This window comes from Enoplosus armatus, chromosome 2, assembly GCF_043641665.1.
Source record: "Enoplosus armatus isolate fEnoArm2 chromosome 2, fEnoArm2.hap1, whole genome shotgun sequence".
NCBI lineage: Eukaryota > Metazoa > Chordata > Actinopteri > Centrarchiformes > Enoplosidae > Enoplosus > Enoplosus armatus.
In genome coordinates this window covers 21,815,760-21,944,975 of record NC_092181.1, presented here as the reverse complement: position 1 = coordinate 21,944,975, position 129,216 = coordinate 21,815,760, and the positions used below count along the sequence as shown (strand labels likewise).

At 40.3% G+C, this 129,216-nt stretch overlaps 8 protein-coding genes across 8 annotated transcripts; 5 read left to right on the top strand and 3 right to left on the bottom strand.

The window, feature by feature from the left end:
- Window positions 1-1,609: 1,609 nt before the first annotated feature.
- Window positions 1,610-5,687, bottom strand: fgg (fibrinogen gamma chain). Its single transcript, XM_070918255.1, has 9 exons — window positions 5,613-5,687; window positions 5,477-5,524; window positions 5,179-5,365; window positions 4,836-4,920; window positions 4,042-4,172; window positions 3,553-3,686; window positions 2,844-3,028; window positions 2,007-2,284; window positions 1,610-1,797 (listed from the first exon to the last, which is right to left on the bottom strand). The coding sequence occupies exons 1-9, from the start codon at window positions 5,673-5,675 to the stop codon at window positions 1,610-1,612; spliced, it is 1,299 nt and encodes a 432-aa protein (XP_070774356.1). The 5' UTR covers window positions 5,676-5,687.
- A 7,173-nt stretch (window positions 5,688-12,860) lies between these two features.
- lrata (lecithin retinol acyltransferase a) lies at window positions 12,861-14,621 on the top strand. Its single transcript, XM_070921726.1, has 2 exons — window positions 12,861-13,400; window positions 14,469-14,621. Exons 1-2 carry the CDS (start codon window positions 12,861-12,863, stop codon window positions 14,619-14,621), a joined length of 693 nt encoding a protein of 230 aa, XP_070777827.1.
- A 1,091-nt stretch (window positions 14,622-15,712) lies between these two features.
- On the top strand, window positions 15,713-17,636 carry LOC139299410 (lecithin retinol acyltransferase). Its single transcript, XM_070922313.1, has 2 exons — window positions 15,713-16,198; window positions 17,481-17,636. Exons 1-2 carry the CDS (start codon window positions 15,713-15,715, stop codon window positions 17,634-17,636), a joined length of 642 nt encoding a protein of 213 aa, XP_070778414.1.
- A 9,735-nt stretch (window positions 17,637-27,371) lies between these two features.
- npy2r (neuropeptide Y receptor Y2) lies at window positions 27,372-28,475 on the top strand. The gene has a single exon (XM_070923804.1). The coding sequence runs from the start codon at window positions 27,372-27,374 to the stop codon at window positions 28,473-28,475; it is 1,104 nt and encodes a 367-aa protein (XP_070779905.1).
- A 6,625-nt stretch (window positions 28,476-35,100) lies between these two features.
- Window positions 35,101-46,530, bottom strand: LOC139294099 (PDZ and LIM domain protein 3-like). The gene is made up of 7 exons (XM_070915888.1): window positions 46,376-46,530; window positions 40,936-41,087; window positions 40,501-40,585; window positions 40,192-40,379; window positions 37,981-38,108; window positions 36,510-36,621; window positions 35,101-35,542 (listed from the first exon to the last, which is right to left on the bottom strand). Exons 1-7 carry the CDS (start codon window positions 46,466-46,468, stop codon window positions 35,353-35,355), a joined length of 948 nt encoding a protein of 315 aa, XP_070771989.1. The 5' UTR covers window positions 46,469-46,530; the 3' UTR covers window positions 35,101-35,352.
- A 4,581-nt stretch (window positions 46,531-51,111) lies between these two features.
- sorbs2a (sorbin and SH3 domain containing 2a) lies at window positions 51,112-79,094 on the bottom strand. The gene is made up of 27 exons (XM_070916089.1): window positions 79,085-79,094; window positions 77,742-77,831; window positions 75,528-75,554; window positions 75,253-75,377; window positions 74,404-75,057; window positions 73,198-73,623; window positions 71,406-71,532; window positions 70,699-70,874; window positions 68,520-68,586; window positions 67,520-67,570; window positions 67,166-67,379; window positions 66,815-66,929; window positions 64,308-64,379; window positions 62,574-62,630; window positions 61,806-61,855; window positions 60,775-60,950; window positions 58,636-60,471; window positions 57,387-57,466; window positions 57,036-57,133; window positions 56,529-56,643; window positions 56,271-56,399; window positions 55,674-55,868; window positions 53,399-53,905; window positions 52,722-52,805; window positions 52,314-52,351; window positions 51,970-52,076; window positions 51,112-51,173 (listed from the first exon to the last, which is right to left on the bottom strand). Exons 1-27 carry the CDS (start codon window positions 79,092-79,094, stop codon window positions 51,112-51,114), a joined length of 5,688 nt encoding a protein of 1,895 aa, XP_070772190.1.
- Window positions 79,095-113,315: 34,221 nt separating this feature from the next.
- Window positions 113,316-117,756, top strand: tlr3 (toll-like receptor 3). The gene is made up of 5 exons (XM_070913504.1): window positions 113,316-113,396; window positions 113,972-114,440; window positions 115,115-115,309; window positions 115,433-117,288; window positions 117,388-117,756. The coding sequence occupies exons 2-5, from the start codon at window positions 113,985-113,987 to the stop codon at window positions 117,617-117,619; spliced, it is 2,739 nt and encodes a 912-aa protein (XP_070769605.1). The 5' UTR covers window positions 113,316-113,396; window positions 113,972-113,984; the 3' UTR covers window positions 117,620-117,756.
- Window positions 117,757-118,828: 1,072 nt separating this feature from the next.
- On the top strand, window positions 118,829-125,015 carry cyp4v2a (cytochrome P450, family 4, subfamily V, member 2a). Its single transcript, XM_070923414.1, has 11 exons — window positions 118,829-119,021; window positions 119,187-119,299; window positions 119,765-119,850; window positions 120,630-120,820; window positions 120,978-121,047; window positions 121,137-121,263; window positions 121,838-122,011; window positions 122,478-122,580; window positions 123,319-123,453; window positions 124,511-124,690; window positions 124,837-125,015. The coding sequence occupies exons 1-11, from the start codon at window positions 118,829-118,831 to the stop codon at window positions 125,013-125,015; spliced, it is 1,551 nt and encodes a 516-aa protein (XP_070779515.1).
- The last annotated feature ends 4,201 nt before the right edge of the window (window positions 125,016-129,216 follow it).

Genomic DNA, 129,216 nt, shown 5'->3' with positions numbered 1-129,216 from the left:
TCTACTGGGGAAGATGCGTGGGTGGAAAAATGCCCCGTGATCTGTGTTCAGTCTTCAACTGTGTGGGCGAGGAGGGACGGCCAGCATTGACCTGAAGGCGTGGGTGACGGTGTCAAATTGGCTATTGTTTCAAGTTCCTGTTGCAAATTGTCCAAATCCTTGTTCACCACTGGCATATACCTCAGCAGGTTGTCAGTCATTTCACATGTAGAGGGACAGTACTTTCCCTGAACACAGATAGAGCAAGTGAAAAACAATGATGATAGAGTGCTCATAGATCTATACAACTATATACAACCCACACAGCAACAACATATAATTATTTGTAACTGCATACTTACAACGCCGTCATTTTGGGTGTGTGCTGAAAGGTTGACAGCGCTGATTTGCTACACAAAAAAGACAAAAACGATTTTGATTTTTGTGCTCAAGAAAACTGCGTGAGTGGAAAAAAAAAAGTAAATTCAGTGACTTACTGCTGATGAGAAGGAGAAAAGTAACAGAAGTCCTCCTGCCCTTGCAAGAAGTGATGGAGCCATGTTGCTTCGGCCACCAGTTGTGGTCTTGTCTCCTCTGAGAGTGAAGAGGCGCTCGACTGTGTGGGATATTTATCTGAACAAGGTCCTCGGTTCCCTGTTTGATAAGGGGTACGTATGTAAACATCCCACGCACTGTGTTGAGACAAAGCTGTGACTCAAACATCCAACAGCAGTCATTTCCCAGATTTGACGTCGGTCTGTAATTGACAGCTGTAGTTGAGCTATCAGAACACAACAATATGTGACTTTATAAACTGCATATTAGTGTGTAACCCAGTGTTGGTGATGATGACAAAGGAAGTTGAAAAGAATGATTTCTCAGCTTTGTATATATCATTATAATAAGTCCCTGTAAAACATTAACATCAGTGTGTTGTCAATAAAGACGTGCCAAAAAATACTGGATGAACTAATATTTGTGAAAGAGATACAACATGGCCACGGAAAATACTCGTTTTGAAGTGGCTAGCAGTTAAACTATCTTAATAAGATTTCTGCCAGGAAAAAAAAACAATAAAGAGGAAATCTTCAGAAGAAAAAGCAACACTTTTTAATGAAAATTGACTCTGTGTTACAGTGGTGATTATATTAGACAGCATAAGCAAATGAAGTGGACAAAATATTTACATTTAAGATGGTTTCAAGTTGTTGCATTGCATTACATACAGGTGTATATTTCTGATCACTCTGTGTGCTATGGCGAAACATTTCTCATTTTGGGATTTTTGATTATTTCTTTTTACCAGGTGCTTTTGTGCCATCTCCACATTGTCTTACCAAACAGCTGTTTTCCATATGGACTTGTGTCTCCAGAGAGGCAGCCATTCAGTCCAAACTAAGACTGTCCAATGAAGTAATGACAAACCATATTTGGTTAAGAAAATACGTTTATTTAGTGCTCAAAATAACACATCAGTGTCCTGCTGGGTCAGATCAGCAAAACATGGACACGTCATAAAGTCAGACATTTTCCATGGAGGCTTGTTATTTCATTTAAGGCGGTTTCAGTGCTGTTGTGCTGGACACCTTAACTGGAGTCTAAACAGACCACAGGCTTATTAGTCTACTTTTTAAGAATCTCCAAGTCCGCCAAACTGTTTCACCCCCGCCTGCTGTCCACCGCCTGCTGTGATGCGGCTGAGGGGAATGAGCTTCATGGTGGTCTCTTTCAGGGAGTACCAGCGGTTGTGCCACGTGACCCAAATAATGCCGTTGTCGTAGCCGAATTCACCTGCATCCTTTTCGGTGTACCTGCCACCTAGATGAAGAGAACACGGAGAGTTTAGAGTGGACCTCAAATGATTTTTACTGATATATGTGGCTGGATAACAGTTTTGTTTTTGAGCGTGTGGGGGCTAGTTGCTGATTTGTTAATAAAAACATAATTATGAGGCCTTAAACAGCACAGATTATGCAAATGAACACCAATTAAAGGATTTGGCTCTGGTTTTAGCCACGTGGTCTTACCCTGGTAGTATTTGCCATTCAAATGTGCAGCATGACATCTGTTCATCCACCAGCCGGAGCCGTCCTGCAGAGCACAGTTGCCGTCGTACTTATCATTGTCTCTGTCGAAGGTACTGAACTGCATGCCATTGTGAGACGTGTAGAACTTGTCACTGGGATCATCGCCAAAGTCAAAGCCATCGAAAGCATCTCCAGCATCACCGCCAAAGTAGTAGCCGTATGTTAGACGGTACATGTCGATCTCTGGTCCAACTCTGAACATGGTGTAGTCAGCATACCTGGAGAAAGGAGGCCACAGAGAAAAATGGAGGATTCATTTTTGGCAACCTCTGCTGAGTCATTTAGGCAGGGTCGGCCCTATATGGAAAGGTCTGTCCCTGACTTGGTGATAAAGTTACACCGTGGTGCGGGTCTCCCAAGATGGCGCCTAAGCTACGAGCATGCCCAGAGGCGTTAATGCTCAATATGCTAGCCGTTGCAGTATTCTCTGGAAGGCCAGGAGACGTATAAACAAAACACTCAGTGAAGAAAAGGAAAAAGAAGAAAAAAAAATTCATCAAATTCATCCATTTTGAAAAGAAAAGCCACGAGTGTGCTGTGGGTGCCTAGTCTCAAATATTGGGAGGTGCACGCCCATGCGCCGTGCCAACAGAGCCTATGCATAAACAAAGCGTGGAGAGTCCTCAATTACATCCTCAGGAGCACATCGACCATGCGCGGCCCTAGTCATGTTTTTTTCTTCAAAGGGAACCTCATCATCAGGGTCATGTTTGCCTCGTCAGTGAGTCGCTTTGCTCTCGTCTTACATAATCTGTTATCATGTGTGTGCGTACGTACTTTTTGTTGCCATCCCAGTCAACAAGCTCTATTCTCAGCACAGTTGGGATGGTCGAACCGGTAGTCAGCAGATGTATCTTCTCGTTGCCGAGCCAGAACTCTGTGGTGTCACCTGGTGAGAGATAACCAAAGCCCTGCTTGTACTGGGTCCAGTCCTTGTGGAAGTCCACACTGCCATCACGTCTCTGTGGACACGATAAAGTGATCAGTGTCAAAATTTATTATGGCAGTGCAACATTTTGACTCCTGTTTCTGCAGTTAGTCAACAAAAAAGGGAGTGTATGAAATCAAGGGAGGGGGGTTAAATTTCTCTCACTATATTTTATGTTAATCTAATAATGTTCTTTTCTTAAATCAAAATATCAGACTATAAACATTTAAAAGTAGCTACAAGTAAGTACTACTGCTTTGCCTCTTTCAGTCATTAATGGTGAAATGAATCGTCAAAGGGAGGGTCTAAAGAAAATGTTAATGACACAGGGGAAGGCTCGTCTTCAAAGATCATAACATAAGGTTCAGCTCCCCATCCAACCCGTATCATTTTCGTACAGTCCCTAATCATTATTATCTGTTATTAACTTTCAGGATTGGTAAATTACTGCCATATTTCTGAGTTCTTCTCCTTCAACACAATATGGTATAGGAATCATCCAGTGCAAGATGAAGCCAGTAAAGAGCCATTTTCCTTAATTGTTCAAGTTGTTCATACCCTCTGTATCACTGTGAAGCCGCGGCCAACACTGTCAATCTCACAGTAGACCAGGAACTGCTCAGTGGCTTTCAATGGCTTCACATAATAAAGACCACTGGTGGTGGCACCTTTGTTTGCAATATCCTGGCAGTCTGAAGAAAAAAGGGAAGAAGCAGAAAAAGGAAAGTTCAGCATTATTGAATATGTCACAATAAAACTGAACTGAAAACTTAAATTTCATATTTTTTTCTGTTAAAATGTCATTAAGTAATGACGTCCACTTCTATTCTATTAATTATAAAGTTTAGAAATAACTTTGAAATGAGGTCACAACAAATGTCATCTCGAATAAATCTGTTTACTTTGCATTGATGCACCGTATTGATTTTAGTCTCTAACTAAACACTGAACAAGGACAGATGTTGTTGTTACATGATTGAGAAACCTCTTGTGAAATGGAAATGGCCTGAGGGTCATGAATTGAATTTTTCTTTTTCTTTTTTTTACCTGTCCCTGTGGTGGGCTGGATCTCAACAGTGTCTTTGCAGGGCTCGCTGCATTTCTGCTGCAGCTGAAGCGAGAGTTGTTTCAACTCTGCCATTCTCCCCTCGTTGGATGAAATTAAATTCTGAAGTTCTCTGGAAAGAGGTAAACAAATATGAGTATGAGCTGTGTCCTAAGTAATTCATGTCTCAGTTTTTACAAAATAACAAACAAGACAAGAATAAGAAGACAAAGCAAAAGGAACAAATGATGAAAGACGTTTGACACAATTCAATTTGAGAGCTTTTTTAAATGTCAGGAGTGAGTGTGAGTTCCTGTGTCTATTGGGGAAAGACGAGTGGGTGGAAAAACGCTCCGTGATCTGTGTTCAGCCTTTAACTGTGTGGGCGAGGAGGGACAGTGTGCACTGACCAGACGGCGTGGGCGACTGTGAGGAGCAAAAGTAGCAATACTGGTAAAAGCCAGTCTGAAATGTATAAAAGGTAAAAGTATGCAGTGTTGTTTTATATACCATATAAACATTATATCATATTATTATTACTGATCACCATTAAAACTGCATTTACATACTGTGTTTAAACTCAAATGCATCATGATTTATAAGCTGTTTATATGTTGTGGATAACATTTTTAATTATTTGCAAAGTAACTGGTAACTACAGAATTGAATAGTATAACGTAACATTTAATAGAAATACTAAAAACTGTACTTGTGTAAATGTGCTTGATTACTTTCCACCACCTGGTACAAAGGTTTCATGTCAAATGGTATACTTTCAGTGCTAACGGTAACTTACAACATTTGCTGTTCCTGTGTGATGATGGTCTTTTCAAATCGAAGAACATCATCAAGCATACTTGATGACTTTTTGAAGTACGAGTCTGAAACAAAAAAGTCAGAGTCAGTAATGATCTCAACATTCGCCACAGTTTAATGATACCTTGAATATATCAACAACAGCTTTAGCTTGAGTCAGATTAATTTATTAAATTTAAAAACAAGTGTTGCCCAAATTGCATAACAGAGGAATTTAAAGTAAATAAATGAGTAAATAACTGACAAAATTATCTAGTCATATTAATAAGGGGACTCACACGCAGTTGGGTGAAGATTTAATGACACCAAATTGAGTGTGTTACCTGGAGAAGAACTCTTTTGAGCTGAAGTAGCAGAATCTTTCATGTAGACAACAGTGTCCTCGGCCCCCTGGGTCAAATTGGCTATTGTTTCAAGTTCCCCTAGCAAATTGTCCAAATCCTTGTTCACCACTGGCATATACCTCAGCAGGTAATCAGTCACTCCACATGTAGTAGGACAGTACTTTCCCTGAATACAGATAGAGCAAGTGAAAAACAATGTTGATAGAGTGCTCATCTATACATGTTCAACCCACACAGCAAAAACATACAAGCTTATTTTTTGCAGCTGCATACTTACAAAGCCGTCATTTTGGGTGCACGTTCCAAGGTTGTCTCCTCTGATTTGCTACACAAAAAAGACAAAAACAATTTTGATTTTTGTGCTCAAGAAAACTGCGTGAGTGGAAAAAAAAGAAGTAAATTCAGTGACTTACTGCTGATGAGAAGGAGAAAAGTAACAGAAGTCCTCCTGCCCTTGCAAGAAGTGATGGAGCCATGTTGCTTCGGCCACCAGTTGTGGTCTTGTCTCCTCTGAGAGTGAAGAGGCGCTCGACTGTGTGGGATATTTATCTGAACAAGGTCCTCGGTTCCCTGTTTGATAAGGGGTACGTATGTAAACATCCCACGCACTGTGTTGAGACGAAGCTGTGACTCAAACATCCGACAGCGGTCATTTCTCAAATTTGACGTCGGTCTGTAATTGACAGCTGTAGTTGAGCTATCAGAACACAACAATATGTGACTTTATAAACTGCATATTAGTGTGTAACCCAGTGCTGGTGATGATGACAAAGCAGGTTGAAAAGAATGATGACTCAGCTTTGTATATCATTGCCTTTTCTGTGATGTATGACATGGCATTTTTTTCCTGTTGGACTTGGACTGTCAGTCAAACTTACTTATTCCAAGTATTAAGTCTAGAACACAGTTTAATTACCATTCTTATTCATCATATGATAGAAACCAAAGACAAATGACAACATGAGTCATTCCTTGCAGACACAATGTCATTAAAACATGTCCCTGTAAAACATTAACATCAGTGTGTGTTGTCACTAAAGATGTGCCAACAAAAACTGGATGTACAAATTGTCCACAACATTCATTTTGAAATGGCTAGAAGTTCAAATTAAATATATAGAAGCCCATTTCTGCCAGGAAAAGAAACAATATAGAGGAAAAAAAAAATCAATACTCATGGTAAATCAAAATGTACATTTGTAAGTCAATATGATGAGATTGTAAATTGACCTTTTGAATTTTTGAGGCATCATTTTGAGATAGTGAGTCATTTATGAGACAGTCAATATTTAAACTTACTACCGCAAAATGTAGAATTGTATATTTGAAAAACAAAACATTGGACTTTGACATGGGAGACTTCTGTTAGGAAAAAAAACAAAAAAACTTTATAACTTTATAAAATTGAAAATTAAAATATTCAAGGGGAGTCACAATTTTGACATACAAAATTTGACTTACACAGTCAAATGTTTGACCTATTATTTCATAACTTTTGTTAAAAATGTATAAAAAATTCAAACTATTTAAACATCTATATTTATTCTATCATAATGTCATTATTGTGAGTATTGTTTATTTTTTATTTATTTGCAAACATACATACTTTTTTCCCCCTTTTCCTGGTGTGAATGGGCTTCCATACAAATACACAATTCTTAATCAGGGTGCAAGGTACTGTATATTAAATAGCAGATAATCATAGCAGCAGTACTCCCTATAGTTGCTTCTTGTTAACAGTCAAGCTATCACTGGTGAGATGGACCCAGACATGGGATTAACTGACAACAACACTAAATCTCTTTTTGCCTGTGGTAAGTGGTTACTGTTTCATATAACTCAAAGGTGTGTATTAAATGATTAAAAGATTATGAGGTCTAGAACCAGGCTTTATCAGGGCACTGATAGTTTAGCTAGGAATAAAATACTTATTTGTTTTGTACACTTCATTCTTAGTCTTTCACTTTATACGCTGCTGTTTGGTCAATGGTGTTGACCTCTTCTTTGAAACTTGGCTGCACTGGCATGTAAAACCACTAGTGGGAGTGGAACCACAATAAACCAAACATACATACCTTACAATCAGTGAGCACACCTTCAAATTGAAGACTTTATTAGCATTCAGAGCATAGTAATGTAGTTCAGGTTAAGAGAAGACAAATCTTACAACTACACTGAAACGCAATTGTTTTTGTATTTAGGATAATGACTTTAACCCCAGTGAAAAGCTCTGAGTAAATGTGTCTCTGTTCATTTGTGCCACATAAGAAAGACAAATGACTCGATGGTCGAGTTATCTTTAGATATTACGTAATGAATATCATACCTTTATAAAATTGTTCTCCATGGACAGTTTACATTTTGTATTTCAGAAACAAAAGAGTATTCATCAGCTTCAGCGTGTTTTGTCTGAGAAAACAAAGTGTGTTTTTCCACAGGCTTAAATTTTAAGAAGTACACGTGCAGCTGAGCTGTTGTTGACTGAACCGGAGGGGCAATTTCCAAGCAATAAAAAGGCAGGCTTGTTTGCAACTAGTGCTGGTGCATATTTCAAGTGATATTTCAATGTTTTTTCATAGGTCCTTTTGTGTAGATTTAATCCAATTCAATCCATCTGGAACAATCTCATTAGGAACGTTATGTTAATCTGCATGAAGGGAGAGTGCTTTTAAATAAAAAGTTTACAGAAAATACAACCGAAACATTTAACTGAACTCTCATTTATTGGCAAGCATAATTTTACATTTAATGTCAACATCATTGTTGGACAAAATACATTCCGTTACGCGTATTGAGGGCAGAACTGCAGCTGACTGGACTTGAAAAGCTAAAAGTGATGTGTCCTGGTGTAGAATCTCCTCAGGACCAGCTGCATCTTATGTGCAATGATCAACAGTTCTCAATACTCACACTGGATTTGCACCAAATGTCAGTCTCCATTTGAAAATGGAGGGGCGCTGCAAGTCTGAATAGTGGTGGGGTATGCGATGCACCATGGGCAGGCATGACGCCCATGGTGCATCGCATACCCCCCCCCCCCCCCCCCCCCGAATCTGGTTGCAATGAACCAGACAATAACAATGAGCAGAGTATGATGGACAGAAATTCAACTCTGACAACATATGCTGGTGGTCACACCCCCATGCTGTTGATGATTTTACTTATGGAGAGACAGAGAGTTCAAAGTTTGAAGGCATCAAAGTGTATAATGCTATCACACTTACATATCTAATTTCACGTCTCCAGTAAATCATCTACAGTAAAAATCCCCCGTCAGCCCTCGTCTTGGTCACGTTTGGCTTCCCCACAGGCCTCAAGCTGCTTTGCTTGTTTGAGTCACAGTTAATGGAAATACGCCTCTTGTGACGGATGAGTTTGAGGCCTCTTTTTAGCAAGCCGGAAATGTTTGACAGCTGGGGATTTTAAGGTTAAAATGTCAATGGGTTTATGGATCCATCACTTCAACATTATAGATTTTATGCATTCTTTACCACTGCTGGGTGAAAGTGAGTTTTGACAGGAATGTTTGCAGCCAATTCCATACTGTTCAAGGCCACTTTACACTGGTTTTATCACTCTGATATTTTATATGCTGTACAGCTGTTGATAATGGTTAGCCAGTGGATACTCTTCAGGGTGCCGTCGGCAAACACACCTCTTTTTATTACATCAAAACATACAGTGCAGATACATGTGACAAAATAAACTTGAATAAGGCCTCATCTGTGGACCCCATGTTGACATTAGATGATAAATCTTACCTTAACTACCTCTGTGTGACCTGGTTTTATTATGTGGAGAAAAAAAAAGGCCCAGGACAGAAAGCCTCGCTGACCTGAGAGTGAACTGCCAGGCCCATGAGCTTAAACAGTGCTGAACTTTTGCTGAACTGGCCTCTTTGTGAAGAAACACCAGATGGAAAGTGTCTCTTTCTTCCTCTAAGTGCCATGAAGACATGGGCACTCTCTCTGAACGCTGTGTCCAGGATGTTAAGATGTACTTTGGGCTGTTGTTGCTGTTGATGCGATGCTAGGCTGACATTCTTACATTGTTTGTACGTTATCACGATGCAAAGCAACATAAAAACAATGTTATTAGGTTTCTTTATTACAGGTGGCAGCTGAAATTCCCAAATGTTTACCCTGTAAATCATGCCACACTAACATGGTGCTGAATCATTATTTTTCATGGAAACAAAGGAAATTTATCCGTCGGTAATCAACTTAAGTTTCAAGGCCGAAAAACAAAGTCAGCATAGTTCACTGGTCTGACCAGGAATTAAATTTAAAGAGCCTTATTAGGGTCCCCCAATGGCCACAACTATAAGTCTGGAGCTGTTTGACCATGCTGTAAATCTCCCCAGGACAGTGGGCAAAGGTTTGTTATAATGCCACCTCAGGGTTCAACCCGTGGTCACCGACTCACCTGAACGTGGGTCCAAAGAAAACATGCAGCCAAGTTGACACTTTGTTGTCCACACACCATGAAGGACTTTAGTATAATATAAACATCATTTTACAATAAAAATCTTTCATATGATGCTGTGGTCTCAATGTAATTTTCAATGATTGTGTTACAAAGCAACTCAGTTGACCGGGATATGTTGCTCTTAATATTTGCACTGCCATATAGATTTACTGTACTCTGCTCTGCTTCCATATTTGATTGTCTTACACTCAGTTTGGAGTGGGTTCATTTGCAGCTGTGCAATAATAAAATATGTGGGACACATCTTTATTACCCCCCTTATTACCCTTATACCCACTGATTTATATAATATGTGTTTGATTTGTCTCTGAGAAATAACGAGTAGTTCCACATCAACCTATCTAGTTAAAGTATGAAGTATAAAATAAAAAGAAAGATATCGGATAAAATTGCATTTTTACTGTCATTGTTACACTGTGAATTCCTCACATAGATGTTTGATAGTTGGTTGTGGTGATTACTGACAACTCATTGATTACTGTTGGGAACATCCATTATGTATTTATTGCTTGTAAGAACAAGAATACTTCTTCCACCATTGATTAAAAAGCACTGCAATATAAATCCAGTGTGTTTGTAAACAGCCTGGGGAGTTTTTAAGTTAAACTCTGACCGACAGTAAATGTGTGTTTAGTTTCAGTTCGCCATCACATTGACTGGTCCCAAAAATTAGAACAGCATAAACTGCATTAGATCTGTAGGAAGTCAATGAAAGTTACTATTAATTTATTATTGAGTTAATTAATTTACTCGAGATTCAGTCAAGATTTGAGAGCGATAAGAGAGACACGAGAGTCAAGAGAGTTTGTTTGTTTTTTGCTTCTAATTTGTGAATGCAAGTTTATCATCTGCGGGATTTTTGCAGGTTAGAAGTTCAAGATTTGAGCTGTAGTGTGCTGCATACTCATTAATCACACACACTTCCTCAAAAGTAGGATTTCTCAGATTTCAGCAGCTGGCCTGCATTAAATGCCGGCAATCATTTATCCTTTTATTTTGCAAGGATTTTACAGTATCTAGGTCAGCAAATGTACTGCAAGGAATGATTCAACAATCAATCATCAAAAGGGGCTGAAGTGTTTCTCAAAGTATTTTCTGGGTTAAAACATGAGTGTGTAATTGAAGCCTACAGGATTACGGTAATCTGGTCAAAGGAATGTTTTATCTCATCATATGGTTCCTCTGAGACGGTGCAGACCATCCAGCATGGCTTGCTTTTCCCCAGCACTGATCCTGGATTGATGAAGGGACAGAAAAGATTAGCCAATGTGAGTCAACAAAGTCCACTGCCCACCAACTTCTCTGCACGCCATTGTCTCGAGGGTAATCAGCTTTATAGTCCAATTAGAAATGTGTTTCAAATTACCAAAAGTGGTAAACAAAAATTGGAAAATTCACAAAATAACAAATGTTAAAATGACAAACATCAGTTCAGCAAACTGGAAAACAGCACAAATGTTTTTAATTTTCATCCTGATTTATTATTTTGTTTTCTTGTTTTTTTTTTTCCAACTTGTTGTGGATCTCTATGAACCAAATTTTTGAGCCAATGCTTTGAGCTTGTAAAGGTCTGTGGTGGAACGTAACTAAGTACAGTTACTCAACTATATTTGTATTTTAGTATTTCCATTGTATGCTGTACCTCTCTACTACATTTCAGAGAGAAATATTGTACTGACAGAGGACCAGTCTGCACTATAAATACTTCAAGTACATTTTGTTGTGACTTTTTGGAATGCAGAACTTTTACTTGTAATGGAGTATTTTATAGTGCTGCGTCGGTACTTTTACTTGAGAAAAATATCTGAATACGTCTTCCACTACTGTTAAAGTTCGTGCAAAAACCTCTCCAGAAATCAATCGGCTATCAATTCATCTAAACGATTAAATGACATGTTGTCAGTCATCAGTTATCCACTTGTCTCTTGAACAAACTGATATGGTACATGATGTTAAAGCAGTATTTATTGATTTATTTTGGCCCATTGGGGGCAGCAGAACAGTGACACAAGCTTTAATCGGGTCACCTTTCACATTACAAGTAGTCACTGTGTATATAAAATATTGATGAGTGAAGCTTTAAACTAGATTAACACTGATTTTGTGTTTAACCCTGTTACACCAAGTGTATCATATTTGATACATGAGTTTTTGAGACCTCTACATCATCAGTGTGATATTTTTTTTCCTGAAAAACCTGATGTACACAATCAGACACATGAAGTGCACCAGAAGAAATTGAAGCCCAGGCAGAAACCCATGCCCCTGCGAAGGTTTCAAGCTGCTGTAGGCAAATCAAGTGTGGCAGACCATTATCTTCTCCAGAAGCAGGAGGAACACCTCCCCCCCACAAAAGGCCAACCTCTAGTGTGCCCCCTGATGTGAGAAAGGATGGCATTGAAACTCAAAGTTCAATGGGTTAAAAATGTTGTTTTATATGTTTTTGTACAAAAATTATATAAATTAAAACTCATATATGCAAATTGATATCTAATTTCCTTTTTATTTATTTGTCAGAAGGTTCAACAAACACTCCAGGTTCCAAAAATTGAATTTTCTGGCAATTATTTCATGGTTCAGGCTTTACGGGGTTAAATTTTAAATTGGATGAACACAACGGAGCTAAATTTTCACACATTCTTCCAGAACTTCAACCAAAATATGATATGATATACTTGTAGAGGCCTTAGATCTTCAAGAACAGTGGCTGGAGTCAGAACAACACAGTGAAACAGCATTTAGCAACAACTGCACACAGCTGGAACCAACGTTTGGATACTCTTATATAAAACTCTTATTTTGTTAATTTTCACACCCCTCATTTACTTTATTATCTTTTGAATTCAAAAACAATTGTTGTGTTTTTCACGATGTATTTCAAGTGTTGCATTTGCCTTCATTCTTCTGTCATGTTTCTTTGCAGCAGTTCGTGGAAACCAAATAAAGGTGCTTAGTGGAGAGAAATGTACCTCGGGCTAAAGCAGCAGAAACAACAACAACAACAACAAGATGCTGAGGAGATCATTAAAGAGAATGCGCGCGTGCACAAGGTCTCTCGTGGCCAATCGTGCCCTCGTGATTTTCTAAGAGCTTTCTCTCCTCCTCGTGCCGGTGAGGATAAAAAGCTCGTTTCACTCTTGCACGTTCGGATATTTCCTCCTAAAACTCTCACGATGCTGCAGCTGTTGACATTCCTGGTGGAGAAGCTCTCTCTTGTCTCCAAATTCAAACTTTTTGAGTCCAGCTGGCCGGACGGTGAGGACCTGGACCGGGAGCGGCACGCGCAGCGCTGTCCCCCACTGCCCCTCCGAAGGGGAGACCAGCTGGAGGTCCCCAGAAGCCTTTTCACCCACCACGGCATTTATTTAGGTGACAACAAAGTCGCTCACCTGATCCCCGACATCCTCCCTGTGCTCACAAACGACGAGAAGCTCATCGGCTCCGTCATCACTAACAAGAGGCTCATCCTCGGCTGCATCTACAAGTGTGCCACGGTGCGCGTGGACACGTTGGAGGACTTCGCATATGGCTCCAACATACTGGTTAACCTCATGGACAAGATGACGACGAATCAAGCATTCCCCAATGAAACTGTCGCTAAGAGAGCCGAAAAACTCATCGGAGCAATTCCGTATAGTCTGCTGTGGAATAACTGCGAACACTTTGTGACATATTGCAGATACGGATGTGCAGCGAGCCGGCAAACTGAGAAGGTATAGTCCTTCACACTTTTCTTTAATGTCAATCTTAAGAAGTGTCGTGCATTATATAGATAAACATGATACAAGTTGTGCTCCACATTGGCACCCTGGAGCATCATCATGCTCATACCTCAGAAAAAGATACTGTGTTTGTTTGTTTGTTTGTTTGTTTGCATTCTAAATTTGTTTGTGGTCAGTTTAATCCTGGTTAGATTAACAGGAGGCCCCTTGCCAAACGTTTGTTGTTGGACTCCCATTGGCTCCCCTATTGGGTCCCCTCCCAGCCTTGGTACTTTGTGTATGAACCCTGTCTCCTCTGAGTTTCCATTAGCTACAGTGCTCACCCAAAAAACAGCCAGTACTCCTTTGTTGGAGTAATAGCCTGGATTTTTATGTGTCAATTAGTTTTAGGCATTTTGACCGCTCTACATGTCACAGGTCACAAGTCAACGTCAGGGTTTCTCTCAGGATTGTTTTTAGCCAGGTGGTAAACCACCCAGAGCCTGACACATCTTGTCTTGTGATCAGTTTACTTCTGAACTGAATATCAACCTCATATATTTTTTTCTGATGTTAGCAGATGCTGCCTTCACGTCCACCTTTGCTATAAAGCGCTGCAAGAAACCCTGATAAAGCAGGGAACAACTTAGTTCATGTTGTTAAGTGGTGCACATTCCCAAACAAATGTGCAAAGCAGATTACTGAAACCAACCAGGGGACCTGTTTTTTTAGGGTTCCTAGGAGTTTGGGGTCAAGGGGCAGCCCCACTTTGCCCAGTTGTTAATCCAGCTTGGAGTTCAACACGGGGCTGAAGCCGTTTAAGCATCACGGGTAACTGGCGTGGAGTACTGTTGCCATGGTTACCTACAGGTTAAACCTTGCACGCTGATTTAGAATGAGGGTTAAACTGTTCACAGAAACTCTGTTTGTGGTTTAACAGATGTGATTTAACAGACACTTTCCAGGTGACAGTGGATCAGAAATGCTCTGCAGCTGTGGTGTAAAATTATAAATAATTTTATAGCGCAACGTGTGAAATAATGAACTGTTAATTATTATTACTATTTCTTTTCTTTGTAGTTCTGTGAGTGCTTGAAATCAATCATCAGAGACCAGCGCAGCGTGATTGGCACCGTCCTTCTCGGAGTCATCTCCATCGTCTTTTTCGGCATGGCACCGTCAACTACATTACCCACAATCCTTATTCCCTTTACTCTGTGGATGGCTGGTTAAAGGTGTTCAGCACCGCAAAACAAACTGAACTGAAACCTCCTCGGGACGGTGCACTCCTGTCATGTGATGCCTTACGAGTCTGCTTTACAACCATACTTTGATTTTATCGCATGGACGATGTTTAATGATTTGTGTTGATGCATGCATTAGTAGTTTCCTATATGACTTATATTTGTCCTCTCATAAAAGTGTGGAGAAATACAATCATTCTTTGATATAGGAATCCAATTTTTGCTAACATTTGAGTCACCACAATTGTCTTCAACAATACCTTGATGTATATACAGTGAGTATTTTATAGTAGTGTACTTAATATAATGTTGTAAATATGACAAATGTTTAATAAACAATTTATTTTTACTTGTGTGCCTTGTGTGAGTGTGACTCTCCATACATCTTAAACCACACGCCAGTGAAAGCAGAGCGCCACATTAGCCTTAATATGTGTGATATTATATTTCATTTTCATTTTCGAGACTCAGGTTTTTAAAACGGTAACACAGAATGTGTGTAAATGTACACTATGGATACGCTGCAAAAGATAGTATGAATAATGTAATGAGTAATCAATCATATCAATGTAGTGCCATCAGATTGCTGAGCCTGTTAATTTTGGCTGTAATACTGCACCTATACCCTTTGAATTTTACTATATATTGTGATGTTTTTAGCTAATTCGACATAAGTTTTCACATCATTACATTTCTATAACCACGTGATATGTATACACGCTTCTAAATATCCAAGAAAGTGCTGAATAACGATGAGATTGCAGGCCAATCTAGTCCACGAAAAACAAAGGCTGTTTATTTGGGCATGATGGCTCAATATCAGTGACATTTTAAATGAGGATTTAACTCTGTGCCAAGTCAGCCTCCTTAACGAGGACCCTTGACCTTAATACACCAGAAACAAGGCCTGAGTTTCAAAAATCCAACCACACGACAAAGTGATTAGAGAAAGCTCCTTTATTTCTATCAAAATCACACTGAAACTGTTGACCAACATCTAATCCTACTAACCACTCTGGCCCCTCCCAGTTTCAGACATAAATAAAACGGGCTTCAAGCACTTTGCTGCACACTGCCATCATGTTTCTTTATCAACTATTCAACTTTTTCTTTGTGGCCTCCAAAAAGGAGCAGGACTCTAAACATGACCTGTCCCTTTACAAGCGTGGAGATCTACTAGAAGTCCCCAGGACATTATTCACACATTTTGGTATCTACCTGGGTGACAATCGAGTGGCTCACCTCATTCCGGACTTCCTGCCTGTGATTTCCAAGAATAAATCTGCAATTGCCAAGATGGTAACAAATAACCGCCTTCTGCTGGGGGTTATCACTAAGGTTGCCAGCGTCAGAGTTGACTCTGTGGCAGATTTTGCGTACGGCTCAGAGATTCTGGTCAACCACATGGACAAGGTGTGCAGCCAGCCAGCTTTGGACGGGGACGAGGTGGCCAGGAGGGCTGAGAAACTCCAGGGCTCGGTCACCTACAGCTTACTGTGGTACAACTGTGAACACTACGTCATGTACTGCAGATATGGCATGGCCATCAGCTACCAGACGTACCAGGTAGAGTCTCTGGCCTCCTGTTAGTCGAAAGATTAGAGGATGTTTATTTTTGTCCGTACTGGCTGTGAAAAGATGCTTTCCTAACCAATGTACATGATGGGGGACAAAGTCCATAGTCCTCGTCCTGAGTAAAACTGAATTCCAAAGTTTAACCAAAGCTAATATGAGGCTTCAACAGTCTGAATACTGTAAGGAGATATCCTCAAAAGTTTCAAAGTCTTTTTATTGCAAATTTCCCCCGACAAACTTTTCTCACTAAGTTACGGCGGAGGGATAGTAAAGAGGCAATATTGTACTAAAAACCTTGGAAGATGTCTATTTGACTAAGATTCAGATGAACATTGAAATACATTTTTGCATGGGATGACGACTGTGCATTTTGTCCCCCCTCACTTACACTGTAAATGCAGTAGGAAGAAATCATTTCACAGCCAGTATGGAGAGAGAGAGGAGGAACAATGACAGCGACCAATAACTATTTTAACAGACATATTAGACTTGTGAGTATTGTTTTAGGGCAGGCTTGAAAAATGAGATGAGATGAATCAAAGTACCTTCCATCTAGTAGGATTGAATTAGTCTATGAAGTGTAGTTTACAAACTGCCTGCTGAAAATAGATCATAAAATATTTTGAAATATACGGTATATAAACTGTTATTTATGTTATAGTCAGCCAGTCAAAAACACTCACATTCCATGATTATTATTTTGAGCAATGACTTACAGATTTATGTGGAAACCTTGATTTGTTTTTCCACAGTAATCTTTAATTCTTCGCAAGTGTTTCAATCTTTGCATCCTGGAGACTAACGACGCATGAGAACGGTCACATGCAAAAGTCAAAAGGTTTAAGTTTCACTGCACGTGTAGCATTTGCATTGCAGTCAGTCATTTCCAGGGATTTAGTGAAAAATAGATTATTGGACACATTTGCATGTAACACTCAGTGTAAGGTGGTGTTAATCTATAGTAAATGTACTTATGATAGTGTGTGACTGAAGAAAACTCTTACTTCACAATGACCTTCATGCTGAAATTCAGACTTTCTGACAATTTGGTCATACAAGGATGTTTTCACAGCAGACTGCTGTTTGCCTCAGTCCACTGGAGGGAAAATTAACTCCACTTATTTATGAGGCGAGTAGCTCCATCTAGTGTTACTTTATGCCCATTTTGGAGGTAATGAAGACCTCCCCCTTGATAACAGACATCTACTGCGTTGCTAATTTGTGATTTACTTGGCCTCAAATCACTGTCTAATTCTCACTCTCTGTCTTGTAGTTCTGCACAACAGTACGGAAGATCGTCTGCAGCAGGATGAGTTCCTATTTGACGGCACTGTGTGGTGTAGGGATCTTGCTGTATCTGGGCTGTGTGACACCGCTGACAGTTTTACCGACGCTGCTCATCTCATTCACCATCTGGATGGCAGCCTAACCGCCTCGGGAGAGACGGCTCATGAGAAAAGACTCTAATTTAACACACTAGTGGAAGCTGTAATGAAGTCCTGTGGTTTAGCTGCGTGACTAAAGGCATTGGGAAACAAATGTGTTCACGATAATAAAAATGTCATTGTTGTCAACTTTTTTATATATCAACCGATGTTTTATTTTTCTCTGCCTTGATCATTTGCTCTTAAAAGTCGTGCTGTTACAAACCTTTTTTTGTTAGATCACCAGGCTCTTTTTAAAAAAAAATCTAATTAAACAGCAGCAGCTCATAGATTATAAATGGACCTTGATTGAGCACAGCGGCAAACTCCTGAAGATGAAGATCAACAGAGATATTAGGAAAGATGAGACTTATGGCTGAATGATGGTGCATGCAGACGGATGTTGCAGGAATGTTGTAGTGAATGCTTTTTTAAGTTTGTCATCAGTGTGATACTATGCTTATGTCATCCTCTTGCTAAAAGGTTGGCTTGGACAAAGTGCAATAAGTTTCTTATTAATGAATAAAGTACCATTTTGATATATCGTAATTGCAAATGTCACATGTGTTTGTCAGTCCATTAAACATATATCAGAATCAGAATCAGAAATACTTTATTGATCCCCAGGGGGAAATTAGACATAAGATCTACCTGCTTCCTGTTGTGTTTCTTGTATGAAACATCAAATACTTTTATCTTAACATCTTCTCTGCTGATGTTCATTTCAAGTAGGTTTCTGTACAGTCCCTGGATTGTGCCCGATTAAAAAGGGCATTTCAAATACACAAAAGGATTGTCCGTGGGAACATACTGCTGAATATATTCTTGGGAAAGAATAGCCACAAACAATCATGATTATAGTTAAATGTTTTTGCTCATTACTGAAGAAAATGTGGTCAACTTTATGTCATAGTAGTGACAATAAGAATAACATGGAAAAACAGGGCAACATTTTTAACCTTCCCCTAAGAATTAAAAGCGAGCAAGCAAGAAATAAAAACAACCTTGAATTTCTATGTGATTCATTATTTCAAGAATCTGAGGATGAGAGTTATAAATAATCAATCCTGCTTCTGTCCAAAGGGAAAACATTCAAAATGGTTTCGTGACCCAGAGGAGACACTCAGTGGTGAGCAAGGAATGTTATTTATATAAGAAATCAATATATCTTTAATATAGTTTGATAGTGATTAGTGATAGTGATTAAGTTTATTTAAGTACTTAAAAGGGAGAAAATGGACTTCAAACTGAACCAAACACTTGAAAATTAACCTTTAATATCTGTGTTTTTTGATAATCTTTTGATTATTTGGAGAATCTGAAAATCAGTCTGGGCAAACAAGTCCAAAGGGGCAAAGTGGGCAAGCAACAAGTCCAAAAAGGCAAGCACTGGGTCATAACAGAGCAGGGAGGAAGGCTGGAAGGCTTAGACAGCAAGAAGACTGGAACAACAGTTAAACAGAAGGTATATGTAGATACTGTGGAGCTGACAAGGGAATTGGGAGCAGGTGTGCAGGTGGGGGTGGAGGTTGACTCTGGTGACAACTACTGGACAGGGAGGGAATTGCAGGTTCTGTGTTAACACAGCAAAAAATTTGCAAAATGTTATGAAGTATCGCCATGACTTGTTGTATCTGTCTCCATAGTGGATCTCACTGTCTTGTTGTAGACTTATCAATTCTTGGTTCTAACCTTGGCTCTACGAGAACAGATGAAACCCTCTAGTAGACTGTTAAAGGGAAAAGCCTTTGTGAAAAACAGCAGGATTTTCTTGTATTTTTCAAATTAAAGGTACCATGTGGAAATTTTGACCACTAGCAGTGCTATAGAGCAATGCTGCCAATAGTTTCACGATATTCCACTGATCAACAGTTGGTGGCGATTACGTGCCAAGAAACAAAGCAAAGGGCGAGAAGAAGAAGACTGCTAGCTGATGTAAACAATGCAGTTTTCAAAATAATTTGTTGTGATGAAGGAAATGCATTCAATATGTTTATTTGTGTTTGTCGAACAATGAAACAAATGTAAAACGTGATGATGGAGTAAAATAATCATCCCACACTTTTAGCATTTGCTTTCAGACAGAAATGATACAACGTTGTGTTGATAAAGTAATAATTAATGATCATTTTACTTTGATGCAAAGTAAAATGCATACATTCACGCATAATGTTAAGATACTTCCAGTGTTCAACTATCATAACATTATGTGAACATAAGGCCAGAACCGGTTACAGCATCACTTGTGAAGGACTCAAAGTCTGGAGAAAGATAAAGGAGGCCATTAACATCTGACGCCAATGACCACCTTTGAACAGAGACTGGAGCTATAATCTTCCCCAAATATATGACCACCTGTTATCACATGACCAAACTTCGGTTGAAGTTTAATACTTCTACAACTACAACTGAGACACATCTGTGATAACCTACTGTCGTAAGTAGACCTTGAGGTAATATTATTTTGTCTAAAACAATTTCTAAAACAATTTCAGGTCATATATGAACCTCTCACTCTACACATAAAATTGGTATTAAACTGTCAAAAGCTACTTGCCCTTAGCTCAGATAAATCAAAGATGAAGATAAATGGATAAACTGATGTGAGGATGTTTTCCATCATATTATATGTATACCTGCTGGACGTCCAGGATAGTACGATCTGAAACATCAGTGGGGTTAAACTGTATAAATGTATCTCTGCCTTGAACCTGAGTAACACAGGTAAAGACCAAATGAAGGATAATTGCCTTGACATCACACTTAGGCACCAATCCTGCAGAGAAGCACTATGTATTGATTTAAGAGAGGCTGATGTAATGGGCTGAAGCCCCCAAGTTCTATTGAACGGAGTGCAGATGCACCGACCCTGCTGAGATTGAAGGGTAACTGAGTTTTGTTACCTCTGAAATTGACGCCTTTCAGCTTTTAGCCTGGATTCACTGAGGGAAATCTGATTTTCATATCTGTTTTCCCACATGGGTTATTTAGCTATCAATAAATACATCAAAGATGGATCACATGGCTGCTTTAGAAATCAAGTTTTCGGTCTCTGTAAGAATAGAGTGAATCTATACTGAGGGCACAAACAAGTGGTCTTTCTCTCTACGATGAAGTAGGACTTGCTCTAAGCATAAACATGGTTACAATATCCACCATTCATTCAAGGACCATTACAAGGGAATGAAGCTATTACTGTGCTCTTAGTCCTGATTAATTTGTTTATTTAAAATTCATGGATAGATATTCTATCGTTTTTAGAGTTGGGATTTCCTTTGTCTTTGCTGTTTTAGCACAGCAGTAAGTCTCTGTTTCCTTATTTTCAACAGTTTTTTCAGCCGCACCACAGCCTTGAGGGACATTACATTCCAACTGTGAAATGGTTCCCACACTATTGAAAGACTAGTAGTTACTCAATTAAATGATTATCTCTCCGGCAATGGTCCCTTTGAAACATTTCACTTTAGGTTCAGATGCAGTAAACAACACAAATCTTTGCTTTTGATTCTGATTGATGATGCTGTTGATAAACAATACAAATAAACGAAATCAAATAGAAATCATAAGCCTCCGCGGCCTGGGCTTTCATGTTATGAAGGCCAAATCGCTGCATCTAATTGCCAGTAAACATTACAGTTTCTTGTCAGCATAAAGTGCAACACATATTGACAGTGTTAGTTGATGCCCACACATGCCATGCAGACAAAAGAGGTGGTGAAGGTGTGTATGTTTTATTATATATCTTATATGATGTAAGGCCTTGAAAGGCGCCATTGGGGAAAATGTATTATTATTATTAAGGTACAGTAGCTGCGTTGAAGCAGGAAAATAGGGCAATGGCATATCCTGACGCATAGACAATTTAAATTTGCAGTGATGCACATGATGACGCTGTTGGTATGCAGGATATACAGAAACAATTATTGTTGGTGTTTCGACGTGTGTCATGTGCTGCCGGTGTGTGTAAATTCAACTACATTGCCTGTAATTGGAAATTGGATCTTATGGACATGTGGGACAGTTGGACAGAGAGGGTGCTGTCCAAAAGTCCTTTCCGTCTTGGCATACCATGAGGTTCAGTGTAGGCGCTTGCAATTTTTTGTTTCCTTTCAGTATTTCGGCAAAGTCTGCTGTAATAACTGTTATTTTCACATATGCAGATGACATCCAAATCTATATGCAAATTAAACCTAATGACTGCTCACAACTCTCCAGTTTAGAAGCTTGGGTCTTGGGTCACGGATGTAACTTAAACTTGTAAATTATCTCTGTAATGATGCCAAAATATAATATATATATATATAATATTACATGTAATTAGTTCTGAATCCCATAAAAGCTGCTTTAGGCCCGGTACATTTCCATTACTATACATCCAAACAAGAGGCCATCGAGAGGTAAGGCAGGCCTGCAAGCAGCATTGTGGGACCCCGACCCTTGAAACTAAACCCACATCTTCAAGATTGAGTTCGGCTCCGAAAAATAACTGGTTAATCATTATTGCTCACAGTGTCGTCTTGCAACAGAGACCAAAATGGATTTCTTTTGTATTTTTTGTGCGTTTAAATTGATAAAAAGTGCAAAACAAATACCTGAAACACTGCCTATTGTTACAGGTAGTTGAACTGATCTAGGGCAGAGACAGTACAGCTGCTGTCCACATCTTTATTAAACACTAGGGGTAAATATGGTACAGAAGCATGATGAATACTGAAGCAGAGAAGAAGTCAACCAGCAGACAGAAATACTATAAGTACTACCTGTGAGAAAGCAGTGTGGTGATACCAGTCTAAACTGATTATATACACACTGGAGGCCTCGTGTGTGTGAAAAGGAAGGACAATGCATTATCATTACTATTTGATCTTATCATGATCATCTCATTTAGATTCACAAAAGACTGTCTCTGGAGATCCACATTAAGATTGAAGTAAACATCCCTAGAGAGGCATCCTTTAAGTGAAACCTGCACAGCCATATGAATAGAAAATATATTTAATTTTTCATTGCATCTGAAACAAAAAACTAATTACAACATCCCTGGTTCGACTTTTGTTGCATGTCGTCCCTCCTCTCTCTCCCCTCATTTCCCATCATCTCTGTCATTATCAAAAAAAAGGCAAAGATATCTGTAAAAAGACAGTTTGTGTATAAAAAATAATGTCATTTGTAGCGTAGGGTTTGATTCGGACACTTGCGTCCTTGTGTTATTCTCACAAGACAACAAAACAAGCAGCAACACCTAAATGTAGACTCAATGTTAAAATAAAATAGACAAAATAACCTCAACATTATCTGAATAAATGGTGTGGATGCCTTTATTTTTAATTGAAAATTGAACTCAGGATAAAAAGTGTAACAACATAACTGACATTTGGTCTTTGAACATTTGGTCTTTGGACTGTCACATTATGCAGGGGTGTGCAGCTTTGTAAAGAACAGGTGATATTTGGTCAATGATTTTATTCAATAGGCTGACCCCTGACATGAGGGCCCTATTTAACTCAGTATATTTATGTCTCTGCTGATCAGAAAGATAAATGTGCCGTCGTCCTCTGCAGCCACAGTGTGTAAGCCAAGAAAACTCCTGCAGGTATTTATGTATGCTACAGTCACTTCAGATATCTCTGGGGCATTATTCTATTTAGATCGAGGAAATCAATTATCAGTCACTACTCTATGCTGTCGCGTTCAATCACCGGCTCGCTGCATGTTGTTTGTGCGGTGGATGAGTAGCTCTAATGTATATGATGTGAGTTAAGACCATGATTGCCATAACTATACTCTACATAGGATAAATAAAGAAATGCATTTAGAGTACATTCATATCCTTGCACTCCCTTTTCATTGGAAAGGACATACATTGTACAAGCATAAAATGACTATGAAGAATATATTTTGACTCTTATTATAATCCACTTGATTTGTGTGAGAAATTAATCATTAAACATTCAATCATGAGGGAAGTTAATTTGCTCAGGTTATTAGTTAAAAATGAGATAGAAGAGATACATAAGTTTATCTTGATGAAAAAACATTTCTTTTGCTGAAGTTTGTAGCTCTAATCCCTTCACAACAATACCACAAGGAAAATACATGAAAGCTGCTCTGATCAATATTTTAATCTTACCAATGGATTAAAGTCTCCCCCAAGAATCGCCACCATAATGTGGTGGAGGGGTTTGCGTGTCTCTGTGACCCTGGGAGCTGTGTTGTCGGGGGCAATAGCTCCTGGTAGGGTCTCCTAGGCAAATTGGTCCAGATGAAGAGCGATACACAGACCCTAGGACCCCAAGGACCAACTGTACACTACCGACCCATCAGCAGATAGACAAAGTTAGTGGTGCATAGTGGAGCATTTAGCAGCCAAAACAGAGACCAAAACCAAGCTAAAAAGGAGAGTGAATATTAGATTTACTTTTATCAGATGGCCAGAAACACGACCTTGCCTCAAGTCTGCTGGATGTGAGAATGGGCAACCAAGTGGCCAAAAAAATAATTTACATGTTTCATCCCATTTACTACAAATCATACATATTTGACCTCACAGCTATTGCAAGCCACATTGCTGTGCTTTAGAAAATATAAACTGACTTTTACCATCCCAAGCATCCATTGGTTTCCATTCATTTCTTTAAGGTATGAAAATCTATTAGCAAACATTCTATGTTTTCTTGAGCTGTGTAATCCATCACAGTGAACCTCAAATGTACATCAAAATTACATTACAGCAGTGAGGTCATGAATGAAAAACAATCGCTGCCTGGAATTGAAGGAAAAACACATACAGAAATATAAAATAGTGTCAAAAAGTCAGCAAAAATGTCAAGCAGACATAAATTGTAGTTAAAGAGCTGAAACCTTAAAACACATGAGGTTCTTTAATGACAACAGAAGAATCTTTTCTTGTGCTGACATTCACGTTGAAACAAAGATGACCTTGTTTCAACGTGAATGTCAGCACAAGAACTGTCTGCTCCACCTCCTGAAATCATGGTGGAAACTGTTAACATGCCCATCCATTCAAGGTTTCCTGGTTTTCCTCATTACTTCACCATCTGTGTAGTTGCACTATGGGCGAAGTGGGCTTTTGCCAAGGATGCTGCTTGACAGTAACTCAATTTCCAATGGCCACATGGTGTCTTGGTTTATAACAGTGATAATCAAATTATGAGCCCAATTGCAAGCCAGAGGCTTAACAGTTTGAAATGGGTCAGCTGCATTGTACTACACTTTAGATGGTAAACTCTCATTGTTGCTGACCGCAATATAAAATGTAAGGTTTTATTTCAAGCAAGGTCTCTAATCATGATGCGGTTTGTGGAGTAAAACCAGAAGAGGTTCAGGATTTCACCAAACTACCAGATATGGCAGTTTCCTTTAATTACTCAATATCATCTGGGCCACAATGTTGACGTTGTCATCATCACGGAAACATTTCTGTTTCATTTTCAGGCTCAGAGTTGAGTCTTACTCATAATTTTCAATACTAGTTGTTGTTGCTGTTTATAATTGCCTCATATTAATATTCATCGTGCCTCTCATTAAAGGGCACACTCTGTTTAGGTGTCAAGTGGACACTATATTTCATGACGCCATGTGTGTCCATACATGTTGGCCTTGTGGTAGACTGTCGTGTACCCTGCCGCTTGTCCAGTTTGTGCTGGGATCCTCTGTGACTCTGCACTGGACACACAGGTAGAGGGATGGGTGATGATGTGTGTTTCAGAGTATTTGTGCTCACAAAGTGGGAAAGAAGCAAACAACCATGTGCGCCCTCATGTATTAAAAAAAATTGTTTTTAATTCCAACTTGAGCCTCAGCTCTCTTCATTTTCTTTCTTTCAATCAGCCAGAAATTAATTATCCAACACTTGGACCTTCACACTAAACAGGGTCACGCAGATTCACCGTGTGTTTGATAAATAGCTCTGTGTGCTCTCCACTGAAGGATTGTCTGCACAGGCATTCAGCCCTGAGCTACTGACATTAATGGAAAACAGACTAGATTCAATTATTTTAATAATTTGAAACATGTCTCAATTTGACATCAAGGGTGGTTTTCTGCATTTATACTATGAATTGCATGCGTCCCCATTTGGAGCTGATAGGCGGAAACCATTTGCCATTCCAGCACGAGCGTACGCGTACTCGCTCAGAATGAGTTGTAAGGCAAAGAGACATCATCTCTGGGTTTGAGGATGACGGTCAGGATAGGACGCGCTTCCTCCCCGTTCCTCAACCCGCCTCATCTGTCGGTCTCTCAGAGTCCTGCAGGGCAGGAAGTGCGCTCTCAGTGCGCACTGGCAGATGTTTGCTGTGGCGCGCACGTTGTTCCTCCCTGAAGACGGTTATTCCGTCGGTGTTTGAGTGTTTTATATTGTTTCGGTTATCTGGACATCACCAGGAACGAGAGGAAAACATGTCACAACTTTGCTGGATGCGGAAACAATGAGAGGAATCTGACAATCACTCTGCAGATAGAGGTGAGTCGATCTTATTCTCAGCATGAAGCTTGTTGATCTTACATTTGATCGTCCACTGTGGAACAATCAGCTGTCTCCTGCTGTTTCACTACAGGCTCGCGTATTACAGCTACTGACCCATGTCACGTTGTCTCTTATAATGTCTACCTTTATAAATAATTATCACAAACTGCCACAGGACTCAGTGATAACTGCATTTCAACTTCTAACGCCACGTTTTAAATACCAGAAAAATAACGTGGCTGGCGTTTATTCGACAGTCCAGCAGTTAAGCAGGTTGTCGCTCATCTTCACTCTTCATAGTCCGGTTTGTCTCGTGTGAAGATAAATGAACCACAGCAGCAATGAATGCTGCTGTGGTTCATGCGTTCCGTGTGATTGTCCAAGATCTTCGTGAGGGAAAATCCACCGTGAGAAGAATGTGCGCTCTGCTTTTCTGATTGTGGAAGTCAATACCTGCAAACACTCTCAGCAGATATCATACAAGCTGGAAAACAGAGCATCACGACTTGAATTGATGAAGTCATCAGATGTCACTTTGTGGAGTTTGGAGAGACTGACATCATAAGTTCATAGAAGTTTTATTTCGGTTTTAATGGAAGATGGATCAAAAAAATTGCCCATATTACAGCAAAATCACCATGGCTGCTGTCAGAGTGTCTGTGAAACAGCTTCAGGATCAGTCTCTTGAAGACACCATCTGCAGTGTGTCTCTGATGTTCTCATTTTAACAAGACGTCACACAAAAAACGACTAATTTACACATAAAAAAATGTACAGTATTAGATGTGTTTTAATTCTGGTTTATGGCGGACATTTCAGTGCTAAAAGCTCCTAATATTTTCAATACACCCACCTCATCGTACAGGGCTCGCACACGCGCTTTAACTTGCATATCATAGTTGATCTTCCTCAGTAATGCAAGTTAGATATTTATTTGAAATAAATGTTTGTAGAATCCCTTGAAATCTACACATACAGCGAAAATAATACTTCGACAGTGTCACTGCTGTCTGGAGGCACAATATATTTTCATTAAAAGCAATGCTTTTCATATGCACTAAAAGAAAATAAACATTGTTTTGCATTTTTTAGATGCCACTTTGGAGAAATACTGAAAACATTTTGCCAAATGTTTCCCTGTAAACTAATAAAGAATAGAACATGATTTACTTCGTCTGGGTCACAACATGTATGTGCACTGATGAAACTGATGTCCGTCTTTTCACAGAGTGACTTATGGGGACTGTTAGCCATGGATACAGCAGAGCAACTAAACACGACTCAAGTGGAAGAACCACAACTTCAACTTAAATCTTCCAACTGCTGCTCCACCAAGGGCACAATCAGCGATGAGACGTTTTTGCAGCTGGACGACAGCACAAAGCTGGTTGGAGTTCAAGTTGTTCTCATCCTGGCTTACAGCACAATCATACTGTTTGGAGTCACTGGAAACTCCTTAGTGATATACGTTGTCTACAAGTTTAAAAATCTACGAACTGTCACCAATTTCTTCATAGTAAACTTAGCTGTGGCAGACCTGTTGGTGAACACGCTGTGCTTGCCCTTCACCCTCGTCTACACTCTGTATGGCGAGTGGAAGTTCGGCCAGGTGTTGTGCTTCATGCTGCCCTGCGCTCAAGGCCTGGCAGTGCACGTGTCTACCATCACCTTGAACGTCATCGCCCTGGACCGCCACAGGAGCATCGTCTACCACATGGAGACCAAGATGTCCAAAGACATGTGCGCTGTGGTCATTGTCATCACGTGGGCCGTCAGCGCCCTGTTGGCCAGCCCGCTCGCCATCTTCAGGGAGTACGGGACGTTCGATCTTTCACCGGACGAATCTATTCAGGTGTGTGCCGAGAAGTGGCCGGGAAGCAGCATGAACGGAAGCATCTACAGCATATCAGCGCTTCTGATTCAATATGGTTTACCTCTGGCCATCAACTCTGTTGCCTACATCCGCATCTGGAATAAGCTGAAGAATCACATGACTCACGGCGGTCGAAATGACCGTCATCAGCGCAGGAAGAAGACCACGAAGATGCTGCTGACCATGGTGGTGGTCTTCGCTGTCAGCTGGTTGCCTTTGCATGCATTCCAGTTGGCTGTAGACATCGACAGCACTGTGTTGTACATGAAGGACTTTAAGCTGCTTTTCACTGTGTTCCATATTTTGGCCATGTGCTCAACGTTTGTCAATCCCATCCTGTACGGGTGGATGAACAGCAACTACAGGACGGCCTTTTTGTCCGTGTGCAAGTGTGACCGGCCCCTCAGGTCGTACTCCAGAGGCAGAAAGACACAAAAAGGTGACGACAGGGTTTGCACAGATTGCAAATCAACAGATGTCTAAATTGCACACACAAGCTTCACTGGTAATCATTTGTGCAAATGTGAAAAGTTGGTGTTTAGTTTTATGTGGGCATTTTCAAAATGAGGGATGATGGAAATGATTTATGGGTAAGAAGGAAAGATTTAAAAAAGGGCTTAAACTCTAAAGTAACTATATCACTGTCACTAACACTGCGACAAAGGTGGGTCATACTAACTCTCATTCCAACCAATACTTCCACTTACAAGCATTTATGAGTCAACTATTTATTAAAATATAAACTTTTATTGATGCGGTTTGTCTGTGTTTGGCTTGTGCCTCTACGTGTATGTATGAAAGGATTTGAATCTTACATCTGGGCACAGATGACTCACTCACCTCTGAGTCATCGACAGGTATTACCTGGAGCTCAGAGCAATGAGCTTAATGCACAGCAGCAAGTGCTTTCAGGACTTTTTCTGCCCTGGGTTTTGCCTCTACACAACCTGCCCTACCTTATCGGTGAAGGGTGTTGTGGCCGTACACTAATCAGAGCTTAAAAAAGTACAACCAACTACCTTTTTACAGGTAAAAAAAAAACATTTACTCCATATTTTTTATTTACAGTTAATATTAAAGACTAAAAAGTCACTTAAAATGAACAATGCAGAGGTTTACGTAGCATTTCTATGTTTTATATAAATATATATATATTTTTTTTCACTTCATTGTGGCTCCTTGAGACTTCCCTCCCTTGAGCAAAAATTTTAAATATATTTCCTGACCCCCCTCCACCACATATTAATTTTCACACAGAAAAAGAAAAAATACTCATATCTGTGCAATGCTTTGAACCCAAACGGGTTCATTGTTGCTGACAAATGTTATTAACTGACATTCAACATAATGTGACCCACTTCTGTCTCAGTGTTTGTAACCGTGAATGCGTCACTTCAGGAATAAAGTCCTTTTCTATGAGGTGTTTACAGTATTGTGCTTCTCCTCTCATAAGGAGTGTATTTCTCTATTAACCGTCAAATCATCTGTAAAAGGGTGACCGAGCTATTTGACCTCACTGTGTACTTTAAGAGCATCCCCACTTCAGTTGAACTCTGCCATTATTCTATCCTTTCACATCGAATTATTGTGGCACTGCAGGGAGAAAATATAACAAAAAAAACACCACCTATGTCTGCACAAGTCAAGTCATCAAGCAAAAAAGATGAGGCTCATATTTAATAAACCTCCTTCCAAAAGTCATTATAACAATTACTTTCTGGCGAGTGATTCAGCCGTCATGGTAGTTTGTAATTTGGTTAAATGAAGCGGAGCGCCCATTTAAATCATTGGCGCACTTTTGAAGCTTGAACAAGGGCCAACTTTTCTATACCATGAAAGCGTCTCACAGCAGTGTGGATTTCAGCCACATTTTCTCTCCAGCCAGGCTTTTAAATAAAATGAATATTAAATACTTTGTTTTTACAGTTTAGCACTCACCTTCCGCCGTATAAAGTTTCACAGCTATGTCAAAACCTCAGTATGTTTCCCTTGTCTGTTGTATGTTTCTACATCTCTAAGTTGTTCTATTCAAAAATAGCTCAGCTGACATACTTGAACATATTATTGTGATATTGTTACCACCAGTGGTTATCATTTAAAGTCATAACAACAGGTAGTATGAGTTTTATCAGTTGAGATATATAAACGTGTTAAAAACATTTTTCAGAACGTATACGTAACTATAATATATATAACTTCATACTTGTGTTGTTGCTGCTTTTTAGAACGATCACATCTCATAACTGGAAAATAAATAATAACTGGAGCTTTTGTAGATATTTGGAAATATTAATGTCTAATCAATGTTGAAGAAATGTCAGTGAAATGTTATATTAATTTCAATCAATTTCATTTATTTGTAGGGTGCTGTCAAATAAACTAAACAGCTACACTAATTTCAACAAAATCCCACATTAAGGTGTGTTAAGTGATATCTAAGCATCCATGTGCACCACAGCAACGTAACTTTAATATATAACTATTAAGTGCTTACAATTAGTCAATTAACAGAGTTAATTTATTGAGTGAAAACGTCTAACATCTATTGGTTATATAATTAATGAATTAACTGAAAATATAATCTACAGATTAATCGATAATTGACATGAACATCTACTCAGGCCCCTTTTCAAGAAGCTGTTTTACTGAGACACCTGGAGAAGTTTCATTCATTCATCTTTGATGCCACCTCCTGAAACATATATGTATGTGGAGCCCTTTGACATGCTAGTTGTTAGATTATGCTTGTTTATTTTGGCTGCTATGATTTGGAAATGACTGTCTATGGGTTTAAATGAGGGCTCAATGATAACTGTCAGGACTGAGGCATACATGGACTAGGAAACTGTCAAAGCTGCCGGGTTTTGTGTTGATTTTCAGTGGCATCTATAGACATTTAACACAGTGGTTATTATACTAAAAGTGTTGCTAAATGGACATTTAATGGACATGCCTGATGTTCCACATATCACCAGTCTGGTTGGACATAATAATATTAATAATAATAATAATAATAATAATAATAATGATGATGATATCTTGTCAAGTGTCAGCAATCTAGCCAAGTTAAGAAGTGTTGGTGGTGAATTTTACTGCATGCTAAACAAATAAATGGACAAATACATGCGAATTCATGGCACACGTGATGTACATACCACTAATTCATTTTAAGATTTAAGCCTTGACATTTATTGAGGTCTGTTCATTGATTTATTGAGGTCTGTAGATGTTTGTGTGTGTTTGCGTTATTTGTTCAGCAGGAAACTGAAATAGAATTTCTTATTAGACAGACGAGAGGAGTTCCTCCCCCTCCCCGACTTGTCTTTGTTTGCAGCGAGGGTCCTAATTACCACTATTTGCTTTTACAGTGATTACACCGGTGCTCAGGTTTTGAAGAGCTCTTCCTGTTGACCAGGTCCTCACTGATTTACTTTGTGCGTACGTGAGGAGCCGAGGGACTGGGACATTAGCTCTACATCTCCATTTTTAGTAAGCTATTCATGGTGTATTCAGCACTAAATCAATAATTGTTTCTTTAACTGTCTGATGTTATTGAGCATCTGCTGCCGCCACAAAGTGCACTCTCAGGAGGAGGATACTTGCTAATCAAGTAAAATGAACAATAGCTTTGAAACTAATTAAATCATCCTCATTTTGTCTTTTGGCTTTCATAAGGAAAAGCACTTACGTCACCCCCCATGTCTGACTCTTCCATATGTATCAATATTTGATTAATTGCATTTTGTCAGTGGACTGGGTATCGATTTTCTCAATTAATTGTATTTCTATCGTGAAATAATTAAGTGGGGTTGGTAGTGAAACAGCAGCATATTCATCAGAGATGACTCACTTAAAGTACATAGAGTCGTTTTAATTAATGGTGGCTCATGGTGTTCTTTAGCTACTTGATCCCAGTTAAATGGGATGGACACGCTAATGCTGCAAAGACTAGTTGTAATTCTTCACCGTGTATGAAATAAAACTACCCAACATTTGTGGGCTTGAACCAATGGACAGATGAAATAGGAAGTGTTAAAGCTGCATTAATGTTTGGAGATAACAGGCCTGGCATAATATTGCCTCTTTTTTTTTTGCCACCTGAAGAATGTGAGAGCAAATTGGTTGATTGGCATTGTAGCTGTGGTTTTGGTCCAGCTCCTGAGAAAAAGCTAGCCAGCTAGATGTTTGACTTTTCTTCCCTAACTTGCGGCAAACTTTGTTTTCTATTTGGTGATGCAGGTATAGCATACAGCGGATTTATCAGAGCTTTCTTAATGGAAACAGCCACCTGTGGTTGTTAATTCAAGCTGCCGAGACTCAACCATGAAATGCACGAACCGTGAAACCAGCTCGGTGGAACTGTGGAGCTGAGTGATAATTATCTGTGTGTTCACCTGATTTAATGTTAATATAAAAAACAATTTGATAAAAGCAGCTCTAAAGACATCAGTTTGCAGGCTCTGGTAACTTGTGACGAGCATTTCTGCTGGACTTAACAATAAGCTCCACCATAGTCTCTCATAGTCTAGTCGCCACAAGATCTCTAAAAAATCATACACTCAATCAATAATCAATCATTATTTGCAGCACTAGAGAGACCTCAGCACCACATACAGTTAAACATACTACATATACAATATACCTGGTACCGGCTGAAGGCATTTCCTAACCTCAAAACATACAACTCAATGTCTGCTGTTGTCTTGTGCCGAGGCCAAAGAGCTAAAAAATGATACTTTAGCGCCCCCCGCTGTCTCAACAGGGTCTTATTACAGCAGCAGGAGTCACCGCTCTCAACATGAGGTATTTACAGTGGACTGAATCATAGATGCTAAGATGCTACTGTTGACCCTTAATATTCTTATTAAACAATGTACCTGTATTTGTGTGGAGCAGTACCGCCAGTGGAGTTTGGGGGGGTTATTAACCAGGAGAAGGCTGATGTTTCTGTCTGTTTGCAGATGCTTGTATGTTTACCCTGATGCCATGTTTTTCTTTTAATGACTGCACCATAACATCAAACAGAAATATCATGGTTCTGTGTCTAATTTACCTCTCTTTCAGCCTGACATACTGGAAACTCAAACTGGATGTTGACCGGAATTTAAAATAAAGTTCCTGTTCGGCTTGGCGTGCTTTATCCTCGGCAGACTCAGTTGTGGAACCGTCGGTAGCTGAGGCACGAGTGGAAATATTTTAAGCCAAGAACTCGTTAAATTTGAGTTATTTAAGGGATGCTGATCAATATTCTTTCAAAGCAATGCAAACTAGGAAGAACAGGGGGAATAAAATTATATCCTCAGAACCCTCTGGCTATGCTAAATGGACTGTTGCTTCAGGATCAATACTGTTGTCACAAGGAGTTGTATTACATCACCTTTTACCCTCTTTTGTCTTTTTCTTGTTCCCATTTTCCGGTCTACCAGCGGTGGTCAAATACATCACTGTAGGCGGATCTCACAGGGTGGCTGCTGGCCAGTGCTGATGTCTTTTTCCTCAAAAAGAACAGATGATGAAGACCAGGCTACACAGACCAACCACAAACACCAGATGTGCTCCCTCTCACTGTAAGCATGCTGAATTTCAGATGAAGTTAAGTTATAATTAGACAATGATTTATTGGCTGGACTGTGTTAAAAGCAGAGGAGAAATTTAATGTTTTTAGATTTCTCTAAACGCAACCCAGTCCCACATTTTAGCCTATAAATTATCGTCTAATTTAACTTGAACCCCGGTATTGTTGGAGGAATTTTAGATTTTCTGTTGGACAGATCAGTGTGTACACTAACGACTACAGAAGTTCCCAGTCTGAAGTTCGCAAATGACTCGGCCATAGTGGGCCTGTAACAGGGGAGTGTTTCTGCTCACGGCCCAGTGGTCGATGATTTTGTTCAGTCGTGTGAGAACGGCTTTTTAAAACTGAATGCAACCAAAACTAAAGATTCAGACATTCGGTCGGGTGAATGTACCAAACTGTTAAATACTCATGATGACTCAGCTCATGATGAGTTTCCCATTAAACCATTGATTGAAGGGTGATGGCTAAACATACTCTAGATTTCACTTGATGTAGACCTGTTTTATGTGCCTAAGTCTGTTTTACTTGGCTGCAAGACAGATTTCCCCTCGGGGACAACAAAGTTAAAGTCGGAGTTGAAGCATTTAAGGTCCTGCACACCCACCCAGGTGTTTTCAGTTATTCTGGCTGATTACATCTCAGCTCAGGTTGAGAATTGGCAAAGCTTTCCTTGGAAGTACATGAGGTCACCAGGACGCTACGTACCAATAACGGTGATAAAGACGTAATTTGTCCCGCCCTGTCAGGTGCAACGAAGCTAGCAGGAGAATCAGGGAGATGTCAGTCAAATAGACTCTGTACACCCCCACACCCAATTTAGCTTTTCCTGTGTTTTGTTGTTTTTTGGAAGCATTTTATTGAAAAAAAAAAAAGATCTTCCATCCGATACACTTATACTCTCCCACTACAGGCTTGAAAGGTGCTTTTTAAATGTTGGTGGTTCCCTAGAGAACAGCAGCTGTGGTCAACTCAAATTCAATTCAGTTACAATTGATTCCAATAATCCTCCTCTAACTGCTGACATTTTGAGCACAGGTGTTACTAATGACATTAACGATGATGACCGCGTTCTATTCATAGCAGTGTGACAGTGAAGCAGCATCCACAATACCAGGATCCTGAAACTGAAGCGGCTAAATGGAATTCAGCCATCATTCACTTTTTTATAATCAACACCATCCGACATTTCACTCAAAAGCAAAAATGTCACCCTCATGGTGGCACCACTGGGAAAGTCGGAGGGTCACCAAAGTTAGCAGGAATTATCCTCTGGGGACCACGAATGTCTGTAAAGAATTTAACTGCAATCCATCCACCGAACTGAAAAGGTGGACCTCCATTAATTTAATGTGCTTCGAAGGACAAATGTGTAAAGTAATGGAGACAGTAGAACATCTACCTGTAAACATCCTCTCCCTTTTCTTTTAGGATTATTTGCATGCTAATACTATACTAATGCTGGGTTCATTTGCTTCTTTAGGCATTGGCTATTTTGCTTTTCATCTCAAGACTTCACACACAGATGCCACCTTACAGTATGAACAGAGGTCTTTATTGGAAATGGCAAGATGAAAGCCTTAGTGTGTTGTTGTCACTGCTGCTGCATCATACCGCTCAGAGAGAAAAGTCTTCTTATTGAAATATTATTGCGCACAGACAACATCAAAGGGCAGATAAACACATAAAACAGATGTAGGACATGGGAGTGTGGGCCAAAGTGTATCTGTATGTGTGTCTGAGTGTTTGTTTTGGTATTTGTGTCTGTGCTCAAAAGAGGGGAATCTATGCAGAAGGAAAAGTTGTGATGAGGTCGTGTCCCTCCGGTGGTCTCATTCTAGCGCGAGCGTGAGTCTCACAGTACAGCTGCCCCTCCACAAAGAAGTAGCCTTTCTGTTTGAGGTTGACGTCACAGTCGGAGCACACGAAGCAACCAGGGTGACGATATTTGTCTCGGGCTTTCACCACCGTCCCGCTGTAGCATAGAAGACAAGAGAATAGAGTGTGGGTGGAAAATCATGGAAACCATCAACATTATTGAATTATCTTATATAGAAAATATGTCCTTGACTGTATGTAAAGGAAATTACTGTTATTGACTGTTGTAAGGTTTACAAATAGTCATATACTCTAGGTTTCCAAATGTAAGGGATGGACAAAATAATAGGAACACATATTTCCCCTTTTACTGGGAACCTTGCAGTATTTTGTTAAAGATGCTGTGTGTGCAATTTTAAAATCTTTGACGTGGCGCCCCCCAGTGGTATAAAAATACACCATCTCTAATGGATCCAAACGGGTGGTACTGACATGAATGACCTGAAAGCAAAAAAAACATACACTGCACCAGTTTCCACTAGGATGGTCTAATTTTTCAACAAACAAACACCAACGCCATCACAGTTATTTCAATGATGCTATAATAAATAACAATAAAAATTCAACATGATGAATAACTGAAATGGCCATTGACATATAAATATAAGGGCACTTTTATAGTGTTAATAAATGAATGAGTCAACCATGATAACTACTTCTAATGTGTGAAGTATCTGTAGCTGATTAACCTTAAAGCAAAATATTTCACACATGAACAGATGTTCACAGTGTGTTACAAAGGCTTTATTAACTGTTGATAAATATGTACAAATAATTCACAGGCTGATTATTGATGATTGTGAATACATATCATTATATATGATTGAAATTACATTGCAATAATGTTATGTTATGTTTACATTAGTTAGATACATGGAAAACACCTGGGAGACTAAATAAAAAGCTCTTCATCAGGATTTAAAGGTTGTTAATGAATTTCTATACAAGCTATAGTTTGTGGTGTTACTGTAGTGGGCTGTATTGTTCCTGTAATGTTCTCCACCCTTTCATGGAGGCTCTGAATGTGAATCACAGATGATTTATGTTTTTCTATTAATACTCACACAATCCCATTCCCACATTTGTCGCAGACGGGCAGTTTCTGCAGGTTTCCTGTGGGCGGAGTTGGTTTGGTGGTGGGGGCTTTTACGGTCCTGGTCACAATGGGACGAGTGCCTGCCCACATGGGAGAGAAACCACTCAACAAAACAACCCTGTACCTATACAGGAGCACATAAATAAAAACAAAACACTCAAGAGACACGAGGCAGGGACACTTATAGCCTCTTGAGTCCTGAATGACACTTCCTTATTGGTGACAAGCATATTTCATAACGTCAGATCTATCAAGGCACAACTCAGTTAATAGAGGAAAAACATGGAGGAGTGCTTTTGTAATGGCATATTGTGTAGCATTAACAGTGTATGTGATACACTACATTGTCAAAATACTGCAAAAATGATAACCAATGTTATGCTGTCTATATAGTCTGTATTTGTTCCCTGCAGCATAATTAATAATTTACTGGAATAATTGTTAATGGCACATTTACTGTAGTAGGTCATCAAATGAGCAACGTGGTTCTGTAAATTCAGAAGACTTAATTTGAAAAAACAGATGAATGTCATTCTTAAAATGAATGAACCAACACCAGTTTGATTGATGTTGCCTGGAGTGCAAAAAACCCCCAGAAACATCTGTTTTTGCAAATGAACCTTTAGTTGGTCGTAGGGTTGTTGGTTCAATCCCAGGCTCCTCCTGACCACATGTTGAAGTGTCTTTGGGCAAGACACTGAACCCCAAAATTGTGAACCCCTGATGTGTGTGCGGGAGATACAAATATAAGTCACTCTGGAGAAAAGTGTCTGTCTTCAACAGACTCTAAAGAAGAAACGCTTCATGTCAATGATGTGCCTTATTAAAAAGCTCTACGCAACCACAACCGTGTGCTCCAGCCCTAATCACTCCAGAATGTAATGTAATATAGTTGAGCTGCAACAATAATATCCCTAAAACAAAAAACAGCATCTCATGAAGAGAAAATTGCAATAGTATTACAAAATAGTTTTAATTAGTCTATTTTACTCTAAATGGGACTCTAATTTACAAAATAAACATCATGGCATATTGAAGCTTGAAACTCATTCGGACAATGTTTTTTGAGGTTATAAATCAAGTGAGAAGTAGGATCATTTTCTCAGAGACTTTTTAGACCTTGTTTATTAAGAGTTTAATGCTCAAAAAGCCCCACCCATTTCAAACCAGTGAGAAGAGCTCAGAGAAAAAAAAAGAAATCTCTCTGATGTGAAATAACAAAAACTGTTCTAACCTTTGCAGAAAATAGCGTGTTCATGCAGAACCCCATAACTCTTTAAAAGGCCTTTGAAACATCTGTATGTGCTTCCACAGTGAGGCAGTGCGTCTTTTTGGCTGTCAGTAAAAGTACAAATGTTTCTCTGTACCGGTAATAGTTTCAACCTGCAAGATGTTTTTGGGTTGTGGAGGAAATCTCCTGGGAAAGAGGAAGAGCTCACCATCACTGTCAATAAAGTCCTGCAGGGCTTTGAACGAGCCAGACTGCCGAGGCTCCTGGGGCTCCTCCTGGTCTTTCTGTAACATCTGGTAGACGTCAGAATCCTCAATGTTGGTCAAAGTCCTGGGGCTGAGAGGCACATACATGCAGTACAAAACCTGGTCAGGATACAAACACAAATGCACGCTATACAATCTATGACACAGCACTGCTTTGGTCTATAGGTTTCCATATGCATAAGTCAAGTTCAAGAGGGGTTCCTTCTTGCAAGTAGCAGAAATGAAGCATTGCAATCTTAACTGCATCGCCCTGAGATTTTGTTTTAACTTGTGGTTACTGAGTAAAGCAAATCAGGTGAGAACAACCAGCTGGAGACTGAAGTGCTACAGCATGGTGAGTCAACCGTAAAAGGAAAAAAAACAGTTAGATGTGGGATGAGTAAGACATTTTATGAGCTGGACCACATAGAGGAAAATGAGAAAGGAAAGAGGATGTTGATTAATTAAATATTTTAGCTGAGTTTTACAGCATGTTGATCCTATAACGTGCCCTTTTTCATGCATATCGATTCTATTTTCATAATCATGGTCTATTATATAATAATTGTATCTGGTCTGGTGGTTATAGTGGTTATCAATACATTACAATCAAATCTACACATGTAAAGTAGGCTAGAAATTATGCAGAGCGAGTCTATGTTGCATCAGCTGACATGACTTGATGGTTTGATGTGATATATGTCTCATTCAGAGGTTGTGGTTAAGCCATGGAAAGATTCATTCCTCTAGGCTGTGATAATATATTCTCAGTGTGACACACAATACGTCAGGTAGCCTAATGAAGTCCACATGAACGCAGGGGAAGGCCGAAGGCTAACATACTGTTGCACATCTGTGGCCGCATTAAGCTACTCAGCTGACACCTTTAGACAAACCAGACAAAGTGAGTGACTGGGTGAGTCAGGAGGCGAGCTGCGTAAAGAGCAGGTGGACTACAGTGAACGTAACAACAGCAAAGCAGAAAGAAATCATGAAGGGAACAAACTCTATTTCTACATTAGTATCCCTGTGAGGCTGTAATGACCATTACACACCAGAAAACACAACTCGGATGGATGAAAAGAACCAGTGGGGAAAATCATTTGGCGTGAGGGTGGTGCCAGAGGAAAGGCTATTAGTAGTTTGGCAGAAAATGATTAGACAACAATTTTGCTAATTGATTTATTATTTAAGTCTATTATCAAGCAAAATGTCAAGCATTTGTTGTTTACAGCTTCTAAACTTGAATGATGATTTACTGCTTGTCTCTGTTTTATATCACTGTAAATTAAATATATTTGGGTTTCGAACTTTTGGTCGGACAAAACAAACAATGTGAAAGTCTTTGGCCTTCATAAGCGACTAATCAATGACATTCACAACACAAAATAAAAAGTTGTTTCAGCCCTAAGGCCAACTAGCATGCTAAAATGCTTATATTCAACCTGTGAGCAATGTTAGCAGTTAGCATGATGACAAATGTTAGCATGTTTGTTAGAAAATGTTAAGCTTAAAACAGCTGAGGCTGATAGGTCTTTAATTACTTTTGGAGGTATGACAAGTGTACATTTTAAATTGGTGATAACACTAGTAGAAAAGTCAGGGGAAACACCAATCAAATGAAAATGTATCACCGGGTGCTAGAAAAGTTATTACAGCCTCTGCGTATTTGGGCCCATACATTTGAGCCAGATGTCTCTGCGCAAACGTCAAAACAATATAATGAAAACAATATACTTAAAATATTTTATCTGACCTTCCGGCTCGAATTCTGATAATTAATGTATTCATCAGCCATTTCTTGATTGATGTGAATGATTGTGTATGGGCAAATGTCATTTTGGGCCCAAGTGCATCACATGACTTGCAATTCCAATTGTGGCCACTACACCAAAATTGATGCAAAACCTGGTGATGTTCCTGGGGGCTTAGGACCATAAATATCAATATTGTGAAGATATGTCACTCTGTACCAGAGACCAACAAACAAACTATTGAACAGGCTGAACGACAAACCAACATAACCATCTGTTGAGCCATATTACTATTGCTAGCATGACTAATAGCATAATCAGTGTACTTACGACTCACATGCTGTTAGTTGCTGTATGGTGCAGGGCTTTGAAAGAACCTGACTGCCATGTTTAAGCTGTAGATAGAGGGAAAACCATCACCTCTCAGGCTTTTGGTGCACCAGGCCTCGGATCTGGCCCTCCATAGCGTCCTGGATGTTGCCTGAGGAGTACAGGCCTATAGGAGTGTTGTAGGCTGCACTGACCACCTGACGCTTGTCATCGATGTTCGCTGCCGCGACAAACGGCTGAGCTCTCCGGTTGTGAGCAGCGCCAATAGGTTTATATTCCTGTTGGGAGAAGAAGGTAACAAGGTGATTATTGAGACAATAATGGGATAATTATGTGAAGCAAAATGGCTGCCATAAGCATTAATCAACGTGAATCAATTTCTCATGAACTCTTACAAACCTGCTGTTCTGCTTCCAGGTTGAGTTTATATGGGTGAGCTCTGCCTTCGTCCACAACACGCGGTGACCAGAGTCTTGATTCATTCCTGGAAATAAAAAACGGATCCTGGTCAGAGGGTCACCTCAACATGACTGATGAACTGATGGTTAAGCCAAAGCCATAAGCCATACCAAATTCACTTGATTTCCCATAATGCAATCCACAAAAGAAAGGTCATGCTCACAGCTGCAGTTTTACTGATGTCTGCACATATCTTGTATCATTCCCTGTTAGCACAAAACCGTGAAGTATACTAATTTCTTGTATTCTGACTATACATAAGAGAAATCTCAGTCTTGAGATGATTTACAGGCACACAGAAGTTTATTTTTCTCCGACTTTCCTTTACTCTTATTTCTGGTGACTGTGTGCATGCTTTTTGTTTCTGCATATAACCTTTCAACAGTAAGACAGAGCTGATGTGTGGACTCTTTTATCTTGTTCTGGGCTTCACAGTGCAGCAGGTCTGTGGCCGGGACTCCCTCGATGGCCAGGATGACGTCACCAGGACACAAGTTGGCTATGGAGGCCTTACTGCCGGGAGTGATCTGGAAGGGAGCAGAAGAAGTAATGGGGAGAGGAATGGACAACAAATAAAGACTGTGGCTTTAAGTATTTGATGAGACAGAGTTTGATACAGAGAGGTGACAAATTAAAAGAAAAACTTAAATACAACAAATGCAAATACTTCCATACGAGGCACGAATGTTCACTGATGACTTGATGAGTATTATGCTATGGCTTTTGCAGTCACCAGATCTCACCCTCTCCAACAGAGGGAATATTTTTGAGATGAATGGTATTCATTCCCTCCAGTAGAGTTTCAGAGACTGCACACTGCAGCTATTTTGGGGGCTCATGGTGGTTCACACCTTATGAAGACACTTTTGATTCCTTTGCTAATTTACCACCCATATGTGTTGAGGAAGCGGAGGGACTGATGATTCCACCAACAAGCAGAAAAAACAGTCCCAGAATAGAAAAGGCAATAATCTTTTTTGTATTTTGATTGAGGCAAAGACGTTGCAGGTTACTGTGCAGAATTCAATCTGTGTTTCAAAAACCTCTGTAAAAAAATGATTCACTGGTTTCCAGAAAAGTGTTAGACAAGAGCAGAACATACGTGAGAGGTAGCTGTCGTTTGGTAACAGTAACATCTAGAATCAATATCTGATCGAAATTTAATCTGTTCGATTTTTACAGCAATGTAGTCTTAAACAAATTGAAAATGAATTACTTGGAGTTCAATACTATGCAAATGAATAAGAGAATACACTGTTGTTGTAATTAGGTAGTTATTTCCCATTAGAATGAATCCCAGAGCAATGTCTTCAGAAAACAAAAAACTCTGTCCTCCGCTTTCTGTCTCTCTATAAATCCTATTCCAACAGTCCAGTTTGTACAGGTGGAGCAGCCTGGCGAAAAGTTTTGGTCTGTTCTCCATCACTGGCACTTCATCTCTCAATGCAGAAATCTGCAAGGACCCCTTGTTCATGTTCCCCTGTTGAGATCAAAGCTTTATATGATTTTTTTTTCTTTCTCTGAGCCTCACCTGGCCTGAATACTCCTGCAAAATACAAAACACACCTCCATTAAGACGCCCAACTATTCAGTTAAACTCATAACAGAAAAGATTCAGGCCATATTCCTCCAAATGCACTCTAAAAAACATTAACTTCCGTCTGAGATGCAGCAGGAGGGTTCCCGTTAACGGAACGGCATTGCCCTGGCTGGTATGCATGCATGTAAACTGTCCGTTCCTTGTCATGGAGATAAAGTAAACATGCGCTGCTTCCCACTAAGTGACAGCATCCAGATGGAATATGTATTCTGCTGGCCAGGAAGTGATCAAGATTAATAAGAACTCCCAGAAAGTCATCGGGGTCACAGAGAATACCTCAGGAGGCAGCTTCAAACCCGACCGAACATTCCCACTTACGCTACCCGGGCCGTGACCTATGCTCAACCATATTGCATTACGGGACATAGGAAACTTCGCTACGCTGGGATGTTACATTGAAACTTGAATTAGGTCATCTGCCTATAAATAACTGGGGATGAAAGTGCTGAAGGGATGTCTCATGCCTCCAAAGAGGCAGCTGTAATTTACAGTGGAGCATTTGTTGGAGTGCTGCTGTCTGACTATATGTTTTACGGCTCTGATGTCTGTTACTTGAACAACTATGCTTTTCATTGGATTCTTTTGTTTCCACGCAGCTCAGTTGTCATGTCAAACATTTGTCTTTGTTTAAATTACAAACATACTTTCCATCTTTTCCTGTTTTCTTCCTGCCTGTGTTTTCTTTCTTGCTTCCTTTCCTCTGTCCTTCCAACTTTCCTTCCTCTCTTTCTGTGTTGTTTTTCCTTATTTCTATCCTTGTGTCTTCCGTCTTCCCTTCCTCCTTTTCTTTCTTTAACTGATCTGCAAGCATGAAAATCCCCAAAATAAAACAAATTTCTCCTATTATTCCCTGTGAGTACTATTACTTTGGATACCTGAGTACAATTTATTAATATCTGTCATGTTTGATCTCCGGGTCTCCCCCTCTCATGTTGAAGTGTTGAAGACACTGAACCCTAAGTTGCTCCCGATGGAGACCAGCACCTTGCATCAGTGTGTGAATGAGACCTTAACTGTAAAGCGCTTTGGGAACCGTGAAGCTTGAAAAGCGCTCTATAAGGGAGACCATTTACCTTTTAATTTAAGGTAGAAGTTAAAAAAAACCCCAATGTAAGAATGAATGATGTGAGGAATTAAAAATAAAGAGAGAATCAAGTTACAGTAATGAGCTATCCAAGAAGTACAGCATTGGAGAAACAAATCTGGTGGGATGAAAATGTTTGCTGATGTGACTTGAAACCCTTGTCTGGAGTATTTCAATCTAGTATAAAAGGTTAAAGATTAAAGCTGCACACATCAACATTCTTAAATTAAAAATGGATCAAATTGCAATGTGTAAAGTAAAAGGGGGTCACATCACCTGGCTCATCGGTTCCTCTCAGCTCTACAAGAGCAGCGTCTTTTAAGCCATTGTTTTGGTTTTGCCACCACTCTCATCTCACAGCATCTCAGCAAAAACAAACTCTGATAAACCTCAAGTATGCTGCGTGTTTAGAACCAAACAGCAGCAATGGTGGAGCATTTAGCTGCTAAAGAGCCAGGTATTTCCCTCAGGAGTTGGTGGAGACTAACACAGAGTTAAAAGGAGAGTGATTATTTGACTCCAAATAAATGCTAAAGTTTTCTTTCATGGAAAAACAATTTGCTAATGCGTAAGCCATAACAGCATTATGAGGCGATAATATGTCAATTTAGTGTTTACAGCTTGTTACGCTGCCCCCAAGTGGCCAAACAATCAGTTAATGCAGGTTTAAAGTTGGTAAACTTGCGACAGAGACAGATTAAAAGAAGAATAGCCAAAACTGATGCTGATCAGTCCCACCTATGGCTCAAACTCCAATGATTTCCCAATGATGCAACTCAATCGCATCTTTCAATTAGACTGCCCATGCCTGTGTCTATCAACAAGTTTTCAACTCATACTTCCTGTTATAAACTTGTAGTCTCCACGCTTAAGCTGAAGATAATAATAGCTAAGTTATTTTCTCAGACTAGAGCCACAGGAGACAGTATACAAGTGTTTCCACAGGCTCAGTAGTCCTCCCCGTCAAGTAAACTGATCTTGATGTGTAAATCTGGTGGAGTGCCCCTTTAAGGCTGCTGTCTGCTGAAGAAAAAGATGATTATCACTTGTGTTTACTTTCCTCAACCAGCTGGGAACACTGGCGAGTCGTAAAGAGGAAGATGTTCCTGACCAAAAATGGCAGTGAAGGGAGACACTGGATTCACTGGTGCTTAAATAAAGCTTCACTGCAGCAACAATTCCTTTAATGTGTCTCAGACAGTGAATGCATTGGTGAGGTGTTTTGTATATCAGGGCTTTCCACATTATTTTCTTTAATGTACTTCTCTCTTACTCTTACGAGCACGTTTGCTTCTTGTATTACTGCCCACATATCATTTACCCTCCCTGATTCCTCTCCTTCCTCATCCATCCCAGTCGTCTCTCATCACCGATCTCATGTGGGCCACTGAGTGTCCACTAACACAACAGGTGTGAGTTTATTGGACAGAGCCGGTGGTTTGGAGACCTAACTATGCTTTTAGTCAGTGGTTCCTGAGGTCTTTCCCTAAATATAGACGCACATAACCCCAACAGAGCAGGATTACTGGGTCTCCTCACATCTGATCCTGTGTGACACCGGGGATTCAGCACACACAGTCTGAATGCTGATGAAGACAACACTGTTCATATTCAGTTTACTTTTGTGTTATATAGTGGTGAAAAAAAACAAACAAAGAGTGACTGTATGTTATAACAGGGTGTTTCCATAGACAGAGAGAGAGAGAGAGAGAGAGAGAGAAAATGCATGAAAAAGGAAAATAAAGCCATGTTAAACTTCAGTGGAATCTATTTGGAGCTGTATTGTTATGAAGTAATACTTTTATGATGGTAATGATGGTAGATAGTTTTGTATGTGTCTGTATGTCATCTATTTTTTTGTATATACTGACTTTTTGTGTTTTTTCCTTATTATGTATTTATTCCCCTCTTCCATCTTTGGTGCTTTTCTCCCCACCTTTGGACAGAGCCAGGCTAGTTGTTTCCCCTTGCTTCCAGTCTTTGTGCTAAGCTAGGCTAACCAGCCACTAGCCTCAGCTACATATTTTCTGCACAGAAATCCGAAATCCGTATTGATCTTCTCATCAATAAACGTCTTTCCCAAAATGTTCCATTTAAATGGAATAAGTTCTTATAAGTAACCTTCTGGTTATTTCATAGCTACATGATTCACTTGTTTAGCTGCTCTTTAAACAGGAAATACCATATTAGTTCGGGGAAATGGTCATTTTCATCAACAGATGAAGATAAATTCTATTTCACCAATCTGAATCAGCAGCCATGACCTTCTACACAGTCTGCCCAAAGTATCTTTCTAATTTTAATTTGAGTTTCCTTTAATGAATTACAGTCACGTTTAGTTTAACACATGTAATCTGTCGTCTCCCAGCTCTGCCTGTGATGACAGTGACGACAAGCTGCGTGATGCGCCGTGTTGACCCCAAGCTGACGTTTACTGGCTTGTAAACAGCTGCACTGTTATGATGAATATATGTACGGTAACACTGTGCTCGTCTTCTCTAATCACCGACAAATTCAGTCTTCTACATGTCGACTCGGCTGTCAGCATGAATGTCCTGAACGTGTGGAGGATTTGAACAAGTTTGTCCAAACATATAAAGTGGATTCTACATCTGGAGGGCACCATCTTTCTTTTTCTTCCATATTTGTCATCAGGTTTTAGTCAGAATTGTTTAACACGCTCTGCCGGACTGTGCTCCTAAATTCTTCAGTCTGAAATCCACTGAGTGAGACATTTGTGTGTGTGTGTGTGTGTGTGTGTGCATGTCAGAGTACAATGTAAGCTGCTATTTGTATCTAAGCCTCTTGCATTTGCTGTGGCACAGGTGCAAACCCCATACCACAACGAGTCCAGACAGACTCTTTCTAGAACGAATCCTCCTGGAAACACGATGTTGACACTAACGCAAACACTGACTCCTCTGGACTGGACCGCCAAACGGATTAAACCACATTCCTGTTTACATTTTAGACAGTTCTGCTGATGTTACAACAATAGATTAATTGTCAAATCCTCTGATCATCAAATGAGACCAACAGACAGTAAAAGCTGCTGAAAAGCTTTGTTTTGATCAAGTTATCAAAAGGGAGAACATCTTTTATATGATAGAGACATCCTATCACTCACTCACCCTGGAGATGGTCAGGGGCTGGTTGAAGTCCTTTCCTCCTGCCAGGCGAAACCCCCAGGGGGCCGGACCGACCAACACGACATTGAGTGGCATGACCCTTGAATGTCTCCCCGCTGCTAGATAACAGACAGTACAGACAGTACACTGCACGCTGAGGGGAGCACAGTTAAAGAGCAAAGGAATATCAAAGTGATGGAGACTTTTAACCATGTGGGCGGGTGCAGGGGGAGGAGAATGGACAGACACCACCCCAGGAGTGAAGTAATTGGTCAGATTTGGGGAACTGGCTCCCAGACTGTTCTACCAGCACTTGCTTGCCAGTTTTCCTATTTCTGTTAAGCACTTTTTTTGTTATTTCTTCTTTTCTCTCTTACTACTCCTCTCTCCAAACAAAAGCCAGTGTTTTGCCTCTTAAATCAGGTGCTACCAAAGCTCCAGTTGTCGTACTCAAATCTAGTTTCGGCTCACAGTGTGTGAGTACCTATATGGACACTTGTAGACAGAGCGAGGATGTAAACCAGCCTCCCACCCACCCCCCTCTCCCTCAATGCTTCTCATCCCTGGGCAGCTCACAGTCTGGCTGGCCTCCTCTCCGCTCTGGTTGACGGGTCTTGCTGCTCCTGTCCTTATTTGGTCTGGAGGCGCAGCTCCACTCTGAGGCCCTGGAGGTCCCACAGGCACATTCCAGCCACTATTGATCTGGATGGGACCCAGGACTCTCACCCCTGAGCTTGTTAATAACCCAGTCCAGCACATCATCTCTCTTTTTCTGCATTTATACCAGAAACTGGGTCTGTTTTGTATGTCAGTTTTTCATCTCTCAAAAGATTTCCTCTTTCTTTCCTGTGCTCTTTGTTTATGATCACAGTGTTTTATTCCAGCCAGCTGAGGACATTTTTCTCTGGTTTCTTCATGCCCTTCATGTCTGCATTATATCCAAAATTATAATAAACACCAAAGGCTTTCCGTGGCTACTAGAGCACTTTGTCAACAAACTGCGAGCAAGGCTTGTTAATCTGTGTCAGCACTGATAGGCTTTTGCTCGGAGTAGTGTTTCCACCATGTAAATAAATAAATAAAGCGTCAGTTAAAACAGTTGAAAAAGTTAAGAATCGCACCACAAAATACATCATCTGCGTAGAGCGCTGAAAATCTTATTCCATGCCAGTATTTCAAAGTGGACCAGATTCATGGTTTGTTTCTGCAGTTGCCATGACGACGTGGCTCCCTGACAAATAAGGGAAGTTGATGATGACGTATTCATAATCCAAAACTTCTTGCTCTCTTTCTGGACAGACATGTGAGAGTCTGCCTGCATTAAGTTTCACTATTCACACAGTCACTCTCTCTCTTTGTCACTAATTCACAACAAAAGCATGTGAGTATATATAGCATACATATATATAGATATATACCCCCCCGTGTATACTTCAACATGTACATTCAAATTGACCTATGTAACTTTTATGTAACACACATCAACTGAAATAGTGGTTAGACCATCAATGCAACTTTCGCTTGGAGGTGCTCAGCAAGGCCTATTTTGGTATTTTCTACCTTCAAGAGTTTTAAAAGCATAATAATAATAATTTTAAAAAATCACTAAAAACAGATTTCTGATTTTTAGCTGTTAAGGTTAAGTCAAGTTCAAGATTTACATAAAAAGACTTAATAAAAGCAGTGTTTCAATGTCCTCTCTGGTGGAAAGTTTCAAGTGTGTTGCACCTGTAACTGCATCCAACAATGATGTCACAGTGTACTGACACACCCTGGGGTACACTTCTACATCACTGCAGCTGAGAAGTTAAAGGACAAGTCTGGTGATATACTATATATGTTTGTTATTGTCAACAATTCCAATGAAAAGACCAAAACTAACTAACGAATCGATTTCACTAACAAGAAAAGCCTCGAGAGTTTCACTGGGTGACGTGTTTCTTCATTACTATACGTGGGTACAGCTTTGTTTGTCACTCCCACAAGCACCTTCTGGCTGCCATATGTCTCTGAGCTGTCTCAGTAGGATGAAATGGGCTTAGAGCTGAGTGCAACAGAGTAGCAAAGTCATAAAATACTGAGAGATGGACTAATGAACAGTTAGTTTTGGTCTTTTCACGCCTTATCCTTTAGATCACTGGAGGTCGGCAATAACAAGATTGTCAGCTGTTGTCATGTTGCTATAGTTTTAACATTTGTCTAAAGATACTCCGTCTCTCTGAGTTTTCATTGTAATCAAATTGTTTTGTTTACATTCAACATTTCACAAAACATCAAACCTTTTTCTGTTTTGAAACTTATTCTCTTGAACTGGCACATTGCTGCCTTTTACTGCACATTACCGCCACCAATTGTCGATATGTGGAATTGCGTGAAATATAGAGGACGTGAATGTGCATCAAGTCACCTCTTTCCAGTCATCAACAAACAAGGTTTGTCTTTTTTTGTTAAGCTGAAAGGAAAAAATTATTGGAAATATTTCATCTACCAGCTGGATTTTATTAGCAATACAGCCCCATAAAATCATCCGACAAATGCTAAGATATTGTAGAAATACTAAGGTCCAAGAGTGTGCATTGAATTTGATATTAACATGAATAACATATAAGATTTACATTTTCATTACATGTATAAACATATCAGGAGTCAAATTCATGTCTTCAGTCCAAATCTGTTCCTACTGTTGTATCAAAGGTTTACTGTTTGTTTCAACACTGTAGTTTGTGATCATGTTCTGTGCACACTTTCCTGACGTTTTCTAGACTATATATGCATAAATAAATTTTTTGCATCACAGAAGAGGTTTACATATACATGGCTATTAAATTAGTGAGTTGGACGTAAGGCAGCAATCACCAACTCTACTCACTCTACCTACAGTAACTTCAGTTTAAATACGCCACTGGCTCTTAGAACAACAAATAACCGGAGAAAAAAAAGGCCTACATGCCTGGCTACAATAATAACTTTGAAAAAGTGGAAATTAGCACCACTGATGAAGAATGTGAAGAAAGAAGGAAAGGAAACCAAATGTGATGGTGGGTGAGAAAAAGCTGACTTTATAAAGCAAGTGGTTGTTGGCCATTTTACAGCACTCATACAAAAGGCTTACAAAAACACCACAGACACACACAAAAAAGTGTTCTCACACCAGCTGAAATAGTGGATGACAGGGGGTGACGCATGATGTGTGAATGATAAAACAAAATATACCTTAAGGTGCTTTAACAATTGTTTTGTCGTCAGTGTCCATCCTATGCAAAACATGTAAAATGAGAAAAATAAAACAAAACATAAAATCATATTCACTGAGCATGACAAGATAAGATGGATCATCTTTCCTAATAGTATACAACTACATGAAACAGTGACCCACTCACTGACAACAGGGTTACAAGATGCCACCAAAGTCTAACATGACAGTTTTTGATAAAATGCCATCTCTTCCTGCATCTGACTTAAATAATTCAACAAAAAACATCATGACACCTGGCATAATTACAGCCCATGAACTATTGTGTTAATTGTCACTCGGCACCTATCTGGATACGATCGATACTTTACTTGACAATTAAATAACAATCCTTCAAATGTGGGTATTGCTGCTGTTGAACGATGTTAATAAAGCAACGTGTTGTTCCATCCTTTCTAAGATCGTCTCATATCAGTTTGACCAGCGTTTGTCCTCTAATAAATATAATACCTAAAAGGCTGGTGACCTTTTTGTATACACTTTTCAAACATGACCAATACACACCGAAGCCCCACAGTCATATCAACCTCTAGCGTGTAAAATCTGAAGTGAAATTTGAGATAAAACAAACACGAAATTGTGTTAAAAATTTCGTTAAAGTGCATCAATCCTAGTGTGAAGATGAAGAACCAACAACAGTTTTCTAATCTTATACTTTAAATGTAATGTATTAGGTTTAGACAGCAAGTACAACAGTATCAATGGCATTTCTTCCACATCCTCATTTGCAATATTTGAAACGATTGCTTAATAGTGATTAATGATAACGTTTCAGGACAAATATGTCCCCAAATTCTTACCAACCAAATAATACCTTGGTCAACATGTGACGCTGACACATGCACGGTCTTTTTGACATGTAACTGTGGGAAGTAACATCCTTTTACCTGAAGTATCGGCTGCATGGCTGCAATCCCTTCAACACAGTTCGTATACGACAGACGTGCTGTCAAAATACTGTTTTTACAACACTCTCTGCACTGAAAGTCTTTGGGGATGTTTGTAATTGAACACTGACATGAAATGTAACAAATGTTTTTAAATGTGAGATACTGCAGAAACATAAAAAAGGTGATTGTGGTGATCTTACTGCCCTTTAACAGAAAGAAAAGCATCACTGCGGTGCCCTGTTTTCTTTCATCAAGTGTTTGCAAAGTTCCTTCGATATCCTGCCAGCACTGTCAAAAGTTAAAGGTCACTGACTGGAGCACAAAGTCTGGGTTCTCCATGATAGAAAAATAAGGATAAAAAGATAAGATTAAAAAAACAACAATATTTAATAGAAGTCTTCCATTAAAGATGGCTAGTTAGAGCTAAATGTTCTGTCTGTGTGAAGCTGACGAGCCACACGTACACGCAAACACATAAATGTGCGACAGGTCTTGGGGGACCAGTGTTGGGAGGTGGTGTCCTGCGGGTGCTGTGCTGAGGGCGATGAACGTGTCACAGTAAGGGGCGGGGCCAGGGGGGGCGTCTGGAATCATCATTATAGCTGCTTGACGTAGTTTCCTGGGAAGGTTCCAAACAACTTGCTCCTCCGAGAGGTCCCTTCAAAAACAAAGAGCAATAAAATGAGATTGTCGGTGTTGAAACTTGGCAGTGGCTGTCACTAATATTATTCCAGCTCACTGCAGTCTGGAAATCAGTCAAACCTGGAGATCAAACTGAAACACAAGAAAACCTCTTTGGAGGAGGAGTTTTTCATAAAAGAATGTAAAGTTTAACGTGGCAAACAGATTCTCAGGGATATCAGACGATAACTGTGTTCAGGATAATGTTGACTAGTCAATGTCACGTTATAAATATGTGCTGGGATCACAGTGCCATCTAGTGGTCTGCAGAGTACCCCTGCACCATCGTGCCAACCAGACCACAAACCCGGTATAGACAGTTGGAGCATCTACTTGACCTACTATATCTGTATATAGTGAATATTTGTTGTCCAGCTGTTTTGTAAAATACATGTATCTAGTATCATACCTACTTGCCTGTATAATAGGTATATATAAGTAGTAGTATACAGTGGTGGAAGAAGTACTCAGACCATGAACACAGAGAGGTTTAGATATATGTGATGTATTTGATAAATAAGAGATTCTTCTGGTTCTGATCAGATGATACCTCCTGGACGTCCAGTAAAAAGTAATTCTTATTCTTTCATGGACTCTTTGTTTTTAGGAGGTGTGCCGATGTCTATGGAGGAGACACTGAACCTGAATGATTCACTCGCTCTGTTGTACCGCTGAACTATTTTCCAAACAGTAACAGAATGGAGATGATGTTTTAAGAGATACATAAACTGAAATATTTTTCTAACAGACAAGCTAGTATTCCCTCCTCTTACCAACAAACCAGCCATCATCGCACTTCTCCATCACATCTACAATGTCGCCCTCCTTCAGCTCCAGCTCGTCCTCGTTGCGAGGCAGGTAGTTGTACACGGCCTGGTACCTGTGTTAGAAAAACTGACGGTGAACCGACACCCATGCTGCAGTAATGATAATGAACAGTCATGTTACTTTTTCTGTTCTGTGTAATGTGATCACCATTGTTTTTTTCTCTCATATATCCAGAATTTTCTCTATCTGTTTGTGTTTAAATTAAACTAAGCCTACAGTTTAACATAAAGACATATCTTCTTTTCCTGGATAACAGCAAATCAGTGGAATAATAACAAATATCACTCACGGGTCTCCTCCACCATGGAGTGCATCCTGCACCAATCGCTGTGAGAAAGACAGAAACAGACAGACAGAAAGTCAAAATGTGGTATTTGTGAGGCTTTTGTTTAGGGTTTGAGGAGGTTAAACGGAAGGACTTGTCTAATGTTGTCGCTTAAGACAAATAAGGTATAATTTTATACCCAGAAACAAACATGAACAGACGAAACCAACCAAACACTCCATTGATTCAGCGGAAATACTCCAATTTCTCCTTTCCTAAAGGGAAAATTACATGTACACCGTATTTGAATTTGCTACAGAACATGTGGTGATCAGTCATGAATGATTATTATTGATATGGTTATTGATTTCCTTCCTGCACAGAGACAAAAGTACAGTCAGAGCACGGTTGAGTGAAGACATGCCCCCCTACCCTTCGACCTCTACTGGGGGACAGATAGGACCTCCGGAACAAGATGGGGCTACGAGGAGGTTTACCACCAACAACTGGATCCTGCTTAACAGGCAGAAAGACCAGAAGCAACACAGCGATAACCTTCAACAGTAACCGAGTCAGCGGCCTTCACTATGAGCTGAACACACGAGCACAAAGGCTGATAACATGCTGTAAAACATCATCCTTCAACATGCCGATGCCAATTTAAATCCTCCTAAACACACCACAGTACAACCAACATGAGCAACACACACCAATTCAAGAATGTTCTCTGCTGTCCATAAATCAACACTATAGCACTTACATGATAGTGTACAATGTATGTTAGTGTACAAATGACGTAGTAGTCTCAGCTACTGCCGCCACAAACAATTATTTCCCATATATGTTAATCTGTCGACACATTTTGATTAATCGTTTAGTCTATAAAAAGTCATTGTCATGGCATTTGCTCTGCATAAATAGCATAAACGATTAATCAGATTTAAAAAATCTGTCAATTGATTAGTTGACTTCAACCAGTCTCAGCTCCTCTAATATCAATGATAACACAAATGTTATAGAAGGGTATTATCAGATGAGTTCTTGTCATAATCCTTGGCACCACAAACATGATCTAAATCAACACCATCATCTCCACATTCCAGCTTTACCTTCACCTTGGGAGACCTACATCCTGCATGGGGTACAGTCGGGGGAGTGGGGGGAGAGCGTGGAGTGACGAGGGGAGGAGAGGCGGGTTTAGGGGGGCACATGGCGGGTAGGGAAAAAGGCGAATCCGGGTAGGATGTGATCGGATGAGAAAGACAGGGATAGCTTGAGGGGTGAGAGACAGAGCGCTGTGAGGGAACGTTTGGAGAGGGGTGAGAGGAGTGGAGGGGAGGTGGTGAGACAGGCGGAGAGGGACATACTGGAGGTTGCGGTGATGTCATGAGGAGAGGAAGGGATGGGGGCCGAGGGGAGACAGGGGGAGAGGGAGGGATGGTGGTACGATCCTGCTGTTGTGACCGGGAGAAAGAAGGTGAAGAAAGAGTGAAAGAAGGAGTGAAAGAAGAAGAAGAAGAAGAAGGGGGAGGTAAGGAGGTGAGGGGTGGTGGTATGGAGGGTGAGGGGAGGCCGGGGTGAGGAAGCTGTGTCAGAGTGGGAGGAGAGACATCAGCCTATGGAGGTAATGACACACAAATCAATCATGAAGCAGAATCACAGAAGCTAAATGCTGAGGAACTGAAGAAATGTTTTAATTTAATTCTCTTCCCTGTATTTTACGGAGCCCCGGAAGGAATGTGGAGGAAAATATTTTACATGGATGTAAAATATAACATATTGCTTCCCTGTAAATGCTTTCGAGCTTCCCAAATGACTACACGAGTACATCGACCTTTGTACAAAAGTAGGTCTATTTTTCAAAGATGTAAAAAATGTCCCTGCTTCTCCATTCCGAGGCTCTGTAGTGTTTCCAAACTCAAGAGATGCAGCTCACACCATGCTCTACCTGCGGACTTCTGAGTCTGAGCGGACTTTCATTAAAACCTTTAATGTCCTCCTGTTTGTCCTCTCTAGCTTCATCCTCTTCCTCAATGAACAACTCAGGACACCCACTTCCTTTCACCAACGGTGGTCTCTGAGAGTCGACTGGTTGCTCAGTCAGTGTTTCTGACTGTCCTCCCCACGTGATGGAAAGTGGCTCCATTGTCACAGGCTTGTGAACCTCTAACTGAACGCTGCATGCCGAGTCGCTGGCTGGAGTGACTGTTGGGTGTTTCATTGCTGGCTGATAGGATTCTTCTACTTTTAGCTCAAACCTGCTCTGGGATTCATCGGTTAGCGTAGCTGGTGGGGAATCTACCGGAGACAATCCTGAGAAGTCAGCAGCACCTGCACTGGTGCAACCATCCAGAATCATGGACAACAGCTCATCATAAGGATCTTTTACTTGCAGCTTTATATCGGGGATTGTGGTGATTTTCTTTTCTTGAACATTTGACTTGTGCTGCAGAGGAACTTGTGCGGGTGATTTTATCGGCTCTGGCACTGTGCAGGACAAAACCTCTGGCTTAGAAATGTGTAATGTTTGGGCTATTCCTTTGCCACTGTTGTGTCGCAGTGAAGAATTGAGCAGGGGAGAGGTAAATGAGGAATGAGGAAGGGGAGGAGGAGGGGGAGGAGGGGGAGGGGGAGGAGGAGGAGGAGGAAGAGGAGGAGGAGGTGGTGGTTGGGAGAAAGGCAGGGCAGCTGGGGTCTGACCTAAACTGAGTCTCCCTTCTTTAAAAGGAGGAGTTCTGGAAAATGTATGTGGTGACAGGGCAAAGCCTCTTTGTGACAGCACAGGTGAAGGTGCCTTAGGCTCCTGAGCCTTTAGGAAAGGTGCGAGGTCAGTGGGGAGAGGGGGTGGTGTGGGCGGTACAGGGGTGGTTGTGAGGGAGTGAGCAGGAGTGGACGCTGATGGGTCCAATGTGAGGGACAGCCACTCGTTGGTGATAGCTTGCAGGTCAGGCCTTCTCAACGAGTGGTGAGGGGAGGGAAGGTCACGAGTAGTGGAGGATGGAGGTAGGTGGTAGAAAGGCTCCATGAAGGTAAGTGAAAAAGAAGGAACAGTGTAATTTATAAAACTGGAACAGAGAGTACAGTGTGTGTGTGTGTGTGTGTGTGTGTGTGTGTGTTGTGTCATTTGAGGGCGAAACAAAGCTTAAAAGCTGTGTTTACTCCCTTACGCAGATGATGTGTTCACTCATTTCACTAAACTGGAGACATTTTTTACAACATGTTGCTTTTTGAGGACGTAAAATATATGTTGGCATTTGTGATCATTTGTTCACAAACAAATAAATAGCCCAAATTATAAATCAATGAATTCATTTACAAAACTGCTCCATGTGCTTAAACAAACTTTTGTATTATACTGCCACAACGTCGTAGTGATTCCCCTACCTTGATGGGTGTAGAGCTTGGTGTCCTGTTGCCAGGGTAACCATGTGGGTCTATGTGGTGGGCGGAGCTCTTGGACGGGGAGCGCTTGACGATGTCAACGTATGACACAGGAAAGATGCCCTGTTTGGTTGTGTCTGGGATCTTCCCCTCATACCAATTCTGGTCCACCTGCCTTATCACAATTACTCTCTCACCCTACACACACACACACACACACACACACACACACACTCATTTTTACACTCATTTTTATGTCATCAAATCATCTTATAAATCATCAAATTAGTCCAATGGCTTTCGTTTTGTTTGTCGAAAAATGAGACAGACCCAGTGAAAACTGAAAAATTTCAAATTCTACACAGTGGCATTAATCACATCACACATATCATCACCGCCTGGTGGGAACCTTGTAACTGATGATTTTCATGTTTTAACTAAATCTGGATGATTACGTGTTTCTCTATAATTTGAGAAAATGTCCAGTAGATAAACTAAAAGCTGTTTAGTTCCCCATGAAATATAAGATTTCACCCCATAACTATAAACCTGTTACATTGCTGCAGCTTTTCATTTACACACAAACAATAAACAGGCTACCTTTCTGAGAGACAGCTCCACGTTAGTATCAGCATTGAAGTTGTAGCGAGCTATTGCCTCTCCGATCTCTCTGACATGTGCTGGCGGAGGAGGACGAATCGGCTGCTGCTTCTCTGAGGACGGCATCTTCTGTTTATGTGTGTGCATTTGTGTAAATGTGTTGAAGAGGGAGAGAAACCAGAGAGACAAATTACATTTAAGACAGAAAGTGGTGCACATCTACAGCACTCACGTACAGTTTATCAGTTGCACACTTACTTCTACATAGGACATGGGGAATATCCCGACCTGCCCGCGGTGCTCTCCTTCATACCAGTTGTTGTCTATCTGCCGGATGATGTTCACTGCATCACCCTTCTTAAATGTCAGCTCCCTGCAACGCATTCAAGTCAAGTCAAAGTGCCGGCACACATGGTGTGAACATGACCTGACCACTTCAACAAGCGCAGCTCATTTCATGTAAACAGCATCAGCTACTGAAGCAGGATGAAATAAGGGCAAGTACAGCAGAAATCAGCTTTATTCATGCATATGTTCAAAGACTACACAAAATAAATCAGTTAAAGCCATCCAAGTCAAGTGGGGTGCCAGGATGTGACAATGAAGTTATCTCAGAAAGCAAAAGAAACATTACGCATTAAATGCTTCCAAATCTGAAATCATAACATTGAATGCAATGAGTCGAGATGTGCCGATATGCAGTTAGACATGCATGCTTTAAGGCTCGGCTTCCTTGTGCTTGCACTGTGCATTTACTGTACTCACTTAGCTGTTTGTGCCTTAAAATCATAAATGGCTCTCGCAGGCTGTTTCTGGTGGAGGAGAGAGAACAGAATAAGTTGTGTCATCTGTTTATGGGAGACCTAGGAGATGAGAGTGAGAGAAAAAAAGCCGGCAAGCATTACCAGGCAAAACATAAAATACAGCTTCCCAATTTTTGTAACTGTGAGGTGGTATTGTGAAGCTAAAGACAAATAATTGTGCCTGTTGTTATTTAGGTGTACTTAAGGTGTTATTTCTGAATTACATTAAAGAAAAAAATGATGAACAATTTAGTGCGACTATAGAAATGCACGTTGGTGTTCCGAATACTAGCAACCAGTTTCAATGTTGTACCTCTCTGTCAGGAGTAGGCCTTCTACTCTGGGGTGTATGGCGTCCATCCATGGTGGAATAACACCTGGAGACATCCTGGTCTGGGATTAGCAGAGACACATGAAAAAGGTCACGGGAGCTACCATGGTCACCACAATCATGTCACATGCATGCTCACAATACGAAAATGTGCTTTGGGAAAGTACTGAATGGTACAGTGATGACGCCATTCCAACAGGTAAATGAGGGAATGAAAGCTCGGAGTCAAACATAGGTGCGTTTTATTTCCATTTCATAGGAAAAACAAGGAGATTGTGATTCCCACAGTACGACACATGCAATCCTACAAAATAGCTGAAACACTAAATGAAACAAGGGGAACACAGCCAAAGAAAATATGATAAAAACATTTACAAACATGAACATACAAGCAAATGGCTTGAGGGAAAGAATGAATATGGGATAATAAGATGACTCCATAAATCAATCTGCAAAACAGACAAATAATACAACCAAAAAAAAAGAATAAAATTAAAAACAAGCAGAGGAACATTCACATTTATTTACTCCAATCAGAGTAATATACTGTAAATTCTCAAATATTTATTTTCTAGTTCTCTAGTTCTGTAAGAACCCTCCGTTTTCTGAACTACTCCTGTTTTAATTTGCTATTTCCACCAGTGCAACAACAAAGTCATGTCTTATTTACTATTCTGTTGCTCTGATTTTGATTCTGATTGAGATGTGTTGTTCTCCCTCACTATTTAATTCTAATTGTCCCTTCTTTGTTTTGTTTTGTTTTGTTCAGGCTACTGTCAATCGAAGTCAGCATTTTTATGTTTCAAATTAAAAGCCTTTTTTGAGTAGCGGCATACTCCTCCCATTTTACTAGCAGACCTTTAATGTGAAACATCAGCAGGAAGTGTTTAGTTTCACTGACATCAGCTTAACACAATGAAACAATGGCCAATATCTTAATACCAGGTGTTACTTGAGAATTTACAGTAAACAGGTCTTACTGAATCATGTCATATATATATTAAAAATCACAGTAATGGATGTATCAGCTGACTAATGAGGGGAATAGGGAAACAAGACCAAGCAATACTGAAAGAAACATTGACGTAAATGTATGTTGATGCATATTTGAAGTATGAATGCATATATGCGCATATGTTTATGTAGAAAAAAAACTATGTGTAGGTATGACTGGTTACATGACAAAGTGCACATGTGCATATTTGAGGTGTAACATGTGTATTATCTCCACCTGAATAACAGAGACCATTTCCATTGCCCTGCTCATCTCCATATTCATTATTGTTTGAGGTGTCTGAGTGGCGTCCGTAACAGGCACTGATTGGTGACTGTAGCCGTGGTGACTGTAACCGTGGTGTGGAGGGATCCCCTCTATACGAGGCATACCCAGTTGGGCTCCCATCTGGGTACACAGATGCAGAGGAGTGACCCCCGAGCCAACACCCCCTCCTCCCCCGCAATGAGGAGCTTCGTTCAGGCACATTTGGGAGCAGTTCGGCCAGTATTCTCCTCAGGATGCTATCATCAGGTGCCCTAGTTCCTCTGTGGCCTCTCTCTGTTTGAATATGCTCATATATGTCTCTCAAGGCTGCATCTAGCGCTTCATAAATGGCCTGTTTGGACTTGGGTCTGCTACCTCGATCTCCACCACCACTGCTTCTTCTAGAGGTAGGTGGTGAGCCCTTTTTCCTGCGGAAAGGCACTGGGCTGACCAGGAAGGCCAGCTTGGACATCGCTTGTTGGGACTGTGAGCTCTGGATTTGGGAATGGCTGCTGCGGCTCTGCTGTGAAGGTCTCTGGTGCTCCTGGCGTGCTCGTTCTCTCTCATGGCGAAGCATGGTTGTGAAACGGGTGTAAGAGGCCGGGCAGCGGCCTTTGCAGGTGCTGATGAGGTGGCGGTGTTGATAGCCCTGGCTCTGGCCTAGACTTTGGTGACCAGGGTGGTGGTGATGATGGTGGTGGTGATGACGGAGATGGTGGTGGTGGTGGAGGGTGGAAGAGCCGTACAAGCTCTCAGAGGAGGTAAGTGAGCAATGGTCAAAGTCACTCTCACTACAAAATGAGGAACCCTCCACCTGGATGAAGTCACTGAGGTCTGACGCAACAGCATCTTGTTCACTGTCAGAGTAGTCTGGGTTGGCTTGTGGGCCTTGAGGAACAGGAGGAGCGGGAAAGGACCGCCCACGGCCGGGCTCCGGCCCAACACGAGGCTGGCCCTCAGGTGGGCTACGAGGTCGATGCAAGTGATCCATGGTGTGAGGTACTGTTCCACTGTTGCCGTTGTTGTCTTCCTCTAGTAAAGATTCTATGGAAAAACGGCGTTTAGGAAAACTGGGTGTGCCACCACCACCGCTGCTGGCTCGAGATGACGAGCCACCTGGTGTGGTAGTGCCTGAAGGCATCTCACTGTCACCCAAGTTGGGCATGGATTTGGACTTCTTAATAAGGCGCTCATATTCAGAAATGCGATTTGGCACCATATCGCGTGGCACCTCCATGCCCCAAGAGGGTGTCCAAGGAGAGAGGCGATGCAGATGCAGGTGAGGTTGGCGCTCTAGCTCCAGGATGCGAGCACGGACCGAGCGGATGACTTCCGATGGGATGAGCTGAGCTCGGTCAATCTGGTGCATCTTACGATAGAGCTGGAGAAAGCCCGGTGAATCGTGTGCCCGTCGCCGGTGGAGGCGAGGCAATGAGCGAGTGGAAATGGATCCAGTCGAACCTGAGGGATTCCCATCACAAACCAGTGACCCAGCACTTTCTGAGCGGGTGGCGTTGCGCCCCCCTGAGCCAGTATGTCCATCATTGAGTAAGTCATCACAGCTGCGTGACTTGAGCTTGCCAGCGGAGGGCGGTACCTCCTCTGCACTGCTCCATGTCTCAGGATCCTGGGATTTGGTCTGCCAACTGTTGTTACAACAGACAGACTGCTTGGAGGAGGAGCTGCCTTCCTGGCTGGCATCCTCATGGCAATGAACAATGTCAGAGGGGACAGGGGGCAGACAGGGGCGCTGATAAGGACCTGGGGAGGTCAAACTGTTTGAATACATGTTGCATGCGTCCCCACCTTTCAGATGTCCAAAACAGAGCAGCGTGGTGAAAGAGAAGAAGGAGGAAAGCATGTTAAGAGGTAATACCCAGTAAAAAGGTGGAAAAGCAGGGGAGAGGGAGAAGAATTAGGAGAGAAAAGAGGGTGGAATAAAAGAGGATTTGATGTTTCTTTCTTCAGACTTCCACCAATACCAACCAAGGAAACTTATGACCACAGCAGACAGACATTATATTGTGAAAAACACAACAAATCTTCTTTGATTATCTAGTGATGTGGTAAGTACAGCACACACATATGAGTGTGTGTATGTGTGTGTACCTTTGGCTCTGGAGGGTGAGGAGGGTGAGGAACGAATCACAGGTTTCTTTAGGCTGCTGCTGGGTCTGTAGGCGTCCACTGGTTTAGGGGAAGTTGCAGCTCGACTCTGAGACTGAGCATTCACTTGGGAACTTGACGGCTCAGACTTCCGTCTCTTCCTGTAGTCGCTGGCAGCACTGCAACACAGACATCAAGGACAACTGCTTTCACATTGGTGGATGCAGTTTGCAGGAGCCAAATTGAATTTGAGGTACTATAAATGTCTTGTGAGTACATTGTATTTACTGTATTTCAGGTATCATCAGTGCTTACAAACATAGTATAGACCAAAATATAATATATAATGAGCAAGTGAATAGTGTTTCACATCTCTAATCACCTCCATGATCTATGTGAAAACATTTTTACTTTTTAAATTTTTCTGAACCCCCTTACAATCCTTGGCATTATTAATGCATTTTAAAACACATTCAAGCAACCTTTGAAAAATGAGGCTATTATCCTTGTGTCTGAAAAGATGACACGAGTTACTGTAACTTCTCTTATTCAAAATGTCTTAAAAAACCAATGGGCTTTATATTCAGAACAAACAGACTCAATGTCACTTACATGAATTATATGGCCTATTCATCACATCCCATTTCTGCCCTTTCTATTCACAGAGGAAAATGCGACTGAATAAGCAGGCCACTGGTGAAAAGGAGTAGGACAAGGGGAGGAAGAGGGGGGGTTGAGGGAAGGATAGGAGGTGAAGGGCAGAATCAATAGGTTTGCTGGGTTAATTTATTCTGGCTCAGTTAGTGAGAGGGAGATGCAAAGCGCCCTGCCTTCAGTGACAAAAGCAAATAAAGACTAACACTAATCCTTGCAAATCATCCTTAACAGCAGACACCGAGGCTATTTGCACCAGAGGCGAGGCAAGATAGAGCAGTTTTGATTCTGTGCTGAATCACAACAAGGACCACTGCTGTTGAGAGGATGGGGGAGAGGGAGGGGGTGATGCAGGGGAAAATAAAAGAAACAGAGGTTACCTCGCAGGTCTCTCCGGAGCCTTGTCAGCAGGAGCGATGTGCAGGGATGTCTGAAATAGGGCAGACAACAAAAGAGAAAAGTGAGCTCCACAAGAACAAAGACTCGAGGCAGAGCAGCTCACAATGCATAGCCTGCATGCGGTTGTTGCTGTGCCACACTCAAAACGCTCCCCCTGCGTAAGGTGTGATGAATGCCGGTTCCACATGGCACACCTGACTGAGAAGACGCCTACCGGTGTAAACGGTGAAGGTAAATCTGTGCTCTCTCTCGGGCTGCTCTGGAAGATGATGGCAAAGGTGATATAGCAAAGGATGCTATGAGCTGAGCTCAGGGGGCAAATGTTACCCTGCAAAACCTGGCATGGATCAGCTGGAATGGGTCTTAGTGGTAAAAAACGGTAGAAATAGAAATGCTAATCATCAAATGCAATAATAATGTTCTGAGGAGAAATATTTTAGCAGACAGTGAAAATCTTCGTGTATCTAGTACAACCAGCAGATGTTGTTCATACAATGCCAAGGGAATGGATGAATAGCATTTCAAAACTCTAAGTTCACAAAGCAACATCATACTCATCTTGCAATGGATGGCTGACATGTCAACATGAGATCACACTGAATTGGTGCTACACTACATTACACCCATTTTAAGCAATTATATCATTTTTCAACATTTTTCAATATAACAATATAGATTTTGTGTCCTATGATTGGTTAGAAATTGTGAGATTAACAACACTACTGGAACACTCGTGAATGTGAGATTACCTCAATGCGCTGGCGAGCGGAGATGTCTGGATTATAATCCAGCTGTTTTTTAGGAGGCTTGAGCCCCAAGCAGCAGCAGTGAGCAGGAGGACAGGAGGAGGAATAGGAAGTAGGTGAAAATGAGGTGAAGGAGGAGAAGCAGTGGTGACATCATGGGGAGAAACCAAAAAACAAGAAACATGTGGAGAGAGTGACACCCGTTAGAGAATCTGAGTAACCAGAGATGGACTAGTTCACAAACGCTGCACATGTGCTTTGCATGTATAATGCACACATGTGCACACACGCAATACATACTACACACTCACACACTCAATACTGACAAACACACACACACACAAACACACACACACACCTATACATAATGCACGTTCATTCATATGCACATTCTAATTATTTTCTTGATGCTTTATGCTAATCTCAAAATAGCAACATGTAAACTACAGAATGTCAATGCTAAAATAGATTAGGCCTACAACATCAACCTTTATACCACACACACACACACACACACACACCGAAATGTGCCTATGTACCACACACACACATGCAGAGTGTGAGAGCAAGCTGTGAAGCAGAAAGCCGAGTGAAGCACAAGCTGCAGTGTTGTGTTTATTTGAGAGTGCAAGGAATTGCACTCTCAAATGCTGTGATTTAGTGCTGGTTTACAAGTGCAGATAAACTATTGTTCACTTAGTCGGTCAAAACCTCTTGTAACTTGGCATCTCAATAAACACTCAAACACTGAACATACTGTGAGATTTTGTCCCAGCCGGACTAGTCAGTGCATGTAGGTCAACCATCTACACTCTAAGGGCTTATTCAGTGACGTGAAACATTCAAAATATTGCAGGTAGAAATCTCAACACACAGCCCAACATGACTCTGTGAAGTCATGCCAGGTCCAGATGTGACATTTTCACCTGAACATTTCGAATAAGCCCAACAAATCATCACCTGATGTCATGCTGGCATAGATAGAGGCATGTCTTCATGACACATGGGGTAATTTGATCCCAGATCTGTGGCTAGAGGCAATCCCTGCTCTTAGCCAGTAGGACGTTATTGCCACCTACATCCAGCAGAGGGCGCTACAGCATTAAGCTTTAAGATATGCAGAACAATCCTCTACCAAAAGTGAAGATAAACACAAACACTACACTTGCAGAAATGAATAAATGATCAAATGAATAAACAGGCTAAATAAAAGACTGATTAATTGATACACATGTTAGCATGTGTGAGACACAGACTCAGACTGTTACGCAGAGCAAAAGGATGATATTTATCATTAGGACACTCATCTACTGCATTTTTATCATTATGACGGATTGATTGACTGTTCTGTGCAGTTCTACCAGCCTAAAAACCAGGTCATCTAGAGCATCTGGATCACACTGCCTTTGAACCCATTTTCCTGCTTATTTTTGTCAAGATGCAATAATGATCCAACTGAAATAAACATTTCAATAGAAAAGGTTTGTGTGTAAACACTGCAGTGCCTGCTAGCCACCAGACCAAAAAACCCAGCAACGCAGAGACATAACACAGCCTGTCACAAGGGTGGGGGAGGGTGGGGGGTCACAGCACCCAACAAGTACCACATGCCCAAACAACTAGCCCCACCCAGTCTATTGGTGGAGACATTTAAAAAAATCATGGGTGGGGTGGAGAAAGTGGGTGTATGTCTATGGAAGGGTTGTGGTTGAGGGAGTAGCTACGGCCCTGACTTACCGGCCGCCCAAACTCCAGCTCGGAAAAGAACTTATACCAAGGCTCGTTCTCTAAATCTATGTCATCATAGGTCTGGGAAAGCATGAAAGTGACAGAGAGAGAGGAGGTAGAAGAAAGACAGAAGAAAGGAAGTGTGGAAAGAAGTCACACACAAAGAGAGACATGGACCTCATGGTTAGGAATGAGCAAAGGTGGCACAGGGAGATGGGCACAGGATGAACCAGGATGAAGATTTAGAAGGGCTCATGGGCATGAAAGCAGTGATGCAAAACCCATTCCATTTTCTACTGACAAAAACAACACGTTTTTGCTTCACTACTTTAACTGGTTTCACAGTAATTCCAAAACTTGAGGGAATACAAGGTATTTGTTAGGCAGCATAGAATAGTGCCATATTATCAAACAGTAATTGAACTTGTATACACTTATCTAATATGCACATTCCAACTCTTGTCACCGTTGGGGACCAAAGGGGTAGACAATTTCAACACCTAGGCCCTTTTGAAATGATATTCATTAATTTCATATGCATAAAATTGAACAGGGCTGTGAGTCCCATGACACACTCACATTACCGCTCCCTTATTCTAAGCCATAGCACAGGTGACAGATAACGAAAATCAGAATGTTACTTTGAGAGTTACATATTTAACACCCAACCTCATTATTCACACCTTTGTGCAGGCTCAGGGGATGGCATACCAGAGAAATGCAAAATTCTCATTATAATTAAGAAGAAGAAGAGGTAGGGGCACATATTGAGGAACTGTTTGGAAAAGACATGAGGGGTTATTCACATGGGTGTGCATTAAGTTTCACCTCTACATTGGTGGGAGCAGTATGGTATCACAGTCAGTCAGCCAACTGACCCAAGTGCTACACACAACGCCATAGTCCAACTAATGCTCATGTTAAGTATTAAATACTTTCTTAATTGTAACAGTGAAATGCCCGATCAAAGTTGACATACTGACTATGCTTTTTGAGCTTTTTTTATTAATTACTTAGAGAACCGGTAAAACATCAACGGAGGACTGTGCTATAAACCGCTAAACTGGCCTAGCAGTTTCTAAATAAGAAAATTAATGTATTTTTTATTTTATTTTACCCTTTTTAAATCCTATTCATGTGTCTTCTTATGCTCCTTAATGGCTTTTATGGCTTATGTAAATCAATGTGAACTGCCTTGCAGTTGAAAGGTGCTCTACAAATAAACTTGCATTACCTTGCCGTCACACAAATATGCCACATTCTCCCCCTGTAGTCAAAGTTATCCTAATAATGGATTTACAGATATTTCATTTAGATTTCAGAACTGGGACGCAGCCTTCATATTGAGGCTTGTCAGCTGCTATGAAATGTTGCCTTATCAACATTCATGTTATTAGTTGAAAATAATGCTGTATATCCTCCACTACTTTGCATGCATGGCATCTAAACGATGGGATAATAAGGAAGCAGAAGTTTATCTCCGCTGATGTCACATGGTGGATTATAACACCCAGCTCTTCCTTTGTATCACCGAGATACATTTTCATATCAAATCAACCTGCAATGAACTGTGTCAGATGGGATGCAAGTATTTACATGACCAAATCAATGGTTACCGCTGCGTGGCAAGTTAATCATAATCAAGTACAGCTTTCTCTATTTGTTTCCATTTACACACATCAGCATGCACTGCAGTCAAGACGCTTATTCATTTTTAAGAGTTTTACTGTTATTTTAACTGTAGAGACGATACAGAGGTTTACTACTCTGTCTGCTCCCACATGGAAATGGAGATTTCACACCAAATGAAACCCTGCCCAGGAGTTGTTTTGTAGGTGTTGTGGTGTCACATCTCTCTTGTTAAAAAGAGAATTCAGCTTCGAGACAAATGAGTCACCCTGTAAAAAAAAGTGAAGCCTAGAGCAGAGACTGACAATCACACAAAGGACACACACAGAAAAAAAGAAAATAAAGAAACAGAGTGCCAATTTTCTTCGCTATGGCTCATAATTGCCCAAATGGACACTGTGCCACCAGACAGGATGTTTTTATACAACATATATAAGGAGTCTCAGACAGCAGATTAGCCAGCGTGGGTTCACTTCTACAGCTTTCTCCTTTTATTGCCTTATCAGGAACTGACTCATGCATTATTGCCCAGGGAGAGCTCTCTGCAGTCATCACATTAAACATCTGCAAAACCTTCAGAAAAACCTTTTCTTTTTAATCCTTTCCCACATAAGAGACTCCTCATCTATAACACATCCTCCATTATCTTGTCCTCATCACTTCACTGTCACAGTAATAGAAATATTCTCCCAAGATGCCAGTGTGAAGCCTGCTCGCAATCACGTCTTCTAAATGTTATAAAGATGATTCCACATCGACTCCTACAGGCCTCGCAGGTTAATCATGAAGGAAGGCAGTAATGTGATGATGGCCACCAACTTTTCAGTGGGTTTTAACAGGGAAATTTCTTATAATCAAATGAAAGAACATTTTTAAAATATACTCACTGGTCTTTCATGCTCCAAAATAGAGGACTTCCCAGGCTCATACTCAAAAATACTCTTGGGCTCTGCACGGTACTTTCGTGTGTCCACTTTCCTGTTGGGAGGACCCCATTCATTCCTGGTGCAAGAAAAACAAAAACGTGTTTCTTAGAAAACATCCTGACACAAAGTTAGTTAATTATTAAAGCATATTCTTTGAAACATTTTTTAATTAACATTATTTAAGATGGCTCAGCAAAAAAGTTAATTAAAAAATGTAATCGTAAACTATTGTTTTGATTGCTAGTACGGTGCTAGTATTCCATAACTATTAAGGTATAATAAATGAAAGAGATAAAACAAAGCTCCTCTTACGCGTCAGGCAAGTCTTTCTCACGCTCACTGTCTCTGGCCCTCAGTTGGAGGAGAGATGGCATGGGTGGAGGTGGTGGGGGTACGGGGGATGGCGAAGGCTCCTGAGGCCCAAGGTGCCCTCCGTTGTCCGAGGGGCTGATGGCGAGTGGCCTGTACGTATGTGTCCGGGGAGCTGGGTGGGCCATGGTGGCGTTGGATGACAGGCTGTAGTCATCTGTTAAGGACAGGACAGAGGAGACATCGGAGGGAGAAGTAATGAGGCAGAGCAAGCCAGACAAGAGGAGACAAATGGGTTGGGAAGAAATGTCTTATTGTATTAAATACAACTTTTGTTGTACGTAAAACATCTCTCACCATTGTTTATGACAGCATATGTTGCATTGTATGTGTCGGAATAATCATCGTCTGTAGAAGAAAGGAACAAAGACGGATTGGGATACATGCACAAACACACTTTACAGTACAGGGTGTACAAGTTTGTAGTTTCCTCTCCGGGGAGAGCAGCGCTTTGGTCAGCTTGTATACAGTCAGTTACAAAGTAATTTCCAATAGTGACCACTTTTCACAGCAAAAAGAAGTATCAAAACCACCCAAGCAGCATAAACCACTTCTCCTCTGTTCATCCACAAGCTCAGCGTATTTCAAGTGATTGTTTTTCCAATATGTCTTTTTTCTTCTTATAAGAAGGGCAAAAGTATCCCACAGAAGCAGTATTATCCATATTTTGATGTAACTATGAGGATTTGATTCTGGCTAAATTCAAAGCTGCTGTTTTCTTAAAATGCGGAAAATATCTTCTTGACTCTTTTTCTGGGGGACTGGAATATTGCTTTATAAATTCACTGTGAATATGTGAATATTCAGAGAGTCATGGGAACTCTCCAAGATGCATCGTAAAGATGTTTATTATTTTTTTTTTTTTCGGCACACGCAGTCATTAAATAGTGTGTGTGTGTGTGTGTGTGTGTGTGTGTGTGTTTGTGTGTGTGCTGCAGTAGAAGAAGCCTGAGCAGTTATGAACAAACAAGCCTTGTACTGACTATTCTGTCAAGTCCACAAAATTAGAGCAGATTTCCCAGGACAGCTCAGTGTCTATTAGAGGTTTCTTTCAGTTCCTCCTCCTCCTCCTCCTCCTCTCCAGACTCTCTTGCTCTCATCTAATGAGTTCTGGCTCTGAGCTCCTTTGGGTCTTTTGGTTTAACAAGAACCGACATGCAGAGACACACAAAGATACACAAAGATACACACATACACACACGCATGCATGACCAATTCCACTCATAATGTCTGATGATCAAATCACATCAAATAATGGGACATTTCTGTAGTTCAGTGTGATTCGGTATAGTCTTACCTGCTTTGTGAACCTTGTGGATCTGTTTGAACATAGTTTTGTACCAATCCTTAGGCCTATCCACCGTCTGTGGAGAGAGAAATCATCATTAAGATTTATGTGCCGTGAAATGCAACATAAAATGGATAGCTGAAATTAGAGAGGGTTCCAGCTGTTTTATAGGACCTTACTGAGTAGAGAAAAACACTCTCAGCCTCTCAGGTTCATACTTCACTAACAGAGAATTTAACTTGTGCCGAGACATGAATAAATTATTCATAAGATTCGTTGTATATGGAGACACTCGCCATACCATGCTTTTAGGAAATGTTGATCATGCTTGTTCAGTCAAAAAAAATTAGGATGACTTACCGATGACTAAATCTCCTTTTTTTTTTTTTTTTAAATAACCTTGTCAAGAATCATTTGCAGAGGGCTATTTAAAATTCAAGGTAACTGCTCTTAATTTGGCTTTATAAGATATTTAATCTATTTATCAGCTATAGCTGACGAGAAATAAGTCTGAAAAGTGGATTTGCATGGACCCACGCGCACATACAAGATGTCTATAATGACACAGTGAAATAGAAAATACATTCTCCTCAAGTAATCCTGTTTCCCTGCATTAATTCTTCATTTATCTCTTGTTATATGCTAAATGTGTGTATTTTATATCAAAACCCCTCTCCTTTCTGAAACATTGAAATATTTTTGATTTGACTCATTTTGCACGTGGGGACGTATAAATAAATGCATCAAAAGAAATGTGATTTGGGGCAACGAGCTAACCCCGACCATCACATTAAACCACATTCGTCTATTAGCTTCTGGGTTGTAGATATCATATTAGGATGTATGTTTGGATATCAGTTGGCAAATACTTTGTTTATATTTCTAAAGAATGTGGTTAAGGTCTAATTTATCCATTCTTCCTCCTCCTGAACTAACAATGCGGGTGACGGAGGTGTAGCGGGTAACTTGAGGAATATCACTTAAAACCCTCTCTTAATTATACCTCACGTACATATCCTGTTTCGCTTGGCAATAGGTCACATTACAGAAGATAATGACACTTTACCTTCTGCTTCACTATCACAAAGTATGCTAGTGGCAGAAGTATGATTGTGTGTAAAGGGGATATTTTAACTTTTAAACATACATAGTATATTAATTGCTAAAATATCCAAACATATAGTCAACATAGCCAGAAAAACACATAACACACATAACAGTGCTATCAGTAACTTGATAAACTACTGTGGCAGTTAGTTTTGGTATGAGTGTGTATGTGCATTATGGTGATTGTACCTACTTTCAGAAATCAATGTCAGCAGGTTTGGTTTCTTAGCATAAAGAATACAGAAGAAAAAAGCAGGAGCTCCTGGTGCTCTGCCTGGAAAATCCAAGAGAAACCCTGGTATGCGTGTCTTTGTGTATACAGTATAGATCTAACAGCCACTTCAAAAAAGAGCTATCAAATGGCAGAGAGACTTAATCCTCTCTTTATTCAGTAGCACTAAACACTGTGTCTGGACTCTGGTCAGAGAAGAGGCAGTTCGGCTCCACAGTGAAGGAGTGTGTGTGGGTGAGCATGTAGCATTGGCACGGCCAAGAGACGGGCCAATTACCACTTCACTCTCCACGGTTACCAAATAAAGTGCCCACAAAAATGTTTGTCCGCTCACAACAAGGAGCATCTGTTTTTCTTCCTTCCTGCTTTCCTTTCTTTTCACCTTTTGTCTCTGCTTTTATTGCCCATCTCTCTTTTTCCCTATAACTTTCTCTTCACTTCTGTAGTTGGTTACATGTTACATGTCCGACTTTATATGCAGCTCTTCAAAAAATTGATAACTGAGTGAAGTGTTAATACACAAAAAAGCCTTAACAGAGATAACACACAGACACAGGCTTTAGTACCGCACGGTCCTTGCTGCTTACTTGTCAAAGTCTGAGCTCATCTTTATAACTTGCGCACAGAGGGAGTAAAAGAGACACTGAGAGATAGTGAGAGCGACACAGAAAGGGCTTTTAATATGGGGTGAAAAGCTGCTGACAGCTGAAAGTAATCCCCTCTCGTGAGCCTGATCACATATCAAGACAACAGAAATAGGCCAAAAGATACTGCCATGCAACACCACAGTACCTAACTGAGTCAGTCTGCTGCAAATCAATGTGTTTAGCTCTGTATGTTTGACCTCACCGTGCGGATGGCGATAGGTATGCCAGACTCGTCCACGGGGCCGATGCCTTCGTAATGAGGGGCTTTAATGACGGACACCTTTTTCTCTTCTTCTGAGAAGCGGGCAATGGGCACGGTGCTGCTCATGCTGGTGTGGCCCGACACTATGGACTCTCTGGTAACTGACTCGCTGCCCTCTAGATACAGGAAGGAAGAGGAGAGAAAAGAGAAAGACACACTGTCAGTTGTACCTATTAATAATCAAACAGAAAACCAAGTTTAGGCTCCAGTACCAGCTGGATAAAGGAACACTGCTAAGAGGAACTACTCTTTTGTATGCTTCAAGACTTGAGTAGTACAAGAACAACCATTATCTTTCTCTTCATTTTGTACTAATTAATTTCATACTGGTTCTGTCTTCTAGTAACAGGTATACACATATCCTGGGATTGTAAACAAATACATTTTGTAAACAAAGACTCTTAACTGATATGGGCAGTGGTTCACTTACAAAACTCCTTTTGTCGTACTTTAAAAGATTAACACATTTTTGAAATTCTAAGCACTTTAAACAGAATATGCTCTTAACAAAGCATAATGACTTCCCTAATCATGAATGTGCATGATTTTTGCATGTCTTATAGCGAGCAGTGATATTTTCCAAGAATTTTTATTAAAACATGTGGTGTCCTCGGCTCAAATAAAGGGGCCAAAGATCAGTGACTCACCTGAACTTCTGCTCTGTCTCTGGAGCCCAGTGTGGAGTGACGCAGGGGGAGGAGGATAGGATGGGGGGGAGAGGGGCCTCTGTGGATGGCTAGTACTTCCATTCATAGCGTGAGAGAGAACCTGGCCCTAGGAGTGACCCACAAGTCAGAGACAGAGATAATCAGCCACTACCAGTCACAAATTGCAGCAAAATGTACAAATGTCCATTTTCTATAATGGAGAATGTTCTGTTCTGCCCTACAACGCTAAATAATGAGTGTAAATGTAAAAAACAATTAGCGAAACAAGAGAGTTATTAGTTTTATAAATCCATTATCAGTCAGCATATTGCTTTACAATAGTAACATTTAAAGGGGTAGAGGAAACTAGTTTGGAAATAAATGTACATGTGGACAGATATTTGGGCCGATGTGGTTCGTAGGAATTGCTGAATCTGAAGTGACAGAACAGTTAGTGAGGGGAGGGGACACTTATTGTATCACTTCACTTCAAAACAGACAGAAGAGATTAAAACAGTGACGGTTAACAAGTACATCTCTTTCAGATTCACATACATTTCATTATAAATTAGTTGTGACATAAACAAGACAACGGACAGGATACAGTTACAATGGGAAGCTCTGCTGAAGAACGCTCTCCCATTCAATATGACACAGGAACATATGATTTCATCTGACTAAAGGATAAAAATTGTATTTTAATTTAAAGGCCTGTGTTTTCGGATCAAAGACTCATGATAGCTCTTAAACCAATGACTACTGTACCTAGCACGAAATGCCAACGCAACAATTTAAATATGATCAATTCACTTTAAAGCACACACAAACTCTTATTGCCAGTGCATCTAATGGCGTGTCTACACATGAGGCGTTTCAGCTGTGTTTTTGCAGTCATCCGCCTCACTTCTGTCTGACAGAACAGATGCGCTTTTATTTGAAACAATCCAGCTGTCTACATGTCGCATTTTATTAACGCTATACATGTGTAACTGTGACCCGAAGCGCACTTTTATGCTGACCACATCTCAAATTCTGTTGAGTGTTTCAAAAGTCTGGTGTTGCTCTTGTGAATGGATATTTCCTTGGTTGGAGAAGCAACCAAGCCAATCAGAACTTTTGTAGGTGGGACTCAGGTTAGAAACGGGATCTGTGGTTGGTGTAGACAGTGACAATGCAATGCAATGCATGTTTGACTGACATCATAAATCCTAAATCTTGTTACAGCTGGGAAGAAGAGGTGCACATTTACATTTATGCCATAATCTAAAGTTGTACCAGTCTTTCTCAGGATCCCTTATATGGACTCCAATGACAATATAATGAGCTGACAGGAAACGTAACTACAGTCCTGACGTATGTTACATTATGAAACCATCCACCTCCCCCTGGACAAGTTTAGTCTTTCAAGATGCCAGCCACCTGCAGCAAACAGTTTCCAACCACTGAAAAATGGTTTTGTCTCATCATGAATTTTTGATATGAACTAGCCTCTAAGAGACAGTATAATTGCATTGGATTGCAAAAAAAGGCATAACAAAGAGAAACAAAGACAGGCACACGGACATAGAGTTCTAATGGGTACAGACACATTAACATAATAAGGGAACATTGTGGGCTGAATTTAATTCTGGCAAGTAGGTTGCAGTTCATGGTTAGTGAAAGGTAAAAATCGGTAATAATAACACATTTTGTGAAGGTTTGGTTCAGCCATCCAAATGAGGGGAGGGAGGGAGGGAACCATTTGTTTTTGGTAATGATGTGTGTTACAGCAGTGACTTGTTGGGATAATTACGTTAGTGACAGTGGCTGCTGCAGCAGAGGAGGCCACAGAAGTTGTTAGCACATCATCAGGGCCAGCAGTGGATGTGTAGGTGGAGACGTGGCTGAGGGTGGGCGATGGTGTGGGTGAGGCGCCAGGTGAGTCCAGGCTACAGATCTGCAGCTCGTCCATCAGACCCGCCGTGGACGACGAGTAGTGGCTGAGAGCTGACACCGTCACGGGGGAAGCCGAGGGTGACATGCAGCCAAAGATGCTCGCACTGCTGACTGTGGTAAAGCTCGGCCCGCTGACTGTACCAGCTGTGCTGCCAGCTCCACTAGCAACATACGGGGTGGGTGATAGAGCCTTGGGCATTACGCCTGACAGGTAGTCGAGTGAATCTGAGCTGTGGCAGCGATAGGGGATGTGCCGTGCTGTGTGGTCGGGGGAGGGAGGCCCCTGGTGTTGGAAGAATGGGGAGTTGATTGGAAAAGGAGGAAAGGAGGAGAGTGCTTACTTAGTGATATGACTCATTAGCCACGCTGTCACAAAGGATGTGTGGAGGTAACACATGAGCCTAACAGAAGGTGAAATGCTGTGGTGAAACCACACTGAAGTGTCATGAGGCTGCAGCACCATCTTCTGAAACATGATTAATGCTGTGAATTGAAGAGGCTCTGTTAGTTCAAACTCTGTGGCAGCAAATACAGTTCACAGACAGTTACAGTGGTATAAAATAAATGAACCAGTAGGTTATCACACATACAGTATGAGTTCACACATATGTAGAACCACAATTAGTTTGGTTGGTTGGATGGTAGCACCAAGACTAACAAACTAAAGGGCAACACACACAAGCAGCATATGACTGTGGCTCCAAGGAAGACCACTGTCAGACTTCCCAGTGTTCATGAGCGTCAAGTCATCAGAAAAACATTCTGCATTGAATGATTCTTCTCCTGTAGTTTACAGATAGCCCACACATTTTCCTCCAGATAATGTAGTTTTCCTCTCAACTTTTGAAGACAGAAAAGTGAAAACTGAATTTGGCACATCGTGACTACAGTACCTTGACTACTTGCATGGGGCGTTCAGTGTGTGCTATGGATGTCAAAAGATGTGATGCAGCCAGTGTGTTACCCTTTAATCACTCTTGATGTCACCAAGGCAAAAACCCAGGAATATTGTATTATAGTGATTATAGTTTTTGGTCTATTGTGACAGTAGGTAGTTATGTACCAACAGTTCAGCAGGAGAAGGTCTTGGTGGAACTGCAGGAGGAGCCTTCGTTTTCTCCACCTGGGATGGAGCTGGACTTTGGGTTTGATTTGGGGCTTGATCTGGGACCTTGAGTTCCACTGTGCTGTTTGAAGGCTCTGGATGTTTCAGATTCTCGGGGCCCAAGTGGACAGAAAGCCAGGCTGCCTGTGTCAGGGGCTGAGACGTGGTGGGACACCTTTGTGGAGGTGGGGAAGTGGGTGGAGGGGAACCTGTGGTCTTGGTCTTAGGATGGGGGTCAAGGTAAGAGTTGCAGTGAGCCGGGGGGTTAGGGATGGTGACAGGGGTTAGTTTGAGGGAAGACACCTTACGCTCCTGAGCCTGTGTATTAGTGGTGGCAGATGCACTACAGTCCCTAACATCATTTGGGGCGGTGGGCTGGAGTGCCTGTTGGACTGGGTTTGCACTGGTCTCTGAGTAGCTGTAAGAAGATGTGCTACTAATAGTGTGGGACTCTTTCAAAACTGCTTTCTCATTCTGAGTGAATGTTAGCATTCCAGGGCTAAAATCATTAGCCAGGGCGATGAGGGAGCTGTAGTCTGGTGGATTAGTGCCAGTGGGAGAGAAGTGGAAACTCTCTCTCCTGGGGGGTGGCAGTGGCACATGATTGATATCCTTATTGGCCAATTAGAATGCAACAGCCATGAGTTCAAGCAAGCAAAAAGCAAAAAAATCATCATTAAGTTGTTCCAAATGTATAAATACAGCATGGTTCTGTGTAAATTAATACCATTTCCACTTTTACAAACACATTTTTTAATAAACTCTAAATAGCAGTGATCTGTCAATGTGGTGTGTGAGACATCTTACCTGTGTTGGTGACTTTTTGTCCTGTAGGTTGGGTCTGACACTGCGGAAGCCTTTGGCAGCAAGAGACGAGCTGCTGGCGTCTCCATTCTTAAGGCCATCTGTTGCACTACGTGACCGCCAAGAATCTGAAGATAAAGTTAATAATATTGACATCACACACTGCTGTGTGTTTTGATTAAGTTGTCTGGTCTCCTACAGGGTGTTTCAAAGCTTATTTTGCCATGTGCAATGTTAAGATTCTCCCCCCAAATTCACCAAAAGGAACAGAGACTTACCCAAGTCTGATGAGTGAGAATCACTCCCTGGGGAACAAAGACACAGCGATAATAAGTGACATGACTGAATGTGTGATTACATTAATCCCTTCAACAAATGTCAATGCTATTGCATAGGATTACATCTAAAGTAGTCTTCACCTCACAAAATGCTTGTGAGAATGTTTAGTGTGACAAACAGACTTGAGATGGTGTTAAGGGAGAAGACGCAGGTCTGAAAAGACAGAAACGTTCTGAACGATTGCATGACTTATCTTGATGTGAACCACAATATTACCTGTTGTACTAACATGTTAGCATTAACAAGTATTCTGAACTCTTTGAACCACTTTGTTAGAAATCTGTAACCACTTGATCTTGTAATCACCTATTATTCAACTGCTACTGGTTCTACTACTAATGATACTAATGATTATTCTCCTGTAGTTTACAGATAGCCCACACATTTTCTCCAGATAATGTAGTTTTCCTGTCAACTTTTGATGACGGAAAAGTGAAAAATACACAAATTCACTGGGCAAACTAACAATTGGTTAGGATATAATGTTCAAGTTTCATACTGTTTCTTTCTGTGTTTATTTTTGGTCAGACTCAGAGACAAGCGTTTGAAATGATTCATGTAAAAAGTAGTTATTTAGAAAGCTGTTGGAGGATCGTGCAGTATGCCCTGATATACCCATGTTGTTTTGCACGAATCCTTGTTTCCTCAAATTTCTACAACGGACGTGGCGAGTGCAAAGTTAGCACAATCCATTGAGCCACAATAGCCACATTTATGGGGAATACACCCATTGAAATTGAATTGAAGGTTGAAATAAACCAGAATTATCCTTCAACCAAATTCTTCTTGAGTGCTACAGCTCACAGCAATTTAGATTTTACCAGACTAGTTTTACCAGTGGAGATGCCTCAAGCTGGGATGGTTTACTCCACAGCACACAAAACACTCTGGTTCCTTGACCTCCATTCTCTAGTCTACAGTGTATTAAACCATGTAGACAGGAACTTTCTATATTTCTAGGAAACAGCAATGCAGATTTTGGAGTTGACTCTAAGTATAACAGTATACTAAACAGCAATGCTGAGTGTACTGTGCACCCCTGCCGAGGCTGAGGGTCCCTCAGAAGCTGACGCCTGCATGTCTCCTTCACAATAATGCTATAGTGGCTACGTACAGGATCCTAAAGCCCTCTGAAGGGTGGTTTGATTAGTCCTCCCATGCTCCTACTCTTTCTATATCTGACAATAGCTCATCAGTTTTCACACAGTGCCCTACTATTGTTAACAGGAAGCTGACGGTGCTAGAATGCCTACGTGGGTGCAGCTGTTAACCTGGATGCTGACATGATTCAGGGACAAACACTGCTCTTTCAGCAGAGGAAAGGCATAGGCAGCCAGGGACGAGCCTCTGGAAGCTGAGAATATACTTAAGCTTCAGCTCTTCCCCTTGCTATGTAAAAAGCTCTTATTCATTTCAAACTGACAAGCAATTACAAGAAATAGGCAACACTTTTAGGATGAAGGGCTTATTCATACATCAGATCTGCTGTAAATTTGCTTGCATGAAACTGAAACACTGATGAGGAAAAGATAAGCAGAATGGTGTCAACACACAAGCCCATCCAAGAACATTTCCACATTCTCCAAGAGCTCAGGGTCAAGGGAGCTTTTCCATGTCTGACCAATCAATGTTGACAGAGGAGAAAGAGTAATAGGGGATTAAAAAACTTAAGACAATAGGAAGAGTAGAATAACTACCCATAAAGAGGGGAAATGGCATGGAGCAGTGTGAGAGCATGACATATAAGAGCTGTCAAAAGGAAGATTAACATCAACAACAGGGTAGGTAGTATGACTACTCATGACTGATTCAGGAAGCAAAACCAAGCCCAAGATGGAAGAGACTAAACAAAAGGGAAATAAAAAAAATAATGTAATGAACTGATTAGAAAAAATAGCATCCCACAGTCCAAACATTGCTTAAGCATACTGAAGCAGCCGCAGCCTATTTGAAAGTATTTCAGATATGCTAAAGCCATATCAGGTGGACGAAGCCCAAATGTGGTTCTGAAAAACAACAAGCCACTTTTTAAAGACTTACCTCATGTTTTGACAGTTGAGTCCAGTCAATACCTGAAGTGGCCTGTATTTCTGCTACTTATACAACTCTTATTGAAACGTGCTCATTTGTAGTGTTGTTGTGAGTGTTAGTACCCGTACCTAGATTTGGTGAGCTCTGGACCCTCTTCATGGGAGAGAGTATGAATGATAAGGCCACGCTTTTGCGAGCGAATCCTCCGCTATCTGAGAAATCACAGCCAGGCAGGTGATCATAGAGGCAGAAGCAGCAGCACACATGCACATGCATATACACAAAGACACACATACACGCGCAAATGCGTCCAGCCAGAAACATAACGCAAACAAGTGGAGGCAAAGCACATGCATTTAAAGAGCCTGATTTTTACTGCATGAGCGCAGGATATGAGGTGAAGCTGATGTACAGCACAATTACAAAGTGTAATTGTAAAGTAGAAGATTGAAGATGTTGCATGGCATTAGCTTGCACTAGCCTAACCATTTCGGTCAGACACAGTATGTTTATGATACTTGGATGACCCTGAATGCTTCTGAATTACAGTGTTCCGTAAGACTACGTGAAATTAACATGGGGGACATTTGTTAATAGAAATCAAGTGTCAATATGGCTATACATCATAAAATCTCTGTTTACTGGCCTGCTGACACACTTTTGAACCACCTCCAACTGAACTGTGATATAATACCTTTAACTACTCTTGAGTAAAACAACAAGCTGATGTTCTTAACAAACACTTCCCCACATTTCCCACAATTCAAGTACCTGGCACATCTGTAGCAAACACTTAGATCTGTTCTTTGCAATTTAAGCTATTGGACAATACAAGTGGTTTAAAATCTGAGGCAATATTGTTTTGTTTCTCCATCAAATTAATTCGGTGTTTCTAATTCTAGTAGTGTTATTGGCCGCCTTTCAACACATGACAAAGCTATTTTTGTTTTGTCTTCTATATTGTAAATACAGGCAAACAACCAGGATGACTCAAGCTACCACTGGCAGCCACACAGAGTGGTGGTGTGTGGTGTGTGGAGAAGGCTCAATGACGGATTACTCATAATTGATTCTCTGGCTGAAATACTCACTTCAGCTCGGGACGACTGCCAAGTTTAAGACAGAGTCTTGCAAATGTATTGAAAGAGGAATACGTCACTGTGGTTAAAAGCAAAAGACTTACTATACTTGATGTTTTCAGACACAATAACCCAGGACCAACACCAAAGTGGTGGGTCAGCGTTAGAGTTATAGACTCATGCCTGTGATAGAGGAAAACTAGCACACATAGTGGCTTTTAAAATAGCTGCTCTGAAATGTGGAAACATATTGACTTTTTAGTAAACAATAGTTCAATGTTATAAATAATGGACATGGACAGGATGGGTGATTTCCTAACAATCACATACAGTATATGGTTTGAGTGTGTGTGTGTGTGTGTGTGTGCGCGCGCATACTGGTATACCTGTATTCATATTGAAGAGCACTTCTTACTGATCTACTGCAGGGAGACACACTTTCCTGGAAAACAAAAACAAAGTATTTCAGACAAAAAAAGAAGAAATTCCACAATAAATGTCTTCTAGAACAGCCGATTGACCCTCAAAAACAAAACAAAAAATATCGTCTTTTCCAGGGATTTACATTTACAAAATGATCTGACGGAGACTGCTACAATAAATAATTGACTTCTTGCAATTATAAGAGTGTAAACTCTGGTATTAAATTTCAAATATAAGCAATCATTTTGGAAATCTGCCAGTGTCCTGCTGTCCACTGGGTCATCAGTTTTTCTTTGATTCAAATCACGCTACTTAAAGAGCCAAATTCTCTCTGCAGGAAAAGTCTGGAGAGATTAATGATGTTTAGGAGTAGGACTGCTGTGTGCTGACATACTGCAATTGACTGCAAGTCAGCTCAATTTTAAGCCCATTTCATACATTTCATTTATCCAATCTTGAGAAAACCTATGGGCTGATGTATAGACCTCCTGAACCTGACATATGACAAACATGGGGACAAACTGAATCATTAACTGCACTTCTGATTTTCCAGGCAAAATAAGGTGGCATTATCCTGGTTCCAGTCCTCAGGAACCACCACCCACATCTCTGAACATTTCAGAGAAAAAGACCTGTGATTGACTAGCAACATAAGGTGTGCCTGGCCTCTTGCCTGAAGTGTGCCAGTATAGGCCCCCAGCAACCCTGAATAGGAGGTTTAGAAAATGGATACATGGATAATGACCAACAGATACTGCATGCCTCAGAAAGTATTTCTGATTAACTGCTTCAACAACAAGGCAAAGAATAGTGGTTGGACACCTGACATGTAAAATGTATGTGTCTTGTGATAATAATTGTGTGGTTTCAGTGTGAACAGAAATGTAATTCAATTATCTGTTATTGAGTGCTGCTAAAATGTATATAAACTGCAAAAGAAAACATAATATCTTCTCAAAAGTGCTGTGGAAGTGCTAAATAGCCGGACTCCAAGCTCTGTCATTTACACACTTTCAATTCATGTTCAAAAATAAAGCCAAAGCCTAAACCCATGGAATCTAAATGAGGGAACATAAAATCTTCCAGCTGAGTGAGAGACTTAATGACCCTAGAAAACACTTTACAGCACATAGATGAAACATAAATAACTTAAATTGCACTGATAAATGATACAAAAGGCCATGTTAACTTAACTGTAGCCATATGTGATGCCTGTCTCTATGTGGAGACATTTTCCTGGAACTGTTGCAGTAGGGTGCATGATTGATATGAATAGGGCACACATCAAAACCCAAAGACACAACACATACTGTTGCACCGCTGTGTGACTGCATTCACATGTGTGTCATCACAGGACTTAGTGTGTATGACAGATACTGCAAGTGACAGCATACAGTGGCTGCGGTAGGGATCATACATGTCTGGTATGTAAATAACTATGACAAACACAGGCTAACCTTGCCTTACACACATGTAGATACAGTTGTGATGTTTTGGGAATGTGATGAACAGTAGCTGTTGTTGAAATGTTAGTGTAGATGGCTCCAGCAGTCTTTATGTACTCTGAGACATTATGACTGGGATGATTTCAGTATCTTAATAATCGGAGATGTAACGGAATGAAAAAGAATTATATAAAAGAGAAGGTGAGGACAAAGTACAGACAAATATAATTGGTCAGTTTATACTGTCTCAACACATACAGTGAAAACCCTATTTGGGTAAGATTTATTTCTCTAGTTGAGGTTGGGTGATATTAATAATACATGCACTACCTATGGCAATCTGGCAGTTGCTAATACTGTATGACAGTATTTTCAGTTACCATAGAGTAGGACAAATACTTCATTGCCTGAAATATTAATCCTAATATACAATGTATATTTAAAGTACAATTGGAGTTTCCATTTTAATTCTATTCTTTCAGTTTCTATGCTAAGCGGGGAGTAAAATGCACAGATGTTTCAGCTATGCCTTCTTTAGTGTGCAAATGATTGCACTGTTACACTACAGTGCACAGAACACTCTTTGCAAACACACACTGTGTTTGCATATAATTGAGTGGGGATCTCATCTAGACATACATGTTACATGTTTAATGATGAAAGCACATACCAAAGTTAGCAGTTTGTGCTTGAACTTGTGTTTAATCCTTTTGAACATTTGTTACAGCTCTGGGTATAAACAAACTGACATTGCAAATGGCAATGCATTACTAGACAATTGCTTCAACACTTTGGCAACTCTGGACGTCATTGACAAGGAAAGCCCTGACAATTTACTGCAGCTTATTTTGGAAATGGTATGCAACCATATTCTGACATGAATGTGTAAACTGTTTCAGCAGTTGGCTCTAGTGATGAGTGGCACTAGATGGATGGCATAACATTAACATGTATTTGACCATGTTGAAAATTTTACAGACTCGCGAGCTGAGAAGATGGTAAATATCCAGACATAAGACCAGTCAACCCTGAGATTCCTTAAGACCTTATAATAAATATTCTCATTATAACAAAATATTCTCATTATAACAAAATATACTGTTTAGTTGTAACAAGAAAAAAACTCCACTATAATGAGATACTATAAAAATATTTTTTCTCACTGTGGCATTTCCACACAACGTACAAATAGCAACAGTTTAAAGCTCCAGTACATCAACACAAAGTTTCTCATTAGCTTTAGAACCAGACCTATATATCAATTTAAAAATGTAATGAAATCTTACTCGCCATCAATTATGTTGGACACTTTTGTTTTACCAAAGCAGTGACATGAGCAACACAAATGTTTTACTAAGTTTGTTACAGAAAGCACATAAACTCATACAAGGTGCCTTTAGAACCATTTCTCTCAGGTAAACTGCACAGTATTTTAATAATCAACAAGTTAATAAGTTCTGTATATATCACCCTGCTATATTAATAATCATTAATATACCCTCATTTACCCACATATACAACTACTTTGTTGCCACCATGTGAGGGTTTCCATAGTTCCATCATAGTTAACACTGGTGAGGAGGAAGTGCTATTACTTGTGGGACTACACCAAGCAATGGGTTGTGGGATACTTTCAGTCCCTCAAGACCTCATCCTCACTCTCATACAGTATGTCCTCGTAAATCTATCTCTGAGAAACACACATACCCACACACACGCACTGGGGTAAATCATGGGTCTGGCGTCGCTAGCAGTCGGCGTCCAAATGATGGTCAGATTATAAACAGGATCATGTTTCTTGGGGACAGATCAGCGGCGACACAGCAGCTGTGGCCATGGTGTAATGTTATGGCTGGACACAGCCAGGCTCTACACCTCTGAACAACTCTGAATCCAGATAGACCTTTTTAAGCTTTTAAATACTAAATGTGCAGCACTCTCCAAAGCCGGTGATAGATCATTAGCAGCTCATGCATCTCAGCATGCATATCACGGAGTATACTGGAGGGGAACCAAATGTTTCCAATAATATTCAATGAGTACTTCTTTAAAATGCAATGCTCAATGTAATACTCACAAGGGGAGCTGTGGGAATAAATGTTGACAGATCAAACACTCGTTATCCTATAATTTCTAATAATGAAAGAAGTTAAATCATCTCTACATTCTACTAAATCTTTACTGAATGAAGACTAAATGTAAAAAAAATATTTCCAAAGAGTTGTTTTCAAGTCTTGTCCTAGTTTTGCTGGCCAAAGTGTTTGGTATGTTAAGTTTCTTTCGAGTCATTTTATTTTCTTACTTTGCCGTGGTTTGTCCACAGACTGTAATTTAGGCATTGGTGGGCCACTCTGGAGACTAGTGTGTATATAATTACTGAGGGTTATAGCTGTGGGACTGCAAATACACAAGTCAGAGGTATGAGCCACAGAAAGCCATGATGTCCAACACCACAAGCCCATCAAGTCTCATTAGTCTGTTGAGTGACCCACTGGGACCCATTCGGTTCATATCAGTGGACTAATAGGGTTTGAGCTTGGAATCCTTTTGAAACATAAGACACTGCAGTAACTATATTAGGAAGCTCATCCTCCTCTCTTTCTTTATTAGAAGAACATTACCATTGATTTGTATGGTTGTTTTCCTCCCCTTGACGACATCGTCATTTTCCACAAATAAAATATTGTTGACCTTGACAAAACTCTTGTAGATGCAAATTCAACTCTGAAGACAAAATATAAGTCCCAGTGAGTATATGGGAATTTCCATGAGTAATCTGTCTCTGTGTGCGCTTTTTAATTTATCTCTTAAAATGAGTGTGTCCACAGCACTTAGATGACAAAGCAGATGCTGCTAGAGAATGAGGTTAAAGCGTTTCATAAAGTGTCATGAACCACTATCTTTGCTTTTATTAACGAAGGGTAATTTGGCTTATACTAAAAAAATTCCTGAAAAAACAATAACATGAAGAAAAATGTAACCCAGACAGTATTATGGAAACACAAAAGGAAGGAAAGAAAAACACAAACATGCCCTCAAAGACAACTGGCCGGGATGCCATTAGTCACTGGCAGTCTGCCTAGGCATAGACAAAACAAGTGTCTAAAAACAAATTTGTCACCATCCTTCCATGAGAAAAATTATAACAATGAAAACATCTGTCCGAAGCAACATTTAAGAATGAAGGTTTTTCAAACAAGGGAGAGATGTACTTATGAGAGGGCGAGTCAGCAATTTAACTATTATATATCAATGACTATATGAATAATCAAGTAGATTGTAAAATAATCAAACTCATTAAAACTAACTTCAAAACTCAACTTATAAGGATGAATTATAACACATAAGTTTTATTGGAATTCCTCATTCATGTATATTTAATTGTAGCTATTTTTATTTCAAAATGCCATATTTAAATTTAATTAATTTAATTTCAGGATGGCATTTTAACGGAGCATTTAAAAGTACTTTTTTGTGTGTGTGCGCATGTGTGAAGACAGCAGAAGAGAGTGAACAGTCATTGGAGATAAACTGACTATGGCCTCAAGGGTCTTGACCCTGGAGTGGTCACTCAGACTGAGACATACTCACAGGATGTCAACAGATTAAGCTCCTTAGAAAATCTATTTAGAGACCTAACCAAAAGTCATCAGATAGACATTTTCTGTTCAGCGGTTCTATATATAAAAGCTTGTCAGCTGTTTAAAGCTTAATAAGATAAAAATATATATATTCTGGCAGAAATATTAATGGACAGTAAGTGCAATATTCTGTGTAAATGAATAAGAAACACTACTTATTATCTGCAGTGATGCTCTGAAGTGAACGTTAGTTATAAGCCTGCACTCAGGAGTTTAATGAGGATAAAACTAAAACGCAAATCTTACTGTAGGAATCAGAGAGAACAAATTCCTTTTCAACACGGCACAAGAATTTCCCTGGAGATCCAACATAAATCCCAGTTCAGACATGGCTAGCCTGAAACCCTACTGACAGCGAGAGTCACTCCTCCAAAAAAGGCAGAATTTAGAATTGCTTCATTCCTTAATTACTGAATTGGAGCCAAGTTATTTTTGTGGTGCATTTTTGTGGTAAAAATGTGGGGAGTGCAGGTCTGTGGTAAGAAAAAAAAAGAAAAGCTTGGGAATCAAAATATGAGTCTAGCTATGAGAAATTACCCATTGTGCTTTAAGTGGACACTTCAAGTATTTGTAGTACTCATGTTAGATATCAGCCAAACAAGTAAACAGTTCAACAGTACATTATTCAGTACAATAATACAATAGCACAGGAGAAGGATAACTTGGATTTACACAGAATCACCTTCAAAATCCTGCTAATAGTCTACAAAGCACTTAATGGTTTGGCTCCTCGGTTAATTTCAGACTTGCTCAGTGATTATAACCCGATCAGGCCTCTTAGGTCATCAGGCGGAGGTCTTGTAGCTGTACCCAGAATTAGATCCAGGTCCGGTGAGAGTGCCTTCAGTTCCTGTGGTCCTGTTCTCTGGAATAAGCTGCCTGCTGACTTGAGGTCCATCACAACTGTGTCCACATTCAAAAGCAAACTCAAAGACTTTCCTATTCTCTCAGGCTTAAGGATAATTACTGGGTCTATGTGTGTGTGAGTGTGTGTCTGTGTTTATCCGTATGGCTTTTACAGTTGGCTACATGTGCGGCTAGGTGATAGGACAGGGGTTTCTATTTGATTGTGTTGCCGTGTGGTATGTTTAATGTAGGTGGGGTGGATGATTTATTGATTCAGTTTCTGCATTTTACTCATGCTTATATTCTTATATTTATGTTGCCTATGATCTCATGTTTATGCTTATATTTTTATATTTTGTCTAAAGCACATTGAGTTACTTGTAATGAAATGTGCTACATAAATAAAATTGCCAATTGCCATAACATTTAAACAGTGAACTAAATTACATTTACATCCTAAGGCTTCTTGAACCACAGGAAATCATCAAACACTGACTATTGATGCAAATAATGCTTAAAGCTACTACAAGCAGAAGATACTTAATAATTTTCATAAACCCTTAGCAGTAGAGCGTTACATCAGCTGCTGCAAAGACAACTCGTCGCTTGTTGTCTCCTTTTCCAAAACCCCTTTTTTGGACAAGTTAATAAAATATCATTGGCTCAACAGTCAGCCAACCTACTGGAGTGTAGCAATGCAATACAGTGGACCTTTTCATCCTGATGATACATTAATAAATAATGAGGCCATTCTGATTTTTTTTAAACGCTGTAGTAACTTCAGATAGAGCGAAGGTTGGTACTGCATACTAGATAGGCACTGTTGGACCATGAGCATCTGAATTTGTACTTCCATACAAGCAAGAGAATAAATTAAACCAAGTTCTTTTCTATGTTTTATTTAAAACTCTGTCTTGGCAGAATGGTCTGATGTAGTTACACCAAAACATACCCCGAAAAAGAACCATGATGGTGAAAACCGTGAAATCAAAATCAATTTGAGTTCTAATCCACATCAAGGTGTGTTTAAGGACTTATGGACACGGTTCAAATCCTTGCTGAGGGAACTTCTTAGCTGCCGTGTTAAAATCCTTTAATGCACACATCAGAATGATTATCCTGCTTATACCCTGGTCCCTTGCCAAAAATGTTAGACGAGAACATTCACTCGTTTGTTCAAACATTCAACTGTTTGATGCTTTGGACAGCCTAGGCCACACTCTCCAGCCAGTCAGAAATATGGTGAGTATCCAGTCAAATCATGGTTTCAATCAAAATCAATACTATACATATAGATCTTATCTGTCAGCTAAGTGCAGAACTAATAGTTCCAATCTTCATACACAGAACTGTTTTAAACTTCTCTTTCACACAAATACAAAGCTGCTTGTTGTTAGGCAGGACACTTTATAAGAAATATTTTATCAGCGTCATGTGACTGTTCTATCACACCATTACTGCCACTAGTTGAACAACAGCCACTTCTAACAAAGTCTCTGTTATCAGCCTTGTTTGTTCAACCTTGCCACTCATTAGCAGACCCCCCTCTGGCTGTATGAATGGATAGGGAAGGTCAATACACTGACCCTGCGTGCCCACTCGCTGCCCATACTGCAAACAACAGAGGCCCGTGTGTTCTGCAGATTGCATCATAACCCCACTAACGAGCAGAGCCATTGGCCTGAGAGCACTAATGCAATTATGCAACACAAGCCTCGGCACAGTGAGTCGGGGCTATGGGCGAAGAAGAATGAATTGGATGTGACAACTCGTGGGTTTGTTATCTTACCATTACTACACAGAGCTAAAGATGCATTCGCTGTATATACTGATACACAGAGAGGAAGAGAGAGATTAAAGCATTGAAGAACACAGAAAAACATATAGGTCAGAGAGAAGATCGGAGATTACCAAAAGGAATAAGTTTGAAGGAGCAAACACGGAGTAAATGACATACAAGTGAAAATAGAAAGAAGCCAATATTAACATATAGTATTATGTAAGCTGTCTGGCTAAAGCCATCTGGGGACACAGCATCTCCAGTAAACAACACCTCTAGAGCTGCCACTGTTTCATCTCCTCTTCTCCAAGATGCATACACTACATGTAGAGCTCGGTAATAAAAGCTTGTGATTACAAGACTATAGAACCCCAGGCTACAAACACAACAAGCAAATATAAGCAGAGTTACATTGAAATGATAGGATGCGCAAATGGAGGGACAATGTTACATGCTGCTGAATGCCAAAGCAATTTCAAAGATGAAGCTTGAGCTTTTCCTGACTTGACATTTTGACTTAGTGTTATAGCTGGGCCTCAGTTATGGCTTCAGCTTTTTCAAATGGTTGAGTGAAGTGAGAACAACTGCTGGTCACCTCGAAATCTCAAACACTAAACCACTACATGTTACACTTTCTTATGCTCACAAAATAGTGAGCATAGGCTCTATCAAAGCAACAAATTAAGTCCTTTCTTAAAATTCTACAGGGATGATTAAATTTATGAGCACTTCCCCCTCTTAAAAGCAGGAATCCATGGTAGGAAAATGCCACAAGTACCACCTAATGAAAGTGAGTAGAGAGGATCTAAGATGAGTACTATAGCATAGGCAGGCCACAGTCATAAAATACAGCAAAGAGGTTGTAAATGACACTGAATACATCTGCTTTTAAATATGAGTTTTCCGAATCATGTTACATCATCTACACTATCTGGAAATTAAGATGTGCCTGCCTAAGACGTGTTGTAAGAGGCCTAATGCAGAAAGTAGCTTATTCAAGCAATGTGATAGTAAACACTCTTATCTCGAGAATGAGGGATGAATGGTGAAGCAGTAGCGAAGAAGTCTCTCTAAATAAAGTAAATACTATTTATTATTAATCACTCTTGTGGGGACATTAGTTCTGTGCAAAACACAACATGACCGCAAAAATGTCTTGTCATTCATTGCAACTTAACAGGAAAAAATGAGCAGTTCAAGAACTATATAGCTATCTTAGAAAATTAGCTGCAAATTAAATCCCAATTTACAGATTGTTTAGTAAAGACTTTCTTTGTGTCATTAGATTTTGAAAATGTTATAAAAGAATAGCATAAAAACAAAATATTTTGAAAAATAGTCTGTCATTTGACGTAAGGGGTACAGCACAGCAGAATGGCTATCAGCTGTGGCTAAGATTACATTCCCCATACATAGTCTGGATTCCCCAGGTACTGGTGTTAAGTGTCGAGCATGAAGATAAGAGGAACTTGATTAGCAGGGGTGCTATATTTACTGCCATTAGACAGGACACTTTACCCTCTAAGGTGGTCCGGATCATTGGGAAAATCAATCGGATGAATCTTTATATACTCTGGGTGTAAGGCATGAGGAAATATTATCATTTTACCTTTTTAATTCCCAACATTCCCCAGGTGATTAAAGAGAAAGGGAACTTCACAATCACAACAGGAAGTATCTCAGTCACTTTTGAGACTTTTTTGTTATGTGTGGGCTAAATTGTAGATCTCAAATACTTCCAGACTAACCTGAACAGTCCTTTTGATTTTGGCTTCAGTAATGCTTCTACTTCCATGATAGCCATTGAACAAAACTGCAATTAGCTACAAAAAACTCCTTCACCTTACAGAGCTTTGTTGATGTTAGTGGTAACAAGCATTATTGCAACTAATGACAATAAGTATGAATCATATTCTTAAATATTTGTATAAAGACCAAGGCATCTTTAAATGTATTTTGCATGTCAGACAGAGAAAGAAAGACGCCTGTTTACTAAGAGTATCACACATTCACATGAGACTGTAATCCAAGAGCCTTGTGTTTGCTGTTATTCTGTAAAAGGCAACTTTTGAATGCCTTTGTTCTTCTGAACACCAGCTTTAAAACAAATACCCAGTAGCAGGAAGGAATGAGGAAGAGGAGGGCAAAACAGAGTGACAGTAACAAGGGAATTCAAGTTTTCAAGCCGCTGAAAGTGAAACCATATTTATATACAGCCACTGAAAAGCTCCCTGATTTGCAGGACATACATACCTCAAAACATTCTGCTCTTTATTCTAGACATAAAATATATCAGTGTTCAAACCTGACTTATTTTGGTCACTTTCCAACAGAGTAACTACTTCCTAGACCCAAATAACAGGTGACACAGATCCAGCCAAGCAATCAAACCATCTCTGTCCCACATAATAGAGCTTTTACAAACTTTTACAGGAGCACAGTAGAGTTCTGAAAACAAATAAAGATTTAGTGGGACTGGAGTGACTAATTTGTGTGTATTAATAATGTCACATTTACCATGGAAAAATGGAGTGCCCTGTGACGTTTACAGGGAACAGAAAAAGTGTCTCACCGAATGTCACGTCCGGGAGGAAGGGAACCAAGCGAACCCGTGCTACAAACCGAAGCTGGGAACCACCCCTTACTGTGTACCCAAGGGGTCAAGGTGACATTCCACAACACCTCTGAGACTGGCCTAATGGAGGGATTGGTGCATGGCTTTTGTTGAGTGGGAAAGAAGAGACCATGAAAAAGTGTGTAACAGGAGATGGAAGTATGTAAAAGGGACGGCGGGAGGGAAAATTAGATTCTTAGAAATTATGGGAAGGTAAGAGGTAAAGGGGAAGAGGAAGGGGACGTTTTTGGGGGGATTGAATTAAAACTTAATTTAGTCAATCAAAATATAAAATCATAAGATTCAGTTCGACAGATGAATTTCTGTTACATTTAATTTCAACTTTCCCTTTTCAGTTAAAAAGTCAAACATTATTTTCTTCCTGAAGCCTCAATTAATCTTCTAGTGTAGATGTATAAAACTTTTCAATCCACAAAACTGAAATCGAAGTTATTTGCTGATGCTATTTCTGAGGTGACCGCTGTAGCAGCCAATGTTTTATTTGACACAATTTCCCCTGTCCACTGTCATGAAAAGACAAAAATTCTACTCTCGGCCTATAATTGTGGGTTTTGGCAGAACAGATAAATACAATTCCCTCTTGGTGTTGGGTTGTAAAATCTATTCAGATCTCTTTTACTTGCATTCCCTTTTAAAGCATCAATGTGTTCAAGTAAATACAGACACATCACAAGTAAACAGACAGCACTATATAATCTGTTTGTGTGTGTTTTGAAATGTGACATTAAAGAACATTTTTAAAACACAAATGTAGGTAAATCATACATACATATATTGAAATATTATATGGACTCTCTTTTATGAATTAAGAAGGTAAATTAACCTGTGTTTGTCAATCCATAATACCCAATCTTCAAGCCACTTTTGGCTTGGTGTTTTGGCTTGAAAATGCACATGAGCACATTATTTAGTAATGAAATGCAACCCTGCAGTCTGAGTATCTTTTGTGACATTTAACCCTAAAAGCCTGACCTCTCAACCAGCAGAGTGCAGGTGCAACGGTCCATCAAGCAGAGAAATTTTAACTCTTACCGTCATAAAACCAAAAGACTGGAGGCTTGCTAAGAAGAGCCAGGTGTAGGTGAGCTGTGAGGCCAAGTGGCTTTTCCTTCCTCTTCTACTCTGATCTGTTTATTCTTTCTCTTCCCTCTGCTCTGGATAAGTCTCTCCTCCCGGTCAAGCCTTATTCCCAGATCTTGCCCCGTTTAATGCCTTGGAAGCACAGAGACAACAGACCGAGGAGAAAGTTAGATGGCCAAAGAGAGGGAGTGACAGAGAAAGAGAGTTCCCTGTTTGGGTGAAGCAGTGATCAGATACGGCTATTTTCAGACTCAGGCATGCTCGTCTATGAGACTGGAAAGTTACCCCCCAGTGTATATGGGTGGGGGCTAAGTGACAGGGCTGACTATCTCTATTTTACCACATGCACACATGTTTGCATGCATGCATACCACACAGTATGCACACACACATGCATGCAAAGACAGACTATATCTACACACATTCCCATACTGTACAAACAACAACACAGTCACATACACACAGTTCTATGGTACAAAAATGCATCAGGTACGGTAGGTACACCTCTGACAAGTTATGCATGGTTAAATGAACTAGGGTTAGGATAGCAGCGGGAGTGAGCAGACAGAGAGGGGTGTTAGAGAGCCTCCATGCTCCCATCTCTCCTCCGGGGCTTTAATGTCACACAGCAGCCAATGTCTTCAGTGCGGGGCTATGTAAAGTGGAGTACTCCACACAGAAACTGACAGAAGTGTCAAATTGTTCTCACATGAGACTTTCACTTTGTGTTGCTGACACTTTGATTGCCTGTGAGGAGGGGTCGCTCAGAGTCACATACACATGGAGAGAGGAGCACACACCACACCAACTCTTTCACTTTTTATCACAAATAAACTATGTGCAGTCAGTGTCATATCAGGCTGTAAATATATACAGACTAATTATGTGTCCACTCACCTGTGTCATTAATAATCCTACCGCTGTGTAATCCATATGGGAGTGTATATTTGGAAATGACCACACACATACACACATGCTAGATATACACAGCAGAGGGGTCAGCCAGAAGCACCTCTAGACCCCAGACTCCCTGCTATTCTCAGAATGATGATGTAACTACTGCTATTAGCATCTCATATTTAGAGCCTGGATACCTAAAACCAACCAGGCAGCTACTGTGCAAGATGCATTTTTGGATCACTTACACCTCCTTCCTTCACACGCATACTCTACAATAAACAAAACAGGCACAAAAAACAGCAACTAACAAATTACCGTGTAGTATGGTTCATGGAGAGTTCAGCAGTCACTACAAAGGAAATCTGCTAACTTATGGTAATGAGGCCCCATTAGTGGCAAATGAATGCTGATAAGATTGCTGAGTGGTCCCTTATTTTTCCCGACAAAGGAGAAAGAAAGTCAAAACAACTGAGATTCTAACCATGACTTCACTTTGGTCCACAACCTGTCTCAAGATGGCATGCTAATAACTAAAAACAACCCCTTGTGTCTACATCTTAAATGGACCCATTATCAAAAACAAGAAGTTGAACTGGGTCAATCACACATATTTTAAGCAAATAAACCTACAACGGTAAAACACTAAACTCATGAACAGGCTCAGTCAAGTGTCAACATGCTGCCAACCTTAAAATCAAACATGGATGGACTTAGTTGAGTCGTCCTGGATCAACACTGTCTGTGTCCGCCGTCATCGTGCCAGTGATGAAGTGGTAATGTAAAAATCCCACCTACATGGGCACAGACGGGTCCAATGATATGAAGCACTGTTGTAACTATGTCCCCCCAAACACCAGAGGCTTGAGACCTTGGGGCTCCCACAGCCCACTACAGTGATTGGTGTGTCAGTAGACATGATCAAACAGCAGCTGGCTCCCAGAAATTTCCGGTCACGTGCCAAGGATCACGGAGGTATGGTGAAAAGCTGACAACTGACAGGTGCTAATGATGTAACCATCGGGGCCAGAATCAGAGGAGTATCAGGAGACCAATAAAGTACTGAAGGGCCAAAGCACCCGAGTTTAGTTCTCTATTATCATCATTATCTATTTACTTCAGACATTATCCCTTAACCTAAACAAGCCTCTACAAAAGATGACAAGATCTCCCTCAACATCTGCACAAACATCACCAAAGTTTTCCGACATTTGATGGATGATATTTTATCATTCCTCATGCATTAAAACTAAAATGCGACTTTGATAAGCATCTCCTATCAAGTTTTGCATGTGAAGGAATGATTTATAAAAACAATTAAAACCAACATGCCACAGCAGCAGCTTGGGAATGATCTCATTAAAGTACCAGAGCAAACTATTTTTATAGCGACTGACACACACTCACACTCAAACATACAGACACTTTGACCTATGAGCCACTCCGGACTACAGTGGCCGCGTCGACATGGTCTCACCCGTACAGTTTCAACACCTAATTCATTATCAGCTCCTGCAAGGCCCTGCCATTCCCAGTTAAGTAAGTGGCGGGTTATAAAAAGCAGAAGAGCTGTGCATGCACACATTAGTAAGTGTCACTTACTGGAAAACACTTAAACCTGGGAGCAGATCAAAAAAGGAAAAACATATCCACAAATCCCTCAACAGAGACGGGGCCAAAGTTTGGTTGCTTTTGAACAACAGAGGATGCAGAGAAACATGAGCTAAGAACTCACTGTGTTTTGTGTTGACATAGTTAATACAATTTTTAGATGTCAATTAAGAATATAGAAGTAATTTAGAATACTTTCCAAGATAGCTAACCATAATTTTAAGATTTTAGGCCTCTGATGTCAAGAACATTCCCACAAATACTCGCCTACAGGATGTAACGAAGCATATAGCTTCACTTAAGACCTTTCAGATTTGCCTGTTTTGATCTATGAAGGGCTGGATACTACAGTAGCACAAAATTGTGGTGCTACATGTTTTGGTTTATAATGAACAGAAATTATGAAAACGATTTCCTTAAAATTCTGCAAGTGTTTCTCCATTCATCATGATCTGCAAGAACCAGACAGCAAACACTTGTCTAACATCATCTCAAGCTCAACAGACTGCATTTGTGAAGTCCGACCTACCTGTGTACTCAAGGCAGTCTTCCAACACTTTATCCTAGCTTAGCAGGACGGACTACTTACTTCCCCTGTGTTGTGTCGCTAATGAGTTTAAAGCATGTCTCGAACCTTGGCGACTTAGAGCCTTTTTTTAAATGCAGCCTTTTTATACTGATGCGATAAACTACAACAACAGAAAAGGATAAATTACGATTCATTGGACTGAAATAGTATTTGCATGCCAGGATAAATAAAAATAAAAAAAAAACACAGGATCCTGGATGGGAAGGACAGGTCTAAGTAAAGATGTACCAGTAAAAGAATTTATAACATATTAACATATTTCATTAATTAGCCTATACATTCTTAATTTTAAGATATCAAACTACTGCTCTGGTAGTGCATGGACATACTGATTACAGTTGTCTGTCACTGAATATTTTGCAAACATGTCAGTAAAGCTAAACCCCCCTCAGGAGGTCTTTGTTATCTAAAAGTTCCGGGTATTTCTTTTTTAATTTAACACATTTTAAATAAAATCATGCAAAACTAGTGTGCATTTTAGTATCTTCTTTTTCTGTCTCTGCCAGTAGAACATTTATTTCTCCACATCTGATCAGTGTATATGTGTATGCACCAGTATGCCACTGGGTACAATCCACACACATGAGGGCCTTCCCCTTGTGTCCATTGTTAGTTATTGCAATTATAATAGGAGCAAAAAGCTATGTAAGATATGATTAGAGATGTTATTCTATCCCTACTTAAATAAATAATGGAAAAGCTTTGCTTTCCTACAATGTGATGTTATTAGCTACTTCTATAGTGGGCCTGTCTGAATTCTGATACCTTTTTAATTAATAGATACATTCAACATTACTGTGGCATCCTTGGCTGACCCATAATCACTGATCATCCCCATCCATCTCTACTGTCAACAACAAATAACAAGTTTTATAAAAAAGAAACAGGCTCAGCAGTTTAGGTAAAAAGACAGCTTGGTCATTGAGAAAGCTCAGGGAGCAAGCATGCCCTGCAGGCGGCCTCTATTATCAGTCAGACTAAGAATTAGGGGAGCTTTTCACACACCACTTGAGCCATGACATCAGCCTCTGCAGAAGGGCAGAAAGAGGGGAAGATGAAGGAGGAAAACAGACAGAAGAGAGCGCACCAAAACAAGGAAATAAACAGACAAAAGAAAATTAAAAAGGAGTGTGTTTGTGTGTAAGACACAGAGAGAGATTGAGAAAGAGTGACAGGGATAGAGTGAGAAAGTAAACTGACAGTAACCCCCTGTTACATGCTGTACTTTCAGGAGAAAATGTATCACATTCTCCTATTCCCTGATGGCCTGCCTTGATCCCCTTTCCTCCTCTCACTCAAACATGCATGTATACACACACACACACACACACACACACACACACACACACACATACATACATACAGTCTCTCTCAGTAACTCTAAACCGGCAGGTGCAACTGAGTTAACGTTAACAGAGACATACTTTCTAGCTCATTGCCATCAATCAGGTTGAAATGCTATGATCGCCCATTAAGTGTGTATATTTAAGCCTCTGTGAGAAGCTGTTTATTGGTGCAGCAGCCCCTCATGAGACAGATAGCAGCCAACTGTTGCTCGTCATATTGCATCCTGCTGTGGCGCTTCCTCTCCCTCAGACACAAGTATGCAGTCATAGAAATACATGGAATACTGCATCAAAGATACCGTCCTGTAGAACCTCCACACTAAAACACACATAGGCCAGGTAGGCCACACTGGGAGTGGTATGAGGTTCCCGGAGTGATAGTGTTACACTTTGTGCATCCTGGACACCTCCCCACTCTCCCTGTTCACCCAGCATTCAAATGGGTCTTAAAGATAGCATCCATCGCTGCTGGGCTTTTATTTTTTTCCCCCATTACATCATCTTTTTATACCAGTTAGCAGGCTGTACCACATACACAAATGGGCTAACTATCCTTTACTGCTTTGTGTTATCAAGGACTGGACATAGGCAACACAGCAACAGATTAGTCTTGAAATATTACTTAAAAGGCACTACTGCAGTAGCACTCAGGAGTCCCACTGGTTTTCATCCAAGCCCTCTCAATGAGAGACTGACTGATTTAAACCCTTAATGGCAGATGAATGCAGCGAACACCCTATGAGGTATGGGCCTTCATAATACACCATACTCATAAGGTTAGTCTTGGTATCTAAAATAAGTAACTCCACAAGGCACAATACAAAACTCTGTCCTATTTTCTCTACTTGGTGTAAGAAAATTGGGGAAGATAAACCTGCATAATATACCTAACTAAGCATACTGTATCTATTTTCATTATTACACATAAAACACTATACTGCACTGTAGATGTGCAAGCTAACAATAGAGATTATCCTAAGCATCTGGGATGTAGGTTAAACATGGATATCTAAATTCATGCTTATTACTACCAAGCAGCCTGATTGTTATTGCATCTCTCGTGCTGACGGTCTTTAAGGCTGCTACTAATGTTAAGCAATATTTATTTTTCTCCACAGCTTAAAAGCTTGTGGTTTGAGTATTTAACATCATCCCAACCCTTACCGCATCTTCCTTTAATGCACTGGGAACAGCAACCCACTGGAATGCACTTCAGTGGCGACCTTACCGCATCCTGGATGAGCTGATTCATTTGCCCTGGTCACGCCGATTACAACCATAGGGTCATTGTTCCTTGTAACGCACTTAAAAACACTCAAAATAGCCTGTTTTCCTCCTCTAACAGCACGAAATTCAGCTCTGGGTCAGATCCGCTGCAGCAGCTAAAAGCGGCGCGAAAGGAAAGATATCAGCCCCATAACAACATTGCTGATACTGTGTGTACCTACCTTAAAAACAACTGCCGCCTTACTCGACTAATTCCGCAACATATCGTCAGGTAATCAGCTCTCTTCCATGTGAAATGACTGATGTCCTTACTCGAACAAGCGCAGAAGTACACACACCAACACAGCGAGCTACAGCGGCTCGGAAGCTAGTGCGGCGTCCGTGTGTTGAAACCGTACACCTGTTTTTTCGACGCGCATGGATGTTGCCGGTATCGGTCAGCTATCTAAAAGGCAACTCCCTCTCTCGGGGGTCACTGGGGCTCGGATAGCAATGCGGTGAAGGTGCCCTGTCCGCTTTCCTCACGACACAAAACTCCAAGGAAGAGGGAAGACCAAGAGGCGACGCGGCGGCGCAATTAGTTACCGCATGCCTTTTTTTTTCATGACTACATGCGCCAGTCTCACCCCGGTCCCACACCACTCCGGCTCTTAAGCACTCGCGTCAGCCCAGAAATGGACTGAACCTGCCTCCCGTTTCCGTTTGTAATTATTATTGAATGATGCCGTGGCTTCGTGCGCAAAATGGCCTCTGTTATTTTCATTCAGCAACAGTCTACCGCGAGCTTCTCATTGGGTCTTCGTGTAGCCATGGTAACGACCGCGGTTCAATCAGTGCCTGCAGAGGACACACAGTGAGCCTGTGTCATAACACATCCATGGCCTGTGTAGGCTACAACTCACTGCTAACAGGAAAGTGACTCTTTACCTTCCTATCTGCAATAGAAAACGCACACAAAAGACTGACCTCAGCTTTGAGCTGCCGAAGGTTAGGGTTAGGGTTATTGTGTTAATGGTTAGGACGTGATAATAATACAGTCAGGCTTAGTGAGTGATCCACAGACCCATGCTAGGAATAAGCTAGAGCTGTGCCAAAAGTTTGTATCCATGTGTTTCCGTGGCAGCATATCATGTTGTCATCAAACTGAAAGGGAAATGTTGAGCTATATATACATGACAAGTAAGTTTTGGCTTGATTTCCCTGTAGGATTAGTGGACGGTTTCAGGTAGGCCTAACTTGTATTTTGAGGATAGGGTTACAAATTCTGGCAAAGAATTGGAAAAGAAAAACCTGCATTATGGGCTAAACTAAGCAAATACATAAGTTTTCATTATCTTTATAATGCACTATAGAAGTGAAAGCTAATACTGATAGATTTCCTTGTAGATTTTTGCAGAGACCAATCTACAAAAAATGTGAATTATTTTTTATTTGTTCCTGGGTGTGAAAGACTTAGAGGATAGGGCAACAAATTCTAGTAGCCAGCAGCTACAGTCTTGTGCTGTGTTTTGGATAAATGAGTTTCTGTAGTTAGCTTCTACCAATCATTAATCATTGGGGTGCATCTACACAGCAAATGTTTGTGTGTTAACACTGCAGGTGTTGATTTTTCAGCTGTTGACAGAGGGATGACATGATTTTGTAGGAGCAAAATCCAGTAATGATGTGTGTGAAGTGAATGCAGCGTTAAATTCTGATAGGTGTGGATTAATATCAGCACTGACGTGGTGTTGGTTTTAACACTTAACATTTTAAATTAAAACTGACGTTTTTGCTGTGAAGTCTTCTGCCCTTGCTGGGTAAACAAAAGAAATTGAGTTATGGTTTTGTCTCTTTAAGTGTTCCCCTGTAACAAAACGGTATTTGTTGTAACTCTGTCTTCATTAAGCAAAGCAGCTGAACCGTGTCTTGATTTTTGATGGCTTAACTGGAGAATTCTCCCCCTCTGCGTCTGTCTGTCTGTCTCTCTCTTTCTAGCACACACCAAGCTGTTGAATTATTTACTGACTGGGATGGTAGTGAATGCAAGGTATCATGTGACCATGGCACAAAACATGGCCTTTACACATTTATCACATTGTTTTGCTTGTGTTTCAAAGGAAATAGAGTGAGTGGTCTGTCGTCTTTGTCTATTCTGGTGTACTTTAAGAAGCAGATAAACCAACAGGTTCACAACAAAATGTATCTATTCATACATCTTTTGTGCTAATTACAAATGTGAAGTCTTTCACATTTCTGTAGACGTAGCGCGAGAAAACAAAAGCAAAAGCCTTATTGCCATGAATTTTTAAAACCTTTAGAGGGCTGTTAGAGATGCTCTAGTGAGTTGATATGGAATCAGACACAAAGCAAAGATATGGCCCTCTCACCTTTTGAAAATGACACTTTAGTGCATTCATTCTTACATGAATATGTGACAAATACAATCCTTTTTTGAGCGTAATAGTGTCTCTGTGTTCACATATTCAGCTCTATGATGTTGTTAATAGCTATCATCAACTAAACAGCAGCATAACTTGCACTGCATTATGTAAATCATGATAATGAAACCACTTTAATGTAATGAAATTGATAAACAACCTTCTTTGCTTAAACTTTTTTTTTATAAAATGATGCAGTGCTTTTAATCTGTAGATTACCTGGTTTTCTGTTTCTATAGAATATAAGTCTTCACTCTAATTATATTTCTAAGTAATTTTCTTGTCAATTGATTTAGTATAGTGAATCACTGACCATATTTTACTGTTTAATGCTGCAAGATGAGGGAACTTCTTACTACGGTTAATTAACATGTCATCTTAGATATAAATACTACTTTACGTTACATTGACAACAAATAACTAATCAACAGTTTTAAAGCTGCAGTATTCTTTTGTTGTTGACACATGCATAAAGAGCCCTTTCTTCTGTCAACATTAAAGGTGTACAAATTTAGACTGTTATTGATAGCTGACCTTTCTGAAGTGTCAACAAGACCACATCTGTGAGTGTGTGTGTGTGCATGCATGTGTTTGGTCTTTTATCACCAGCTCTTATGTGCAGTATAGGCAGCCCTTACTGAATCTTACTGTTGTCAAGTAGGTGCCTTTTTATAGGTGGTATGTTATCCACAGACATACTCTTAGCAATCCATCCTGACAGGGCCAGTGAGGATGATGATGATACGTTACGTCTGGCATGCAGTGGTCCATTGGTGATACAGGTGCAGGCATACTTAAGGCAGAGCTTAGGACATTACAGCACATTACAGAACTAGACTAGTTTTTAGACAGAAGACAGATACCCTGCTATTTAAATCAATACAGCTGTCACTATATGCACATAACCACAACTCAAAGCATCATTTTTTAAGTCGATTTTGTTCAATTTTACGTTTGCAACTACAGTGATTGCGTTGCGTTGGGCTGTGTAGATAACTATACAGCCACGCAAGTGGCTTTGAGGCTGTACTTGCGCACTTTGTGCTAAATGTCAGCATGCTAACACGCTCACAATGACAAAGCTAACATGCTGATGGTTAGCAGACATAATGTTCACTACTGTATGTTCACATGTTATCATGCTAATATTTGCTAATTATCACTAATCACGTCATTAATTGAAACCAAAGTACTGAATAAAATACAAATTGAACTAGATGATGGCACTAAATGAAAAGTTAATGCATCACCAAGATGAATTAGAATTCATCCTTAAGGGGGAAATAAATGTCTGCACCAAATGTAACAACTATCATTCCAAAAGTTGTTGAGACATTTCACTAAAAAACAAAAATGTTGTCTTACAAAATGTAATGGTAAACCATCCAATAGTTAGATATTTCAGTGTGGACCAAAGTGAACCAAACAACCGACCAACCGACCGACCTACATTACCATCCATAGAGTGATGACGCTGGTGTGTCTAAATAGACAACCAAGATAGCTAGGCCTCCTGGACTGTGTCACTACATATAGTCACAGGAATCCTTACCAACCCCCGCCGAGAGCCAAGAATGGGCTTTAGGCATAGGTAGTAGAGGTGCCACCACTGTGCAACATTAATCTAGTTGAGTCAAGTGTTGATGTGAGTGCAATCCAAAAGCTGGCCTTGGATACAAGATATACTGAAGCTGACTACGGTCAAAGAAACAGTACATTACAATCCACACAAAGTATCTGGATCTGTGCCAGACCTTCATCCAAATGCAAATCTGTAATAATGCCTCCCATAATAGTGTTTCCCTTTTAGGATGGCAACATGAACCTTATCTTAGAGGGCGTGACATCATTAACCATGTGTCATGCTTTTATGGCCGCAGCTACCTAACCTCATCCACACCATGTCTGCAATTATCTAATGCCCAAGCCCTAACATACACCACCACCACACCCTCATGGCCTCTCTTAGAATAGCCCACAATAAAGGAGGGCAGGCTGGCACATGGATCTTGTGAGAAAATAACTCTTTTATCTGAGCAGTGGCACTGTCTCGCATCTTTCCACTGTTGCTTTCCAAAGAGCTCCACATTTGGAACAGCTGATACTGAGGTTCACTCGTCTGGCCAATGTTAAAGTAGCACGGTGGTGCTGAATGCGTCGATGGCATGAGTGCATGAGGACATTGTCTGGCAATGACATCATGCCACTTCCACTTCCATTCCCGACCTGCTTTGATGTCTAAGAGCTGACCAGGTGAAATGTCTAAGCAAATCTGTGAGAGACAAGGCTGCTGACGTGAAGTCCTGCATCATCTCTCTTTTCAGCAATGTCAGAAAGTGCAAGTCGACCCTTTACCCTCTGTTTATTGTTGTAGGCTTGTATTTTCATGTTCAACAGTATTGTTACATTTTCTTATTAAGCATCATTGGCTTCTGCAATTTTAACATGGTCAATTCCCACCGTACAATGATAGAGTGAAGAGAATATGCTGAATTCTGTCAACCAACCATCATTCAATCACCAAAATACAAATTACACTTCATCTAACCCAACACTCACCCTGGCCTCTGTCTTCCTACTGTGGTATATCAATCAAAAAGAGTCAACATTGCCCAGTGAAAATGCCAGCGTCACTCATGGCTCCTTGTTTTGTATATAAAAGCTGACCATGCAGTGTTATGACAGATGTTGGGGAGAAGCTGACATAACAGAACAGAGAAAAATGGTGGGAGGGAGAAGATGAAGGATAACAGAATAACAAATGACACAGCCAAGGACATAGAGGAACAGAGACGAAGGATAAGAGTCATAGGCACAATTTTAGCCTATAGAAGTTGACATCATCATTTGTCTAACTGTCTAGACACGATTACCTCATGGGAATCTTCACTGCCTGACCATGCATATTATGACATGAATGAATGAATCCATAAAATTGAAGATATGGACTCTTTCGCAGTTCCAAACATCAATATTATAAGTCTGTTTATAAGTTAATTTCCTGTTAATGTTTGTAATATCTGTAGCTGATAGAGGATAAACTTGGACCCAAGCTGCATAACAGCAACGCAATATAAATGAAAAGTATAGACAGATGAAATGCTGGGCATGAATCGTACAGGTGTGGTTATTTCAATAAATCTTATCACTGAAATTAACTGAAATGTAATTGCAACAGTCTTGACTGAAAAACACTTAGTGATGGATGACAGACTCATACAACCATTCATATCATATAATAAATAATGTATTAACTTTCTGTATTATGTTTCAATAACTCAAGTCTGAGTATATGTGTTGAAGGTAACCGCTGAAGACTTGTTTTTTAATACTTTTCAATTACTGGTAATCCAATAGAGCCGAGGATGTTTGAAAGGGTTAGACTGGAGGCAGAGAAAGGAGAGGCGGGAATAAATGAGTCTTCTGTAATATTTGTCGTACACACATTTTTCACACATATTGTAACAGATCTTAGAAATAAATCTGCTGACTTAGCTGGTTGAATAGTCCACAAAATTGATGTTTCTGTTCCTGACAGGCTCTACTTGTGGTCTGCCTGAACTTCTTACATAACCTTTAAAGCTCCACTAATCAATATAGTCTGTAATAACAATGGATCAGATGACTTTCATATGTGTAATGTATAAAGGGCTGCTCATAGTGACAGTCACAGAAAATGATCACCAAACTCTGCAGCACTACAGAGTTTTTCTAGCTTCTTTTAGCTCATTGTTTCGGTTGTACTGCCCACGGTGCAGACCGACAAAGATACGAAGTCGGTGAAGAAAGTTAAACAGCTAGCACGCTACCAACGCAGAGCTAAAACAAGATCAAAATTAGACTTCCATTCATCATATGGATATGACTCTAATGCTGCTCCATGACTTCTTGGTGTGTATATTGGCTACACAATTTGTTAGCCATTACAACTTTATTAGGTGATATGTCATACTTGTATATTTCTGCCCTCAAGTGGACAAAAATAATTAATGCTGCAGCTATTGAAACAACTTTGTTTCTCCAAGTCATGTACTAAAAACAAATTACCCTGACTTTGTTGTCTATGCGAATCAGGTTTTCAGTTTCCTCATATTAAGTAGACTCCTTTTCAGTTGTCAAGCTGATAATGTCAGTTACTTTCAAATTCGTGACAATATTTCATGTTCAGCACATCTGCATGGCACAGTATAAGGCAGGCCTTGCTGTTCTTCTCCCTTCAGATGAGGAGTCAGCAGCTGTCACACATTCAGGGGGAGCTCACACCAACAGAGGCTGTAGCTGTTTAATGAACAGAGGCAAACACTCTAATTACAACAGCAGGACATGGGGGTGCTTTTAGGCTACCAGAGTGCTAATTTCTCTGCCTATCTCTCCCTCGTGCAATATCCTGAAGAGTGAAGCTACACTAGGTGATAATACATAATTTCTAAAACACAAACAGCAAATGCGTTTGGACCAAGAGGACTCTTACGTGCCAATGAAATTCCACTTACAATGAAATATGTGTTGCAATAACTTTAAGTAGTATGCTTGATAAAAAAAAATCAGATATAATCTTTAATTGCGCACAGGATTTTAAATATACCCAAGAGGTGCACACCATTAAGTTTCCTCAGCATTCAACCTTCCTGACTGTCTTTGGTTACTGTGAGAGAAAAAAATACTGACAACCTGATAACTGGTTTGGATGCAATTAGTCATTTTAATTATTTTATTTCTCAAACTCAGTGGCATGCCTCAATTAGCCTCTGTTATTTTGGATTCCAAAATTTAAAGAATGTAAACTTCAACTTTCCCTCAATATGAATACCTAAATTGATTATTGCCATTTTGTCTATATAATTGATCTAGATCATTGTGTTCAGGTATCCTGTGAAGTATCTTTATATTTACTTGATGGATTGGCACCAAAGCTTGTACAGACATTCATGGTTTCCAGACGATGAAGTCCAATGACTTTTCCTAACTTTTCCTAATCTAATGAGGTTTTGGGTGAAATGTCTCAGCAATTATGGGATGGATTGCCATAAAATTTGGTAGAGACATTCATGTTCCCCTCAGCATGAACTGTAATAACTAATAATCATCTGGGCCAAAATTTCAATTTGTTTAGTTTGTGACATGTTTAGTTCCCATCATCCTCAGCTCCCCTCTGTGTTTAGAGCTAATTAGCAAATGTTAGCATGCTAACACACTAAACTAAGATGGTGACCATGGTAAACATTATACCTGCTAAACATCAGCATGTTATCATTGTCATTGTGCACATGTTAGCATGCTGGCATTAGCATTTAGCTCATAGCACCTCTGTGGCCAAGTACAGCCTCACAGAGCTTCTAGCATGGCTGTAGACTATTGGTCATGTTTCCACTATACTTGATTTGAGATATGATATGCATGTCTAATCTCTTGAATAATTTCCGTTCTGGGATCATTGTGATACCACTACATACGGTATGATCCGTTACTTCCCCACCCTGATATTGAAACATCTAATGTGACTCTTGGAGCTCACAACCTCATACACCTCTCTGCTTATCCTTATCGGGGCATGAAGCGAAGGCAGGGTAGCTTACGTGGGTTATGCAACATACCCCTTCATGTTTCCCACGTGTGTCGTCCAAACACAATCACTGATAGACAGTCTCTCTGGAGCACATTTCTAATATTACTCTGCACTTCATCCACCTCAGTACCCTTCACTGATGTTGGTAAGCCTCTCCTGTGTGACTGCTAAGTGAATTGATAAGTGGTGTTGTGGCTGATGAAATGTTGCATAGCTGGATGCCGATGCGGTGTCTGCCAGAATGCCCACTAAAGGAGCAGGAGGGAAGATAACATAGAAAAGACAATATCAGCATGAAAGACGAGGAGTAAGAGCTGGTGACTTTGAAAAAGAAAACAATGGATGAGGAGGAAGTGAAATGAGAACGTGTACAGAGGCAAACAGTATGTCGGGAACAATGAAAAGTGACTCATAGTAAGAGCGTCTCAAAGAGATTATGATGCCAGTCAACTATAGTGAATCTGCCAGCTGGCTCAGACTGTGTGTTCACATGGTCTTTGAACCTTTCAGGTCCACACTGTCAGGTGTTTTGTGAGGAAATACACACATTCTCAGTTTAGGGGAGAAGTGTTTGTTGATTTTGCATGATTAATGGTGTATTCAGGATGCTATCACTTAGCATTATCTTACATAATATTTATTTTTTGTCATTTATTTATTTCATTGTTTGTCTTTTTAACTACACTATACATATCTTCCTTTTTTTTTCAAAGAAAGGCAACACACATTAAGAGCAACACATCTACCATATAAAACAATCAGCTGCAGTACAACAATACCACAAACGATATCCTCAAAAACTACCATGGATCTGACATAGTTTTGTGAAAATATCCGAATCAAAACTTTGAAGCTGTTGTTACAGAAATATTGCAATGGATTGCAATGCATGGTGTAAGTGTTGGTGTTCTTAAATCATATCCGACTCATGTATAACTTTGTACAGTTAACGTGAAATAATTCTGACTGAATCCTTGAGTTTGAAAAAACACAATGTATTCAGACCCTTGGCTTGATTCATGAATCAACAATTCAGTCCAGTATCAGTGTTCCATGAAATTCACCTGCGTTGATGTTCTGTAGCCAAAGACGTTATAAGGCACCCTTAAGCAAGAGCTGTGAATGAAATGTAATTCAACCCATAGAATGTTACAATACATACAACGTTATAAATCAAATTCTGATTTTAACTAAGGGTGGGGAATATCTTTAGACCCTCCTTTCACTCTGTAGCTAGCTTCCACACACACAGCAACACCACCAAACAAACCAAAACACAAGCAAACATGCAAGAACAACACTGAAATCATTGTTTTTATGGTGGATAACATGCTTGTTTATCTGGGAGAGAACAAAGACAGTCACACTTGAGATGCTCTGGTGCTAACGTAGTTCGTCCATACACCATTGCTTTCTTTTGAAACATATTCCATTCCTGAGGTAGATGGAGTTTCAAGGTGTTCTGTAGCCAGCCAGTAGAGGGCATCATAGGGACCATCTCAATTGAATTATCCATCCATTTGTTACACTTTTCATATTCTTTTGCTACTCCTATTGTAACATTCCCCGAGACATGTTGCTATGAAATTACAGCAGGACTTGCTTTTGAATAAAGTTACAGTAAAAGCCAAACCTATCTCATGACACCAATAATTAGACATTTATGTTGTATAATTTTAACAAGCTTGTAATTCACAACAGCACATATTTGATGTATTTTTTGCCCATCTCTGCACACACCCATGTCCACATACTGACACTGAGTAATTATCGCGTTGTTCCATATCAGCAGTAGAGAAACAAGCTGGGGTTGCTTATACAGAGTTGGCGGAATCAACCGCATTACCAGCTCTTTCCATCATCTACTTGCTAATGAGCCTGTTAGTGGAAAGTATTTATGAAAAAAGATCTGCTTCAGAATTCTGTCCTTGATTTATTGTTCAAGCTTTAAATCCTCTTCATAGATTTTCAGCTTCTTCTCAGGCTTGTAATTAAGTAATGGCTCAATTAATCCTATCAAACCTGCATTGCCAAAGGGCAGAGCAGGGATATTCATTAGGAGCCAACAGGAGGAGATTAAAACAGAACAAACATACAATAGTAGTGGTACACAATTATGCACATAATGGTGCAAATAATGGTTAAACGATAGAAACTGAATAAAGAAACTTAACCAAGATGGACAATGGATACAGAATAATTTAAAAGTTGATGGAAGAAATGGGTATAACGGTAATGTACAGTAGCAAATTGTTCTGCTGTCTTTGGGGCAAAGCAATCTGTCCAGGCAGAGGGTTTTTTAGGATGAGGAATGTGACCCCTGAATCTCCCTCTTCCTTCTTTGGTAACAGCGCTGCTCCGCTACATCAAAAGAGGCCTAAATCGCTAAATCAGTTTTGACCACATGACCCAGAGAAATATTTGTGTATTTAGCCAAAGAGGGATGAACTTATTATAGAGGACTGAACGAAAGGAAAATGTCACGAGTGTTTGTTTATTTATTTATCAGCTGAAACCAACTCTATCAAATGCTATCAGAATAGTGGATCTTATTGCTTTATTTGTCTTTTTGGTTTGTTACTTTGACTGAAAATACTGTCTTCTGTTGGACAATGGTGATATTCTACCAGCACATACAAATCACGTGAGAAAATGGTAAAAGTCTGCTGCCATTTGCAATTAAAATAATATGTCTGAGCTCTCTGCAACATCATGACACTCCTGAATGAGCATGATAGACAGCTAATGTACTATACTTCTGCTGGTATGACGTTCTTCTAATTATGATATCCTATTTGTATGCTGGAAAGAACCATTGCACCTCAAACATTCCCTCAAACCATATGGCTTTTTAAATCAAGAAGGCATTAAGTCCCATCTGCTAACTATCACTGACAGGCTGGGCTGTTGGCACTGCCAGACTGCTATAGCCAAAGCTTAAGGTGCTGGCACAAAGCTCTGCCTGCCTTCCATGCACTCAGTCCGGTGTTAGAAAGGTGTAATCTCCCTCTGAAAAGGCCACTTGTCTCACAGCTTTTAGCACATGGTCAAAGCCTCGCAGTGTCACCTCTTCACACAAAACGTCCCTGCTAAACCAGTAGGACAAAGCTCAAGGCGCTGTCTGTAAACTGCAGGCACACATTTCTCGTGACATAGCCCTTTGAAGAGGATGTGAGAAGCTAAAATTGAGTTAGCATGACAATGAAAATTTGCACATTGAAACCAACATACATATGCATCCAAAAACCAAAGCAACTTGTAGATCGTTCCTTTAGTATTTATCAGCATGAGGTAAGCAAATAATATAATATATATAGAATGATTTCTTAAAGCAGCTCAATGATCAATATTTTTATACTCAATGTCAATGAGCTATGTCAAATGCTTAATGTTTTAACTATTGCTGAAACAGAAGGGAATTTTAAGGCTTCTCTTTGGGCTACACTGATTTATCTGCCACATTTCCTCCCCACACTCTGAATTGTCTGTCCTTGCATTTTACTGAGCTGCACTGCAGAGAGTTAACTGTACAGTAGTAGATCCATGCTGCTGATTCCAGTTCAGCATTGATGTCCTGTCACCCCTGGGGACCACTTATAGTGAGAAGAGACCTGAGTCAGCACTTACCGAGCACTAGGCAGTGATGAGACGCACATACCATCAGCTAATGCTCAAATGATAAAAAACATGCAATGAATATGTCGATAATTGCACAACAGTTGCAGCTGACAGTGCATATTTGTACTGATGATGAGCAAAAAAAATCTGTCATCTTCAGTAACGTGGCAAGTCATGTGGGTTTCATTAATCAGGAATAAAAGCCCCCACATTTCCTTAGGATGCTACATCTGTCCACAGTAAAATGACACTGACTGCCCGTTCTCCTTTGTCTAACTGTCATCTTTTGTGTGTGAAACATAGTGGAGTCATCCATGTAACGTGTGTTCATGTCCTTAATAAAGGAACACTAGTACATCCATGTTCTGCTCCGTATTCTGCTAGATTCTCTCCAGCATGTGATTGAAATCAAAACGAACATACATTGCTATGGAGCATTTGCCCCTCCCTCTCTCCCTCTAAGGTGTGATAACCGCTGTGTTCTTGAACAAGCCGTGTGTCGGTGGCTGACACCAGTAGCAGAGCTGGGTGTCTGACCTCCAAACATCATTGGTCAGCAAACTGGGGAGGGGGAGATATACTGCAGTGTCTTTTTTTTCTGCAGAGGGCAGAGAGAACATGCTACAACATTGCTGCTACAGCCTGCACCGCTCCTTGTATGTACATCACCCCTCTCCCTCCTCCACATCTCTCCATCTAAAATCTCCTCATCTCACTTACCCTATTTATCCCCCCCTCTTTTTGAAATATCAGTGCAAAGTCAAGCAAACAAAGACTTCAATTACCACTGCTCCACTGCTTTTTTAGGAAGACTTGCTCTAGTTTTTGTTTCTCTCACTTGAGCAGTACACATACAGTAGATGCCCATTACATCAGACAATGACAATGCGCTGCTATGAGACTACTACTAATAACTCCATTAGCCACTTCATGATGTTTATGGGGTAAATACAAAGAGTAAATACACAGGTACAACGTACAATTCACAGCTTTCTGGTGAATATCAGTGTGTGGTGAGGATTTGAACACATTGATAATGAAGTTACTGCGGGAGTTAATGCACAGGATTACATAACATAGGTTAACATCCACCATGTATATCAGTGAAGAGCCAAGAGGGCAAACTCACCTTTTGTTTTTTTTTGAGGCTTTCCAACACTCCAGAGATTCAATCTGCAAATGAGGGAGAGGAGATTTACCCGAGCTGGTGAGATGAAGAATGTGGCACACACACTCCCATTGATGGCGTCGCTGCCCCCCCCTCCACCACCCACCCACCCACAGTTATCCCCTTTGCATGAGTGCATTCAATCACACGTACACATGACACGCACTAGCCACTCTCGGGCTAAGTGAAACACATACAGCAATGCCTGTCACTCAGTCCACAGTGCAGTACGGCTGTTTCACCTTACTTTTAATCCCTCATTCCAGTGCCAAGTTGTTTCTCCTGAGAGAATCTGATGCGCACCTAATTCCTGTCAGCTTTCATGTCTCTGTTTGCCTCCTTCCCCTCCTGAGCCGTTGACAGTGCACTTCATGATTTACCCTGTATTAAAGCAGAACAGAGCTGCAACAATGCTGCATCATTTGCTGTGTGCTCATCACGGCCCTTTTCTGTTTATCTATTTATTTTATAGCTGTCTTTCCTTTCCCTACTAACTTCACCACCATCACAGTGCTGAACATGCTAGCTCTCTCCACTTTTTACAGGTCTTCAGCAATCCAGCCGTTGGCACAAAGCCCTGTAAGCTGCCTCGGCTTAGCACCGGGCTAAACCAATCAGGTGGCCTGAAGTCTAACCTAGGAAGGACCTGCTCTATTAATCTGATGGAAGGATAAAGAGGAAAAGAGAGGGGATAGAAAGTATGTCTGTGTCTGTATGACTATGGAAGATGAGGGGGGAGTTTAGTGCAGTTGTTTTTTCTCGGGGCAATGTAATGTTTTCTGTTTGCTTATTGTAGAATCACCAACCTGAAAGGTCACAGGGTCAGTGTCTTACCTACATAAATCTCCACATAATCAATCTATTAGCAAAGAGAGTGTGTGCAAGGGATAGACGTGAAACACAGGTTGTTACCACTTTTGGTTAGATAGGCACATCAAGAAAAATCAAGAAAACAATCTCAAATGTTTGTACACAGCACAATCTAATGTGTGTGTATGAATGTGGTCATGTATAAGACCAAGAGTCTACAGCCATGCTTCTGTATGCGAACATGCTCATGATGGCAATGCTGACACGCTGATGTTTACATCTTACATTTGCTAATTAGCACTAAACATAAAGTGCAGGTCCAAGAATGTGTGCACCAACTTTCATGACAATCCATCTAATATTTGTTGAGATATTTCAGTCTGGACCAAAGTGGTGGACCGACATGGCCGCGCTTAGATGCTACTAGCATGGCTAAAAAGAGATTTTCTGTGTATAGTATCCGATATAGCCTGAACAACTGACTAGAGATCAGACAGACTTCTAATCAAAGTTGCAGCTTTGAACTGTGTTGGTTTGGATTAATGGCATACTTGGGAATGACGGGACATGTGCTCTGTTGTGCGACAAGCTAAGTAACACACTGTGGTTCAAAGTATGATATGATGCAAGAAATGACGCCAAGGGTATTCCAGTGAAAGATATGCTCAGTGAGTGAACTGTCAACAGGATATTAAAGAGATTATTTCTGTTTGAAATGAAATTTACTTGGATCCACAACTGCATAATCATCAATTCATGTTGATATTGATTAAATTACACATCACTTACCCATAATCAATAACAAGACATTGATTGCTTTTGCTTTCAGAAATGCAGGGTTTGTTGATCTACTGTGGTTCAAATATATGACTCATTTAGCACCAGCAGCAGGTCATTTCTGCTTTTACATTACTGCTGACCTTTCAAAATGGGTTTGGACATGTGGTTATCTTTAGATTTATTGGTGTTTGGACTGTCTCAGTAATGCACTTCCTTGCAGCCTCGAACTGTAATGATATATACTGTTCAATAAATTAGCTTCACTCCATTTACTTGCAATGCATATTTAAGGGGAAATATATTTCATTTCATTCTCATACTTATTATAATGACTGACTCATCACCAAAACTAAAAAAAACCCGTAGTGTTACAAATAAAGGATTAACAGTCCTAGATGGCCCAGATCAATTTGCACAAAAGCTAAAAATAAATGCCAACAGACTGATTAACAACATTTACAGTTGCTGACCCTGGATTATGTTTTTCATAGTTTTTCAGGTATGACAACTTGCAGCTACCTGGTTTGAGTCACACAAGGAGGGGGGACAGGCAACAAATGTCCTCAACTGGACCCAAATCTGGGACGTTGCGACTACATGGTCAGACCCACAGGCCACCAGGACATCCCAGTGCTATGAATTTAGTAACACATACATGTTACATGTATGTCCATGTTAGAATGACAATCTGAATTCCAGCAGTGTGGGATCTTATAACAAAAGGACTACATTGCAAAAATGCCCCCCTTAAAATACTAAAAATCATCTTCTCATCGACTAGATCAACAAGTCTCTCTTTCCATTTAGTAATACCTTTTATTTTCATGTCTTATTAGACCCAGAAACATTGAATACTTATTTTGCCTCTCCCAGTTGAGTCTGGCCTTAATGTTCTTCAGGGCTCAGGGTGGAGGGAAGCTACGTCTCCTGTTGTGCAATTCCCAATAAAGCAAGCATCCCCAAAAAAGTTGCATATAAAGCCAAATCCCATGCTAAATACTGAAAAGAGAAACAAAGGCAGAGACGTGATGCAGGTGAGCAACACGAAACATGCGTTATCTACAAGGAAGAGAAGTATAATGTGGCCTAAAGTGACTATTGCTGGGATGTTGAGTGAGTGTGTATTCTTCTGTATAAACTGTATTTTACTGCCCTCTAGTGGGTATTTCAAAGTAAGGGCATGACAAGTTATGTAATGTAATAAAACTATATAGAATTCAACATTTTCATATGACTAAAATGATTTCTGTTTTCTCTATTTAGAGGTTGGCTCAAAGGAGTAAGTGAGCAGCTTAAACCCTCCCCTGCCTCAGAACTTTTAAAGCGCCCTTGAGCAAAGGCACATGAGGTCAATAAAAAGCAGAGGTAATGAAAGAGAGTATTCAATCAGTAAAATACAATTAATCTGTGATTATGAACATACAGGAACACCCCTATGTGGATTCTACTTACCTGAGCACTAAAGCCTTCTTCTCTAGGATTCTCCTACTTCTGCATCTTCACTGTCGACTGCAGAGTCTATTTAGGGAACTAGATGCTACTTCAATCTGCTAGGGAAAAGATGTTCAGCTATAAAGTGCAGCAGTTGTTCTTAGAACAGAAACATGTATTTATTGGTCACACTTTACTTGGATGGTTTGGTTGGATGCTCATACTCAGCTTCCTATGTGACTATAACAAGTGAGTGCATTATTATCAGATGTCAGTGCCACCTAATAGTTGAACTTTGGACTACACAAATAAAGTGATACCATAATTGTATCTGCCTGATTTCTTGAACACTGAATTCTAACAACCTTGTGCAAATAATGTGTCATTGCAGACCAATACGCAAATATTATTTTGTACAATTGATAGGCAGACTATGCTATTTGAATGAAGTCCAAAATAATATGTTAAAAAATGTGTAAATATAACGTGTGATTGAGTGGATTTGAGCACCTGGCATTTCAGGTCACTTCAGAGAAAAACTGGGCCTACCTGTCTATGACACATCATGGACTGAAGACAAGTTCAGTCTTGTCAACCACAGCAGAAAGCCTCTCTTAAAACATCAGGGGAATAAAATATATATTAGATGTATATAGTATAAACAGGGATTCAGGAAATGGCTAAATAAACGTATTATTATTTATTATTTAACTTATCAGAGGCTTTATAGCTATTAAATAACACTATTTACAGCGAAATTGCAGTTAATTTTGTTCCTCCACATTAATGTCTTGCACTCCTGCTCGTACATTTACGGTGTTTATCCCACAGCACACTGTTGTGTAAACACAGATCCGTCCAGCAGTCACTACAAATGTGAGCCCATAACTAGGATGTTTACACAATAATGAACGTCTCACTCCGCCATCTGGTTATTGAAACAGATCTACGAGAGTTAGCCTTTAACAGGCGATTGGAAACACCGGAGCTAATTATCATCTTGCCCTTATTTAGCACACATGCATGCATTACGGTAGATCCAGTCCTTTCAGGTACAGATACGGCTGGTTGTACACTCTACCGATCATACTGTCATATTGACATTGCAATAGGCTCTGGGAATGTTTAATGTTTAATCTGGAGTAGGTCATCTCACTGGCTCCAGTCTGGTTTGTGGGATCATTCAAACTTCCCAGAACTTCTGCTTATCCTCCTGCATGAAACAGTTAAAGGTCTGGATCCAGACAATGATGTAGAAGTGAAACCGGAGCAGTCAGTTTCTCGTTTCCGTATTTTCGTGGTACGTTTACGCAGATGCCACTTCATCAACTCCCACTGACACTGCCTTTCCTTCTGCTTGAATCCTGATGCAAAGATAACATCTGGTAAGAACGCTACGGGTTTTATATATAAATAACTAGCCAGTCTTAAGAGTGTGGGACGTCAAGATGACAGTGTTTATCACACAATCCAATACTCATGTTAGTATACTGTGATGGTAATAATATATGCACTTGGAACTCTTCTTGGAACAGCTTTTTAAAATTCATATTATATGTTGTAAAGTCAGAAATGGAAATATCACCGACTCAACTTCACTGTTTGACCCACTCTATGCTAACTGGCCAGCTCCAAACATCAGACAGACAAAGCTAGCAACTAGCTGATGAACACTGTGAAGCATTTAGCAGCTGAACAGCCTGTTATCTTTCTCGGGAAGTTGGTGGAGATCAAAACAGACCCAAAAGACGAGTGAATATTGGACGCAACTATTTTACGAATATTTCCCAATGTTTCTCTGTGTCTACCTGATGTGTAAACAGGTTACTGTTTGCTAACTAGTTTTCCATATCAGCTTCAGAAGATGATAACATGTCAGTGTTAGTCTTGTTGTGCTGCCCCCAAGTTGTCAAATAAAAAAAAATGGCTTATGCAGATTTTATTCTCTCTTTTTTGAAAGTTTTTTTGAAAAGATGTGTGCCCCACCTTCCCTTCTCTTCCCGGCGGTGATCACCATATGTTGTTTTATGACGGGACCGCACAATTGCGTGGCCTCCCAGAAGAAGACCTCCTGCCATGTGCAGGGCGGCAGAGCGGACTGCAGCCACCTCAGCCTCAGTGCGATCCCTCCAAACCTTCCCAGGAACATCACCACTCTGGATATGTCTCACAACAGATTGGTGGGGATTCCCCCGGTGTCGCTGACCCCGTACGCAGGCCTTCTCCACCTTGACGTCAGTTACAACAGCATCGCCAAGCTTGACAAGGGTTTGTGCCAGACGCTGTCTCTGCTGCAGACACTGAACATGGAACACAATCAAGTGACTTTGCTGAAGAAGGACAATGTGATCCATTGCACCAATCTAACACGGTTGATTATGGCTAGTAATAGACTAAAGCTACAAGGAGAGCCCTTCGCTGCTCTACAGGTACAGATGTCAGTTACACTGATGAGTTGGATCAGTAATAGCCGGAGAGAAACAGTTTGAAAGCCTCATGAGTTAGGTTGCAATAATGGTGATGATGACAGAACTGACAGCGAATACTAATTTTTACAAGAAGAAAAAAATCCTCTTAGATTTGCTAAGCTAACAGCCAGCTGGCTCCTGCTACATATACCTTTAAGTTAAGTTAGGAATCCTTCTTGTGCAACAGTTAACATAACAGGTGAGCTAATAAAGCAGTACTACAAAAACGCATGCAGCAACAGAGAAGAAGAGAATAGAAGGAAATGAAATCTGCAGAGGGGTCAATATCAGTATTGATTATGATACAGATTCATTACTTCACGAGAAAGCTAAACTATAATTAAACTAAAATAAAGAGGACTCATGTTGAATCAATCTGTGTAGGTGCAGCTCAACAGGTAGGCTGCTCATGCTATAGATAAATAAATGCTGAGTGCTATCTCACCAGATTTGGTGAACTGTAGGGACATGAAGGGAGGAGTCTCCATGTCTGAAATATGCTGTGGAGCGTGGCATTAAGAAGTTTATACACCAAAAGTAGGAACCCAGTTACTTTTTGGGGTTAAATTGTTTGATAATCCTCTCATGCATTGCATTAAATAACGCTGTTTTTATTCTCATTTCATAATTCACAGAGCCTGAAATTTCTTGATGTTTCCGTGAACAAACTGCAGTCAGCCAAGCTCGGCTCTCAGCCTCAGCTGCCCAGCCTGGTGAACCTCAATTTTGCATTCAATGACTTCAACACTCTGAAGAAAGATGACTTCTCCTTCCTGAACAATTCATCCTTTCTACATGTCCTCAACCTGTCATCTGTCCCTCTAAAAACAGTAAGACACTTACCTATAAAGGGGAAATGAAATGGTGTTGGAAATGGCACCTCGTTTTCAGTTGTCTGTTTTGTTTCCCTTTTTTGTCTCACTGCAAGATCTCTTTGTTATGTTTTGTTGCAGTTGGAGCCTGATTGCTTTAAGCCCATTTCAAGCCTACGTACTTTAATCATGGATGGGAGCAATATGGGCACTCTGATTATTTCTAAACTCTGCTCAGAGCTCTCAGGGACAGCCATTGGTGCCCTGTCTCTTCGGAAGATGAAGCTGGTCACGCTCACTAAAACAACCTTTACAGGGCTACAGAAGACAAATGTAACCTTTCTGGACCTGTCCGGTAATGCCATGGGTAAAATTGAAGAAGGCGCATTTCAGTGGCTGTCCAGACTTCAGACTCTAATTTTGACAGACAACAACCTCAAGCACCTGACCAAGGACACATTTCAGGGACTCAAAAGTCTGAAAACACTCAAGTTGACAAAAGCTCTGGTGAAAAGTCATACCTCTGCCACTCCAATTATTGATGATTTCTCCTTCCAACCATTAAATGCCTTGGAGAGTTTGATATTACAAAGAACTGCCGTTCGGGAAATCACGGAGCATACATTTGCAGGCTTGACCAGTCTTCAAGAACTTGATATGAGCTGGAGTAGTTATACCTCACTCAGAAACATCACCAACAAGACCTTTGTCTCACTTGCGGGATCACCTCTCAGAAAGCTAAATCTGACAGGAACAGATATAATACAGATTAATCCTGGAAGCTTCTCTGCTTTGAGAAACCTCACCACTCTTCTTCTGGATCACAACTTTATCAAGCAAACTCTCACTGGCAAAGAGTTTGAAGGCCTGGACCAAATTCAAGAGATTCACATGACCAATAACCACCAGACAGTCCTTCTAAGCTCCACGTCATTTGTTAATGTGCCCAATCTTAGGACCCTGACTTTGGGAAAAAGTCTTAAAGCCACAGCCTTGAATGTGGATCCCTCTCCATTCAGTCTCCTGTCCAACCTCACCTTCCTGGATCTCAGCAACAACAACATTGCTAACATCCCAGAGAGTATGATGGGGGGGCTTGTGAACCTGAAGGTGCTGAATCTCCAACACAATAACTTAGCCCGTTTGTGGAAGAGTGCCAACGTAGGTGGGCCAGTGTTGTTTCTCAAAGGGGCACAGAGCTTGATAAGTTTACAGATGGATAGTAACGAGCTGGATGAGATCCCAGCCGGAGCTCTGAGGGGGTTGAGTAATCTTCGTGAACTAAGCCTGTCCAACAATCTCCTTAATAGTCTTAAGGACTCAATTTTTGATGATCTAAGCTCACTGAAGGCTTTATATTTACAGAAGAATATGATCACAACTGTGAGGCCCGAAGTGTTCAAAATTCCGATGAGCAACCTCAGCCTGCTTGTCATGGACAAAAATCCATTTGACTGCACATGTGAGAGCATCCTGTGGTTCGTGACGTGGTTGAATCACACAAATACGAGCAGTGTGCCAGGTCTCAGGGACCAGTATATGTGCAACACTCCACTAGCTTATTTTAACCACTCCATCATGGATTTTTACCCCCCCTCTTGCAAAGATATGACCCCATTTCAGGCTCTTTACATACTGAGCAGCACGGCTGTTATCATGCTGACTGTAACTGCACTTCTGGTACGCTTCCATGGCTGGAGGATTCAGTTTTATTGGAACATATTGATCAATCGCACGTTAGGATTTAGTGACGCCAAAGTTGAAGAGGGCAGGGAATTTGAGTATGATGCTTACGTCATACATGCAGAGGAAGACAGCAGCTGGGTGGAGAGAAGGCTGGTCCCCTTAGAGAATAGAAAGTGCCAGTTTTGTTTGGAGGATCGAGATTCCGTCCCAGGCATGTCACAGCTGCAATCTATTGCGGATAATATGAGAAAGTCCAGAAAAATCTTGTTTGTCGTCACTGAAAGCCTTCTCAACGACCCCTGGTGTAGACGGTAAATCAAACATACACTGCTTGATTTATACATTATTATACATTATCCATGAGGTTATGTTAAAATCAAAATATGTCATTTGTGTCTTTCCTTGTCCAGATATATAGCCCATCATGCACTTCACCAGGTCATTGAAGCCAGCAGGGACTCTGTGGTTCTGGTCTTCCTGCAGGATGTTCACGACTACAAGTTATCTCGCTCACTCTTCCTTCGCAGGGGCATGTTGCGTCCATGCTGCGTCCTGGACTGGCCAGTCCATAAGGAGAGGGTGCCGGCCTTTCACCAGAAGCTCCTGATAGCACTTGGCATGACTAATCGATTGCAGGAGTAACTGTATCCCACTGTATTCCATTTGCCTTCTATGTGGATATTGTGCTTATATATAGTATGTACAGCATACTGTATCTTGTGTCATATTGTATTTACATTGCATTGAAGCTTTAAATTAGCTTATTGAAAATATACCCTTGGCCCTTCGTATAAAGGTGTAAAAAAGTCTTGTTTCAGTCTTGTTATGTGACGGCAGAAGATGATTTTTAAATGTTTGATTTAATTTAATTTACATAGTAATCTTATGTATTGCAGTGATCAATTTAGAAGAAAGCTTAATTTTCTGTAAGAGCAGAGAATGACTCAATTCAGTCTGATATATTGTGTCTAAATATTGTGTCATCATGACATCTAGTGGTAACAGTAAGAAACTACACCATTTTCTATGCCTCAAGTATTAAACAAATCTTCCATTACTGATATGACCATGTGCACATTACAAAGTAGAACACTGTTACTATTTAATTTGGTAATGATTGTCAGATATAGTGGGAAGCCTATGGAGAATTTGTTTAATGCAAGTTACACAATTCATAGTTATTAGAAATTGGAATGAGGCCATATTTATTCAAGAATGTGTACCAACATATTGAATATATAAAACTAAACAACTACTCAGTAATTTAGTATTTATAAACGTACAAAACAATAATTCTAAATTATAAAACTGAACTGTAAAGTTAAAGCCTGTTCTTATATGATTAAAAATATCTCTGGATATCAAGGGTTAACTGTAAGTAATAATTCTTATATTATTTACATTTATTTTACAACAGTGAAAGTCTGTTAATCATAAAAGATATCTGGCACTAAGATAAGGCTGTTTTATTAGCCAATCAGGTTGAACGGTGAGAGGACGTTGACAAATACCAGGAGAGAATGAATAGGACAATGGTCAGGGCCAGCCAGCTATCATAAAGTAAATAATTAACATTTGTTTTTATATAATTATATACATTCACGTTAATCTCCTATCTGTGTCATGTATTTCCTTCTGAAGCATTCTATAACATGCTAAGGAGCCATAAATGACAACAAACACAGGGGACACCCTTTAACCCAGTAAACTGCCAGTGGATTGACTGCAGAGAAAAGGAGGGGCAAAAGCAGAGAAGACGACATCACACAATAATAGTAAAGGCACAGGAGGAACACCTGGCACTGCTACTTTAACACACACACCAACTCTACATAACACACAGCAAGAAAGATGGCAGTTCTGCTTGGTAATTACACGCTACCTTTTGTCGGTGTGAGCATCTTCGTTGCTGCTGTGACCTACATCACCTACAAGCTGCTCAGCGATTACCTGCATAAATGGTTTGAGATGAAGCCCATTCCGGAGGTGGAAGGGACGTATCTCTTCGTTGGAAATGCACTGCAGTTCAAAACCAATGCAGGAGGTAAGAAAGCAGTCAACATGCTGCTCCAGGAGGCTGCATAGGCTGATTTATGTGCAGATTGTCAAGGCACAGAAAATAAGGCACAGTAGAACTCATAACTGATGATGCAATTGCTTCCTTAATGCTGCATTACTGCGTATATAGATTTCTTTATCGTTGTTTCAGATTTCTTTCGTCAAATTGAGGATTATACCCGTGACTTCTGTGATGCACCGCTACTTAAACTCTGGGTTGGACCAGTCCCATTTGTGGTTATGTTTCATGCTGAAACTGTTGAGGTATAATGACTGACAATGCCACAGAAGAACTCATACAGTAGCTTGTCAAAGCCCACATGCCTTATCTTGTAAATATGCCAGTCACTGAAAAGTGTTTCATTTTTATTCACATTCAGAGATATGTAAAGCAGTTACAGTCAAAGTGTTTGCACAGACATAACTTTAACACCCAAACATGTTAACATTTAAAACAACTCACACATTTAATGAAGCAGAGGCAGCACTAAAGCTAAATTCAGCAACACAAGAGGAGCTGACCTTAACCTTGTTATTCCCTTTGTGACAACATGGTCTATTTAGGATGTCATTGCACTTTTACACACATGCTCAGACTGCAGCCAGTGTAACTGTTACATAACTGCTACCGCTCACCATTCCAGCCACCTATAATAATAATAACAACTTTGCTGGTTAATGAATTACTCTTTCTTACATTTTTGTTTTGCTGTCAATTGTCTTTCATAGAAAGTTCTGACCAACCCTGTTCATATGGAAAAAGCCTACGCATACAACTTCCTCCACCCTTGGCTTGGAACTGGCCTTCTTACCAGGTTTGTACCTGTGGCTCTACTCGATATTAAAAGGCTGTCAGTGACGATCAGAAAAGATCAAAAGATTAATAAAGAGAAAGAAAGAAAACAGTCCAAGCATACAAACTCCGCCCACTATGGGTTTGAAAACAACAAAATCTGATGATGAAACAAATTAATAAAAGATCAGATACTGTAGACTCTTAGCAGATTCTGAATATGTAGAAAATTACAAAATGATGTATTTACTAGCAGGCAGTAGGTTATGTAATGCCCAAACTGGACAGAGATTCTTTGGTATCAGTATAAAAAAGGGAATTTCACGGTAATCTGTCACTTTATTTATAAATGTGTAAATTTTGTCCTGAGGCTGAGAAAAGGTCAAGGGGTCCCCACAATCAATATGGTTCAATAACAGGGAATCTTGTGTAATCAGTTTTTTAATTTAACTTGAAGGTGCCACAATGAGAAAACACTACTAAGTGCCTAAGAGAGCATTAATTATGGTGGAGGAAAGATCAAGGGGTCAACAAAAACATTAAGATGTATTCTCTTGCGATGATGAATGCCCACAGTGTATTTCATGTTAATCTGTTTTAAAAACACCTCAATGAAGGGAAAATCTTGAACTCATTACTAAATTTAGAACTGATGATGACTGTATTTAGTAAAAGTAAATCTCTGCTTCTTCCGTCATTTGTTTTCATCCCATTTCAAGATATTACGATTTATATTAGATAATATGTTCCTGTGTTCTCTCTCACTCTTAACCCTCTTTGATGTCGTCTTCTTTTGATCAGCACTGGGCTAAAGTGGCGTCAGCGGAGAAAAATGTTGACTCCCACCTTCCACTTCTCCATCCTGACGGACTTCTTGGAAGTGATGAACGAGCAGGCACAGATCCTGGTGGAGAAGCTGGAGAAGCAGGCAGGGAAGGGTCCATTCAACTGCTTCAGTCACGTGACCCTGTGTGCCCTGGACATTATCTGTGGTACATTGAATGTGCATGTGTGCATGTGTGGAGGAACCTTTTACCTCCGTTTGCACATAACTTATCCATATGCAATAAGAAAGATGCCCAGAACCTTTTATTAGAACATGAATTTATATTTGCACATTCAAATACCCTTTAAACAATGTCTTTTCAGAAACTGCAATGGGAAAGAAAATTTATGCCCAGAGTAATTCTGATTCAGAGTATGTTAAGAGCGTGTACAAGTGAGTTATTTTGTCTTTCTTTTCTATTAGTACAAGTACAGACAATAATAAGGGAATACTTATCTGATTATCCAACGTTTTGTCCTTAGAATGAGTGACATTCTCAGCCGCAGACAGAGGACACCTTGGTTCTGGCCTGACTTTCTGTACAACTTCTTTGGTGAGGGCCGGGAGCATGACAAGACCCTGAAGATCCTACACTCCTTTACATACAGTGTGAGTAATGGAGCCAGCAGTTTCAAAATCGGTGAATGTTCAGCGTTTATAACATCAAAATGATGCCAAATTCATGCTGAAGAGCACCTTCAGTGGGAGACTCATTCCTCCCAAATGCATAACAGAGCGCCACAGGAAGTCATTCCTGCCTGTGGCCATCAAACTGTTCAACTCCTCCCGCTGAGTGTCAGACACTCAGAATAAACTGAACTGACTGACAGTCTGGACCTACTTCACCTGCAATATACTACCTCATCATTTATTCTGTAAACAGTGCAATATATATATATATACATTGTTAATGTATATATATATATTTTTTTTTTTTCTTTCACTTTTTTCACTTAAATATTGTAAATGTGTATATTTTTTATTTCTTCTTTTTTATATCTTATTTTTGTACATACTTATTTCTAAATTTATGCTACTTTTTAGTCTTGAATGGGAGCACCGGTACTGTATAATTTCCCCCCAGGGATCAATAAAGTATTTCTGATTCTGATTCTGACTCTGAAGAGGCAACTTAGGACAACATTCAGCCTTAACCTTAAACTTAACCTTAATTTCATCTCAGGTGATACATGAAAGAGCAGAGGACATTTCCTATACCGAATCAGACAGCCAATCTGACCAGGGCACGAAGACAAGACGAGCATTTCTGGACATGCTCTTGAAGGCAACAGATGAGGAAGGCAACAGGATGAGCCATCAGGACATTCAGGAGGAAGTGGACACCTTTATGTTTAGGGTTGGTGGTTTAAAATACAACTTTTCAGCAGCGTCACACAGCTATTTTCAGCCTAAAATTGCTGATAAACCTAGGCTGGTTGCCCGGCACCAAAAAGCAGACAGACAAAGTTAACGATTAGCTGGTGAACAGAGTGGAGCATTAAGCTGCTGAGGAGGATATTTCCCTCAGAAGTTGGTGGAGACCAAAACAGAGCTTAACGGAGAGTGAAAGTGACATTTTTTGGGTGGCCAGACACCAAAGTCAATGCTAATGTAGCTCCGTGTCTGCTGGATGTGTACTGTAAATAGGCAACCATTTGCTAACACATTCACCAGAATAACTTCATAGCTTTACATTTCATTGTTGAGTTTGCAGCTTTTTCTCCCAAAAATAAGAGAAAATAAATGAATGAATGCAGCTTATAAATAAATAAAGTTATAAATAAAGTGCTGTTTTTTTGCATTTAACTGCCACTGCTATGTAGGGACATGATACTACAGCAGCCTCCATGAACTGGGCCCTGCATCTGCTGGGCTCCCACCCTGAGGCGCACGGCAAAGTTCAACAAGAGCTTCAGGAGGTGTTTGGTAACAGTAACATGCCCTCTTCTCCGCACACTTCTCACTTTCATGACATCATTTATTTTCCTGCCTGAAGGCCTTTTGACTCATCTTTGCTCAGACTCATTTGTTCTTTACAAGTCAAGGGGAGCTTATGCAGGGATAATAGCTGTGAAAATCCTTGCCAAAATACATAGAGAATAATTGAATTATTTTCACTGCTGTGTGGATTTACCATGGCCTCCATGCATTTTTTCCATGACGTAAGCTAGATGGCCGTGTAGTAATAACAGAAGTTTGCACCTAAACTTGTCCTCGAGCATAGAAACATTCATTTTGTGATATACTAACCTTTCTTTATCAATGTAACATATAACATATAACAACTTACCACACCTAGTTATATACTCAACTTGTTCTGTTAATAATTGTTTATTTATTGACTATAGGTAGGAGTTTCTTTTTCTACGTACGCCTATACTGTAAAAATTATTGCAGTAAAGACTCCTGACAGAACTTATGTCTTATCAAATAAACACAATCACTCAAGCAGCATGGTACTATTAATCTCTTATCGACTGTAGAAGGTGGGGAAAGTGGAGAATATGTCAAGGATATAGAAGTGGGAGAAAGTGCAACAGCAGAAAACTGGAGCTCAAACTTTTTAACAACCACCTGACCTAAGAAGTAGTTTACACTCTGTACTGTTTGTCTGTATTCTGTGCCGAAGAGTGTACTGAAGTGTTTCCTGTATAATTTGCAAAGGTACATCTGACCGGCCCGTTAACACAGAGGACCTGAAGAAGCTCAAATATCTGGAGTGTGTAATCAAGGAGGCCCTACGACTGTTTCCCTCTGTGCCTTTCTTTGCCCGCAGCATCGGTGAAGACTGCCATATCAGTGAGTTACAGATGAGTGATGACGCTTGAATGAAACATTCATTTGTTGAGTGCAAATCCCCCAAGGCAGTGGTATTTTTTATAAGAAGGCGGGGGAAGCCAGGCTTCCTCTATTATTGTCACAAAACATTAATTGTATGGTGTTGTTGCAGCCATCTCTTCCCCACTTTTCACAGAGTTTCTGCTAATGAATAAAACGTCAGTTTGTGTGGTGAAATAAAATGAATGTAACTGTAGGCTTAGATGATCATGTTAAGTCTGGTAATGGACAGCCAAGTAAAGTTGGCATTCTTTGATCCAAAAGTAGTATAGTTAGTATAAGAGTAAAGTATAGGTGTTAGTATAGATGTAAAGTATAGGAATCAGGATTCTGGAAATAAATAGTGAAACAAAGACACCTGAAAATATCTCATCACACACAATCAAATCATAGCCAGTTTGCAACTTTGTTCAAGTGACTGTTAGCATGTTTTCTAGTCTTACTAATAGCAGCTACCATGCTTTTGTAAGACCATTTAGCTGGCAGCAATTGACGTGGCGGTGACGTCACTCATTTTGCCTTAATGTTTTGACTCTCACGAATGCAACTGCCGCAGGAAGTTAAATGATAAAATTCATCATATTAAAGGATAATTCAGTTTTATTACAGCTGTGGTCTGGTTTTCATGGTTATGCCAAGCAGATTTCTGGGAATATGGTGACATGACTAAATTCAACAGGGCACCAGCGGTCAGACACTCTGACAGATTGTTAGATCCCATGGCTCAGTGTTTCTTGTCCACTGGACTTTGCCATAGACCCAGACCTCCGATGTTACCTGAATCCTTAGAAATGATGGCCAAACTACAAAAATAAGAACCAAATTGTAATAAACCAGATTAATCTTTTAATTCAGCTTTCCTTTCTTTTGGTACTTGAACAGCTCTCATCTGTCTGTCACGATTCCTGTTGGTTTAAACTGAGGCTATGAAATTCATAATGATCTTATGTGAAAACAAAACAAGTTTAGTTTTGGGTCATGTTTTCTTACATTGAATGAGTTTCCTTTGTGCCGGTAGATGGTTTCAAAGTGCCCAAAGGTGCCAATGCCATCATCATTACATACGCTCTCCACCGTGACCCGCGACACTTCCCTGAGCCGGAGGAGTTCAGGCCTGAACGTTTTCTGCCGGAGAATTCAGTGGGAAGGCCTCCATACGCATACATCCCCTTCTCCGCAGGACTCCGCAACTGTATCGGTAAGAACAGGACAGATTTAATTTGTAGTTTACTGCATACTGCATACTTTCCTGTATGCGTGGAGCATACATGAGCATGAGGCTCTTAAATCTGTGCATCACATCCAGAATTTTTGCTGTGTGTGTTCCACTGTGATGCTCCTCAGGTCAGCGTTTTGCACTGATGGAAGAAAAGGTGATCTTGGCATCCATTCTGCGCAACTTCAACGTTGAAGCTTGTCAGAAACGTGAAGAGCTGAGGCCGGTAGGAGAGCTCATCCTGCGACCAGAGAAGGGCATCTGGATCAAACTGGAAAAGAGGAAACCCCAGACTTCATCAAACTAGCACCTGCTCTGGTTTACAGAAGCTATTCGCTAAAATCATCTTCCTTTGTGGTCTTTCTTTACTGTAAATCCTTCCCAGTTCTAATGATGGTGGACACTGTTATGTTTTCTAAATACCCTTTGAGAGGTCAGGGAGAGTAGTGACCTTGGTGTTTAGGTTTCAGAATTTTCTCATCATCGTAGACATCATAATTACAAAAACTAAGTCTTGTAAAAATAAATTGACATTTTTTTTTGACATTGTTAGTTTTTAGGGAAATAGCTACATGATGCACTATTCTGGCGCTGTGTATCAACAAGTCTGCACTATTTTTGTGCCCCAAGAGCCCCGAGTTTTAATATAACTGTACAAATATGTTATTTAATTTTAAGTATTACAATGCTTTAAACAGATAAACATTTGGGAATTAAATGACAGGCTTTATAGAACAGAATTTGCTAAGTAGGAGTGCCTTAATTTAACTGGTCATTTTGAAACATATCATTAATTATTAACTGGGTGAAAATGAGATAAGTGGTGCTACTACAAAACAAATAGTATGGAAAAAAACATGCTTGAAATGCTTAAAATGTTTCTTTCTTTTTTTCGATTCTCTTTGAGTGTATGATATATGGATAAACAAGAGTCTTTATACATATTTTGTGGTATTAGCTGGTAATGAAATGCCTGAACCGTCTAACTCAGAGGTGCAGAACAGGACTTAATAACAAACACTTTACATATTCATTACATGTACAAACACCACAACAAAGATAAGCCTTTAATTTGCGCAGCATTTCTTCTGAATGTTAATCTTCAACCCCCTAGCTGCAGTTTTCTGCTTGTATGACCCCGTACTACATCTCCTAAAGTTTGTTTACTACTGTATGGTTGGCAGATCATTTATTCTGTATTGATCTGGAAACGAGTCTGAAGGACAGTTTGTGTAACTGAGGGTTAATTTTTCAGTCATGTAAACATATTCCATAATATCAAGTGTTTCCTCACGCTTTGTCTTTCCAATGTAATTTGAAAGCTGCGTTATGGGACACACAGGTGAACATAATGGGGCCGAATAAATCCAAAACAAACTCACAGAATCCCAAACACCTGACAACTATTGACTTACATAGCTGCTATGGCTGATGTGTTAGTAAAAATGCCTACTGACTGTATACATCCAGCAGACACAGAACAACATTATCATCCCATTATATTTCCCTTATATGGGGAGGTTGATAAGATCTTGTGAGACCAAAGTATATAGTCTGTGTTCAGCCTATGTGAGCCATGTTGATTCAGTGTTAATATAAAGATGTGTTGCTTTGAGGGGTACTCCCGAGATTAAGTGAAGTATTGCAAAGTTGGAGGACTTGAGTGACAGTTTAAGAAAAATATGGTCAAAATTGATGCTACAGTTGCCGGAATGTCTTGGCTTTTAGTCTTGCATTTCCCATAATGTAACCAGACAGCAGTTTTCTTTACACCCACCCTGCCTGGTTAACACCCACATCTTTCAAACTCCACACGCCCCAGTTTGTGACATACTTTCTAATTATGAGAACTTGAAGTTTCAAGATCAATCTAAGATGACCCTAATTACATCACTTGAACATCATCAGGGTACTTTTCTCAGACTTAACAAGGCACCTTCAGAGCCACAAAAGACATTGGTAATAATCCTCATGACAAGTATTCTGATCGTCATGTGGAACACTGGAGTACTCCTTTAATGCAAGTTTTTCAGTGGTACAAAACTACTCACACCTAATTCTGATGAATAACTCTGAACATTGTCAAATATGCCTCCAGTACTTCGAAAATCCTTTTTTTGGTGAATCTCCTGACCTCTCATCACCCTGCTGGCTGGAACTCTTATGAGAATACACTCCAGTTTATGATTATAATGAGCAAAACTCTTCACTCACTGAAACGCATTGAGGTCAGAAGGATCCATTTTAACAAAGTAGTGATCATAGCATGACACCGTTACAAATGACCCCATCTATAATGTCATAAGATGATTTAGCTGGCATGCCTGCAAGGGTCATTGCCTAACACCAAAATGGCTTGACTGATGATGAATTGCATGCTCTTTTCCGATGCCATAATTTGAATTATTGAGCACATCTCTAGTCAATGGCTGGATAGAGCTGAGGCGCCTGAGCTCCAAATGAAGCAGGAAGAGTCCATTTATCTGAGGATCTCTAATAAATGGTTCAGATAAAGGAGCTTTAGACTCAGACTCAGCTGCTGCAGTAGGTGGATTGCATAAGATACATTTTCCACACATTATGCATTTGTTAAGATAGTTAAAATATTAATTTACTTTGTAAAAATGTTCACAGTGAGCCATTAATTATAATATCTAAACATTATTATAAAACAGCATATGGATGGTGCCGGATTTTTTTCTTGTGCTTCCTATTCTAGCAAACATTTAATGATGTCATTTAGTTATTTTTCCTGTGTTTTAATTCATAGTTTGTCAGTACTGTTGCCTCAGCAACTTATTATTGGCTAAGGTTGTAGAGATAGATTTCCACTTTCCTCGCTGATGGTCAACTGTTTGTTTTGTTGAACATTTTTTATGGTCTAGAAAACAACTTCAAATGGAAAAAGCTGAGGGTGCACAGGACTGACCCCATTAGTCTGCTGAAGGTCCCACAACTCTCCCATGCCTGGCGGTTTTATATGACTGTGCATTGCAGTTATGTAATCATTTTCAATAACATTTCAGTCGCTTGCAGCAACAATTGAAAGCTACATGTGTAGAAGTATCATTCTACAGTTAGACAAGGAAGGCAGAATACTAAGTGTTTAACATGGTACAAGGCATTAAGTAGATAATTTGCAGCTTTGACACGCAGTTGACAGGAGTGCCAACGAATGTTCGCAAAGGTCTGACAGCAGCCTGTTCAAAGTCTGAATGCAGTTTCTGATTCCAAACCAGATACTGTTTGAACCACTAAAGCACTGGTTCCCAACCTGGGGGTCAGGAGCCCCCCCGAGGGGTTACGAGATAAATCTGAGGGTTCATGAGATGATTAACAGGAGAGGAAAAAATGAAAAACATACATGTTATTGCTATAAAACATTTATTTTTAAGATTTTTCGGTTATCTTTGCTTTATTTTTATGAAATCTTAGATAGGTCCATTCTAATGAAACAGTTTGAGGAGGAAAAATCACTTCACGGTAAAACTGCTCACAGCTCACATACAAACCCATAGACGGGATTTTTGAAAATGCGGTCCTAAGTGTCCAAACAAAATTGCGAAATTGTAATCTATTTATGCAATTCTTCATTGACCTTGGCCTAAAAATGTTTTTTTTTTGCTGAAAATGTACTGTGTTGTACTCCGTTAAGACAATCCACCAGACACACGTGGGATGCTATGAAATAACAATAAAAACAACATGAAAGGTTTGACTCAGACTTTAATGCCAGCGAGTTACATCCGAGACACACATACGCCCTTGGGGTCTGTGATGAAATTAAATGAAACCACTTTGATGCGCAAAGTGATGATAGATTTCCCATTTCACTTTCAAAATTGAAATTTTGTTTAATGGATTGTGAATTATTGTTTCTCCACAGAGAAAAAAAAAATCATGTGCTCTAAAGACACAATAAGATACTGACGTACAAGAGAGTGAGTAGCAGTGAATTGTGAAATGACCATCATTACTGTCACAACTGTCCTGCTTTTAAATAAGGTAGTTCAAATTGATGTCCAGAGAGAGGCAGCAGTGTATGCTTTTCTGAATGTGTGCAAGGAGAAGATAAGATGAGTTGGCTGTGTGTTGTTACAGTGTGTGCGTGTGTGTGTGTGTGTCAGACAGTGAGTGAGGGGGATGGAAGAACGGCACAAACAGCAGAATGTATCCACAGTTTTTTTTTTTTCTGTCTCAGTGCCCAGCAGCTTCATGTTGATGTGAGTGACAGCTGTATTCAGCATGTGTACAGTTTATAGCCTGTGAGTCTCAGATTTTCAGTGTTCTGACACTTGAATGACACATGATAAATGTGCAAAGTCCCTTTGAAAATGGTTAATTAACACGTGTCCTGTCTTAGGAACATTGTTGTTAGGATCCACAACGCTTTACTACAGATACAGTGCAGATACTCACATCCTGTTTACATGATTTACATGTGAAACGATCAATCTAACCACCAGACAAACATTGTGTAAGCAAAACGCTACCCACTGGCTGTCATT

Bases quoted from the DNA above. Each gene is read 5' to 3' on its own strand.
- fgg (XM_070918255.1), bottom strand. From the start codon at position 5,675: ATGGCTCCATCACTTCTTGCAAGGGCAGGAGGACTTCTGTTACTTTTC. The intron at 4,173-4,835 runs GTAAGTTACCGT...ACCTCTTTCCAG, and splicing joins ACACAGGAACAGCAAATGTT to AGAACTTCAGAATTTAATTT. The intron at 2,285-2,843 runs GTACGTACGCAC...TCCTTTCTCCAG, and splicing joins GACTGGGATGGCAACAAAAA to GTATGCTGACTACACCATGT.
- cyp4v2a (XM_070923414.1), top strand. From the start codon at position 118,829: ATGGCAGTTCTGCTTGGTAATTACACGCTACCTTTTGTCGGTGTGAGC. The intron at 119,022-119,186 runs GTAAGAAAGCAG...TCGTTGTTTCAG, and splicing joins GTTCAAAACCAATGCAGGAG to ATTTCTTTCGTCAAATTGAG. The intron at 119,300-119,764 runs GTATAATGACTG...TGTCTTTCATAG, and splicing joins TTCATGCTGAAACTGTTGAG to AAAGTTCTGACCAACCCTGT.
- tlr3 (XM_070913504.1), top strand. From the start codon at position 113,985: ATGTGTGCCCCACCTTCCCTTCTCTTCCCGGCGGTGATCACCATATGT. The intron at 115,310-115,432 runs GTAAGACACTTA...GTTTTGTTGCAG, and splicing joins CATCTGTCCCTCTAAAAACA to TTGGAGCCTGATTGCTTTAA. The intron at 117,289-117,387 runs GTAAATCAAACA...TTCCTTGTCCAG, and splicing joins AACGACCCCTGGTGTAGACG to ATATATAGCCCATCATGCAC.
- LOC139294099 (XM_070915888.1), bottom strand. From the start codon at position 46,468: ATGCCACTCAATGTCGTGTTGGTCGGTCCGGCCCCCTGGGGGTTTCGC. The intron at 40,586-40,935 runs GTTATATGCAGA...TTTTATTTCCAG, and splicing joins CTCTGTCTTACTGTTGAAAG to GAATGAATCAAGACTCTGGT. The intron at 35,543-36,509 runs GTGAGTATTAAT...TCTATGCTACAG, and splicing joins AAATGTGGGAATGGGATTGT to CGGGACGGTGGTGAAAGCCC.
- lrata (XM_070921726.1), top strand. From the start codon at position 12,861: ATGCTGCAGCTGTTGACATTCCTGGTGGAGAAGCTCTCTCTTGTCTCC. The intron at 13,401-14,468 runs GTATAGTCCTTC...TTTTCTTTGTAG, and splicing joins CGAGCCGGCAAACTGAGAAG to TTCTGTGAGTGCTTGAAATC.
- sorbs2a (XM_070916089.1), bottom strand. The intron at 73,624-74,403 runs GTACATAACTAC...TTCCAACACCAG, and splicing joins CTTCTCCTGCTGAACTGTTG to GGGCCTCCCTCCCCCGACCA. The intron at 52,352-52,721 runs GTAGGGGGGCAT...TCTTTCTCACAG, and splicing joins CCCCCAGTAGAGGTCGAAGG to CGATTGGTGCAGGATGCACT.
- LOC139299410 (XM_070922313.1), top strand. From the start codon at position 15,713: ATGTTTCTTTATCAACTATTCAACTTTTTCTTTGTGGCCTCCAAAAAG. The intron at 16,199-17,480 runs GTAGAGTCTCTG...TCTGTCTTGTAG, and splicing joins TCAGCTACCAGACGTACCAG to TTCTGCACAACAGTACGGAA.
- npy2r (XM_070923804.1), top strand. From the start codon at position 27,372: ATGGATACAGCAGAGCAACTAAACACGACTCAAGTGGAAGAACCACAA.